Source organism: Rhinatrema bivittatum, chromosome 2 (genome assembly GCF_901001135.1).
Source record: "Rhinatrema bivittatum chromosome 2, aRhiBiv1.1, whole genome shotgun sequence".
Lineage (NCBI taxonomy): Eukaryota > Metazoa > Chordata > Amphibia > Gymnophiona > Rhinatrematidae > Rhinatrema > Rhinatrema bivittatum.
Window position 1 is genome coordinate 721,666,067 of NC_042616.1, and position 144,179 is coordinate 721,810,245.

Genomic DNA, 144,179 nt, shown 5'->3' on the forward strand with positions numbered 1-144,179 from the left:
AAGGTGCACAAAACGCATGCAAGATGGCGCCGCCGCGGCCTACCATGTGGTGTGCCTACTGAGTAAAGCGGGGCCTAGCCCACTGGGGGGCCGCTCAACTTGCTCGGAAGCCCACTTCCCCTTACCCCAATGAGATCAGGAATGACGTCGGTACGGCGTGCCGAGCAAGGAGACTGGAGGAAGTCTTACCGAAACCACTCCAATGTCTCTGAATCAGAAGGAATCCTCTTTTTTTTTTTTAAATTTATGTGGACTCAGCGCTTATTGGCTGAGTATAGAGACGTCTCCGGCTGTGGCGGGAAAGGGCTTTGGCTGTCACTGCTGTGCTCTGTTTCCTGCACCCGCTGCTTTTCAGCTGCTTCAGAAGCAAAGTCCACACCAGGAACTAGCTACCAGACCAAGGCACACCTCTGAGGGATCTCAAAAATCACCTCAGGAATTCTCAACTGAGGGAGAGACCTTTAGGTATCACTGCAGGAGAGCGGGGCTCAATCTTTCTGCAATTTAAAAGTAGAATTTTTTCTTCTAAAGGGTACAGCAATCCCGATAGGGAAAGCACATCCACATCTGCTAGAAGACGGAGAGATACTGGAAGGCTGAGTTCACTGCAGGGGTGAATCTAAGGTGACATCAGCTTTGAAACCTGACTCCATCTCCATCTGCTAGCAGGGGTGCATATAACCATTGGTCCTGAGTCCGTCTGGCTACACACTAGGAAATTCAGGTTATTCTGATCTGAAAATAGCACCAGAGTATTCCAGCAAAAAGTATCTTGAGTTCAGCACTGTTAGCAAGATATCAGCTGGCTTATGTAACAACACAGCAGCACCAGAGCACGAGAGAAGAAAATAAGCATTAAAAACAAGTCACATCAGTGTTTAAGTAATTTTTATTAAAGGAAGAATGTTATAATCCAAATTATGTTTCTTTGCTCAGCTATCAATTCTCACTGTCAACTAGAACAGTGGTGATATTCTGAACTTTTCCACAGTAAAGAATTACAAAATGAAAGAAAGGAATGCTTTAACTTTTCGTACTGTGCTGAAAATGCCTTTCCCCGGGTCTAAAAACAGTAATTTTGTTTTTCTATTTTTCTATTTTTTTTTATTTTTTCAGTGTGATCTAGGACTAGCGGTTCATTTGCTAGGCCTGGCATTTGCTCTGTACGTAAGCATCAACGTTTCCTTTCCTTTTTTTGTTTGTTTTATGTTTTGCAATGTTTTTTTGCAATTTAAATTTTTCCATGTTTAGATTATTTTTCTTCGGCGAAGCGAAATTTGATGGTGCAGTTCCTTCTTTCTGTAAAAGAAAAAAAAAAGTCAATTAGTATGTCAACCTGTGGCTTAGGTTTTATTAATGTACTTGAGATCACATAGAACCCACAGTTAAAGACTGTAGCAAAGGACAAATTAATCCTGGGGTGTTACAAAGCATATGATTTAGGAACCATGGGACAAAACGTCAATTATGATATGAGCCAGCAAAGACATTCCTTAGAACAATTGGGAAAAGCAAAGCTCCAATTTCAGATTCCACCTCCTAAGCTACACTGGCACTAAAACTGAGTAATTTGTGATCCCTAAATTGCATGACAATCAGTTTTTCGCATCTTAGAGTTAGCATGCACCTTCTAAAATTCACATTACGATATAGCACCTTACATCCAAATGGGACCTCAAACTGGTTTACTCATCTCCTTAGCTGTGGCTGAGGCCTGGAAGCAGCTTTTACTAGTTTATCTAGAGTGATGACTTACTTTTGTTTCTGAGCAAACATTTGGCAGTCAGTTTAATCACAGAGAAATTCACATGCACAACTGCTATGGAATTGCATAGAGAGAGACTAAAATGGTTCTCTCTTAGAATACGCTATGAAAGTCACAACATAATGAAATGTTACGGTTTACAAATAAGCATTTGGAATAAGATCAACATTTGCCAATCATTACATGCTGTTATGATCATAATTAAATTTTTTTGTAAATGAAAAACTAATGCCTGGTGCCTGCCAGCTTCCTGAAATTGAATTCTTCCAGGCCCAGTGTGTAGTCCCATGTCCTGTGCTGCACAGTCACCAAAATGTTTAAGTGAGATTGGTTCAGTAAGTAGTGGACAGCTGAGTCACTCTCCAAGAATGATTATATCTGGATAAACCACTGTATCATGATTACATTCTAGTATCATGCTTAAATTGTTCTTAATGAGCAAGCTTGTAGGGCTGGGCCTGGTGGATCTGTGGCAAAAATGGGCACTGCCATGCAAAACAGCTAGATTTAGTTCCTAGGCCAGCCAGGACTGCAAGGATGCTTACTGGTTGGATTTGGGATACATGCCTACTGGGTTTCCAGAGAGCAATAGTCTGCCATCCTTGTAATATCTATAGAAGAAACAGGCCAGGGAGTCGCGAATGATCTCATGGCATCATTGCCTAATACAATCCAGTTCCAAATAAGCTAGAAGCACAAAAGTGCATAAGGAAACTGCTGGGCCAAAAATACCATTTAACACTCAAACAAAAATAAACTATGAACATGTCTGGAAAATAATGATTATTCAAATAACTCAGCAAGTGTATAGTTTTAATTTGCAAGTCTAAAGTAGCCAAGGCTGACATTGCCACCTAACTAGAACCATTTTGACTACAAACAATGATCTGCTATTAGGAAACAGCTCGCAGACTATTGATGAGAGAGTGCTCCAGCCACATTCACATGAGTTAAAAATAAACAAAGCAAGCTAATGATCTAAACTACCTGCTTCACAATTCATTTCAAGACAAAAATCCTCCAAGGTTACTGGTCACCTTTAAACTGTTTTCGCTCAATGGAGAAATACTTTAGTGTGGACACTTACTTGAATTTTAAACAGTTGGGACACCAGTGGCATTAACAACTGCTTTTTGGGCAGCTTCTTTAGCTTGGTGGGCTTGTAATACAGCAACAGCTTCATCAACCTGATTGGAAGAACAGATACAGGTTTACAATTAAACATCTTGCTGAAATGCTTAGAATAAGCACAGACTTAAAAGTTGCTTTCTAATATCAAGTCAGTGGCATCAGAATAAGGATCATGACAATATGTAAATAAATCAATACCAAAAAGGGTAGTGGTCTCTATCCAAAAACCTATGCAAATTTCCAGAACAGTCATAATTACCTGAACAGACATGACTGATGTTAATACATGCAGATAAGCCATTAATGAAGCACAATTTTCAAATGGGACTTGCCCCTTTTTAAAAGCCTGCTAATGTGAAGTAGTAAATGGCTTCTGATAGGCTCAGGCTCTCCACCCACCTCCATATAGCTGAAATCTTCAGTGCCATCTGGTTCACAGTAAAACTTGCAATTTTAGTAAAAATAGACTTGAAGTGCATTTAAGTTTTGGCTGAGTATGCTAGAACCCAGTGCCTAAAGCAATAAGAAGGTATGGAGGGGAGACAGAAGCTGACTGAGAAACACCGAAATAATTTGGGTGAACATTCAAAATCATGGCATAAGCCACAATTAAATGTTCGGTTAGCCAAAAGGATTTAAAAAAAATAAGTTTGTTTTCACATGTACAGTGTGTTGGGCCACTCAGGAAAAAGTAGTTCTAAACAGTTTTCTGTGTTGGTAAAGGTCATCTGCATTTGTGTTTCAAACTGCACTTCTCTAATCAACCAGAACTGGGGGTGCTATGGTGGCAATGTTAACATTCAGTTGGAAAGGAAACTCCAGATGGGAAGACTGAGAACCAACATCAGAAAATCTGTTGTCACAGAGTGGTGGATGCCTTGAATGAGATCCGTAATGATATTTAAGAGGGCATGGGAAAAAACTGTGGATCCCTAAATGCTAAAGGATTGAAATGAAGAAACAGGGTAACCTATGTTAACATTTCTACATGGCGGTAACCTGCACAGAGCAACATTTATTGCCTTTGTAGAGTGATGGCCTGCATAGTGGTGGTTGCTGCCCTTGGCCGAAGGCGTGGACTGTGCAGAGCACCAGTTGCTGCCCTTGGCGGGGGAAGGGGGGGGGAGTTGGCCTGCAAGGTGCAGCAGTTGCTGCCTTGGGCAGCTTGCTGGTCAGATTGGATGGACCATTTGGTCTTTATCTTCAGTCGTTTACTATGTTACTATTCCATGTGTGGGATCTGGGTATATGAGGTGTTTCACTTATTGCACAACAGTAGGGGGTTACTCAAGGTTTTGTGGTAATGTGCTATCAATATTTTTATAGATTTTATTGTGCTTAGGAGTTTTAATTGATTTTATTTTATTGTAATGTTATATTTTATTGGAGTCAATGCGTCTTATGTACATATCTTTGTAAGCTGTGCTGAAGAATATGGATTCGCAGAATAAAGGATTCTTACCAGGTAATAGAAGGGGGTCACTGAAATGGCTGGGCTAGATTGGGGGTACGAGGTGTTAAAATGGGGAAAACCCCCTACACGCAGTTGTGAAAGAAAGTTCAAAATGCCATAGCCCTGTGGTTCTAATGGAGCTGGAGGCTTGAAAAGAGCAGAAGAAATTGCCAAGACAAAACACCCAATGTCTTTCATGAAACAAAGGCAGGTATAAAATGTGTGGCCCAGATCATGACTTGTCTGCTGAATCACTTGGTCCCAGAGGCATCTCAGTTACAAAGGTGCGCATGAAGGGACTAAGCTAATACACTCTAGGCCTTCTGTGTGTGTGTGAAAGAGGGGTAGGGGAGGTCCAGGAGGAAGAGAGGAGCCCACCAGGTGAAATGGTTGACTTTAATGACCCTTGTGGCTAGATAACTTTGGAAGCCCTGCTGAATGGAGAAACTATTGCTATTCATGTGGAGCTAGAATCATGCCAGAGGAATCTGCTGCTTCTAAAAGATAGGGGAAGAAGTGGGGACAATGTCAACCAAAGGAAAGGAAGGAGGAATTAAATGGAGAATAAATACAAGGCAAAAGAGCTGCTGATTAGAGAGGGAAAACTAGAGCTGCAGCCATGGCACACATTACATTTAAATGTTATATGATTGGTGGAAGGCATTCCACTTGCCAGGAATGGCATCTTATGAGGATTCCAGAATATTTAGGAAAAAAAAGAAAAGCTGAGCTATGTTATGTAACCTTCTGGCAATAAGGCATATGCCTCCTGCTGACCATACAAGTTATCAATTTGAATAAAGACTTCAGAATACTCATAGGGAAAATAAATTCAAATGCATTTGCAACTTCACAGGTAATTGTAACATAATGAAACTATTCTGGTTTATAAAACAGTAAATAAAAATGATTAACATGTTACAATGGAAGGGCTCCATCAGCCTCTGTCACCAGAAAGCTGTGGCGTTTTAATACAAGAATCACAATCACAGCAGCTGTTACCCTAGTTCACATTGAAACAAGAAACCAAGGTCAATCAGTGTGGAAAGTGTCCCTCTCCTCTGCACTGGTAATGTGACTGAGAAGGAGCAACAGGATGACTTTTACATTAAGGACCCCGTTACAAAGGCAAGTATTGCAACTCCAGTCCTCAAGAGTCACAAACAGTTTGCATGTGCAAACATTTTCTTTTTGTGCCACTTTATGAAAGGCAAGTTCAAATTCGTGCAGTATGAGCTAGTATAATTTTAAATATGAGGATTTCTTGAGCATACTCTGTTTTGCTGTGTGAGCACGCACAGCTTAGAAGATATCATATCATGAATATGGATATCTTGAAAACCAGGCCTGTTTGTAACTCTTGAGGAATGGGAGTTGGCCACCAACATTTTCTTCTAAGCTGTGCGTGTTCACACAGCAAAACAGAGCACGCTCAAGAAATTCTCATATTATATGCATTATAAGAGCTCATAGTGCATGAATTTGAACTTGCCTTCTATAAAGTGGCACAAAAACAAAATATTTGGACATGCAGTCTCAAATATTTAATGGAGAAATTACTTACCTGATAATTTTGTTTTCCTTAGTGTAGACAGATGAACTCAGGACCAGTGGGATATGTGCTCTTCTGCTAGCAGATGGGAGACGGAGTCAGATTTCAAAGCGGACATCACTCTAGATATACCCCTGCAGTGATCTCAGCTCTTCAGTATTCTTTCGAAAAGCCATTGTGGATATATCTTTGCTTAAATAACTTGATTAAACTTGATTGAAATGGTTCAACTGATTTCCAAAACTGGAGACCGCCAGTGCACTCAACCAATTAATGCCGACACCGGACGAACTGTGGGTGTCTTGAACTAGGGGTAGGCTGCGGCTTACCCATATTTGCTTTGCCTCGATATCAGAAGTTCTCCTTTTCTGGGCGGGATGCGGAGTCCATCTGTCTACATTAAGGAAAACGAAATTATCAGGTAAGTAATTTCTCCATTTCCTAGCGAGTAGCCAGATGGACTCAGGACCAGTGGGATGTACAAAAGCTACTCTCGGACAGGGCGGAAGGCTGCCCGTGGCCCACTTAGTACTGCCCTTGCAAAGGCTGCGTCTTCTCAGGCCTGAACATCCAGGTGGTAGAACCTGGAGGTGGTGTGTAAGGAGGACCACGTCGTCGCCGGACCGATCTCAGCGGGCAACAGCAGTTTGGTTTCTGCCCAAGAAATTGCCTGTGCCCTTGTAGAATGAGCCTTAACCTCTATGAAGGCTGCCTTGATTACTTCTTTGATCCAGTGGGCTATGGTCACCCGCTAGGGCGCTTCTTCCCACTGTGAAGAACGAACAAGCGATCCGTTTTGCGCACCGGTTCCAATCTTTCCAGGTACCGCACCAGAAGACTGCCGACATTTAGATAGTGAAGAAGGCACGAGTCTTCAGAGTCTTTATGTTCATCCGGAGATGGCCTGGTTCAAATGAAAGTCGGAGACCACTTTTGGAAGGAAGGAGGGGACAGTGTGCAACTGTATGGTTCCAGGAGTAAACCTAAGGAACGGTTCCCGACAGGATAGTGCCTGTAGTTTGGAGATGTGACGAGCTGAACATATTGCCACCATGAATACCGTCTTCAATGTTAAGAGGCGTAGTGACAGACTGCGCGTTGGTCTGAAGGAAGCTCCGGCTAGGAAGTCTAATACTAGATTGAGATTCCAAGGGGCACCGGCCACTTTAGGGGTGGCCAGAGTTGTTTAACCCCTTTTAGGAAGCGGGACAAATCCGGATGAATTGAACATAAGAAATTACCATGCTGGGTCAGACCAAGGGTCCATCAAGCCCAGCATCCTGTTTCCAACAGAGGCCAAACCAGGCCACAAAAACCTGGCAATTACCCAAACACCAAGAAGATCCCATGCTACTGATGCAATTAATGGCAGTGGCTATTCCCTAAGTAAACTTGAATAGCAGCAGTTAATGGACTTCTCCAAGAACTTATCCAAACCTTTTTTGAACCCAGCTACACTAACTGCACTAACTACATCCTCTGGCAACAAAATCCAGAGCTTAATATAATACCGTCCACTTCGGCTCTGAAGCAGGACAGTGCGGCTACTTGGACTTTTCTTCATACCATCCTGTAGGAACTCAAGAATCATGGGGATCTTGGCTGTCCGGAGTATCCAGAATCCTTCGCACCAGGCTTCGAATACTCTCCAGATCAGTATGTATGTCAGAGAGCATAGTCTTTAGCAGTACCCAACCTGTGGAATTCTATGCCCCTTGAGTTAAGATTACAAAGAAATTTTAAACTATTTAAAGAATGTTAAAAACATGGCTTTTTAAACAGGCGTTTAACAAAGAGAATGGAGAAAGTAAGTAAAGGCAATCACCACAAACTAAGCGCTCAGAAGCACGATATGCTTAGTAATTATTGTTGACTCAACTTCGCACTGTTAACTTTGTAAAGTTAGAATAAGACACAGGTTTCACTAGGACATTCCAAATTAACTCTGCATATAGCCGTATATTTGTACACACTTTGTTACCGAACCATTTTTGGCACATTTATTAAATGTCGATTAATGTTATGATTTGTGCCTTCCTGTAAACCGTTGTGAGGGTAAATAACTTAACGGTATATAAAAAGTTTTTAAAATAAATAAATAAAATTGCGCGCGCGGAGTAGGGTGTCAATCACGACCTTTGAGTAACCGCGCTTCTTCAGGCGAGTGAAGTGAGATGGATCTTCATGAAGAGTCGGGCCCTGCCTGAGAAGGTCCCTCTATGGAGGCAGACACAGAGGATTCCCCGCAAGGAGTCTTTGCATGTCTGCATACCATGGTTGTCTTGGCCAATCGGGGCCACTAGTAGAACTAGTCCCCTGTGATGTTCTATCTTGCGATGACCTTGCCCAGTAGTGGCCATGGGGGGGGGGGGGGGGGAGGAGGCATACAGTAAGTCTTCCTCCGGCCAAGTCTGGACAAGAGCGTCAATCCCTTGGGAGTCTGGCTCTTGTCTGCGGCTGAGAACCTGGGGTCCTGGGCACTGAGATGGGTGGCCAGTAGATCCATGGCTGGGAGGCCCCAGCGATTTACTATCCGTTGGAAGGCTGTGGTCGAGGAAATCTGCTGAGACATTGTCTTTTCCTGCGATGTGGGAGGCAGAGATCCCTTGTAGGTTTATCTCCGCCCATGCCATGAGAGGGTCTATCTCCAGAGACACCTGCTGGCTCTTGGCTCCTCCCTGGCGGTTGATATAAGCCACCGTTGTAGCATTGTCCGACATTACTCAAATCGCTTTGCCTTGAAGTCTGTGGCTGAATCGCAGGTACGCTAGTCTGACTTCTCGAGCTTCCTGGCGGTTTATGTTCCATTCAGTTTCTTCCTTGTTCCATTGACCCTGGGCTGTCAGCTCCTGACAGTGGGCGCCCCACCCTTGCATGTTCGCATCCGTGATAAAATCCAGTTCAGTGGGGATAGGTTTACTCCTCTGCTTAGGTGGTCTTCCTGTAGCCACCACTGGTGCTGAGAATGTACCTCGGCTGGTGGTTGGAGGCGAATTGAGTAGTCCTGGGACAGTGGGTTCCATCGTGACAGTAAGAAGCGCTGGAGCAGTCGCATATGAGCCCTTGCCCACGGGACGACCTCCAGGGTTGATGCCATGAGGCTGAGGACTTGAAGATAGTCCCATACCTTGGGGTGTATATTGGTCATCAATTGTTGTAATTGCTCAGTTTCCTTCTCCTCGGGGGAGGGAGGAAGACTTTGCTCTGTTTGGTGTTGAAACGGGCCCCCAGGTACTCTAGAGATTGAGAGGGCTGCAGACTGCTCTTGCCCGTGTTCATGACCCAACCGAGTTCCTGCAGCAGGCTCTTGACTCTGGTCACCTGCCGGCTCTCTTCCGAAGACTCTGCCCTGATCAGCCAGACGTTCAGGTAAGGGTATACCAAGATCCCTTCCTCCCTCAGTGTGCCGCCATGACCACCATAATTTTGGAGAATGTTCTGGGGGCAGTTGCTAGGCCGAAAGGTAGCGCTCAGAACTGGTAATGGTGACCCAGTACCACAAAGCGTAGAAAATGCTGGTGATCCTGATGGACTGGAATGTGAAAGTAGGCTTCAGAGAGGTCCCGGGAGGTTATCAAATTTGTCTCGAGGGATGCTGCGGAACTCCAGAGAGTAACCTTCTCAAATGATGTTTAGTACCCATTTGTCCGACGTGATCTCGACGCATCTTTGGTAGAAGAGGGCAAGTCGACCCCCTTTCTCCTCTTCCTGTGGATGGGTTGGCCCATTCTCATTTGTCTCGAGGGATGCTGCGGAACTCCAGAGTAACCTTCTCAAATGTTTAGTACCCAACTGTCCGACGTGATCTCAACCCATCTTTGGTAGAAAAGGACAAGTCGACCCCCTATCTTCTCTTCCTGTGGATGGGTCGGATTATTCTCATTGTGGAGCATGGCTGGATCCTGCCCCCAGGCCTGCTCCTCTCTTGGTCTGTCTGTTCTGAAAAGGCTGGGACCTTCCGGAAGGACAAGGTGCCTGGAACTGCAAGTTCCTGTAGGGTCTAATGTATTGCGAGCCTCTGCCCTTGGTTCTTCTGGGAAAGGGACGTTGTGATCTTTTACTCCTATCTTCCGGTAGCCGAGGCACTGGGGATTCGTCCCATTTGCTGGCTAACTTCTCCAATTCGCTTCCGAAGAAGAGAGATCTTTAAAGGACATTCTTGTGAGATTCGCTTTAAATGTTGCGTCAGCAGACCAATTCCGTAGGCATAGTTGTCTTCTGGCTGCCACTACTGAGGCTACGCCTCTGGCTGAGGTATGCACCAGGTCTGAGCTTGCATCCGTCAGGAAGGCTGCTGCAGCTTCCGTCGTCTCACCGGTATACGTTCCGGAGGTATCTGCCTCTCTCGAGAGGAGCAAGCAGGAACCTGCCACCAGTGCACAGCAGGAAGCAATCTGCAGTGTCATTGCTGTTGCATCGAAGGCCTGCTTAAGGATGAATTCCAATCATCTATCCTGAGTATCCTTCAATGCAGCCCCCTCCCTCAACGGGAATCGTGGTTCGCTTTGAGACGGCACAGACCATAGCGTCCACTTTCGGCCCGACCCCCTTTGAAGCTGGCCTCCGGGGCATCCCACTCCAGGTCAATCAGTTCCTGGATGGCTTCCATCATTAGAAAGTAGCATGAAGCCTTACGCAGGGTCACCAAGATGGGGTTCTTCTTTGGTTCCGCCAAAGGATCCATGCCTGGGATATCCAGCGTCTTCAGAGTATGGGAAACAAGGGCTGGTAATTCATCCTTGTGGAAGAAGCACAGCATGGTTCGGTATGGTTCCATTCCTGGAGGGATTTCTCCTTCTTCCAGGGAGTCACCATCATCGTCTGAGGTGTCTGGGTCCCTGTCAGGGACGTTCTTGGTTAGGCACGGCAAGTCTCGAGGCATCTGAGCAGAGCTGGGAGGATCTTGTGCTTCCAGGCAGGGGTTGAGAGCCCGGGGCGCCACCAGGGCTGATTGCGCCTGGACAAAGGCTTGCAGCCCTTGGAAAAATTCTAACCATGAGAAGGTCCCTGGGTCCATGTGGATCCCAGAGGGAGTCTGAGTCTGAGGTGCCCTCTTGTGGAGAAGCCATCTCGGAGATGCATACATCCAGGGAGCTATCATCTGTAGTAGTTCCGGACCCATCCCCTGACAGTAAGGGACCAGGCTTTGGTTCCCCCTGGGCTTCTTCGCAATGCTGACACAGGCAGGATTCCAGTTTAGGCTGCGGGGTCTTATGTGGCAGGCTGTGCAAAGCGAGTGCCTTCTGGCCTTCTTGGGCTTTGGTGCCATTGTCCCTATGTGTATGCGCACGGATGCGCACAGTTGTGTGCGCGTCTGTATTGGACATGCGTAAGTTAGGCGCCTCGGCCGCCCCGCCGGTCGAGGAGGGAAGATGGCACCCCCGAGGGTCTCCACGTGTGTGGACCCTTGCACTGGATCGGGGCCTAGCCCAACCAAGGCTGCTCAACCCAATCGGTGCTCCTTTTTTAACTCGCCGGAAGAAGGAATTGGTACGGCAATCCGAGCTTTGGAGACCAGAGAACTGAATTTCGATTTCTGCTTACCTGGTCTCGGCGCTTACCGATCGTGTGCAGGACGGTCTCCAGCTGCGGGGCGAGAGGGAATTACCTTCACCACCGCACTCTGTTCCGCACCCGCTGCCTTTCAGTCACACTGGGGGCTAAGTCCACACCGGGAACCGGCTACTGGACCAAGGCACACCTTTGAGGGATATCGGAGATCACCTCAGGAATTCTCGACTGGGGGAGGGATCCTTAGGTATCACTGCAGGAGAGTGGGGCTCGATCTTCTTTAAGGTAAATTTTGTTTCTTCTTTGCAGTAATTCTTAACACTATTCTAGTGTGTGGGATAGTGTCTGCATCTGCTAGGAGACGGAGAGATATTGAGCAGCTGAGGTAACTGCAGAGGTATATCTAGAATGATGTCAGCTTTGAAATCTGACTCAGTCTCCCATCTGCTAGCAGAAGAGCACATAACCTACTGGTCCTGAGTCCATCTGGCTACACGCTAGGAAAGGAAACATTAGCCACCACTGCACTGAGTTTTTTTCCCCCATTCTGTCTCTATGGGGTCTTAAGAAAGCTTAGCAAATCAAGCTCAAAGACTTATTTCCAGTTCCATCCATACAATACCTTTTATGAAAAGGAGAAAAATATCTACCCACCTTGGAGCGAAGAGACTCTGGCGACTCAAGCATATGGAGAAGCTCTGAATTGTCAATTTCCAGTAACATGCCAGTTATTTTACCTGCTAAAGTTGGATGCATGGCTTGAATAAGAGGAAATAGTCGTTCACCTACAAACATAAGAAAACTGTACTGTAATGAAGAGAAGAAACTTGAATACTTAAAAATGCAACCAGTACTATCCTTAGATGAATGCACCAATAATAGTAAGCAAATACTCAAAATTTAGAATACTTTATAAACCAGTGTCTATTGTGCTCCCATAAAAGGAGTCAGACTTCAAAATCTCATCAACTAATCAGCTTTCCCGACTGGTTGTCAAGCAACTGTACTCACAGCCAGTGGCTCAGAGATCCAGTTTGGCTTCTCTCTGAGTTGCGGAGCTTCTTCCTTTCTTCCAACCCAGAAACACAAACAAGTGAATTGAGAGTGGGGGTGGGGGAACTGTCAACCCTTTCAAATGAGCTGCTAAGGGGGAAGGCAAATATTGAGGCCGAGTGGTGTTGACTGATGCCAAGAGAGGTTGCTGGGATTTCGGGCAAAGGGCTCTGGACTCAGATATATTCATTACTACTGGTTATTTCAAAATGAGCTTTCTGGAATAGCTTTATATATTTATAAAAACATATTACTTTATAAAAAAAAATAGACTTAAGTAACTACACACTAAACTAGGTTGACAGAGCAGGACCATATATCATCCGTGTATAACTCTGGCCCCCTCTTAAGGGATGTAAGCAAATTTAGTTTTTAGATGTAATCTCATGATGATTATTTATACATGCAAAGTTGATATTTTGTTATCCTAAAAACCTGAACTGCATGCAGTCCCTGGATTATATAGATGGGCTGACCATACCATCCAGGGATCCTTCCCATTTCTCTCAAAGACCTGGTTATACTCAAGACCGGTATAGACTACCCATTTAACTGTTGATATTTCATAGCAGTTAGTATTTTTATTTTATTTTATTTTTTTATTTATTTATTTATTTTCTAGTGATCTTAGTTTGGATAAAATACATACCCAACATTTGCTTTTGCTCTTGTGGAGGGGCAGAAGCCAACATGGAAGCAGTCAAAGGTTCTTGACCTTGCACATGGACAGCTGGCTACAAGTCAGAAAACATGCATTTTATAATCAGTTTAACAAACTGCATTTCAGTTTTTAAAAATGTTTTATACATTGGTGATGATTTTCAAATTGATGACTATACAGCAGACTGTGGAACTTCCTAGTAGTAGTAGTAACAGCAACATGCAAGAGCTACATGTCCATTACTTGGACATAATTGCTGTAAAGCAAATGAACTACTTATAAGCAACTTTGTAGCTGTATCGTAAATAAGAAAATTTAATTTGACTCCTTGAAACAGAGTGGTCAAAGTTATTTTAAATCTGGTAAATCAGATCATCCTTAAATTGTTTGATTATTTCTAACCTATTAAGATGTATATCCAAATTGTATCCTACTTCTTCCAGACACACAGACCAGATGAATGGGTTATGCATGCCAGTCAGCAGATGGAAACAGATCACAGGCTCGCTGTCGTCATCCCTTATATACAACTGTGCTGACACCAAACTGCCAGGATTCTGTCTCCAGCAGATGGCAGGCAAGCAGTGCATGCTGTGCACTCAGGCCAGGGCAGCTTATAGGAGCTCCTGAGATAAAAGATCAGTTTCACCCTCTTACAAGTGAGCAAGATCCTTAGCTCTTAAAAAGGAAAAACAAAAAACAAAAAAACAGGGAGGCTCCAGAGGTGAAAACCTTAGCTCACTCCCTCTGTTGGGCTATGCCAGACCAGGAGGGCTTCCAGGGGGTTGGGTGTGGAGTTCTTACTCCTACCTCCCTTCCCCCATTTTCTGTTTCTCCTCATTCTTAGTGTTTTTCCCCTCTTTATTCAGAAGAAAAGGAGAATGGGTTCTTACCTGCTAATTTTTGTTCCTGTAGTACCACAGATCAGTCCAGACAGTGGGTTGAGCCTCCTGTCCAGCAGATGGAGACAAGAGAAAAACTGAAAGGGTATCCTATATCAGGACAGAGCCCCTCCTGCGTCCCTTCAGTATAAAGGATATCAAAGCAGAGAAAGATAACTAACTCGGAAAAGATCAAGCAAGAAAAACCTTTAAACAATTAACTGGTAATTTGAAATTCAAAAACCCTGTAAGAAAACTGTTCTTCTGATAGGAAGCAAAAATCTGATAGAAAAACCCCTCGTTCAGAATTGCTGTGTAGAACAAAAAGAAAACTTTGAACGGACATACTAATGCAGCAGGGCGGGAGTCTGGGCTGATCCGTGGTACTACAGGAATGAAAATTAGCAGATAAGAACCAATTTTCTTTTCCCTGTACATACCTGGATCAGTCTAGACAGTGGGATGCACCAAAGCTTCCCTAAGTAGGGTGGGACAGAGATAGTCCCACTCGAAGCACCTGTCTGCCAAAAGAGCCAAACTCTGGTGCCCGGACATCAAGACGATAATGTCAAGCAAACGTGTGCAGAGACTTCCAAGTAGCTGCTCTGCATGTTTCCTGCGGGGAAACCAACTGGCTCTCTGCCCAAGACGTAGCCTGTGAACGCAAAGAGTGGGCCTTTAAGCCCTCCAGTACCGGTCTGCCCTGACAGATATACGCCGATGCAATTGCTTCCTTTAGCCACCTGGCAATAGTAGCTTTAGAAGTCTTGTTCCCCTTATTGGGACCACTCCATAAGACAAAGATGATCAGAGACTCGGAACTCGTTGGTGACTTGTAAATATTGTAGGAGATCCCTCTTCACATCCAGTCGCTGCAGTTCTCCGCCCAGAGTGCTGGTAATGTCCTCTGAAGAAAAAGCAGGAAGCTCCACGAACTGATTTATGTAAAAAGAGGACACCACCTTAGGTAAGAAGGACAGGACTGTTTTGAGGGAAACCCCAGAATCAGAAAAACGGAGAAAAGGTTTTCAACAGGACAACACTTGGAGTTTGGACACTCTCCTGGCCAAGCAAATAGAGACAAGGAAAACCGTCTTGAGGGTTAGGTCCTTAAGGATGGCCCGATGAAGAGGCTCGAAGGGAGCATCGCAGAGAACTCGCAGCACCAAATTAAGAATCCAAGACGGACAAGTAGCCCGGACAGGCGGGCTCAGATGCTTGGCCCCCTTTAAGAAAACGTACGACATCCAGATGGGCGGCCAGCTCGCAGCCATCGACCCGGTCCAGGAGGGAACAGAGAGCAGAGACCTGCATTCGCAAGGAATTGAAGGACAAACCTTTGGAGAGCCCCATCTGAAGAAAGGAGAGAACCAGAGATACAGGGGCTTTGCATGCCGGGATACTGGAATCGGAACACATTCTCAAACACCCTCCAAACTCGGATATAAGCGAGAGAGGTGGAAGTTTTACGTGCCCGCAACAGCGTGGAAATAACTTCTTCCTTATAACCCTTCTTTCTCAGTTGACGCTGCTGAAAAGCAAGGCTGCTAGACAAAAACGATCCGCCTGATCGAAAAACACAAGACCTTGGCGCAGCAGGTTTGGGAGATGACAAAGGCGGAGGGGACCCTACTTTGTGAGGTTCACCAGATCCGCGAACCATGGTCTTTGAGGCCACTCCAGTGCTATGAGAATGACTGGACCCATGTGAAGTTCTATCATCCTGAGCACCTTTCCCACCAGAGGCCAAGGTGGGAAGACATAGGACGACGTAGAGAGACCAGGGCATCTACCCCTTCCAAGCAGTGCTCCCTTCTGCGACTGAAGAATCTGTGAGCCTTCGCATTCCCGAAGGTGGCCATCAGGTCCAAGTGGGGAACAGCCCACCTGCGCACGACAAGATCCATCGCCTCCTTGGACAACTCCCACTCTCTGGGGTCTAGATGTTGACGACTGAGGAAGTCTGCTTGAACATTCTCCTTCCTTGTGATGTGGGAGGCCGCCAGCCCATCCAGATGGCGCTCCGCCCAGGAGAGGAGCTTGCTGGCTTCCAATACCACCAGACGACTCCTGATGCCTCCCTGGCAATTGATGTAAGCTACTGGGGTGGCATTGACGGATTGGACTCTTACTGCTTTGCGACAGGTCAAAGGAAGGACTTGAGTGCCAGACGAACCGCTTGGGCCTCCAGGAGGTTGATGTGCCACTGGGATTGCACTGGGGACCATAGTCCCTAGGTAGACTGATTCTGACACACCACTCCCCAGCCAGAGAGACTGGCATCCGTATTAACGATGATCCACTGGGGAGTTGTCAGAGGCACCCCTTTCAGAAGGTGGGTAAGCGATAGCTATCACTACATGCTGGCTAAGGTAGAGTCGGAGAGCGGTAGTGGAGTCTGAAACTCCTCCGAATCCGGCTTCCAGCGGGACAGCAAAGCTTTCTGTAACGGACGCATTTGCGCAAAGGCCCAAGGAACCAAATCGATAGTTGAGGCCATGGAGCCCAGGACTTGAAGGTAGTCCCAAGGCCGTGGGAACGGAGCGAGATAAGAGATGTTGTACTTGATCCATGAGCTTGAGCGCCTGGGCATCTGGTAGCAACACCTTGCCCACGCGGGTGTCGAAGCGAGCTCCCAGAAACTCCAGGACCTGAGAGGGCTGAAGGTTGCTTTTGGAGAAGTTGACTATCCACCCCAGGGCGTTGAGAAATGTCAAGACTGTTGACTGCTATCGTGCAGAGTTCCTCTGATTTGGCGCAAATGAGCCAGTCGTCCAGGTAAGGATGGACTAGGACTCCGTCCCGGCGGAGGGCGGCCGCCACCACCACCACGACCTTGGTAAAAGTGCGCGGCGCGGTGGCTAGACCGAATGGAAGCGCCCGAAACTGGAAGTGTTGACCCAAGATGTTGAAGCGGAAAACTTCTGATGGTCATGGCAGATTGGGATGCGCAAGTAAGCCTCCGTAAGGTCGAGAGATGCGAGAAATTTGCCTGAGCGAACAGCCACTATGACCGCCCTCACGGTCTCCATCCAAAAATGAGGAACCCTGAGGGCCCGGTTGATTCTCGAGGTCCAGGATTGGTCTGAAGGAGCCGTCCTTTTTGGGAACGATGAAGTAGATGGAGTACTGGCCGGATCCCTGTTCCTCCACAGGCACAGGGACTATGGCTCCCAGCTCTTGCAGCCTGATCGGAGACTGACACACTGCCGGATGCTTCCAGCTCCCGCAGGAAGAGACGAGGTAGAGGTCTGGGAGGTCCCAAGCAAATTCTAGTGCATAGCCTTTTTCGATTACATCGAGGACCCACTGATCCGTTGTAATCTTGACCCATTCCTCGAGAAACAGGGACAGACGACCACCTAAGTTTTGAACGGAGGCATGGGCTGGCCGTATCTCATTGTGAGGACTTCGCAGAGGAGCCTTGCAGGTTACTATCTCGGAAGGGAAGTTGGCCACGAAAGGAATGAGACCACGGCTGGGATCTAGCAGAAGCACCTCTTTGTAAGGATCCCCGCACTCTGTTATTGTACCTGCGCTGGCCTCGAAAGCGAGAGCGCGAACAAAAGAAGGACTTAGTCTGTTTAGGGCTGTCCTCAGGCAGCTTATTAATCTGGTTGTCTCCCAAAGATTTAATAAGCTGTTCAAGGTCCTCACCAAAAAGCAACTTACTCTTGAAGGGAAGCGTGCCCAGCTGCGACTTGGAGGAGGGATCTGCAGCCCAATTTCACAGCCAAAAAAGCCGTCTGGCCGATATTGCGGACACCATGGCCCTGGTACGCCACCGCAGCCCCGTATGCCACCGCAGCTTCCTGCCAATCCGCCTGTTCCGTCTCTGCAGACGGGAGGTCCTGGGTGCTGAGTAATTGTTAAACCCACCGGAGGCTTGCCCGCTGCCTGAGACTGTTACGGACTATCGCCCGAACTCCTAAAGCGAGGACTTCAAAGATCTGCTTGAGATGCAGTTCCAGTTTGCGATCCTGAACATCCTTCAGCGCCATGGCTCCATGGTGATCCATTTGGTGACTGCGGAGACCGAAGTGTCCACCTTAGGAACCTTAAGCATTCTCCAGGCATTGGTTGGGTAGGGGATAGAGCTTGTCCATTGCCCTATGCACGTGGAGACCCAATTCGGGAGACTCCCATTCCCGTAGGAGGAGCTGCATGAGCATAGGGTGGAATGGAAACGTACTTAGAGGAGCCCTGAGTCCCGCCAGGACCAGGTCCACGTTCCCTGGGGCAGAGGCACTGGCGGATTCCTCAGGTGGGTTTTTGATCCCCAGCTCATCCAATACAAAGAGAATGAGTGGGTCCAGCTCTTCCCTCTGGAATAATCTTAAAACCCGCGGGTCATCACCTTCTATTGGGGGATTTGGGAGCAAATCTGTATCCGGATCAGGATCTGGAGAAGAGGGGTTGGTACCCCTGGAACGGTCCTGACAGACAGAACCCTGGAAGTCTGGGGCCCGAGGAGGCTGGGCAACGGACACCCGAGGGATCTTTGCCGGAGGGGAGTCCAAAGGGGGTTCCTTCTGTTCCTGAAGGCTGGCTAAATAAGATTTGTGCAACAAAAGCACAAAATCCGGTGAAAAACAATGCTGAGCCTTTCCGGGTAATGGGGGGGGGGGGGGGGGGGGAGGAGGGGCTAGGTTATAGAGGTCAGGCACCCCCCTCCGGAGAGTGCATGGGGGGGGGGGGGGCAAAAATCGCTAAATCCGGCTCCCCTCCCCCCCTTGAGGCACACAATCCATTGCGATCCCTGTGCCCAAAATGGCTGCCGTTCCCACGGTTTCTCTTGAGGTAGCCGGCCTGGAAACATGCCTGGGAGCCCGACCCCAGATCCCCGATTTTGCTGGTGCCCCGGAGGGTCCCTCACCCCCCAGGTAAGCAATCCGAGTATAGGCCATCGTGGGAGAGCCGCAAAGCAGGAGCAGGCTAGACAAGTAGCTGATCTCGGCATGAGAAGAGGAAAGCTGCAGCTAATTAGAAACAGCTGAGCCGGGCTGCAATAGCGAGCAGGAGCAGGAGAGTGAACCCTGCTCTGCTCGTTCTGTTCGTCCCCAGAGCAACTGAACGCGGGTGAGGCAAAAATGCTCCTTCTGGCTTCCTTGACTTTTTTTTTTTTTTTTTTAAATATAGGCAGCAGCCTAAAAATGTCAGTGCAGCAGTACCCGAGGCAATACAAACGTCAAGAGAGGGAGTGACTGGACCACCAGTATCGCCCCAAGCCAGTCAAGGGTCATCGGGTAAGGAATCCTAGGCTGAATATTCAAGGGGCAAGCCCCCCTAGGACCCTATAAGAGCCAGAGCTGTTTCCCTGAGAAACACAGGCTTTGAACTTTGAAACATTTCCACTTGTTTCTTTCTTTATTTTTTTAATATAAGAATTAGGTAGGCAGTACTTGCTTAATCCTGAAGTAACAGTGAGGAAGAAAAAACCCCACAGAATGAAGAAATAGCTAAAGAAGGGGAGCCGCAGGTTCAACTGTCTGGATCTGCTGGAGTCAGAGAAATACTGAAGGGACGCAGGAGGGGCTCTGTCCTGATATAGGATACCCTTTCAGTTTTTCTCTGTCTCCACCTGCTGGACAGGAGCTCAACCCACTGTCTGGACTGATCACGGTACGTACAGGGAATAGGAGGTATTTCTTTAAGAGTTCTAGATCTATGGAAAAAAAATTAAAAAGGCAAAAAAAAAAAGGAGCAAGGAGAAATCAGAAGAGGCTGATCACAGAATTGCAGGAGTACCATCTTATACTTTGGGAGACAATTCTCCAGATTTCTGCTGGTGAATGTGAGGACTTTGGTGCAGATTTGAGCTGCGGCCACAACGGTATGCAATATTAAGATGGTGCTGGCTGTGAAGCACAGTAGAAAAATGTTCTCCTGCATGGCCTGCCACTTCAGGAAAGTGCAGGCGGGCAAGCTCTTCAAAGCTGTGCAGGGAGTGAGTGCTCTTCAGTCCAGGGGTGGGGGTGGGCCTGCAAAGTCGCAATTCTTTGGTGGTGGGGGGTCCAGTTACAGATTACCTTCTTCGAAGCTTCAGTGGCCATGTCACAGCCATGGAGCACTGAAATAAAAATCGCGCCCCCTGCCTCTCAGCCCGGAATGCTAGTTTAAGATTGCAGTGGGCCCAAGGATGATTGCTGCTTCTGGTGCAGAAGTCTTTGCTTCTCTAGTGCTGGATATTTCCTCTTTACCCTGGGAGTTCATTTCTTAAGAAATTTCAAAGAGGTTGCAAATATTTTGCAGGGGCAACACATAGCCTTGGCCATTTGAGCACCCCTACACCTATTTTCCCAATGCCCTCTGGTCCCGAACCCCAGGAAAAGAAGAGACCTAGGGCGGCAATTGAGGATTGTATGCCAGAGGCAAGGATTTATCTCGCTCAGAATCCCTTAAGGGTTTTAAGAGATTCCGTCAAGTTATAGTGAGGAAGAAATGGAAGAAGAGGTTCCTACTGACGGGGAAGACCAAACTTCCATGTTGAGTCTATTTCATAGAGATGAGAACTCCCTAACACCTCAGGCACCTCACACATTGCAGATTTAGGATGAAAAATGGAAGAGCCTCCTACTCCTGAAGAGAATCCTATTATGGTCAGTTTGAAAAAGTCATAGCGCTTCTTCCCTCTTCATCAGGTGGGACTAGATTTGACTGATTTAGAATGGGCAGCTCTTCAGGCTAATTTTAAGGGGGCTGCTCGCTGGCCAAGTTGTATCCATTGGATCCACAGGTAAAGGAGAAATTCCATTTTCCTACGGTTGCGCCTTGGTGTGCTTGGTGATAAAGAGGACCACCATCCTGGTGGAAGGATACACATGACTGCAAGATAGAATCTGTGCATAAACGGGTCTTTGAGGCTGTCAGTATGCTCTTCAGATCTCAGCGTTTTGCTGTAATGTTGCAAAATCTGAACTGCGCCTGGTGCAGGACACCCAAAAAGAGTTGAGAGAGGATTCCTTGCATTTAGAACTGGGAGCGGGGTATATGGCAGATGCCGGCTATGATTTGGTGTGTAATACTCTCAAGAAAACAAATGAACCCAAATCTTGGAGGAAAACAATTATACCAAATAATGAACCACCAAAATAATAAAGTGAAGATGTGATTATGATGTGAATCTCATTTAAGATAAGTTTTTTTTTACTATCATATTCACCATATTGGGCTTTGAGTGCTCAACACTTGCACTTGGATTATTAACTTAAGACAAAAAAAAAAAGTGGGCAATAAAATTGATGAGACCGAGGACTAAAAATTCATCATAGCAAGACAACATTCAAAAAGGAAAATTAGTTTCTTACCTGATAATTTTCATTCCTGTAGTACCACGGATCAGTCCAGACTCCTGGGTTTTGCCCCCTCTAGAAGATGGAGACAGAGCAGTTACCATAATAACGCTCCGCCTATAAATAGAATGGTGCCACCTATAGTCCGGCAGTATTACTCAATGTCAAAGCAGAATGGAACTCTCAAAACCATCATAATTATATATAATAAAAGAAACAAACTGGTCCACTGAACCTTGAAAAAACCAACTGAGGACTGAAATAACGAAATAGATAAGAACCGAGCGGACTCTCCCGTTCTTCCACGCCTCTGACGGGCGGGACTCTGGACTGATCCGTGGTACTACAGGAACGAAAATTATCAGGTAAGAAACTAATTTTCCTTTCCCTGTATGTACCCGAGCTTTTTTTACCTGGGATGGGATCCGGAGAGGCCCGCTCGAAGCACTCCCTCTCCAAATCCTCCTGAAACTGGAGCCTGGTCATCCAATCTGTAATGTCTCACAAAAGTGTGCAGAGATTTCCACGTAGCCACCCTGCAAATTTCCTGCGGTGATACCATCGGACACTCTGCCCAAGACGCCACTTGTGAATGAGTAGAGTGGGCACGCAGATCCGTAGAAAGGGATATACCACAAAGGAGATAGGCCGACCTAATAGCCTCCTTTAGCCAACGAGCTATAGTAGCTTTGGACGCCTGCTGTCCTCGTTTAGGACCGCTCCACAGCACAAAAAGTTGGTCAGTCACACGAAACTCATTGGTAACCTCAAGGTAACGCAGCAAAGCTCTGAGAACGTCAAGCTTCTGCAAGTCACTAGCCAAAAGATCCGAACGGTTTAAGTCCATGAAGGCCGGCAGCTCCACCGATTGGTTGACATGAAAAGAAGAAACCACTTTCGGCAAGAAAGACTGAACCGTCCTTAAAGAAATGCCCAAGTCCGAAATCCGCAAAAAGGGTTCCCTACAGGAAAGCGCCTGGAGTTTCAACACCCTACGAGCCGAAGTAATGAACACCAGAAAAGTCACCTTTAAGGTAAGATCTTTTAGAGTCGACCTCTTCTAAGGCTTGAAAGGCGCTGAGCAAAGGGCAGTGAGGACTAAATTCAAACTCCATGACGGATAAAGATACCGAAGCGGAGGACAAGTGTTTTGCTCCCTTAAGAAATCGAACTACATCCGGATGTGCCACTAACGCTACAACCTGGATGGAACCACGCAAACAACCAAGTGCCGCAACCTGCACTCTGAGAGAACTACATGACAACCCTTTAGAAAGACCGGATTGTAAAACAAAACACAGAACATCCGACACAGAGGCCCAAGTAGGCACAACCTCACGGTCCAAACACCAAGGCTGAAAAACTTTCCATACTCCAACATACGCGAGATTGGTAGAAGTCTTATGCGATCAGAGAAGCGTAGCTACCACAGCCACAGAATAGCCTTTGCGATTTAACCTCTGCCTTTCAAAAGCCATGCCGCTAGACAGAAGCGATCGACGTCCTCCAAACAAACAGGCCCTTGATGCAGCAGGTCTGGGAAAATTGGAAACTGCAGAGGACCGTCCACCGCGAGATTGAGCAGTTCCGCAAACCAGGGACGTCTCGGCAATTCTGGAGCTATCAGAATGACCTCCGTTGGATGGATCTCTACCCGCCGGAGCATTTTGCTGATCAATGGCCAAGGTGGGAAGACATACAGCAGAACTTCAGAGGGGCAAGGCAACCCTAGGGCATCTACCCCCCTTCTGCTGCTGTCTCTCTGCGATGAGCGTAGAACTTCGGCGCTTTGGCATTCCGAAAAGTTGCCATCAGGTCCATGCTGGGTGTGCTTCATGCATCGCATATGAGTTGAAAAGCGGTCTCTGCCAGCTGCCATTCTCCGGGATCTATACAGTGACTACTGAGAAAGTCTGCCTGCACATTGTCCATGCTGGCGATGTGAGATGCTGCTATGCTTACCAAGTTTAGCTCTGCCCAGGTAATCAATTGGCGAGCATCTATTGCCCCTGGTTGACTTCTGGTTCTTTCTTGGCGATTGATGTACGCCACCGTGGTCGCATTGTCTGAGAGAATTCTGACCGACTTGCCCTGGAGGAGAGGATGGAATGCTTACAGTGCTAACCATACACTGCCCTGGTTTCCAGTCGATTGATCAACCAGAGTTATTAGACGGGGACCAAAAGTCCCTGCACTGATTTTCCTTGGCATATTGCACCCCAACCTGAGAGATTGGCGTCTGGGGTGACCACTGTCCAGTAGGGCACCTCCAGGGGAACTCCTCAAGTTAAACTGTCCGTCACTAACCACCAATCGAGACTGGCTCGTGCTGTCTCCGTAAGCGGTAAAGGTAGATGAAAAAGATCGGAGACTGGGCTCCATCGGGAAAGTAATGCGGACTATAAAGGTCTCATATGAGCAAAGGCCCAAGGTACCAGTTCTAATGTTGAAGTCATCGACCCGAGAACCTGTAAATAATCTGACTCTGGGTGGGTGCTTGAGCATTAAACCTCGAACTTGGACTTGCAGCTTGGAGATGCGTTCCATGGTAAGAAAAACTCTGCCTTGCTGAGTGTCGAAAAGAGCACCCAAATATTCCAACAACTGAGTGGGCTCCAGTCAGCTCTTGGCGAGATTGACCACTCAGCCTAGGGATTGCAGGAGCTGAAGTACTTTCTGAATTGCCTCCTGGGCAAGTGCTTTTGACTTCGCACGGATCAGCCAATCGTCCAAATAAGGATGTACCAGTAACCCCTCTCTGTGGAGATGGGCTGCCACGACCACCATCACCTTGGTGAATGTCTTGGGTGCTGTAGCCAGACCGAAGGGTAGAGCCCGAAACTGAAAATGCTGATGCAGAACTGAAAACCAAAGAAACCTCTGGTGGTCTGACCGAATGCCTATGTGAAGATACGCTTCTGTGAGGTCTAAGGATGCTAGAAACTCTCCCTTGCGAACCGAAGCAATGACAGACCGAAGCGTCTCCATGCGAAACCGGGGAACCCGGAGACATCTGTTTACACTCTTAAGATCCAGAATGGGTCAAAAAGATCCCTCTTTTTTTGGCACTATAAAGTAAATGGAGTAATGGCCCTTCCCTTCTTGCTTCTGGAGGCACTGAGACGATGGCTCCTAGTTGCAGAAGTCGTGAAGTGTCCTGCATCGCTCTTCTTTTGGTTTCGTAACCGCAGGGAGAAATTAGAAATCGGTCCTGAGGACGCTGTGCAAAATCTAAAGCGTAGCCATCTCTTATCACAGTAAGGACCCACCGGTCCATCGTTACTTTGGTCCATTCCTCGTAAAACAGGGACAGTCTGCCCCCTATCTCCGGCACCGAGGAATGGACCTGCGCCCCTTCATTGTGATGCTTTTGCCCTGGAAGCAGACTGGGGCCCAAGTCTGTTGCCTGTTAGGAGCTTGCCAAAAAGGGGCCGTGGGCGGTCTAGTTGGGCGAAATCTTCGATTCCCTCTGAATCTGGCCCGAGCGGCAAAGGAACATCTGGATTTCGGTCTGTCTTCTGGTAACCAATGAATCTTATTCTCACCCAGAGATTGGATCATATCTTCTAGATCCTTACCGAAAGTAGTTTGCCTTTGAAAGACCAGGACCAGTTTCTCAACCAGAGGAGCCTACGAGCTGAGACAGTTAAAACCATGGATCTGGCCGATGTGCGCAAAAGATCATGCAGTGCATCCACGCTGAATGCCACCGAAGCTTCCAGACGACCTGCCTGGACCGCCTCTTCATCCGATAAGTCAGCGTTAGCTTGCAATTACTGAACCCAGCAGAGACCCGCTTGTAAGCCGAAATTGCTGCAAATAGCCGCATGCACTCCCAGTGCAGAAACTTCAAAAAATCCTTTCAAGTTGCACTTCCAATTTCCTGTCTTACATGTCCTTGAGTGCTGTAGCTCCAGTGACCGGAATTGTGATCTTGGTAACAGCAGACACTGCCGCATCTACCTTGGGTACTCGAAGCAGCTCTAAAGCATCCTCTGGCAGAGGATATAGCTTGTCCATGGCCTTACTCACTTTCAAACCCAGATACGGGGTATCCCATTCTCGGAAAAGCAAATCTGTAGCCGGGAAATGAAAAGGAAAGAAGAAGCAGGGCCTCTCAGACCCAGCAACACAGGATCCATAGCACCCAATTTAGATTCCTCTGGGGGACATTCAATGCCCAGTTCAGCTAAAATAGCAGGAATAACCAAGTAAGCACACAGCCCAGACTGTAGGTTTGGCACCTCCCCCATCTGCTGAAGACAGAAGAATACTGCTGGACTGTAGGTGGCAGCATTCTATTTATAGGCGGAGCGTTATTATGGTAACTGCTCTGTCTCCATCTGCTGGGGGGGGGGGGGGGGGGGAACGGGGGACGGACCCAGGAGTCTGAACTGATCCGGGACGTACAGGGAATGCCTATTAAGTAAAGTTACAATGCTTTCTGGTGTCTGCTCTGCTATATTTTTATGAAGGTTTCCTTTCCTCACTATATTATTTTTGTGGTTCATTATTTGGTATGATTTAGTCTGTGCCTTGTCCAGAGAAGTGGCATCCATAATAGCAACGAGGCAGTTTTTTGGAATGCACAACCTATCTCCAAGATTGATCTGACTAAGCTGTCTTTGAAGAGTCAGCTCTTTTTTGGAGAAAAGCTGAAAAAGATGCCAAAGTCTTGGGGCAACTTGAGGGTCCTGAAGCTTCTGGGGGACAGAACATAAGTGCCATCTTGGAATTATTCATCTCGCAGTAGGTATCAAGACGTGAGGAGATTCAAGTCTGGTCAGATTTCTTTGGGACAGAGATCTAGGCCTTATTCTAGATTCCAGTCTTTTTGTTTCAAGAAAGGGGGTAAGGATAGAGCTGCAGGCTCCAGGTCCTCAAGAATGGCAGAAGTACTTGGGGGCCCTATCTTCAGTATCAGAGATAGGTGGCCATCTGCCTATTTTATCAGAGATGGGCCCAAATTACGACAGGCCAATGGGTCCTGGAAATCATAAGAAACGGTTACACTCTGGAATTTGCTCATCCTGTTTCCGATACCACTATGATTTCTCCTTGTCACTCGGTAGAGAAGAGAGAGAGGTGGTAAAGTCTACTCTGCAGAGACTCAACTTCTGAACTCCAGTACCAAAAGATCAGGAAGGTCTAGGATGTTACTGAATTAACTTTGTTGTCTCGAAGAAGGAAGGATCCTTTTGTCCCATCCTACACCTGAAGCAAGTCATTGACTTTATGAAGGTGACCCACTTCAGGATGGAAATCTTGAGACTGGTAATTATGGCAGTTCAAAAATGGGAATTTCTGACCTTCTTGGACCTAACGGAAGCTTAATTTCACATTCCAATCTGAAAAGGATCATCTGCACTTCTTGCAATTTTCAATGCTAAGACACCATTTTCAGTTTCAGGCTCTGCTTTTTGGGTTAGAGACAGCCCCGAGAACCTTTTCAAGGTGATGTTTGTGGTGGCAGCAGTGCACCAAAAACCTGGACAACTGGCTGATAGGAGTAAAGTCCTTTCAGGAGAGCATTTCAGCTTCTCAATGAGTGATTCAAATGTTAAAGGAATTGGAATGGATTGTCAATTTTTCAAAAAGCAAACGTCAGTCATCTCAGAAACTGGAGTATCTGGGAGCTCGGTTTGATAAAACCTTGTAGGATTTCCCCAGAAGCCCTCTACTCTGGCTTTGTATATCTCTGGAATCCATTGTGGCGGTTTTGGACATACCGTGGGCAAAACTGCACATACATTCTTGTCAAAAGGTATTGCTTTCCAGGTGGAATCTGTGAGACTGCCTATGCTAGAGTCGACAAGAAAGAGCTTGGGATAGTGGTTAGCTGGCAGCATTTGGAACAGGAAGTGGATTTGATGACTCCAACCTGGATCATAGTGAAAGACATCAGTCTGTAGGGCTGGGGATGTGGTGTGCAATATCAGGAGATATTTAAGGACAACGGACCTCCAAGGAAGCGAACTGATCCATCAACTGCCTAGAATTCAGACTAGCTCTCTTCAAATTTGCGCCTCGCAGGCAGTCAGGGTGATGTTTGACAATGCAATAGTAGTAGCGTACATAAATCATCAATGGGAAGCCAGAGTTCTCGTGGCGTTGCAGATAAAACTTGCTTTTTCCTTGAGTGGAAGGAAATTTGCAGGCCTTGTTAGTGTCTCACATAGCAAGCATGGACAATGTTCAGGCAGATTACCTCAGTCGCAATATTATAGACCCAGGGGAATGATCACTCTCTTGAAGGGCCTTCAATCTGATTGTAGCTAGATGCAGTCTGTTGGAATTGGAGCTGATGGCATCCGGTCAGAATTTAAAGCTGTGCATATATTATACCTGAGAAATGCTTGTTCATCTGAGATTCATGCCCTAATGCAGGAGTGGCCGATGCAGGGGTTTTATATGTTTTTCCTACTTGGCCCATGACAGGAAGATTGCTTCAGATGATTCCTGGGGATCCCAGGCTGGGGATCTGGTGGCTACAGACTGACCTTGTTGGCCATGGTATGCAGGACTCTGGCATCTGCTGTTTTGAAGCCCTTTGAGGCTTTACCCTCACAAGAAGTTACTCTTTGCCAGGGTCTAATGTTTCACAAGGATCCGGATCAGGGCTCAATCTTTTCCCCAATTTAAAAGTAGAATTTCTTTTTCCAAAAGGTAAAACGATCCACATAGGGAAAAGCATGTCCGCATCTACTGGAGTCAGAGAAATACTGAAGGGGTGAGGGCACTGCAGGGGTGTATCTAGTGTGACATCAGATTTGAAACCTGTCTCCATCTGCTGGCAGGGGAGCATAAACCCATTGGTCCTGAGTCCATCTGGCTACATGCTAGGAAAGTAGGTTTACAAAAATATGTACCTGCTGCATAGCAACCTGTGGCTGTGCATTGAGGTGTTGCTGAGGATTACGGACGCCTGCAGCATACTTGTACTGAGGAACTGTCCGTACAGCTGGTGTAGCTGCTGCTGCTGCAGCAGTGGCTGGGCGTGGTCCCATTGTCTGTGTTGATGTATTGGCTGTGAAAGGAAACAAAAAAATCAATTTTCTAAAAGCCTTCCTTTGAGGGGGTCATTTTTCAAAATGCGATGGGCGGTTATTGTGTGCGTTAGGGCCTTATCACACACATTAGTGGCTGCATTGCAGCGAGACAATTTCAATCAGGGGAGGGGAAGAGTATGGGGCGGGGTTATGGCCCGGCAGCACTATGGGCGATAATGTTTTCCACATTATCGCTGGCAGAACTGTGGCAAACACCACCTTTTCCCATGGCACTATGGAGGCGACCGGCTGCAACCACAGCAGGCGAAAATGCACTGGCATAATACGGCCGGCTGCATACTGTCACCCCTCTGCCCCTTTTTTCCCCACAGGCCGGGAATGATGAATCCCAGGGTAAGTTTGCTGAACACATTCGATTCTTTGAACAGAATGAAACTCACCAACACGCTGTGTTGACATGACTCGTGGGACCTGGGAGGAGGTTGGTCTCATGGTACTAAAGGTGGGTGGTCTGGGAGCTGCTGGGCGGATTGCACCAGGCATGTTCTGGAATGCTGAAATTGAAAGATTAAAGGAGAACTTATCAAAAGCAATAAGGATATATATGTTATACTACATAGTTTAGAGATCAATATCTTATAAATGGTCCTAATTTATTAGGAAAGAACAAAGTATAAAGTGTATTTATAGCTCATATTCTGATGCCTTTGCCCAAATAATCTTCTGTCTTATTTGCTCAATACTGTCCAAATTACTAAGTACTGCGATTCTGGATTTCAGTTCATGGCCTTCCTATGTCTAATTATCTTCATAGCTCTCTATATTTCAGGAACCACATGTGCAGCTTGCTGTAGTTTTTCAGTCCTGCCTGCTACAATCCATATTATAATCTTGTTCTTCTGCAGCCCTTTTTCGGACTATTTGATTTGTACGTCAAAAAATCAAGACTATCACCCGAGCACTAGTGTAACTTTCAAATAGCTCTTCCACACTCCAAAAGACTGACAGCTAGCAATAGTGGAGGGCATGGGATGGGGAGAGCAGTTGAGCAGTACTTCTGCATACACAATTTTCATGGCGGGATGTAAATTTTCACTTCCTGAAGAGCAAAAATTAGTGCTAGACTAAAATACATCACAATTTAATATTTTTCAATTGCTATCAATAAGATAATATACAGGAATAGTCTCCAATACTATTTTATCTGAAAAGATATTAACATTTGAAGTAAAGAGCCTCAAGAATCTTTTTCAAGAGAGCTAATGCAAATCAATTTTCTTACCCTACTATATACTAAAAGACACTACAAGCATTCCTTTGGCTACCTTTGAAATATTTTGTTAGAAAATATGGGATTGACAAAAGACCACAAACCCTTTAATGTCTAATTTGCTAGTGGTCTATATTCAATACCATTTAAAAGCCTACGTGAAATGAGTTCATAGTTTCTGCAAGGTAGATATTCAGCAGGCTGGCGAGTTGAAAGGTTTCTCAGGTAACCATACCTGGATATTCAGTGGCACATATTTGGATGTCTGGCTGGCTAAAGTTATCTAGATATGGCCAAGCTTCTCTCCTGCCGTGGTCAGCGGCAATCCTGTGCACCACAACAATGGGGAAGCTCCAGTTGGCACCTAAACCACCTTCAGTGGTGCTCTGACCTGGTCTAGCGCTGAATCGCTGGTGTTCCTGCTCACCCACGTGCCCTTCCAATATACCAGTTTAGCACTATTTATGAGTATTAAATTCACCAGTGGTAAAAAAAAAAACCCAACCTCACATTAAAAAACTCCAGAATTATATAGAAAAATTGCTTACGATGAGGTCTAGCACCCTGAGCAGTCCAGCGGGGACTTGGTCGGAGCTGAGCGAGCTGACCAGTAGGATAATATGCTGCACGGTTCTGGGTCTGTTTGGGAAAAAAAACCAAAACACAACCTCTGTTATGCTCTCCAAATCTACTTAAGCAAGCTAATTGCTTCCAGTTTTTACTATCAGACTCTTATCTTTAGGGGTAAGTACTCTTTCTACACTACAATATTTATTCCAATCCTAGAAATGAAAATTGGTTCTTACCTGCTAATTTTCATTCCTGTAATACCACAGATCAGTCCAGAGAAGTGGGCTGTGTATCCCTACCAGCAGATGGAGTCAGAGAACAAAACTTTGGGCACTGCCATATATACTAGAATGCCACCTGCAGTCCCTCAGTATTGTCCTGTACCAAAGCCCATGCTAACAGAACTAAGGAGTGAAGGGTAGCAACCAACCAACCCACGACTACCACTTTGCCCCAGACAAAAAACCCAAACTGCGAATAACTGCTCCATCAATCCATACTGCAAAAAGGAGCTTCGTAAAAAAAACAAACAAAAAAAAACAACATAGCCAAACGCTAGCCAATATAGTCTTTCGGTATCTGAAGAAATGGGTGGGCCTCTGGACTGATCTGTGGTATTACAGGAACAAAAATTAGCAAGTAAGAACCAATTTTCATTTCCTGAACATACCCAGATCAGTCCAGAGAAGTGGGATGTATCCAAGCCACCCTACAATGGGCAGGAACCCGAAAGACCCGCACGCAGAACACTCTCACCGAAGGACGATTCATCAGAAGCCTTGATGTCCAATCGATAATACTTAGTGAAAGTGTGAATAGAAGACCACACCCCCACCCTACAGATGTACTGAGGCGACAGTAGTTGACACTCCACCCAGAAAGTAGCCTGGGCTCTAGTGGAATGAGCTGAGACCCAAAGGAACTTGCCATTCACGGGCTATGTATGCCGAGCAAATGGCTTCTTTAATCCAACGAGCTTTGGTCACCTTAAATGCTTTGTCCCCTTTCTTTAGGCCACCAAAAGAGAATGAACAAATGGTCGGAGTGTCAGAAGTCATTTGTAACCTCCAGATACCGCAGTAAGATGAAGGTCTCTGTCCTGAGAAGAGTCCTGAGACCAATGTGGAAACCCAGGTAGCTCCACAGTCTTGATTTACGTGAAAGGCCGAAACCACCTTAGGGACGAAGGATGGAACCATTCGCAAAGACACCCAATCGTCAGAAATCGCACAAAGGGTCCCGACACAACAGCGCCTGTAATTTTGAAATCAGACTAGCCGAGCAAATGGTCACCAAAAACACTGTCTTCAAAGTCAGATCCTTCAGAGAGGATTGAAAGGAGCATCGCAGAACACCCAGAGAACTAAATTCAAGCTCCAATCTGGACATACCGGGCGGAAGGAGGCCACAAGTGCTTGACCCCCTTAAGAAACCGAGCAATATCCGGGTGCGCTGCCAGTGAACAGCCGTTGAACCATCCCCTCAAGGCACCCAGAGCCGCAACCTGTACTCGAAGGGAATTGAACGCTAACCCCTTAGCGAGCCCCTGTTGTAGAAAGTCAAGTACCCGAGGGACATCGGCTGCTAATGGATCGCAGTCCTGCTGATTATACCATGACTCAAAAAGCTTCCAGACATAAGCCATAGAGGTGGCCGGGCGTCGCGCCTGCAGAAGAGTGGAAATGACCTGCTCGGAATATCCCTTCAAGCGTAAACGTTGCCTCTCAAAAGCCAACTCGCGAGAGAGAAGTGATCCTCCCGATCCGAAAATATGGGCCCCTGATGGAGCAGATGAGCCAGCTGCAATGGACCTTCGAGAGCAAGACGCACCAGATCCGCGAACCACGGACGTGGCCACTCCGGCGCTACTAGGACCACCCTTCCTGGGCTGACCTCGGCGAGAAGTATGGTGTCCATGATGTCAGCGTGGCGGCTTCTCTGGCTGAGGAATTGGGATTAATGCCCTCATTGTCAGACTCCTCCTGTGAAACCTTAAGTCCTAGGATCTCTAGGACCTGGGGAATAAGGGGCCGTAGCGCCTCTCTTAAATAGGCGAACCACACTGGGATCATCACCCTCCATAGGCAGGGTATCGGGGTCATTGGTATCATCTGTATCCTGATCCGCCTGATCCTGGTTTGCCCCCGCGGCCGCCCCCGAGAGGGGCGCCGCTCCTGACCCAGGCATCGGATCTTGCGGACCCTGGGTGACATCCTCCCTCGGGCGAGGCTGATCCATCGGACGCTGACTAGACTCCGCGTCCCGACTTCTTTTCCCAGGGGGTTCCCCAACGTCTCCCGGGGATCCGGGTCTCTTAACCGCCAAGCGCTTCCGAGCAAGGAAGGCTTTGTGCATTAGGATGATAAATTCCGGGGAAAAACCCTCCGGGTCCCCCTCCCCCTCTGGGGGGGGGGGGCAGTGGTAGCCACATCGCCAGCTCCCCCTGCGGGCCTCCCCCCGGGCTAAGACAAGAAGAGAATTCTCCTCCCGAGACATTCAATTCCTCCTCGAGAGAAGGGGCAGCCAGCCCCGGAGCACACTGTGTGCAAAAGTAGGCCGCATGCAGAGCCTGACCGCGTGTACCACACGCACGGCAGGACGGTGATTTTGAGCGCAGCCCCATCTGGAAGAGCGCACTTCGTGATTCGATGGGGGAGAAGGCGGCCGCGATTACCACAAGCTGCTCACGACCGTGATGCGGGAAAAAAGTCCAGTCAGACCAGCAAGAAAAAAAAATAATAATTTGCTCCGAAAAAAACCGCACGCAGCCGCGCCGCAGAAAGGAAACTGAAGGGCAGCCTGTCCCCGGTGGAAATGCTGAGCCACGCCGCAGTAAAAAGCTGGCAGCCTCCCTGAGCGTCCTCAGAGGACCTGGTTCCCCCTGCACAGACTCCTTACCTCAGAACTGAAGGCAGGCGGCAGACACTCAGACACGCTATTGGTTTTACATTATTTTTTTTTTTTTTATAAACTTTACAGAGGTAAGACAGGAAAAGCTCTTACAGGGGTCGAGGGAGCAGCTGCAGCAGTTTCGGTAGTGAGCCCTCAGGAGCCCCTGGCCGTCACACACCGAACCATGGCGGGTGAGACTCTGACAGGGATTATCCAATCCCCCGAATGCTCAGCTTCCACTGAGGGATGGCCCATGAAGGTGCCTAACACCTCAGGAAGCCACCGCGACTAAAAGAAAGAAATCTAACTGAAAAAACTCAAACTAAAGACTGCTGGAATGCATCTCTACCATCTGCTGGAATCAGAGAAATACAATACTGAGGGACTGCAGGTGGCACTCTTGTATATATGGCAGTGCCCAAAGTTTTATTCTCTGTCTCCATCTGCTGGTAGGGATACACAACCCACTTCTCTGGACTGATCTGGGTATGTTCAGGAACTCTTAATTTATAGCATTTTAAGAATAATAATAAGTTAGACACTTAATCTGGAAACCACACACAAGTTTCTCACACGTCTTTCGAGGCCTGCCAAAGAAACATCAGTAGATATTCAGTCTTGTGTTTATGACAAAAAAAAAATCTGATTCCAATTTTAATCTAATCCCAATATCATAAATAAATTCTGACAAAAATGTAACTCTTACCTGTGGAATAGCTGCCATGAAGTAACCAGAAGGTGGTGCTGGTTGGTATGGGTTGATCACAGGGTTGGGCACAGCTCTCACACTTGCCATTCTTTGCATATACTGGTTAGTGAGGTGGGCCTGGCGCTCCTCTTTGCGTTGAGCTAGAGCTACATACAATGGCTTTGTGGCCACAATTCGACCATTCATTTCTGTGACGGCTTTGGTGGCTTCTTCAGGGGAGGAGAAACATACAAATCCAAATCCTTTGCTGCGGCCACCTTCCATCATTACCTGCCAACGTTAAAAAACCAAACAAAAAAAAACCCCACAGCTTTTAAAGACAATACCATTTACCACTATTTGCAGCTTGAACTTCTGCCACTAGCTACAGAAATTATACAGATTATAGTACTTAGATCACTACCTTATACTACCTTTTCCATTGGTACAAAGGGCATCTCAGAGGACTCTAGACCTAAATATTCAAGCAACAGCAAGGTTTGTGTGTTCTGGGCATAATCATTTTGAGCTCTTCTAATCTAACTTTTGACATGAAATAAACCTAAGAACATTTATTTTCAGTTTTTATTTTTCCTAGGTTATTTCACTGTTACATGACTTTTCTACTGATTTTTCTCCTGTGTGTTATTACAAAGTCAGTTTTCCTACTCTTTTTTTTGTTATAACACTGAAATTCCCAGGAAAAATACAATAAAAACTGAAAACAAAGGTACCTAAATAAACTTTGTAGATGATTCTACTTCTTGTAAATATAGATAATTGATTTTAATTGCATGTGCAATTGCAACTAAAGGATACTTGTTAAGCAGGCTTAATCCTCTTGTTTTGGCAGTGATTATAAGATGTCCCCAATAGGTTTGAGTAGCAGGTTACTAACCCTCTACAATTGTTCAGGTTCTCACTCTTGGCCAAAAAAGGACCACCAGGCTGACCTGTGGCAATTACTATGCAATGCTATGTGGAAGGTCTGGTTCAATCTATGAGATCAGACTTCCATTCCCTGGGACTGTGCAGAAGCAGCATTCACAGTTCAGGGGATAGGGGTGGGGTGGCATGGTAAGAGTTTGTGATCATTCAACTGTAATACCTGGGAGGTCAAATTCAGGGTCCATGATCACAGGGGTCTATATGAAGCCTTAGTGCATGGAACCCAACCATCGACCATCACACTAGCATGAGCATACTAAGTATTTTTGGGGGGTGGGGTTATAAATCAGGGGAAAAATCCCTAATTAGCTGCAAATGATGGTTCATGGCAGTAGAGATTCCAGCTTGGCTCCAACCGAGCTGACGTACAGGAGGAAACTGCCAGATGAAAAAAAAAAGGGGGGGGGGGGGGGGAAGACCTGTCCTCAATTCTCACTTGGATCTTAGCTAAAGTATGCTTTTACTCAGTTGCATAAACAGAAAACTGTATTTCAGTGTAAACGTTCCCAACAACCCAGAATCTGAACATGAAAATGAGGAATGTGTCTTAAATTATGGAAAATAATTACCTTTGCACTTGTGATTGTACCAAAGGGTGAAAACTCTTTTCTCAGGCGCTCATCATCAATACCATCATCAAGATTTTTCACATAAAGATTTACACCCTAAAATCAAAGACCAAGTTCATTATTTTGAGAAGGGGTATTAGTATAAAGTTTCAAAAAAGTGAAAATTCTCTTGTGAATTAACCTGGTATCTGGTGATTCTGTCTTGCTTCATTTGTTCAAATTTACGCTTAAGCTCCGTCTGCCTTTCCACCTTTTTCTGAGCTCGTCCAACATATATCTGCTTTCCATTGAGTTCTTTTCCATTCATCTCATCCACAGCCTTGACAAAAGGGAGAAATTTGATCATGACCTACAAACATTTGATTTATGTGGCCATACAAGAAAGGTGAAACTTCCACAGCACAGCTAAAGCGGACGTATTATTGTATATTAGTTCTACCAAGACTACCTTACCAAGCTGTGGCCTTGGAAAGCTGTCCTATGCACAGTACTTTTTCCAATGAAAATGACTATTCTCTCCTTGCAGACCACCCTGATGCAAAAGGACTTTTATCTCTGGGAACTTTGGTTGGTGATTCTATCATCCCCACAAGGGGGAGTAGAGGGCTACAGAAAGCTGAGCATTAGTTTTGGCACCCTCCAGCTGACACCCTAAGGACTATTCCTAACGACACATATTGAGAGCTATCCAAGATGCTTGAACAAGGATGCCCCCTCCCCTGCCCTTTGTTAGAAATGCCTCCGGCTCCAGAAAGAAACTGTATCCATTCAGGGCTGCCGCAAAGCGATCCGATGCATGCTAACAGATTACGTCATCATGGACGGTGCAGAAGGCGGTGAAGAAGAATAAAGACTCTTCAAGCCTGAAACACTGCAAGCCACATGGGAAGCAAGATGGTAATGGCAGACTAATGCCCTGAAACCAACCAGATATGTCTGGCAGGTTGAAGAAGATGTATACAATGTATTTTCAATGCTCATTGTACTTGAAATAAAATGTATCTTAGGGTAGCCTCTGTATTATACTGAAACGATCACATACAATGTATTTTAAAGGCTCATTTTACCTCATCATATTTCAAGCTGAACAGTGTATCCGAATTGTGATTTATGTACCATGTATCTAATGATCGCTTTATAAAACATTTTTAAGTTTATTTCGATATTAAAAAAAAAATGATTCTGAAATTATGGAAAAACTCCAGGTCATTTAGGAAACCTTGGCACACATCCAGTTTAGTTGTACAGGAAGCCAGACATGACAATCACAATTATTTCAGTACTTTTATTTTCTATTACTTTACTTACTTACTATTACTTACTTTTTGGGCATCTTCATGTCTTTCAAAGCTGACAAAGCCAAAGCCTTTGGATTTTCCACTTTCATCAGTCATAACTTTCACACTTAAGGCAGGTCCTACAAAAAGTTTAAAGTTCAAATTTTTGACTTTTGCTTTACCAAAAATGACAGTGTGGCAGCTAGTGCCAATATCTTTTTAGCTCCAAAAATCAGGAAAAATGTCCTCCTTCTGACCCACTAACAAGCATATTCATAGCCCCCACTTTCCTGCAGTGGCTCAGGTGTAGGTTTTGCAGCACATTTATGTAGATTTGCATATGAAATAAAACTATATTTATAAAGTAAACTTTTAAAAAAACCCCAAAACACGTCATTTTCTGTCCTTGTGTAGGGGTAACTTTTTCCGGACGGGAAAAGGGAAGCGAGGAAGACAGGTTCCATCGCCATGCTGATCTAAGTGACAGAATTGGAAAGGGGGGAGCTGGAAGAGTGGGGGAGAGGATCAGAGATGGAGAAAAGAAGGAAGAGGAAAAGGCAGGTGTGGTGGGGAAGACGAAGGTGGGGGAAGAAGAGACTCGGGACTGGGGATGCAGAAGAATTAATTCCCTCTCCCCCTTCTACACTGTGGCATCGATTCCCCCACTCACACCCCAATACTCATCTGCTCTCACTCAACTTTCATTCACACCCCCAACCCCACCTCTCTCCTATTTTCTCTCAATCCCTCCTCTGCTCCTACTTCAAGTCAGCAGGATGACAGCTGCAGTGCTTCAGGCCATTCTCTTCTGATGCCTGGAACAACTCAGGGCTTGAACCATGTGGGATATTACAGTGCCATGCAGTTTATTCCCCAAGCTGAGTCCCTAGGCATCAGAGGAAAGCAATGTGACTCGAGGCACCACTGCTCCTCTTCTACTGCTAACCAGAGTGGGGAGTGGGTGGGGCGAAGTGCATGCACCTGGGTGTGGATGGCAAGCTGCTGGCCCCGGACCATAGCTCCAATTTCCTTTAGCAGCTCAAGGATAGATTCTGCATAAAGTTAGAACATTCTGCAGCAATCATGCAGTACCTCTACATATTAAGTAAAGTATATAGGAAAATTAGTTTTTACATACTAATTTTCGTTCCCGTAATATCAGAGATCAGTCCAGACCAGTGGGTTGTACATTCCTACCAGCAGATGGAGTCAGAGAACAAAAGCTTTGGGCACTGCAACATAACAGAGAGTGCCACCTGCAGTCCCTCAGTATTGGCCTGTACCCAAACTAACCTTACTAAAGGGCAAAGGGGGTTGGAACCCAAAACCCAACAGCCAACCCCTGATCCGTAACAGAAAACAAAAAAACCACTAGAGCACCCCGGAACCTGCTCCTTCATGAGCATCTGCAATAGAACGAATTTCTTTCTTCAGGAAAATATCACCTCTCAAGGCAGTCTTTCGGAATCGGAAATGGGGCCTCTGGATTGATCTGTGGTATTACAGGAACAAAAATTAGCAGATAAGAACCAATTTTCCTTTCCTGAACATACCCAGATCAGTCCATACCAGTGGGACTTACCCAAGCCACCCTACACTGGGCGGGAACCCGAAAGACCCGAGCACACAACACACTCACCGAAGTACGATTCATCTTGCGCCCTAACATCCAAATGATAATGCTTGGTGAAAGTGTGAAGGGAGGACCAAACCGCAGCTCTGCAGATTTCCTGTGGTGACAGAATGAGCTCTCAGACCCACAGGGACTTGACTGCCTCGGGCAATCTAGGCCGAGGAGATAGCCTCCTTAATCCAGCATGAAATCGTCGACTTGGAAGCCTTGTCACCTTTCTTAGGACCCCGAAAAAGACAAACACATGGTCTGACCGCCGGAAGTCATTGGTAACCTCCAAATAGAGCAAAAGAGCGTGATGCCATCCAAAAGATAAAGCTCCTTCTCCTGAGGAGAATCCCTGGATCACTGCGGAAATCCTGGTAGATCCACTGCCCGATTGACATGAAAGGCAGACACCACCTTGGGAACGAAAGAAGAAACTGCGCAGCGAAACTATCATCGTAAATCCTAAGGAAGGGATCCAGACATGACAAAGCCTGAAACTCTGAAATCCGTCATGCAGAACAAATAGCTACCAGGAAAACAGTCTTCAAGGTCAAATCCTTAATTGGAGCCCTGCATAAAGGCTTAAAGGGGGCTCCGCAAAGCTCACAAAGCACCAGGTTCAAACTCCAATCCGGACATAACGGAACCGTGAAATATCTGGGTGAACCGCCAGCGACTGACCGTGAAACTTGCCCCTTAAGGCACCTAAGGCCGCTACCTGGACCCGAAGGGAATTAAAAGCCAAACCTTAGCTAAGGAAATCCAACACCTGGGGAATCTCCGTTGACAAAGGATCCAAGGAGCACTGGTGGCACCATGCCTCAAACAGCTTCCAGACACTAACATAGGCTATAAAAGTAGATGGTCGACACGCCTGAAGAAGAGTGAATTGACCTGCTCTGAATATCCCCTCAACCTCAATCGTCGCCTCTCAAAAGCCAAGCTGCGAGAGAGAAGTGATCCTCTCGATCTGAAAATATGGGCCTTTGATGGAGTAGGCGTGGGAGATGAGCCAGCTGCAGGGGACATTCCAGCGCTATTTGAACCAGGTCCACGAACCATGGACGACGTGGCCACTCCAGAGCCACCAGCACTAAGCTGCCTGGATGTCGCTCTATGCGTCGGAGAAGCCGATTGAGAGGCCGGGGGAGGCATAAAGAATGCCCATGGGCCAAGGACACAATAGGGCGTCTAACCCTACCGAGCCCACCTCTCGACAATGACTGAAAAAGCATACTGTCTTCGCATTGGCCAGAGTTGCCATCAGATCCAATTGAGGCATGCCCCACCTGGAACAAATGAGGTTCCAAGCTTCGGGAGCTAACTCCCACTCCCCCGGATCGAGCTGTTGCCTGCTGAGGAAGTCTGCCTGAACAGTTTCCACCCCTGCGACTTGGCAATTCCTTTGAGATGGCACTCTGCCCAAGCGAACAAAAGCCTTGCTTCCAGCACCACCACGAGACTCCGTCCCCCGCCTTGCCGGTTGATGTAAGCTACCGTCGCGTTGTCTGAGAACACTCAAAACATTCTGTTCTCGACTAGGGACAGAAATGCTCGCAGGGCCAATCGGACAGCCCTCATCTCGAGGCGGTTGATGGACAAAGATCTTTCTGTTGGGGACGAAAGACCTTGAGCAGATTTGTTTAGGCAAACTGCTCCCCAGCCTGACAGACTGGCAACTGTGGAGATAACCACCCAATTCAGCAGATCCAAATCCACTCCCTGTACCAGGTTGCTGCATAAAAGCCACCAAGACAGACTGACTCTGGAAGTAGAGCCAACAGTACATGGAACTGTTCCGACACCAGGCTCCACCTCGACAACAGCGCACGTTGCAATGGCTGCAAATGAGCGAACGCCCATGGGACCAAATCCAAGGTGGAGGCCATGGATCCCAGGACTTGTAAGTGATGCCAAACTGTCAGAACCTTCCTCTGAAGGAGGGCCTTAACCTGATCTTGCAACATCGTTACATGGTCCGATGCTAGAGAAACCTTGCCTTGGAAGGTATTGAACGTCCAAAATAAACCAGCGACTGAGAGGGCTCCAAGTGACTTCTGGACATTTATGACCCAGCCGAGCGACTGCAAGGTGAGCATCACCCTCTGGACCTATCTTTCGCAGTCCTCCCGTGACTTCGCTCGAATGAGCCAGTCTAGATACGGGTGAACTAGGAACTCCCTTCTTGCGCAGGAACGCTGCCACGACCTTGGTGAAGGTACGTGGAACCGTTGCCAGGCCGAAAAGAAGAGCTTGAAACTGGAAATGTTGACCCAGCACCTTGAATCAGAGGAACCACTGGTGATCCCTGCGGATTGGGATGTGGAGATACGCCTCGGTGAGGTTTAAGGATGCGAGAAACTCCCCTTTGCGCACAGAGGCCACCACGCTCCTCAAGGTCTCCATGCGAAAACAGGGGACTCACAGATACCGGTTCACCTTCTGCAAAGCCAGAATGGGACGAAAGGTGCCCTCTTTCTTGGGAACCACAAAGAACACCGAATACCGTCCTTTGCCCTGTTCCGCAAGGGGGATTGAAACAATGACCCCTGGATTGATAAGCCCTGTACTGCCTCGCGGTTGGCCCACGAAGCAACACAAGACTCCACAAAGGCCTCCCGCACCGGGCACGAAAATTCGAGAGCGTAACTGTCCCGGACCATTTCCAAGACCCATCGGTCCGAGGTAATCCTTTCCCACTCCGCGTAAAAGCTCGACAATCTGCCTCCGACAGCTTCTATAACGGAATGGATGCCCCTATCTTCATTGGGAGGGTTTTCCACGTCCAGCACCCTGGCCCGAGGACTCTCTGCCTGGGCAATGACCTCCACGAAAGGACTGCTGACTTCCTGAGGCTGGCCTGGGCCCCGAAGGAGCTGAAGACCTACCAGTGCAAAATCTGCGAGAATCCTGAAAATGAGCTCAAGGGGGAAAAACCTTCCCAGAAGGTTTCCTATCCTCCGGAAGTCTATTGCCTTTGGACTCCCCCAGTAATTTTACCAATTGGTCCAGGTCCTCCTCGAAGAGAAGCTTGCCCTTAAAGGGGAGATTACAGATTTGAGACTTGGAAGACAAATCTGCTGACCAATTCCGCTACCAGAAGAGTCTACGAGCCATGACAGCGGACACCATACTATGCGCAGAGGTCCGAACCAAGTTATACAAAGCGTCTGCGACATAGGCAACAACTGCCTCCAATCATGCGGCCTGCAAGGGCCCCCCCGCCGTCGGCACTCGGAGCCGTGGACGCCTCCTGGACCCAACAACAAAGGCAGGCTCACTGCATGAGGCTGGCACAAATAGCCGCTCAGATTAAGCACGGAGACCTCGAAGACTCGCTTAAGCTGAATCTTCAGCTTACAGTCCTGTACGTCCTTCAGCACAGCAGCCCCGGCCACAGGAATGGTGGTCTTCTTAGTCACAGCAGACACCGTCGTGTCCACCTTCGGTACAGTCAGAAGATCCAAAACATCTTGAGATGGGGGCAAAGTTTCACCATGGCTCTACCCACTTTCAAACCAGCATCTGGCGAGTTCCACTCCCGGGTCACCAGCTTGCGGACCTTCTTAAACAACGGGAAGTCTGTCTTCGAATCCCATCCAGGTCCGGGTTAACTCCTCTGCTGTCAGACTCTTCCTGCGACATCTTGATCCCCAGGACCTCCAAGATCTGGGGAATGAGAGGCCGGAGCTCCTCCCGCTTAAATAAGCACACCACGCTGGGATCATCGCCCTCCTAGGGTGGCAGCTCGCCTCGGTTCAGGTCGTCCTGTTTTCCATCACCCATATCATGGGTGAGTCCCGGATCCTGATCTACTCCGGAGACCGTGGTATCTCTGAGCGAGGCCAGCATCCTATCCTCGACTTGGGCCCCCTGAAGGTTGCTGAAGGTCCAGGGGCCCCATGGATACCCGCTTAGGTGGAGGCTCTGACAAAACGTCCAGCTGTGCTGCTCTCTTCAGGATTGCCTGCTTTCTAGTCAAGAACGCCTGGTGCAGTAGCACAGACTTAGGACAGAACTCCCCTGAGTCGGCATCCCCCTCAGCTGGAGGGTTCAGTAGCCCAGAGTCATCCTCAAAGGAGGAAACCTGCTCCACCGGGGATAGAAGGGGAGGGGCATCCTCCTCCCACGACACCCGCGCCGCGAGCCAACCTCTCCTGCTGAGGAGGACCTCGGACCTGGAGGAATGGAGCACTTGTCTGCCTGATGTCTTCCCCCCCAAGGAAGTTCCCTCCTGTCCTGTGGAACAGGCAGAACTAGAATCTAGGGCATGCCCTGACGTGCCACAAACGTGGCAGGTCCCCATTTTGGCTCGGGGTGCCATAATCTGGACCGAGCAGCCACAAGGTTGTCAGCAAAAAAGAAAAAATCAAGTCGGGAAACCTTCGCACACTTGCAGGAGCTACAAATAAACTCCCTGCAGGTGCGAAACTGCTTAGTGGAGAGCTGCCGGCGCGAGAAAACGCGGGCTACCACGTGTGCGAAGGCCTCCTCCCGGCTGACCTACCCGGCGCCCCGAGCCGTCATGGAGACCAGCGGGATCTAGCTCCCCACTCAGACTGGCCTGCCAACGAAACAGAATGGCCCGTCCCCAGACCAGACTCCGCTTACCTCAGAGAGGATTCGTTTCAGACACACACAGTTTGTTTCTTTTTTTTAAACCTTTTTTTTTTCCAAGCAAACATTAAACAGCTACTCCTGGAGCCTGAGGAAAAGAGTGAAGGTAACCTCCTCAGTGGTCGAGGGAACCAGGAGCCCCTGGTTGTCGAAGCCACTGGACCATTGCGGGTGAGTCTCAGGCAGGGGCATCCAACCCCCCGGTCACCGGGCTTCCACTGAGGGATGGCCACGAAGGTGCCTAACACCTCAGGAAGCTATACAGCTATCTACTAACTAGCCTAACCTAGGGGAAAAAAAAGAAAACTTTCCCTAACTCTGTGGTTTTTTTTGTTTTGTTTTGTTTTTAAAACAGACTGCAGTTTTGCATCTCTACCATCTACTGGAGTCAGAGAAATACTGAGAGACTGCAGGTGGCACTCTCAGTTATGTAGCAATGCCCAAAGTTTTTCTCTGACTCCATCTGCTGGTAGGAATGCACAACTTACTGGTCTGGACTGATCTGGGTAAGTTCAGGAAAAGTATTTTACTTTAGAAAAATAAAGCTGTTTTCCATCATTTGCTGTGTGCCGGATAATTTGTATTCTTTGGGAGAATGAGGATCTTAGTGATCGATGCTGGAAAGGAGGTGGGGAATCAAGAACAGGAATAAGGGAGGTGGATCTGGGGATATGGAAAGAGAATGAGAAGGGATCTTGGAGGAACAAGATGGAGAAGAGATCTCAGGGAAGGGGTTGAGGGCTGGAGGAGAAATTGGAGTTGGGAGCAGAACAGAACAGGGAGCAAAGGGACGACTTTGTGCAAAGGAAGGAGAGAGGAGGATCGGGAGGAGAAAGTGGTGGGGAATCCAGGATCAGGTGGTGGTAGTGTGGACTCACACCTCTTCTCTCGACGTTGATATTTCTCTCATTCACTTCCCTCTAATCTCCTCCCTCATGCCTATCCTTCCCTCCAGTACTCTCAGTCACTCAATGTGGAATTCCACAGTTATGCGCAGAAAGCCTCTTCAAGTGTAAATGGGAAAGACTGCTACAAAAAAAGGAAAAAAATTACCATATTTGCCAAAGACTTCTTTAAGTCTTTCATCATCCATGTCTTCTCCAAAATTCTTTATGTAGACATTAGTGAATTCTTTTGCCCTAGCTCCAAGTTCTGCTTCACGTTCTTTACGTGATTTAAATCTCCCAACAAATCTAATAAAAAAAGAAAGCAAGGTTTCAACTTTATTGGAAATTATTTTCTTGTATGAAAAAAGTGTCCTGCTATGAAAGACAATGCAACCCCTCCCAAGGAAAGATGTGCCTGCAGAACTGATTCAGGTCATCACTATCCCGCATTACTCAGTGCACAGAGGGCTTCAGGACCTTGCTAAGATGCAGCTTTTTAAAAAAGTAGACGAGTCTGGAAGGCAGGGGGCAGAGACAGCATCCAGAGCAAACTCCCACCCGCTAGTCATTTTATTTCCTTACATAAAAACCACATGCAATCTCATCATCTGTGCTTCCTCTGCCTAACTTTTCAATATAGGACCCCTTCTATTTGTTAGTCCCAAGCTTCTAGAAACCAGTACAAGTCTTCACCTGCTAAGAAGTAAAGCACTTTGAACTGTAAGTCCCAGCATGACTTAAAGAAGGGCTCCATGGGTTTAAATAACCTTACAGCTGTTCGAGGTCATGAGAAAAAATATCCATATACTTACACTTTGCGGTCATTAAGAAGCATACCATTCATTTTTTCTATAGCTCGTTCTGCAGCCTCCTGAGTCTCAAAATGAACAAAACCATAGCCCTTTGATCCATTTTCATCACACACCACCTATAAGACAAAATTACAAAAAAATTGGCACTACCACACTCATTTTAGACAATATGCTAAATGCAATCCGTTTTAATCAAGTTAGGCCACTAACCCTTATTTATGTATAAATGCATCAGTCCAATTACTTAGGACAGAAATATTCATTTAAAATAGATGGTGAGCCTGCAAAGCAATCCACATTTGTTATGCCACACAACTTCAAACAAAATTGTGTATCTGAATAAAACCTGAGCAAAGTTAGGACTGCAGCCAACTGGAACACAGAATACAGAGAAACCTAAATCTTATTACATTGCCATTACATCCCCATTTTTGCCATGCAATTATTTCCTATAAAAGTTTTGCTTTCCCATCATTATTCTGCCAAACCTGCTATCCTGTTCACTCACCTTACAGGAAAGGATATTTCCAAAGGCAGAAAATGTATCATATAAAGCTTTGTTATCAATGGATTTGTCCAAGTTTTTGATGAAGATGTTTCCGACTCCACTTTTCCGTAGAGAGGGGTCACGTTGCGACCACATGATACGCACTGGTTTGCCCTTTATGACATCAAAGTTCATAGTATCCAAAGCACGTTCAGCTGGGGAAAAACAAGCTATGCTCAGTGGGACATCATTAAACATTTCATTGTAAACTGAGCCATGGACAAGAAATTGGTCAAGTCAAAGAAAACACACTTTCCAGTCAAAAACCACCTTCTGTTTTCTATGCAATCTGAGCACAAAGAAGTGTGATAAGAACTTTATATCATGGATTATCTTAAAAAAGCAATTACTAACACTAAGTCCTTTTTATTTTATTTTGGCAATTTTCTTTTACTTTTCACTAATGACAACAGATTGCCATCCTCTACTTTTTTCCAGTACAACACAGACCCACATTTAGGGATCAGCTTCAGGTTGGCAAATCAGGGTGTTACATAACTTCCTAAGGGAGCTCCCCATGTATACCTTGATGTTGAACTATTCCAGTAGATGTGAGGCAGAGGAGCAACTGCTGAAGAAAGGGACCAGCTCAGAGACTCAGTAGTGGTGCTCTGCATTGCCATGAGGAAGGTCCCCAGATCAGCTTGGCATGTTGAGGTAGGATTCACAGGACCCTGCCAGGTGACATCTAGTGAGCTCGGGATTGCAAGGACTGGGAAGAGCCCTGGTACATGGCACCTGGACAAGGATCATTGCTGTAATGTCCACACCTTGGTGGATGGGGAAGAACTAAATAGGAGAAACATCCCCAGGCTCACAGCACTTGAATCCCAGCCCTAGATCTTTTTGAGTTAAAAGCCCAAAGGAAGAGGAAGCTGTTGAGTCAAAAAAGAAAAAAAAAAAAAGTTGAGGGAAAATGACAGACAAAACTGAAATTCATTGTATCACTCACTGTTTATGCATTAGCTTTTGATCACAGCACCAGTTCTGGACAAATACTTGCCAGGAATTGGGCAGCAGATATCAATGATCTGAAGTTGTGTGCTAATTGTTTCTTTAATTCTATGAGTTTCCATTTCAAACAACTCAATTACTTGGCAAATCTCTGCTCATCTAAACAAGTCTTGTATTTCTATGAGAAGGCAGGACATGGAAAAGTGTCTAACTAATCCAAGGTTTGATTCCTCTTATCCAACTTCCCTTTCCTGATGAATTTAAAAAAAATCTTTATTTGAAAAAGAAAATGAACATTACAAAACCATCAAATACCACAAATTTTCAGCTTCTTTCCCCAAACAGACCAATCCCCACTGCCCCCAATCAAAGGAAAAGTATTGAAAGTGCATCTCAGACAAACCTGCAATGTATAAATGATTAACAAAACTGGATCATGCATGATCAAGAGATCAGCTTCAAAATAATAAATGACCAGGCAATCTGATATTGTTGCATTAGAACTGGCAAAGTGCAAAGATAAGACCCTAAACAGCTCTCAATAAAGCCTTTGCTTTCAAATTCATTTGAGAAATTCTTGGATTTCCACAATGAACATGTCAAACATGATATCTGTTCCTTTGGTCCGAGGGCTAAAGAAGAATAAATACAAAGTATAAACTCCCACCCACTTAAATACTTATATTGAAAAACCTATACGGAAGCATATCTTGTATAATTTACTTTTACAAGATCAGCAAATCAACAGATATCCAAATAAGTAGAATGCACCTTTAGGCAGTAAAGAAGGATTTCAAACAGAATTGTTTGCGACTGTTCCCAAGAAAGGTTTCCGCCTCTCAAGACAACCTAAAATACAAAAAGCAGTAGACCGAGGGGTGGATTTATGGGTCATAATAAATATTTCCTGTAACAGAGCACCATAAAATCTGGTAATCAAGAGTCATTCCATAAAAAGTGAATTAACATGGCCTTGGAAGCTAGACACTTGAGACACATTGGAAGCAATCAAGCCTCAGATGTGCTTGCACGAGTATGCAAATAGTTTGGTGAAAGATTCTTAATTGCAACTCCATCAGACTCACATTAATTGTGGTATCGTAAATCAAAGCATCACAATCTCTTAAATCCTCTTCCTCTATCTCGCAAGTTAGATCTCTACTCCACACTATTTCCAAAACCCTAAACATTTTGTAATCCTGATTTAGTAAAAATGTGTAACAGGGAAAGCTTACGGGAAAAATACAGGTTCAAAGCAAAGCGCTAATTTCTTGATTAATTTTGCTAACATATTTGCTGGTGGCCATCTGTCCAGATATACTGATACTGAACATATAAGCGTAGTTCAAGCATGTTGTCCTACAGTAAATGCGTCACTTCAGAGAAGTATTTAATTTATAATGCCCATATCGAAAATGCAGTTGCACCAAACTGCAATGTAAAAGAATGGATAGGAGAGCTTTTCGCCTTTAACAAGTATCAATTTTGATACAGTTTGTTCTTTTTGCTACTTTTTTTGGTGGGAATTAACTAAATAAGAAAACCCACACTGGACCTATATTTCACCAGTGGAATACCCCTGCCAACTGAAAGAGCATACCAAAAGGCAAACACTCACACTAACTCCAAAAAGACCATTTGTACTTATGAGCTTTTTAACCAACACTAGGAGATTCTACTAAAGCCACAAATGTCAACAAAATATTTCTGTTAAATGAATGTAAAAACCAAAAGCAGGGAGACCTTTTATAACAGGGGTGGAAAAATATAACTAAGTACTAGCTAAAAAAAAGTTTAACGGTCAGGATAATTGTTTTCCTACTTATTTGCTTTTTCCCCATTTTTTAAAATCTATTTTGGGGTGGGGAGGTGCCTTTAAATTTTTCTTTGTTTTTAGGGGTTTTTGGATGGATGAAAGGGAAAGCCATTCTCTCCCCTATCTCAACACCCCACCCCCTTCCAATTACTTTTCTCCTGCAATCACCAGCAACCACTGCAACTCCTTAGGTCTATTGCTGACATCTGGCACCAAATGTCCTCCAGATCTGTACATATGCTAAAAAAAAAAGTGGATTGCTTCCTATCCAACATGGCAGCAAAAACTGGGGTCGATAGACCACGCTTGTGTCAGTGAACCCTGTCAATTGATAAACTGTAAGTTTTAATTCAGCTGGGTCTTTCATGAAGAACATGCCTTACCTTAATAGACCCTTGTTCACCGACAGCCACAGAAGTTTCTCAACCTGAGCGGCTTCAGATCGGCATACCATGGTTTGCTTGCCAATGTGGGGTTACCATTAAAACTAAGAAGAGATGATCCTCTATTCTTCTTAAAACTCTTCCTAGGAGTGGCCACATAAATAGAGAAGGTGGTCTTCAGTCTAAAAAATCTCAGATTTGAAATTCTGCCTTGTTGCCATGAGATCCACTTTCTGGACTCCCCATCTGTTGATTACTAACTAGAAGGCCATCTCGCCCAATTCCCATTCCTGTGTCCAACAAATGCTGGCTGAGGAAATCTGCTTGAACATGGTCTTTTCTGGTTTATAAGAACTGCAAATAGCACTGCCAATTGTCTTTCTGCCAAGTTTATCAAGACAGATGTGTCTTGGGCAACCAAGACACGTTTGGTGCCCCTGTCTGTTCAAATATGCCACTGCTGTCACATTGTCAGATAAAATTGATCTCTACTCCCTGACTATGTGGGACAAAGGCCAGAACATCTAGGTGAATAGCTGTTTCCAACCCATTGATGTTTCCTGCTTTGACTTCAGGCCTTGAGTCAATTGGTTGCGACAATCAGCCCCTCCCCCCCCCACCCCACCTTTTAGGCAGGTATTTGTTGTCACCACCATCCATGTTGGGATCTCCAGACTGTTTTTGCTGAGCCAAAACCACAGACACTTCCTGATCAGCTGTAGATAAGCACACCTCAAAATTCTGAGACATCATGGATCATAATAATAAGAATTCAGAAGAGGTCATATATATGCAGTTGCCCAGGGTTGCTGCCATGGACCCCATGGCAGCAACCATGGGACGAGGATCTTGCCAACAAAAAAAAACCTCTCAATTGGAGGTGTGTTTTACAGATTCTTTCCTTTGTTAAGAACTCTCTCTTCATGGTAGTATTGAATCTTGTTCTCGGATACTAGACTTGAGCAAGATTCAGTTTGCTCTGAGAAATTTACAGATAATACAAAATAATTCAGAGTACTTAAATCACAAGCGGATTGTGATACATTACAAGAGGACCTTGCAAGACTGGAAGATTGGGCATCCAAATGGCAGATGAAGTTTAATGTGGACAAGCGCAAGGTGTTGCATATAGGGAAAAATAACCCTTGCTGTAGTTACATGATGTTAGGTTCCATATTAGGAGCTACCACCCAGGAAAAAGATCTAGGCATCATAGTGGATAATACTTTAAAATCATCGGCTCAGTGTGCTGCAGCAGTCAAAAAAGCAAACAATGTTAGGAATTATTAGGAAGGGAATGGTTAATAAAACAGAAAATGTCATAATGCCTCTATAATCGCTTCATGGTGAGACCGCACCTTGAATTCTGTGTACAATTCTGGTCGCCGAATCTCAAAAAAAGATATAGTTGCGATGGAGAAGGTACAGAGAAGGTCAACCAAAATGATAAAGGGGATGGAACAGCTCCCCTATGAAGAAAGGCTGAAGAGGTTAGGGCTGTTCAGCTAGGAGAAGAGACGGCTGAGGGGGGATATGATAGAGGTCTTTAAGATCATGAGAGGTCTTGAATGAGTAGATGTGAATCGGTTATTTACACTTTCGAATAATAGAAGGACTAGGGGGCATTCCATGAAGTTAGCAAGTAGCACATTTAAGACTAATTGGAGAAAATTCTTTTTCACTCAATGCACAATAAAGCTCTGGAATTTGTTGCCAGAGGATGTGGTAGTGCAGTTAGTGTAGCTGGGTTCAAAAAAGGTTTGGATAAGTTCTTGGAGAAGTCCATTAACTGATTAGTTTACTTAGGGAATAGACACTGCTATTAATTGCATCAGTAGCATGGGATCTTAGTGTTTGAGTAATTGCCAGGTTCTTGTGGCCTGGTTTGGCCTCTGTTGGAAACAGGATGCTGGGCTTGATGGACCCTTGGTCTGACCCAGCATGGCAATTTTTTATGTTCTTAACTGAACAATTACAAAACTTTGATTACTCTGGTGGTTGCTGTCTGATTCTTTTGTTCTAACTTGACTCTGATAAGCCAGTTGCCTAGATAATGGCTTAAGTTCTTTCTGTGCAAAAAAGCCACCACCACATCATGACCTCTGTAGTGCAGAGGCCAGCACAAATGAAAGAGTTCTGAATTGAAAATGACTTCCCATTATTTGACAATGCAGATATTTCTGATGCTCTCATCTAATGGGAAAGTTCAAATATGTTCCTGTTGGATCTAGGGATGAGAGAAACTTTTCTCACTGCCATTATGACTGACCGCAAGGTCTCCATCTGAAAATGAGAGATCAATTGACCCTTTTCTGATTCAGAATTTCTTCAGACCCACAAAGTAAGTGGAGTATCTGCCCTAGTCCTCTTCATTGGCTGAAACCCAAACTAATGCTCCCAGCTGCAAGAAACATTGAAAGGTTGACTATTGTTGTCCTTGCTCCCTCCAGCTGACTAGGGGAAACAAAGGTAACATCTAAAATGGAAAATGCCAATTCCAGAACATCCAGCACCCACTGTGATGTGGGTCCTCTCCAAAAATAACCTGGCGAGCCTTCTACCCATTGGACTCACCTCAAGAGGGGACCTGCTGGTCTTCATTGCATGGGGCAGGTTCCCCCTTGGAAGCTTGCTCCATCCTGGGAACTTCTTTTCTTTCACAAAAGGGACGATTCTTAGTGGGCCCTCACAACTTGAAATTTCATCCAGGACAGTAACATCTTGAGTCTTCAAATTGCTGCTGCTACATAGGCCCCTTAGCTGCTCTGCATTGCTTACCCTCTAGTAATCTCTGGTGCTTTACTTCCCACAGATCCTTTGCCAACTTCTACTTGTCTTCACCAAAAAACAAAGAGATTGACTTTGAAGGGTGGCTTGCTCAAACAAGACTTTCAGGTGTTAGTAGCCGATAGTCTGAGCTGTGATCATGAACATGGCCTTGGCTGAGGCTCTAATTAAATCACAATGTGAGTATGCAAGGAAAGCTTCACCTAGCTCCATCCAGGCCAACATATCAAGCTCAAAATCCCCATCCATGGCATCTAGAAGCTGTTGTGCCCACACAGCCCTCACAAACTGAAGTTTACAATGCTTATGGCGATGTCTCAAAAACCTGTTTCAGCTGGTATTCAATTTTCCTGTCTTATGAATCCCCGAGAGCCATAGGGATTGTGGTCTTGAAACAGTGGAGACCAAGACATCAACCTTAGGGGCTCATAACAGCAGCCAGAAGGATATAAATCTCTCACTTCTCCCACCTTCAGACTAGTAATAATCTCCCTACCTCAGCAGGCCGAGCTCTGCGCCCCCCCCCCCCCCCTCCTCCAGAGAGGTAGACGCTGTATAGCCTGCCCACGCTTCTGCAGCTGCTGTGCACAACATACTCCAGGCCTGCTGAGTAACTCTGGCTTCACACACGCAGCACTTTCATTTGATTCATACCAGGACATTGTTATACCAGGAACAAGCCTGCCCATGGCAGTTTACAACATCAACACACATTTCTACTCTTTATGCTTCCCTTTCCCCTGGAGCTCTCTCAGAACAACTGCAATAGACACCAGAATTAAAAATGGTCCATGCAGTTGATCCTTTCTTGCTTAAAACTCCAGCAACTAGTCTGCTCAGAGACCCCTTAAACATGGAAGGAACAGAATCTGAGCCCACAATATTGTAGGTGGCCGAGGCTGGGGGTTGAGAGGCAGGAAGAAGAGGAGCAGAAATAAAAAAATCAGTAAGTCAGAACCTGAGAGAAAAATTTCAAACTGGAGTTTTGGGGGGGGGGGGGGGGGGGGGGAGGAGGGGCTGGAGCCCTTTAGTCTTAAGGAACCTTGAAGCTTTCTGGATCTACTGCCTCACTGCTTGGGTTCCTACTGGGCCTTCCAAAGGATGATCAACCGGGAGCCTTTCAAAATACTGCAGACTAGATATGTCAGTACCTACTGAAGACAGTGAAATATACTGCTGCACTAACTCATGTACTGTGAAAGATGTCATGGAAAACGTGTAGCTCTCCATCTCCACCCGATGGCAGGTAGGTATAACCCACTCATCATGCTGCCATATCAATCCAGCCAAAGAAAGCAGGATTGCAACATATCGATCAAAAACCATGTATATCTTGATGGGTCAATGCCAAGAGGAAACATGGCAGATGTTTATGACTGGGGTGGAACAGGTAATTACCCTTTCAAATAGTTCAAGTACTAGGGATCACTCCATGAAAATAATAGGTAACACATTTAAAACAAACCAGAGAAAAAATATCTGAGAACATAGTCAAAGCATGTAGCATAGATGGGTTCAAAAAAGGTCCTGGAGGACAAGTCCATAAACCATTATTAGCCAGGCAGATTTGGGAAAGCCTCTGTTTATTCCTAATTATGAGCAAAAAAGTCTGGATCTATTCTTTGGGATCCTGCTGGGTACTTGTGACCTGGATTTGCCACCATCGGAAATAGGATGCTGGGCTTGATGGACCCTTGCTCTAACCCATCATGGCATTTCTTCTGTTCTTTTGACATCTAGAATCACAGCAGATTATATATGCAAATTTATTACTCTATTGCCCGTGTTCATCAAAAGATTCTAGCAATATACCAGTGATTATGCCAGGACCCTAGTCCAATCAAAATTTGCCTTCATCACTTTGCGATTTGCATGCAACACTGTTAAAACTTTGTTTATACCTGGAATAGAAATGAATTTTGAATTCAAGCTTCTAGAATGAATATTCTACTGGAATATTGTTCAGCAGCAGTAATCCCAAGCAAGTCTTTAAATGTGCCTGATGAAATATAGTGACTTGCGTTCTTAAGTGCTACTTGATTTTTATCATCATTTGAACATGTATATTGGTACACTTTCTACACCCCATATCTACTTTTCACTTATGGATCTCAATTTCAGGTCTTGATAGTGACTACTGAAAGTGTGCCGTGCATGATAACGACAACAGTGAACAAATATCTAAATTATTTTAACTTCTTTGTTATAAAAGTGCCTCTCACACCTCCCTGTCTTATCAAGATAGCTGTTCTAACATCTTAGAAGATTAAACTTCTTGTTTTGGTCTTGTTTAAATTTAACCAAACATGTAGCTTGTCACAGCTGGGAAAGGCCAAATTTAAATTGTACAAAAACAAGTTCATAAATAGAGTTTTAATAACCGCTAAGAAGCTCCAAATTTTGAATACAAGTGCTGAGAGTCCCGTGCCTCCCAGCCAATACGGACCATGTTTTGCAAAAGCTATCTTTAGATGGTACTTCAGAGAAATGTAAAATAAAAATCCCCAACAGTATCTGTAATCAATTATGCAGAAGGGTAAAAAATTCCTATTCAACTCAAGCTATGACAATACATTTAAATCCTCAAATCAGCATTTCTCTACAATCCATCTACATCACACACAGACATTTTTTCTCTAAAAATTTACTTCTGACATGATTAGGTGCTTTTCCTCAAACATCTTTTGTATTTGCTGCCTCTCTGACGCTATGTCAACAGATTTGGATGAAATTTGGTAGGGGAGATATACTGAAATTCCTACTCGCCTAACTCAATATTATCCAAATCTGTCCATGGAAAGCACCCCTCAATATGTATGCCATGAGAGTAAGGAAAGAGAAGGAGCAGTAGCAGCACTGTCACATGGCCCTTTTCTTCCCTCAGGAAACATGCCAAGCATGTGTTACAACTTGTTTAGCATTTTATTCATGACTTCCATAGTTTCAGCACAGAGTAAAATATCCATTCATCGAGTCTGGATCCTTGATAAACCACTGCACAGTGGCCCAAACCTGTCACCTTGTTCCAACTGTAATATAGAGAATTACTGCCACTGGCACTTCAACTTCCCCTTCAACCAAATTCACTAACTCAAAAGCTCTCTAAATCCATCTCAGGCAATCTAAAAATGATCCCATGATAAGGCACTGTAAGAAAAGTTTTAGAAATATTTACCATCTGATATTTGCTACATTCTCCAAAAAACGTTAGCCTGGCGTCACTAAGTTATTAATTATGAGCCTCAATTCTGACAAGGAAATCATATCTGTGGGTCGGTCTTTCCCCTTCCCCATGTCTTCTTCCCCAATAGCTTTTAAACCAAACTGTTTCACTCAAATTTGATATTCTGATATGTTCCTATAGGGAAATAAGCTGGCACATTACAATGTCATCTAACATTCTGAAATCTGCCTGGCAATCACAATCAGGTGTAAATTTTATTGCCAAAGAAAACTGGCCATGAAATCTTCACACATCTCCTTGTTAAATATGGGGACTAGATGGACCTATTCTGACTCCTGAAATAATCGTATCATTTTTACTAAATTTCTCAACATAATCTTAGAGGAATTTATCTAGCACTTTTGCTTTATTAATTTTTTACAGGGACATTCTCTTACACAAACATTTCTTCCTACTGCTTGGATCTACCTCCCTTGCTGGGTTAATCTCTCTCAAGCAACCTTTCCACCACAAACACTGAAGCAAAAATGTAATGCAGACTTTCTGCTTTGGATCTTTCTTCACGAATTGTTTCCCATCAAGTCCACAAACTGACCTAAAAATTGTCTCCTCAACCCTTCATTACAGTGTGCAAAGAACCTTATGGCCTGGAGTTGCTATGTTTAGCAATATGTAATTGTTAATTTAACCTGACTGATCTTTTATACTATTATATACCTTGTAATTTTGTAAGACTTTTTTGTCCCTTTCATTATTTAAAGTCTTTTCACGACATTTTCTTTTTTAATTAAGCCACATGGGAATTACTTTTCTGTTCTCACTTCACATGGGTAGACATGTCTTGAAAATTGCGTAGAATCTTTTAATATTGTTTAAATGTCCATACCTACAGTACCTGAATGTAAGCCACTTTGAATATAAATAAAACAAATAAAAATAAATGAGTGTCTCTAAATTAATTCTGCATACCAATTTTAGAAAATTGTGCATCAGCTAAAGCTGGCTCTTAAAAAAAAATAAAAATTGTAGTAGCTTTTCATCTCCTTATCGGCCTTTGTTCTAGGGATCTGAAATCTGTTGCCTGGTATGGAAAATTAAACATCATCTTAATTTGCAAGGCATTATTTTGCTGGTGCCACATATGAACATGAGTGCTGGTTAACAGGTATTCCCTTATCAGAAAAGGTAATATCTTAACAATATTTCATGCTTTGGCATTCTCTCTTGATAACCAGTTTGGCCAATCCCAGTATAAAGTCCCTTTCAAAAGACAATAGGAAAAGTAACATACTTCCTGCTAAACTGGTTCTATAATACTGACCTAGGCATGAGAACTACCAAAGAAATGTGTTCCAGTTTAACTTCTAGGAGTATCATTTAATTGAATGGTAGGGGGAGAACTTGGGGCCTCTCTTTTCAAACAGTAGCTGCTACTATTCTGTTTTCTGTCTAGAACTTCTGAATTGGATCAGCATAAATAGCTAAATTCAAACAGTACTAGGTTTGCTTGCAAAATATATTAGGAGAAGTTTGTGCTACTCTGTTTATACAAAGTTTCACCAACTGACAATTCAGAGAGAAAATGGCAAAATTAGCTACTTCCTCTTGGAGGACTGCAACTAGTTCCTTGAAAGTTGCTGAATGACTATCTTTCATTTGCAACAGACCGTAGGCACATACACCAATTCTGCCTAACCTTCCCATAATGAATCACCCTTTCACCACTTAACTTTTAGTAGATAAATTTCAGAAATAATTATACAATCAAGTTACAATAAAGTTACAAACCCACTCATTTTCTTTAGTCTTGAGGTCATTCTAAATCTCTGAACTTGTATGCAGAGGCAAAAATCTGGCCAACAAGCAGCCAAATGCAACCAAGCCTCAAGCCCTCTAATATGGCACTATAAAAATTCAGATACTTCCATGCCTGAGGTAGGTGATTTAATGTACAAAGCCATAGGTACACCATTTTTCAAAATCATACACTATTTGAGAAGTAAAATTTACCCACAGGGTGAACTCTTCAGCAATATCACTGAAATCAGATTCTGATTACTTTATTGCCATGACCAAAATAGAATGAAATACAGAAATCCGTAGCCCCAAAAATCCGGCTATTATTGGAAGTGACTTCTCTTCTGGTAATTATAAAAACCCCTCCCCTTGATTTTTAAATGGAAATGAGCACATCTTTTGTGCATCTTTATCCCTCTAGTTCAGTTTCCCAGCATATTTTCCTGCCATTGTTGGGTATGTAATGCGATGACTTTGCTAACACAATCAAAATCCAGCAATTACAGATTGTGAAAATATGTTTAGATAAGGCTGTTGCTGAAATGACAATTTATTAGAAGCCAATGCAATAATTTCAGTGCTTTTTTTTTTTATTCTATCAAGAAAAGTCTCCCTCAGTAGATAACCTTGGGAAAAGAATTTAACTTCTGCATACAATCCTGCTCAGACTGAAGTCTAATATTTTAATTGTAAACTCCCCGCCAAGTAAATAGAAAACCTATACTAGCTGGATTATGGCAGGGATGGACGTCACCAGAAGTTTTTTTGCACTGTAATCAGCAGAATTATTTGAATAGCAGACTTCAAACCACTATAACCACTATCACCATGCCATGCAGATGTGCAGTCATCTTCATATTCTGAGAGATTCCACTTCGATTCTGCAACTAAGCATTATTGACTAATTCCCATTTTCCCCTTCTTGCAAACACAGTAGACACTCCGGAGCCCCACCTGACAGAGACCAGAGTAGAAGCCTCCTCTGAAGTGAATTTCCAACAGATGGAAGGTAAAGGGGAAGGCAATTGGTGCATCACATCCTCTCCCTTACAGGAACAAAACTTACTGGACAGGACAGCCTTAATTAATATCTCACTGGACAGCAGACTACAATGTAACAAGTCTTCTGCAGATAAGCTGGAGAATAAGTCCAATTATGATAGAATTTCAAAAGACTTAAACCCCCCTCTAATTCAACACAAAATGCAACCATACATGCACATCCTATTTCTACAGCTCTACATGACAATAATGAGATGTGTTAACATTTCATAATGCCTAGTTTCCTTCTTTTGGTACAGAGTTTGTACATAGTAATGACATGTATTGCCTTACACGTCCTGTAATACAGAGTCCTGTTTTCCCCTATAGGAAATCAGGCAAAAAATAACATCAGCTGTGACCACAGGCACTAATCAATGGAAAGGCAGCTTTAAAAAATGCCTTCTCACCATAATGGGCTCAGACCCACCCGAGATAACTGGTCTGTTACCCTACAGTAGGAGAGTGAAAAAACATATGTATTAAGCTCCAAGAGCACATGAACTCTATCATCTCTAGCAGAAATCTGAATGAAATTGGGTGAATGGTGCAAAAGTTATAATGGGAGAACCAGGCAATTATTTTATGCAGCCAGTTTCCTTTCGGGAACTTTGCTAAACTACCCAAAATTCATATTTAGCAAAAAACAGAATCAACACATCAATGTAGTTTCCTTATTGAATACTATGCTAAAATCATCAAAAATCATTTTGCAAAAAAAAAAAAACCACACATTAATGAACACTACACTACTGCTCAATTGCATTTAAACCAAGATTTCTGAGATCTATACTTGGCAAGCCTGTACATATGTATTAACCAGTTTCCATCTTAAGGCTCTGCAGTAGAACCAGTTTTGTACACTTTCATAGTTGTACAGAATTTCAAAGCTAGAAGATCTGTACAAAGCTTGCATTTGACCATCTGCAGCTGTTCTGCAAGTACCGGTAAATGTTATAACTCGTTTCCTAGACATTCAGCACAAGATATTTTTTATAACAGTTTACCATGTTTGGGAAAGAACTAAACCAAAACTGATTACTAAGGACTCTTGCCCCCTCCCCCTCCACAGGCATTTAGGGGAGAAAAAATTAAATTTAAAAAATGTGTAGCATCAGAAAACTTTTATAATAGTTTCATAATACAATTCTAGAAACCCTACATAAAAAACTAAGAAAAAACTGGGAGAACCTGTATGATAGTCAGTACAGAGTAAGAGACACTGAATAAACACAGGAAATTAATTAAAATGCTTAGAGGGTGGATTGAAAGGAAAGAAAATAAGCAACAGAATACCAGACATACTAGAAAGAAAATAGGGCAGAAGTTAACATGAAGTATGTATGTTGGGGGTGGGGTGAAATAAGACGGAAGGCACAGATAAGAGAAAGCAGCCTAAAGGTAGGGGGAGGCAATCTACTCCCAAAGCACAAGAAAGGCTGCATAGAGTGCAGGACCCCCAGAGCTACAAACCACAAAAAGTGAGAGAGAGAGGAGACTACACCTATTTGCAAAATAAGAGGAAGAGAAAGATGCAGTTGGAGGGCCCTCCAGAAAAGCAGAACAAGGAAAAGAGGGAGATACAGGATAGAATCCACCCCAGAGGAGCAGAATAGGAGAAAAGAGAGACAGGGTGGGGTCCCAAGACAAGCAGAAGGGGGGGGGAGGGGAACTCGGAGACGCCCCGGTTGCCCGTTAAAGCACAGGCGCCAGGGCCCGGAGGCGCCGGAGCTCACCATCGGCCGGCTGCTGGAAGTTGACATAGGCGTATCCGAGGGAGCGGCGGGTGATCATGTCCCGGCACACCCGGATGGAGAGGATGGGCCCGGCCGGGCTAAACTTCTCGTACAGCATGGCCTCGGTCACATCCGGGTGCAGGTCCCCCACGTAGAGCGACGCCATCGGGTAGCTGGGAGCGCTGGGGTTCATCTTCCGCGGGAAGTCGGACGGCTCAAGCTTCACTGCAGACACGAGAGAGAGAGAGAGACGGGGCTGGTTAGGGAGACACACACGAAGCTCGCCCTAAAACACCGCCCTGCCGCCCGGGGCCCCCAGGCCGCTCCCCCCCACCCCCCAACCCGAGGAGCGCGGGCGCTGCCAGGCTGCAGCAGCGGCGGCGAAGACGGTTCCAAGTTTAACGGGCGAGTGGAGGCGCGCGCGCGCGGCGGCGGCGGCAGCAGCAGCAGCTGCACAAGTGGTGGTGGTGGAGGCTGTTACCGGAGGAGGCAGGACGGGGATCCGCTGCAGGCTCGCGCGCCTTGGCCGGCCGGGCGGAGAAGAGGACAGCAGCAAGCAAACACGGCTTTACGATTCAAGCGCGGCCTCGTCCACGATGTTTCCTCCGCCCGTCGCCGATTTCCTGCGATCGAAAGCTTCGTTTCACTGGTTACTGCTGGGGTGGATTTTTTTCTGTTTTGCTGTTTTTATTTTATTTTTTTTTTGTTGGCTTTTTTTGTAGCGTGTGTGTGGGTTTTTTTTCCTAATTAAAAGTTCAAAAAAAGGAAGAAAATAAAGACTTTTTTATGATGATTTTTGAAGGATTTTGTAATTTTTTTTTATTTTTTATTTTTTTTTAATAAGAAATGTGTGCCGAGGCCAGGCTTCGGAGCACACGCTCACACGCACAGCACTAACAGCCGGGGAGTTAGGGGAAGAGGACGTGTACCACCGCCACTTATTTATAGAGAGCTGCTGACGTCAGTGCCGTACGGACGGCGGCACGCAAGCACCTCGGCGCGGGTGGGGTGGGGAACCGGAAGGAGCTGTGTTCAGTAAGCTGAGGGGCGTGGGGCTGCTTAAAGATTCTGGCAGCCAGACATGCGGGAAATACATGTAGTTGTGAGAGGCTAGTTTTGTAGGGCGAGGCTGAAAGGGAGACTGCCTGTCGTTGAAAGATATAACAGCTTGCTAAGAAGAATGCCGATGAATGATTTAAGATCGCCTCTCCGCTTTTTTGCCCGGCTCACAGTCTGAACTTTGAGTTGAAGATGCTTTTTGCTTGGTCTTGTGATTGAGAAACTTTACAATATGGGGGCGTTAACAACCTGTTGCAACTCCAAATCCATTTTAGGGTCTTGTAAAGACCATTCCCAAAGTAGCAGAATTAAACCTGTTCCTTAAAAAAAACTAGTCTCGGCCGTGGAAAAATATAATAAATCCAAATGTGGTAATGGGAAGAAGGGAGAGTAATGGGGCTGCCTGTAATATAAAGAAAAGCAATAGGCTAGAACTGTTGGGTAAAAGGAGAGAACGTGCTATACTTGTAATAGCGGGTCTAGTTACATTTTAGTTAGGGAATCACGCTCTGCCCCATCCCCTGCCCTGCTCCCTAAAGATCTCCGTCCCATCTCAGCAGCAGGAGAATAGGGGTGGTGGGGGACGCATCGCCCTCTTCTGCCGCCTGGCCCTACCGCGACTTTAAAGCACGTGACTGTACAGAATAACGTGTGGTTCAAAACAGCAATGGGACCCAGAGATGGCGCACTCTGCCGATATACCGCAACTTTCCTCCACCCCCGGCTGCTGCCTGCCTCACCCAGCCCCGTATCTTCCACAGCCATTGTGTTGGGCCATGCTTCTGTGTTTCACCCCAAATGGCCTTTCATTTTAGCTTTTCAAAGTAAAAAGGTTTCATGTATTTAGAATTACTATTGCCTTTTAAGCAAATAGGACCTTGATTTTGAAAGAAAATACTACTGGCACCATACTGTAGTTGGATATGGAAGTAATGAATCTCTAAATATTCATTAAAAGTGGTGAGGATATATATGTAAGACGGAAGAAAGGGGAGTGCAAAAAATTTCAATATGGTAATATATGCAAAATAAATGCAGCCTAATGTTTCGAGGTCTCAGTGTTGCTCTTGTATATTATATTATTTTTTTAAATCACTTTAGAAAACACAGAACATATATATAGACATGATTTAATGGGAACCAGTCAGCATGGATTTACCCAAGGGAAGTCTTGCCTCACAAATCTGCTACTTTTTTTTGAAGGGGTGAATAAGCATGTGGATAAAGGTGAACCAGTAGATGTGGTGTATTTGGATTTTCAGAAGGCGTTTCACAAAGTCCCTAATAAGAAGCTTCTAAGAAAACTAACAGTCATGGGATAGGAGGAGATGTCTTTTTGTGAATTGTAAACTGGTTAAAAGACAGGTTAACAGAGAGTAGGATTAAATGGTCAATTTTCACAGTGGAGAATTGTAAACAGTACAGTGCCTCAGAGATTTGTACTTTGGTGCTTTTTAATTTACAAATGATCTGTAAAGAGGTACCAGTGAGGTCTTCAAATTTGCAGATGACACAAAATTATTCAGAGTAGTTAAATCACAAGTGGATTGTGAGGAATTGCAGGAGGACCTTGCAAGACTGGAAGATTGGGTGTCCAGATGGTAGATAAGTGCAAGGTGATGCATATAGGGAAAAATAACCCATGCTGTAGTTACATAATATTAGGTCCAATTTTAGGAATTGCCACCCAGGAAAAAGATCCAGGTGTCATTGTTGATATTACATTGAAATTGTTGGCTCAGTGTGCTGCAGGGTTCAAAAAATGCAAACAATGTTAGGAATTATTAGGAAGGAAATGACAAATAAAGCTGAGGATGTCTTAATGCCTCTGTATCACTCAAAGGTTAGACTGCACCTTGAATACTGTGTGCAGTTCTGGTTGCAGCATCACATAAAAGATATAGTTACGTTGGAGAAAGGCAACCAAAATGATAAAGGGCATGGAATGGCTCCCCTATGAGGAAAGACTAAAATGTTTAGGGCTGTTCAGCTTGGAGAAGAGATGACAGAAGGGGAATATGATAGAGGTCTACAAAATCATGAAAGGACTTGAACGGGTAAATGTGAAACTGTTATGTACTCTTTCAGATAATACAAGGACTAGGTGGCACTTCATGAAGTTTGCAAGTAGCACATTTAAAACAAATTTGATACAATTATTTTTCACTCAATGAACAATTAAGCTCTGAAATTCATTGCCTAAGAATCTGATTAAAGCAGTTAGTGTAGCTGAGTTTAAAAAGGTTTGGATAAGTTCCTGGAGGAGAAGTCCGTAAATTGCTATTAATCAAGAGTGAATAGCCACTGTTTAATGTTTGGGTACTTCCCAGGTACTTGTGTCTTGGATTGGCCATTGTTGGACGCAGGATACTGGATTTGATGTACTCTTGGTCTGACCCAGTATATCATATCTTATGTTCTTATGTAAAGGGGATGGAACAGCTCCCCTATGAGGAAAGGCTGAAGAGGTTAGGGCTGTTTAGCTTGGAGAAGAGACGGCTGAGGGGGGGATATGATATGAGAGGTCTTGAACGAGTAGATGTGAATCAGTTATTTACATTTTCGGATAATAGAAGGACTAGGGGGCATTCCATGAAGTTCGCCGAGTGCGGGAACCACGGCCATCTTGTTTTCAGGTGCGGCTACTGCAACGCAGCCAAATGACAGAATGAACGCAGATTTTTCTCTTCCACTGCCCGTTTTGACGCCGAAGATTCCACCTTCCCCCCCTTCCCCCCCTGCTGCGGGGGCAAACCCAGAGCACAGTTCTGCTGTCCCTCCTGCGGGGCCCCCTCCCCCATCTGCCTTTTCAACAGATTTTGTAATTCTCATGCATAATGCTTATTTAGCTCACATGAATCAGCAGGATGGCTCGACTCCTGGGCCCCCCCCCTCCCCCTAAGGTGAGCAGATTGGATGTCTCCCAGGTCGTTTCAGGGGTTCCTCAGGGGTCTTCATGGGTTTGGTTAGTTCCCCATCCTGTCTCCTGTGGATCCTGATCCAGACCAGGATGATTGTTTCCCACGTACAATTGGAAGGGGATGATCCCAGGGCCTTGCGTCTTTTTCAGAAAAATGAGCTGGAACCCCTTATTCCCTGTACGTACCAGGATCAGTCCAGACTGCTGGGTTATGCCTCCCCTCCAGCAGATGGAGTCAGAGAGAAAACTGAAAACACCCCCTAGATATACTGGTGTGCCACCTGCGATCCCTCAGTATTTTCTCTGACTCTAGCAGATTGAGAGGCATAACCTGCGGTCCTGTCCTGGTCAGGTTGTTCGTACTGGGAATTGCTCTTTTGACTGGAACAAATAGTTACTTACCTTCAGGTCTCTGTTGGTCAGGTTTGTCTGTTTGGTTTGGGGCAGCGCAAAGCTCAGTTGCGGGGCAGGCACAGAGGGCATTGCCCTCCTTGAATTTCCCGGATTAGTGTGTCCCAGTAGGTTGGGGGAGAGCTTACCGGTGGGTCGGTCACCCTCCCCCCAATGTCCCAGGGTCCATTACCCTGAAGGGGGTTTGAAAAAAAAAAAATTAAAGTTTTTACTTTTAGTGCTCCAGAGCCACTTAAGACCTGTTAGTGACAGGCAGTGAGCTCTCTCTTTACAGCCCCGGCCTGCCGTGCCTCTGTGGACTCCGGAGGGGGTGGCTGTGTCACACAGCGCATGTTAGAAGGCAGAGTTACTTGCCTGCTGCGTTTTGGCGCGCTTTCAGTGACTGCCCCATTTTTGGCCCGGGATGCCGCGATCTTCGGCCTGCACGGCCTGCGGGGGGGCGACTCTCCCGAGAGGGTCTCTACTCCCGATGTCTTCCCGGGGGCGAGGGACCATCTCGGGGGCCGAGTGCTGCCCGCAGCGGCTTCTCTCCTTCTTCTTCGCGGCAGAGCAGGCCGCCGGGCACTCGATCTTCGGCCCCTCCTCCCTTGGGGAGGAGGGTGGCGGCCATCTTGGCCACGCAGCAGTCGGAGCTATCAGCGTCGGAGGAGGGTTCCTCCCCTCCTCCTCCTCCTCCACCCGACTTAAGCCTGTGAACTCCGCCCATTTCGGAGGCCCCTCGAGCCCCTCCACCTTCTGGTGCAATTAAGCAAGATTTTAAGAAGTCAGTGCCTTTTTCGTCGGAATTTGTGCTTTTAATGCACAAAGCGGTCTTGCAGGCAGAGGCAGGATGGGAGGCTGAAGGCCCCTCCCCCCAAGATTCCCAGGATCGTGGTGGATCAGGGGAGCACGGGGGCAGTGACCCTCGCCCGCGGGATCAGGGGGACCAGGGGGCTTGCGACCCCCCGTCCGCCAGATCAGGGAAACGCGGGGGCTTGTGGCCCCCACCCGCGGGGGGGGGCTACCGGTCAAGGGGACCAAGATTTCATGCCGGATCCTCTGGGGGCACCGTATTCGTTAGTAGGGGGCGATCAGGGATCAGTTGAGGGGGACGACCCCCAGGTACTCCGGTTATTCGGAAAGGAGGAGTTAAGCTTCTTGATTCTTCATGTCCTGAAGGAGTTGGAGCTTACGGCCCCGCATCAGGAAGCGGACACTTCTACGGGGGATGTGGCTATGGTGGGCCTGAAGGCCCCCCCTCAAACTTTTCCCTTCCATCCCAAGGTTTTACTGCTTGTATCCAAGGAATGGGAGCTCCCAGAAGCCTCGTTGCGAGTGAGCAGGGCCATGGAGAAGCTGTATCCCCTACCGGCGGAATCCCTGGATCTCCTGAAGACCCCCTTGGTGGATTCGGCGGTTACGGCCGTAGTTAAGCATACAACCATCCCCGTCACGGGGGGGATAGCCCTCAAAGATCTCCAGGATCGCAAGTTGGAGATATTATTAAAGCGCATTTTTGAGGTGGCGGCCTTAGGTGTCCGGGCGGTGGCGTGCAGCAGTCTCGTGCAGAGGGCCAACCTGCGCTGGGTCCAGCAGCTACTTACTACGCAGGAGCTTCCACCGGACGAGGCGGAGCAAGCCAACTGTGTGGAGGCTGCAGTCGCCTATACGGCGGATGCCTTATATGATTTGTTGCGGACCTCGGCTCATATTATGTCCTCTGCAGTTTCCGCGAGACGGTTACTGTGGCTCCGTTGTTGGTCGGCGGACGCTTCCTCTAAGGCACGACTAGGTTCCTTTCCCTTTAAGGGTAAGCTGTTGTTCGGCGACGAGTTAGATCAGCTCATTAAGGACCTGGGAGATAATAAGGTTTACAAATTGCCGGAGGATAAGCCGCGTCAATCTCGGTCTTTCGGGAATGCCAGAGCTCGTTTTCGGGGTCAACGGCGGTTCCGTATGGGAAGGGGTGGCTCCTTTTCCCAGAAGCAGCAGGTGACGAGGTCCCAGTCTTGGTCTCCTTCCTTTCGTGGCAGGAGGCCTCCGCGCGGGGAATCCTTGCAGAGTTTCACTTCCAACAAGCCACCTCAATGAAGGCGCGCAGGCCCATTCCTCCGTCCAGTTCATCGGGGGTCGGCTGTCCCGGTTTTGGGAGGAGTGGGTCAAGATAACTTCGGATCAATGGGTCCTCGACGTTGTTCAGCACGGTTACGAGTTGGATTTTGCGCGTCCCCTCCGAGATCTTTTTATGATATCGCCATGCGGTCCTCCGGAAAAGCGGCTGGCTGTCACTCAAACCGTCAACCGTTTGCGGACTCTGGGGGCGGTAGTGCCGGTTCCGCCGGCCCAGTACAGGACTGGTCGGTATTCCATATACTTCCTGGTTCCGAAAAAGGAGGGCACGTTCAGACCAATCTTGGATCTCAAGGGAGTGAACAAGGCGTTACGCGTACCTCGATTTCGTATGGAGACGCTAAGGTCTTTTATTGCGGCCGTCCACAAGGGAGAGTATTTGGCTTCCTTGGATCTGACCGAGGCATATCTTCACATTGGAATCTGAGAAGGTCATCAGAAATACCTGAGGTTCATGGTGTTGGGAAACCATTACCAGTTTTGTGCCCTTCCGTTCGGATTGGCGACCGCTCCATGAGTGTTCACCAAGGTTCTCGTAGTGGTGGCGGCTTCCCTACGTCGTCAAGGAATCCTGGTACATCCCTATCTCGACGACTGGCTCATTCAGGCAAAGTCGGAAGCATCGTGCAAACGGGCGGTTTGCTTGGTGGTGCAGCAACTCCAGTCGTTGGGCTGGGTAGTCAACTTTGCGAAGAGCCGATTGGAACCGACCCAACAGTTGGAATTTTTGGGCGCCCGATTCGATACCTTGATGGGCAGGGTTTTTCTGCCACATCAGCGCATGGTCAATCTAATGACACAAGTGCGGAACCTGATGGACCTTCAGAAGATACCTACGGCATGGGATTATTTACAGGTCATTGGTCATATGGTGTCTACTCTGGAGATGGTACCGTGGGCTTTTGCACATATGCGACCATTACAAAGAGCTCTTCTTTCTCACTGGGATCCCAGATCCGAGGATTATGGGCAGGAGTTACCTTTGCTGGAGCCGGCCCGTTCCAGTCTCTCTTGGTGGCTAACCCCGGACCATCTTCTGCATGGAGTGGACCTGGAGCCTCCGTCTTGGATAGTGGTGACGACGGATGCCAGCCTCTCCGGCTGGGGGGCAGTGTGCCAGTCCCGAGCGGTTCAAGGGACATGGTCTGCGCTCCAGTCCACCTGGTCCATCAATCGCTTGGAGACCAGAGCGGTACGTCTGGCCTTGCATCTCCTCCTTCCGATTGTGCGCGGTCGAGCAGTACGCATTCTGTCAGACAACGCGACCACAGTGGCGTACATAAACCGGCAAGGCGGCACAAAAAGTCGGGCGGTGGCGACAGAGGCAGCGTTGCTGATGGCCTGGGCGGAACGTCATTTATCACACATCGCGGCCACCCACATAGCAGGAGTGGTCAACGTTCAGGGAGATTACCTCAGTGGGCAGCATCGAGATCCAGGAGAGTGGGAGCTGTCGGCAGAGGCGACGGATCTCATCACTCAGTGTTGGGGGGTTCCACGATTGGACTTGATGGCGACTCGGCTAAATGCGAAAGCGGCACGTTTCTTCAGCCGCAGGCGGGAACACGGCTCAGAAGGCGTAGATGCTTTGGTGCTTCCGTGGCCTCGTCGCATACTTCTTTATGTGTTTCCTCCATGGCCCCTAGTGGGGAAGGTGTTACGGCGCATAAAGTCCCATTGAGGTCTGGTGATTCTCGTGGCTCCGGAGTGGCCGCATCGCCCGTGGTTTGCGGATCTCGTCAATCTGGCAGTGGATGGTCCACTGCGGCTGGGCCATCTTCCAAATCTCCTCCGTCAGGGTCCAGTATTTTTCGATCTGGCGGATCGCTTTTGTCTGGCGGCTTGGCTTATGAGTGGAGGCAGCTAAGGAAGAAAGGTTATCCGGACGCGGTGATTTCCACATTCCTGCGGGCGCGCAGATCTTCTACTATGCTTACTTACGCTAGGGTTTGGAAAGTTTTTCACACCTGGTGTGGTGCTCTAGCTATTTCGCCCCGATGTTCGTCAGTGGGGCATATTCTTACGTTCCTACAAGATGGCCTGAAGAAAGGTTTGGCATACAATTTGCTTAGGGTTCAAGTGGCAGCTCTGGGGTGCTTCAGAGGTAAGGTCGAGGGGTTTTCCCTTGCATGTCATCCAGATGTTGCCTGTTTTTTGCGTGGCGTTAGAAACTTGCGTCCTCCGGTGAGGATTCCCTGTCCTTCCTGGAACTTGAACCTGGTTCTTCGTGGTCTGTGCGCGGCTCCTTTTGAGCCTATTAAGACAGCCTCGCTGAAGGACCTAACCCTCAAGACGGTATTCCTGGTGGCCATTTCGTCAGCTCGTCGTGTTTCGGAGCTGCAGGCTCTTTCGTGCAGGTTACCGTTTTTGCGTATTTCTGCATCGGGAGTCTCCTTATGCACCATTCCATCCTTCTTGCCAAAGGTGGTTTCGGCGTTTCATGTTAATCAGACAGTGGAATTACCTTCCTTTTCGGAGGAGGAGCTGCAGTCTTCTCAAGGTCGGGACTTGAGACGTTTGGATGTCCGTCGGGTTCTCCTGCGGTATTTGGAGATTACCAACGAGTTTCGGAGGTCGGATCATCTCTTTGTGTTGTGGAATGGTCCCAAGAAAGGTCTTCCGGCATCTAAAACTACTATCGCATGCTGGTTGAAGGGCTCAATAGCGTCCACGTACATTGGCTGTGGTAAGCTTGTTCCTGACGGGCTTAAGGCTCATTTGTTGCGTTCCCAAGCGGCTTTGTGGGAAGAAAACCAGTTGGTGTCTTGCCAAGAGATATGCAGGATGGCCACTTGGAAATCCTGGCATACGTTTGCCAGGCATTATCACTTGGATGTTCATGGTCCGCCTGCGGAGTCCTTTGGGAGCAGTGTGATTCGAGCGGGACTCTCAGGGTCCCACCCCAGTTAAGGTGGCTTGGGTACATCCCAGCAGTCTAGACTGATCCTGGTACGTACAGGGAAAGGAAAATTAGTTTCTTACCTGATAATTTTCATTCCTGTAGTACCAAGGATCAGTCCAGACGCCCGCCCACGTTTTCTGGGAGTCCGCTCGTGTTCGAGAATTCTCAATGACAGATTATATTTACAGCTGTTTGACAAGTTTCGACGGTAAGTTGTCATTGTTTTGTGTTGTACTGCACATTTTATGTTGTCATTGTTGTTTCTTGTTTGTCAAGGAAGTTACTGCTTGATCTGGTCAATCAGTTAAAAAAAAAATTTAAATCATTGGGGGCAGTGGCTACAGTGGTCCTGTCGTTACTTCTGCTTTGATATCACATATACTGAGGGATCGCAGGTGGTACACTAGTATAGCTAGGGGGTGTTTTCAGTTTTCTCTCTGACTACATCTGCTGGAGGGGAGGCATAACCCAGCAGTCTGGATTGATCCTTGGTACTACAGGAACGAAAATTATCAGGTAAGAAACTAATTTTCCTTTCCCCATGTCCTTTCAGAATTGGATATTGATGCGCCTCAGGATCCTTCGGGAGCAAGTGCAGGGGCAAGCAAGGGAGATCCCGTCCTAGCGGGACTACGTCCTCCAGAGAAAACCTTTCCTTTTCACCCAATGCTCCTGCAATTGTCCAGGGAATGGGACTCTCCGGAGGCTAGCCTACGGGTCGGAAGAGCTATGGATAAGCTCTATCCTCTTCTGGAGGAGGTCCTGGAGCTCCTCAAGGTTCCTTTACCCAGGGCAAGTCTTGCCTCACAAATCTGCTTCACTTTTTTGAAGGAGTTAATAAACATGTGGATAAAGGTAAACCGGTAGATGTAGTGTACTTGGATTTTCAGAAGGCGTTTGACAAAGTTCCTCATGAGAGGCTTCTAGGAAAAGTAAAAGGTCATGGGATAGGTGGCGATGTCCTTTCGTGGATTGCAAACTGGCTAAAAGTCAGGAAATAGAGAGTAGGATTAAATGGACAATTTTCTCAGTGGAAGGGAGTGGGCAGTGGAGTGCCTCAGGGATCTGTATTGGGACCCTTACTTTTCAATATATTTATAAATGATCTGGAAAGAAATACGACGAGTGAGATAATCAAATTTGCAGATGACACAAAATTGTTCAGAGTATTTAATCACAAGGAGATTGTGATAAATTGCAAGAAGACCTTGTGAGACTGGAAAATTGGGCATCCAAATGGCAGATGAAATTTAATGTGGATAAGTGCAAGGTGATGCATATAGGGAAAAATAACCCATGCTATAATTACACAATGTTGGGTTCCATATTAGGTGCTACAACCCAAGAAAGAGATCTAGGCATCATAGTGGATAACACATTGAAATCGTCGGTTCAGTGTGCTGCAGCAGTCAAAAAAGCAAACAGAATGTTGGGAATTATTAGAAAGGGAATGGTGAATAAAACGGAAAATGTCAGAATGCCTCTGTATCGCTCTATGGTGAGACCGCTGTTGCGGTCTCCACCGCTTCCCCCTTACTGGCAGTAATCAGGGATCACCTCCGAGGCCAGGAACGCCGCCTCTGCGGCTCTGCTGAGTATTCGGGGCGTCCGCCATTGCTGGGCCATCTCGCTGCCGCCCTGCGCGCACGCGGGGACGCGCGTTATGGACATACACTCACCGGAAGCCTGACCCCGCCTGAGCTGGCCACGCCACGCCCCAAGCCCGATATAACCGGCGTTCTTCAGTCCTTTCATTGCCTTGCAACGAGGGTCGCTACAGTGTGTAGTTCTTAGTTGCACTTCCGTTGTATTGCTTCAGCCACCGACCTCCGCTCGTTCCTGACTCTGCTTCTGCCTGCCGCCAGCCACCGACCTCTGCTCGTTCCTGACTCTGCTTCTGCCTGCCGCCGGCCACCGACCTCTGCTCGTTCCTGACTCTGCTTCTGCCTGCCGCCGGCCACCGACCTCTGCTCGTTCCTGACTCTGCTTCTGCCTGCCGCCGGCCACCGACCTCTGCTCGTTCCTGACTCTGCTTCTGCCTGCCGCCGGCCACCGACCTCTGCTCGTTCCTGACTCTGCTTCTGCCTGCCGCCGGCCACCGACCTCTGCTCGTTCCTGACTCTGCTTCTGCCTGCCGCCGGCCACTGACCTCTGCTCGTTCCTGACTCTGCTTCTGCCTGCCGCTGGCCACCGACCTCTGCTTGTTCCTGACTCTGCTTCTGCCTGCCGCCGGCCACTGACCTCTGCTCGTTCCTGACTCTGCAGTTGCCTGCCGCCTGCCTCAGTCCACGGCTTCTCTGCCGCAGCTGCTGCGCTCCTGCCTCCAGACAGCGTCCTACGCAGGTCTGGGCTGGAACTCCTGCCAGACTATCTTGGGCCTTGATACCTTCTACTTCCTGCCAGGCTCAGGCCTACTCGCTGCTGGCTCCCATATTGCACCCTGCAAGTTCCATTCAAGACATTACTGACTCTGACCCTGCTCCCGCTTGCTCTGTGCTCCCTGGCCTATTGGCCCTTGCTGCTGGACTGTGTGCCTACTCCTTGCCCGGGCCTTTCTATAGAGACTGACACTGTGCATAAGTCCCAAGGGACTGGGACCCTACGGGCTCCTCCTGGGGGGTTTCCGGTTCCCGGGTGAAGAGCTTATCTGCACTCTCAAGTCCCAAGGTTCTGGGACCCTACGGGCTCCTCCTGGGGGGTTCCCAGTTCCCGGGTGAAGATCCATACGTGAGTCTCCTAAGTCCCAAGGCTCCAGGACCCTACGGGCTCCTCCTGGGGGGTTCCTGGTTCCCGGGTGAAGATCTGTGCCTGTGGCTCCGCCTCCCGAGCTACTCTACCCAGGGTGGTTCGGCTCAAGGGTCCACTCTCGAACAGCAGCTTCCCAGACTGCAACAACCGCACCTTCAATACTCTGTATAATTCTGGTCGCCGCATCTCAAAAAAGATATAATTGCAATGGAGAAGGTACAGAGAAGGGCTACCAAAATGATAAGGGGAATGGAACAGCTCCCCTATGAGGAAAGACTAAAGAGGTTAGGACTTTTCAGCTTGGAGAAGAGATGGCTGAGGGGGGATATGATAGAGATGTTTAAAATCATGAGCGGTCTAGAACGGGTAGATGTGAATCGGTTATTTACTCTTTCGGATAGTAGACTAGGGGGCACTCCATGAAGTTAGCATGGGGCACATTTAAAACTAATCGGAGAAAGTTCTTTTTTACTCAACGCACAATTAAACTCTGGAATTTGTTGCCAGAGGATGTGGTTAGTGCAGTTAGTATAGCTGTGTTTAAAAAAGGATTGGATAAGTTCTTCGAGGAGAAGTCCATTACCTGCTATTAAGTTCACTTAGAGAATAGCCACTGCCATTAGCAATGGTAACATGGAATAGACTTAGTTTTTGGGTACTTGCCAGGTTCTTATGGCCTGGATTGGCCACTGTTGGAAACAGGATGCTGGGCTTGATGGACCCTTGGTCTGACCCAGTATGGCATTTTCTTATGTTCTTAAGTTAGCAAGTAGCACATGTAAGACTAATCAGAGAAAATTCTTTTCCACTCAACGCACAATTAAGCTCTGGAATTTGTTGCCAGAGGATGTGGTTAGTGCAGTTACAGGCCGATACAGAACGGTGCGCTCAGGTCGAGCGCACCGCTAGCCCCCCCTTTGGATGAGCGTTTTCGACGCGCAAATATTATTACCCCTTATATAGTAAAGGGTAGTAATAGTGCGTGGAAAATGCATGGCCAACCCCCCCCCCCCCCCAAACTAATAGTGCAGTCAACATGGAAATGCATGTTGATGAGCCTATTACTTAGTCACGCTCGATACAGAAAGTAAAATGTGCGGCAAAGCTGCACATTTTACTCTCAGAAATTAACTCCTTTCGGGCAAGTGTACAGAAAAGCAGAAAAAATTGCTTTTCTGTACACCCTTCAACTTAATATCATAGCGATATTAAGTCGAGGCCCCAAAAATAAAAAAAAAATAAAAAACCTCCCAAAAAAAAAAATCTGCCCACGGGTTGGAAAACGGATGCTCAATTTTGCTGGTATCCGTATTCCGAACCCGTAGCTGTTAGCGGGTTCGACAACTGACACCAGTAAAATTAAGTGTCGGCTGTCAAACCCGCTGAAACCCGCCGCTTCCGCCAATAAGGAGGCACTAGGGATGCGCTAGTGTCCCTAGTGCCTCCTTATTAGTGCGGCCCTAATTTTAAATACAGAATCACGCGCCCAGGAGAGGGGCCTGGGCGCGCGTTGGGAGAGCGGGTGCTTGCCTCAGAGCGCCGGCTCTCCCGCACACTTTACTGAATTGGCCTGTTAGTGTAGCTGGGTTCAAAAAAGGTTTGGATAAGTTCTTGGAGGAGAAGTCCATTAACTGCTATTAATCAAGCTTACTTAGGGAATAGCCACTGCTATTAATTGCATCAGTAGCATGGGATCTTCTTGGTGTTTGGGTAATTGCCAGGTTCTTGTGGCCTGGTTTGGCCTCTGTTGGAAACAGGATGCTGGGCTTGATGGACCCTTGGTCTGACCCAGCATGGCAATTTCTTATGTTCTTAATGCTTAACAATTTAAGCCTAAAAATATAGTAGCTGAATGTGAGTCTTTGACTTGCTTTAAGTGATTAAAAGTCACAAAAGATTTGAGTACCAAAAATATAATGTGAGGAGTTAGGTTCTCTTTTCCCCTTAACAGTGACAAGAAGAGGAAAGGTAGGACATTTAAAAGAACTGAATTTGGTAAGCAGAAAATACTTTGAGCCTAACTTTCAAATCTATCTGCAGTGCAGCCTTTGCAAGTATGAGTGGATGTACAGGGATTAATGCTAGTATTTTATAAATTGTGTGGCAGGAGCTGCACAATTTATAAATTACTTTGTATTTCTGCTCTAAAAGCATGCACGTGTGTTTCAATTTACATAAATATTTCTAATGCAATAAAATGGGGGGGGGGGGGTGTTCCTTATCCTGTGTAGAATTTCAGAGAATTGATGATTATAGGTAGGTGAGAAGCTGAACACAGGGCACTGACGTAGCAGGATATAAATGTTGTAAACACATACAAATGGTTTCTGTTTTGTTTTTAGTTGTTTGTGTTTAATTTGTATGCTTATGTGTTTTTTATTTGCTGATTGGATGGTATATACATTTTTTTAAATAAAAGTATATTTTATGCAGGAAATAGGTGTGCCACTGTGTGAATAAACACCCAGAATTAAACACAGAGGTAGGTATTTTATAAAGTAAATGCCTATATCATTTTGAAAATACTTGTGTGCATACTTAGAATTACCAGTTGGCCATTTCCACCACCAGTTCATCCACACCTCCCACCTAAAACTGCAGGCAACATATATCTGATTGCAAGTCTTTGAGTCAATTAGTAGGTGTAAGCTTATACAAATAAAGGAGGGATTGGGATCACATTTCTCTCTTAAAAAATAGCAACTACCCCTACTTCGAAACCTTGCCTCATTCTCCCTAGTCTGCCCCTTTTTTCCTCTAGTAAAATGTATGCATGAAATAGAAAATACTTGCATACTTGACATTTATAAAATAGCATGTTCTCGCTTGCATGCTACTTGAGTGCATGTATGCTGTTTATACACACAAAACCCCTTTGAAAATTAACTCCTTTGTTTTCATTTGGGTCCTAGGGGGGAGGTGCAAGGAGATTAAAACAGATAAGAGACTAATTTTAACTTTGCCTTGTCACCCATTCTGTTTATAGTGTAAAACGGTTTCCCAAGCCTGTCCTGCCTCTACCTCGATTGCATGTACATTTATCATATGCATATTCATTGTGGATATCCTAAAAACTTGACTGGCTGGGGGTCCCCCAGGACAGATTTGAGAACCACTTTTGAAAAGCTTAGCAAATCAAGCCCAAAATCACTTGCACAGGGCTGACATAAAGTCAGTGGCAGAAATGAGATTTGAGCTTATGTTGAAGGATTTCCTAAACCAGGGGGTGGCCAACTCCAGTTCTCAGAAGCCACAAACAGTCCTGAGTTTCAGAGTAACCACAATAAGTATGAACATAAAAACATAAGACTTGTTGCCGTATTGGGTCAGACCAAAGGTCCATTGAGCCCAGTATCCTGTTTCCAACATTGGCCAATCCAGGTCACAAATACCTGGCATGAGATAGATTTTCATGTGCTGCCTCCGTTGTATTCTAATAAATCTCTTGTGAATATCCTGAAAATCAGGTCTATTTGTTAAATCTCTTGTGAATATCCTGAAAATCAGGTCTATTTGTGGCGCTTGAGGTCCTGATTTGGCCACCCCTTAGACCTCTATTTATCTCATTGGGCATATAGAAATGTAGCTATAGGGGAGAGATGGCCTTATCTCGGGAGAGAGGAAGGAAAGGAGTGGTGCAAAGAGGATGTAAGGACTATATTGCATTTGGGAGAGAGGAGCAACCCTGGCTCAATATTAGATGTAAATAAGAGTTGGAGAAATTGCACTGCCTGGGCTCCCGTCCCCTTGTATGTTGGGTTGTACCTTTCAATATATCCCTGGCAGGCCCAGTTTTAGGCATAGGCAACTGCCTTCAGCGCCAAATTGTGATAGGTGCTGAAGCATTGCCCTGTTGCTACGCCTGTCTGAGGGCTTGTTACCTTAAGCGGCAGTATCCCATTGAGGCAGCAGCAGCAGCAACAACATTAAAAAAGAAATTCAGGAGATCATGTGATGCTTTGAAATGGCGGCTGCTTGCTGGTAGAACTCCCGCCTGGCCCTATTAATTATATCCTTTTTTTCTCATTTAGCACAGACTAAGAATTCAACAAAATGAGTTCTAAAGAACTATGTAAAAGGTCTATACTGAAAATGTGGGCCAAAAAGGCAGACAAAAGGAAAAATGCTGAAGAAAAACTTGCAATTGATAAGGGTGCTGCAAGTAATTAATTAATTAATTAATTAATTAATTTACAATTTTATAAAACCGTTTGCAGTTTTCACAATGAAATCTTTCAAAGCAATGTACAGATTATAAACAAGTACCGAAATACAGTCATAAAATCAAAGATAATTTAACATCAAAGATCGCCTCACAAGTTCTTCATAGTAATTTCTTCCAAAAACTAAATTGCCACAAACTCTAGCATAAAGAAATCCATATCATTGCTACCATTAGTTAAATTGCCTCTGACTCTTATCAACCACGTTTTCACTTGACACCTGAAGAACATTAAATCCAGCTCTTTAATGGATAATGGTAGATCATTCCAAAGTTTGGGCACTGACATAGTAAATGAGCGGTCTGTGATTTAACGTATTTATAAGCTTTAACTGGGGGAAGTTGAAATTGATGACAATACTGAGAAGGTGTGTGTTTGAGAGGAGTCATCGATAACTGTAAAGGACCCATGGTACTAGCTGCTTCTTCGGATGCATTCACCAAATACTTTGATGATTTCTCAGAAAAAAAATCATTAAGCAAATTAATGCAAGACCCGAGATAGTAGGGGAGATGGTAGCGCAACTTGTGGCATCCGTGCATGAACAAGATGGGGCTAAATGGCAATGATATACGAGTATGCAGTCTGGAAAATGCTTGGACAGAGTACAGAAAGGAAATAGAATTGTTGGAGAGGAAAACAATGAAGATCTGGCGAAGGTGCAACAATGTCAGGGTTGTGGGTCTACCCAGAGTCCATCAAAGGCCGTGATGTGGTAGTTTTTTCATTGCATAAGGGCTGCCAGAGATACTAGACTTCCAGGTAAAAGGAAGCCCTGTGCACAGAACCTTAGTACTGCAGCTGGGGCTGAACGGCTGGCCTCCAGCTCTAGTAATTCGGCTACACAATTTTGTCAATAAACAGCGTATTTTGGAAGCTGCCTGACATAAGCAAAACCTTACCTTTAAGGACTGGTGACTTTTTCTTTTTCAAGATTTTTTTAGCCATGGTGCAGAAATTGCACCAGAATTACTTGGAGGCAAAAAAAGAGCTTTGCACCAGCAAGGCTTTCATGTGTGATGTTATATACATGGCAAGGCTCAGGATATTGGATGATGGACAGTCTCAATTTTTCAGACACCGAAAGAGGTATTAAAAACCTCAGAATACTTCAGGAAATTTTGATGCACCTTGAACTGAGATAATTACTAATTTTATGGTGTGTTAGGATCAGGCGGAGCCTGCTATGGCGTTGGTGTTTTTCTGATGTTATTTTCTTTTTAAGTGAACTATGGGCTTGGACATGGGGCTGTTCGATTCATAGACTTGATGAACTGGACTATTTCATTTGCTCCTATCTGGATTCGGATATTATCCATCAGTTCATGGCTCTTGTTTTTGGACTGGAGGATTTGAGTTATGCCTGTTTTTATTTTTATTATTTCCTCCACTTTTATTGAACAGGTTAGTTCCCAATGTTTTTCCCCGGGGCACTTTTCGTTAGAATTGTGTGGCTCAGCGTGGCCTGTTAATCAAGTGTAGTTCACACCATTGTACTATGTGATCTCAAGAACTGCTTACTTAATTCCTGAGTCTGAACTAGGACCCTGCTCAGGACAGCAAGTGTTGTTGGTTAATGTGCCACAGGGGGAAGGAAAGAGGTAGGGGTTCAGCTAGTCAAAGAGGTCGGGGCAGCTCTATAATGAGGCAGGGTGAGGTGGCTGCCTCAGGCGGCAGAATTTTGAGGCGGCAAAAATCTTCCAGTCAAAATGTTCCTGCTGTGTCTGCCTCACTGCCTCACACATTGCAAACTGCAAAACACTTAAAAAAAAGAAAAGGGTGCAGCATCCTATGTCTTCACTGCGCCGGTGCCGTGCAGGCTAAACTATGCTATTAATTGCATCAGTAGCATGGGATCTTCTTAGTGTTTGGGTAGTTGCCGGGTTCTTGTGGCCTGTTTTGGCCTCTGTTGGAAACAGGATGCTAGGCTTGATGGACCCTTGGTCTGACACAGCGTGGCAATTTCTTATGTTCTTATGCTCTTATGTTCTTAACCATTTTCTGCTGCCTCTGTCCCTCGTGTTTTGGATGAGCAAGGTCCTCGCTGGTTACAGCACAGCTTGTGCAGAGCTGCTTTTTGTTTTGTGGCCTGTTTGGTTCCCACTGTGACTCTGCCACCTTCCTGCCTCTGCAGATCAGGGTCAATGAAAATAAAAAGCAGTCGCTGGCAAGCAAAGTTGATCCTCGTTTGGATTCTTGTCCATCTCTGCTGCGCTGTCACTCGGCAGCCTGTAGGAGGGGAAGTGGCCAAACAGGAACTCATTCTACTGTATAATAATTAAAAAAAAGCAGAGTGTGCCAAGAGTCCAGGATTGCAGGGAGGCTTCAGGTAGGGACCACGGTGAAACAGGTCAGCTGGCTGCAGCAGAGCTGATTTTGAGGCAGCATGCATACACCCTTGCTACTGAGTCTGGGGCGGGGAGCAGAGCAGGAGCTCTGTGGAAAGCATTCTGCAGGCCCTGCTCTTCAGTAGCAGCACTGCCTGCAGTGATTTTCCTGCAGAGTCTCTTTCCCGCACCTGGAAAGTGAGTGGTCAATGGGGGAGGGGAAGGCTCGCTCTTTAGTAGCAGCGCTGAGTTTATAAACTCCTGCTGGTTAAATGCACCGGCTCCTGTCCCTCCTGGAGACAGAGAGAAACACTGGGCTGGGTTGGGAGAGGGTGACTGAAGACACAGAGAGAATCTGGTCTGGGGGGAGGGGTGACAGTGACTGAAGAGACAGAGATAGTCTTGGGAGAGAGAGTGACAGATTAAAGAGATGGAGAGAGAGACTGGTTGGGGAGGCAGTGACTGACTGAAAAGAGAATCTGGGAGGAGAAAATGACAGTGACAATGAAAGAAAGAGACTGGTTTGGGGAGGGGGTGACAGTGGTTAGAGAGAGTGGTCTGGGGAAGAGGTGCAGGGACTGGTGAGGGAGAGACTGGTATGGGGTGGTAACTGACTGGTGAGTTAGACTGGTCTGGGAAAGTTGTGTCAGCGATTGGTGAGTTAGAGTCTGGCCTGGGGAAGGGGTGCCAGACTGGTGTAGGGGAGGAGTGACTGACTGGTGAGAGAGAGCTTGATCTGGGAGGAGAAAATGACAGTGACAGCTGAGAGAATGGTATGGGGGAGGGGTGACTGTGAGAGAAAGAGAGACTGGTCTGGGGAGGATGACAGTGGTGAGTTAGAGAGAGACTGGGCTGGGGAAGAGGTGCAGGGACTGGTGAGGGAGAGACTAGTAAGGGGGTGGTAACAGGGACTGGTGAGTTAGAGAAAAAGACTGGTCTGGGAAGGGTGTGTCAGTGATTGGTGAGTTAGAGAGATCTGATCTGGGGGGTGAAAGTGACTGAAGAGACAGAGACTAGTCTGGGGGAGAGGGTAACAGTGACTGAAGAGCCAGAGATAGCCTTAGGAGAGAGAGTAACAGACTAAAGAGAGACAGATTGGTCTGGGAAGAGAGGGTGACAGACTAAAGAGATGGAGAGAGAGACTGGTCTGGGGAGACAGTGACTGAAAAGAGAGTCTGGGAGGAGAAAATGACAGTGACAGGTGAGAGAGAGAGAATGGTGTAGGGAAGGGGTGATAGAGAGACTGGTCTGGGGAAGAGGAGCAGGGTCTGGTGAGGGAGAGATTGGTATGGGGTGGTGACAGTGACTGGTGAGTTAGAGAGAGAGTCTGGTCTGGGGAAGGGGTGACAGGGACTGGTGAAAGAGACTGGTGTACGGGAGGGGTGACAGTGACTGATGAGACAGAATCTGGTCTGGGACGAGGGGGTGACAGTGATGTGGGTGAGACAGAGAGACTTGTTTGGGGGTAAAAAGTGATAGTCTCTGGTAAGTGAACAGTGTTGGTAGGCCACACTGGGCGGTCACCCTGGGCACCATCAGCATCACCAATCCAGTCATGCCCTGAAGAAAACCCCAGCGGGCCTCAGCAGACCCCATCCCGATGCTTCCTTAAGAGATGGGGAGGCCCTGAGAGTGTGAGTGTGGGTGTGTGTGTGTACACGAGAAAGCAAGAGCCTGTGCGCATATATGGGTGTGTGAGAGTGAGAACCTGTGTGTGTTAGAATGAGCGAGTGTGTGTGTGTGTGTGTGTGCGCCCGTGAGAGAGAACCATTGTGTGTATGTATGAGAATGACCATGTGTAAGTGTGCAACTGTGCATGCATGTGCTAGCCTATGCATTTGTGTGAGAGCCTATGTGTCACACACATGCACACACACTCCCAACAAGCTTGCACGCCCACACACATAATTTGTATGTGTATGAGAGCGTATAAAAGGCTGCGTATGAGAGAGAATGAACATGTGTTAGTGTTTCTGAGAGAGAGAATAAAGATTGTGCATCCCTCTCCCCCAATCCAAGGCAATCTCAGTATGATAGGAAATCAAAAGATCCCAGGTATGGAGAGATTTTTAAAATTGTATTTATTTATTTAATTGATGACATTTATAAACCCTTTTCAGGTTAAATTATTGGATGTTAATTTGGTGTTTCTGCTGTTTAGAAATATTTTATTGATATTTTTGTGAAATTTATAATATTTTTAAATGATTGACTATTATCAGATTTTTTGAAAATGTATTCTTTTTATTAGTATGGTTTTACTATTATGATTCATGAGATATTTCTTGATTTTATTGTTTGATGTTTATGAAGAATGGTAATGTTGTGTTGCATCATTGTGCAGCCTGTTGCAATTTCCAGTTCAGTTTTTGTCTGCACATTTCTATTTATGCTTTATGGTCTCTTTATTCTGTATTCATCTCCATATCTATGGTGTTTTTTGTGTAAATATCATCTGAATAAGATTGTGTACAAAGCACTACACGTTTTCTTATGGAGGGGTGGAAAGGCGCAAATTTCGTTGATTGATCTTAAGGAACGCTGGGGTGAGGGGGGATTGGGAGTCCCGGACTTGCAGCTTTACAACCTGGCATGTAACCTCCGTATTATAAGGGATTGGATGTTAAATCAATCTTCCTATGTTCATATCTCTGCGGAGTCGGCAGTGGTGGTACCTTATGCTCTTTCCTATGTTGTTCAGGCTCCCTCCCAAGAACTCCCTTCTGTGCTACTTCATTCTCCAGTCATTAACCCGATCAGAGATACGTGGCGGCCGGTCACACGGTTGTTAAAGATGCCTAGATTGTGTGTGCCGCTGTTGCCTATACAGGGGAATGGTGCCTTTCTCCCTGGATCCCAGACTAAGGGGTTTCAAAAGTGGCTGACGCAGGATATTACTCGACTGGGCCAAGTAATTAATGATGATGGTCAGCTGCTTTCTTTCCCCGACCTGAGATCTATGTACGGGTTGGATATTTCACAAGTCTTCTCATACCTCCAACTTAAGCATTACTTTAAGTCCCTACCATTGGAACCTAACCCTGTGGAGGTCCTTACCTCCTTGGACAAAGTAATGAGGTTTAATGCCCAGACGGGTCCCACGGTATCCCAGTATTACAAAAGTTTAAAGTGTATCAAGAAAATTGAACCCTATGCAATATTGCTTGAACGTTGGAATAAAGATGGGATATTTGCTCTTACAATTCCCATATTAAAAGCAAGCTTTGGACGAATTAATCACATTACAGTAAATATGTATTACAGGGAGATGAACTATAAGTTCCTACAACGGGCTTATATTTCCCCACAATTGGCTCATCGCTCGGGGTTGGTCCAGAGTGCAATTTGCGGTAAATGTCAAGGAGCAATTGGGCATCTCTCTCACTCCTTCTGGGCCTGTCCTAAAGTCCGCCGATTCTGGGGACGTATCGCATCTTATTTAATGGACCTTTTGGGGGTTAAATTGCCTATCACACCACTGCTATTCCTTTTTGGTCATTTCCCACGCATTTCCTTGAAGCAGGGTCCTCGTAATTTCATTCACAAAGCTTGTTTGGTGGGAAAAAAGGTCATTTTACTGTACTGGCGGGATTCTAATCCTCCCTCTTTTTGGACTTGGCGTAATCACTTACACCACTTGTTACGAATGGAGGAATTGGGCTCCCGAGCAGATCCTTGCTCCCGCCGGCGATTCCTGCTGAATTGGGACCCATGCTTGCAATCTCTACCTCATCAATCACGCAGTTTGGTTATCAACGATTGTTGAGGTCGTCGTGGAGCCTACCTGTTGACGACCCGTCCTGCCATCTGGACGTTCCGCAGGTGTTACACGTGCATGGATTCTGCCCTTGGACATTTATCCTTTATTAGGGGAGGGTGGGAGGGTGGGGGGGAAGGGGTGTTGTTTGTACGCTACGGCGCTGATGTTCATATGAGGTCTGAGCAGAGGTCAGTGTACAACCTCTCCAGACCACTATCTTGATTGTACCATTTGACAATATTGATTGAACAATAATAAAACAGTTTAAACTAAAAAAAAAAAAAAAAAAAAAAAAGATTGTGTATCCATTTTCTAAAATTGTTGATGCAGTGCTATCAAACTATGCATAGTCTAGGGGTGTGCTCTACTTGATTATTTAGGAAAAATGTAAAATTTGTGCTGGAGATTTTTTGGCTGGTGATGCAGGGATACATGATTTAAAGAAAATGAAAAAGCCTTTATTCTGTAATGCAGCATTTCTATATTTCTAAGGGCAGCACAGGAGTGGTTGGTGGCAGAGAATGGGGAGAAGGCTGTTAGGGGGAGAGAGAAAGTGTGCCCACTGCCGCTAATCCATGTCAGTTTGAGGTGGGGGTTTTCATCCTTCTCTCTCTCTCTTCCCCCCCCCCCACCCCATCTGACTTCATATTCCTTCCCCCCCTGTCTGTCTTCCTTACCCTTTGACCCCGGGTTGCAGGGATCAGTTGGGGGGAAGGGGGAGGATGCCAGGCCCATTTGCCCTAGAGCTGGTCCTTTGAGTTATAATCCCTTCAGCACTGCCACCAAGATTCATCCTGAGTTGCCCTCCTTGAAGGAAAAAAACTGTGACTATTCTGGTTAAAGGGGTGGGGTGTGTGTCTGAGGTAGCTGCAGCTGCGCACTGTTGGGTGTCGGTGGGGGGGGGGGGGGGGGGTAGCATCTCGTTTCTCGCCTCTGGCAGCAGGTTGCCTTGAGCCACCCCTGAAAGAGGTTACCACCATGCCTTTGCATTGCACAAGTTCAATAGCAAATAAATTAAAATCTGAGATGAAATGGTGAGATTCCAACCAAAGAGCAACCAATGGTGCCTTAATTCTAGAATGATGGATACAGCTGCAGTGTTCAAAATATGAGTCTTTAATATACGCACTGTTTTAGCAATGTACAAAAAGGGACATGGAAAAAAAGACAACATAGATTGCCCCCTTGGAACAAATCTTCCCAGGGATAGCCATATTAATTTGGTGTAGCAAAAATGACACAAGGTGGGTGGCATCTTATAGACTAACCAATTTAATGAGGCATGAACTTTTGAGGATGGAGTCCTTTTGTCAGATGCATGAAGTTTAGTAGAGTGGTGGGAGCCAGATAAATATCCAGGAACGCTCTGCTACAGGATTATCTCAAAAAAGAAAATAACAGAATACATCTTTATTGTTGCCTATAGCACCCAGTTGAAACCACTGAATCATATCATCAAGGATCTACAACCCATTCTGGACAATGATACCACTCTCTCACAGGTTGTGGGTGGCAAGCCTACTGAAAACCTTCCAACCTCAAACAGATACTCACCAGCAATCACAAATTGTACAACAATGACATCAACTCAGGAACCAGACCATGCCAGAAACTCAGATGTCAATTCTGTCCACATATTAACCCAAGCAAAAACATCACAAGACCCAACAATATCAACTACAACATTTGGAGCTCATTCACCTACTCTCCTTCCAATGTAATATACACCATTACCTGCCAGCAATGTCCCTCTGCTGTCTACATAAGACAAATGGGTCAAACCCTAAAGAAAATATTAAATGGACATAACTCTGCCATTAGAAATAGCAAAACTCAGAAACCAGTAGGCGAACATTTCAACCTTCCAGGACATTATCTGACCTTAAAGTTGCCATATTCCTAAAAAGGAACTTCAAAGGAACACTCCAGAGTGAAAGTGCTGAACTGAAACTCATCAAAAAACTTAACTCCATCACCCTAGGTCTAAACATGGCACACTACAACTATCTATGAATGTAATTGTTCTCAGATTATTCTGTTTTTTCACACTTAGTTCAGTTGTCAGTAGGCTGGACTATAATGCTATTAACACTCTGTTTCCACACTCTGCCTAACTATGTTGCGTCCGTCAGGCTCAGACGACTTCGCCCGACATGCCTCACCTTTCTCTCAGCTTTCTCCATGAGCCTCGGGAGTATGGCGTCCGTGGCATCTCCCTGCCACACCCTCTGGCTTCCCCGGAGCAGCTCTGGTGCAGCGTTCGGCCATCTTGACCCGAGGCCTCCTAGGGCACGCGCGTCCCTACCTTTGTAGCAGTGTTGGCGCGAACCTCGGGGGCGTCCCCCTCGAGTGATGTCACTACTTTCGCATATTTATGGTTGCCCATTTGCTGACTCTCGCCGAGTTAGCAAGGATCGGTATGCCCCGTCTGAAGCTACTCTGCCACTTCTATCCACTGGAAGCTATCTTCACCCTTCGGGGTTCGCTAACCTGGGTTCCCACTCCTCGGGGGCCCTCTGCTTATTTACAGGTGCCTATCCTCTCACAGATACTCGCTCCTCGAGGGCCTGTGTGTCTATCCTGGTGCCTGCTTCATTCTTCAACCTGCTGGAAATCCATCTATCAGCTATAGAGAGTGAGTACAACTTCTACCAGTCTGTCTCTCATCAGTTCCTCGCTACCTCTCTGCATCAGGCCCTACACCACCATTGTGGAATGGATCACCTCTGCTGAGGACCACAGACTGCTAACACCTATCCTCTCTACTGTTCATTGGGATTCTCTCTACTCAGCTATGGGAGTGTGTTTAACATCTGCCAGTCTGTCTCTCCTACAGTGCCTTATTGGGCTTCTCCACTGTGGGAGCATGATGACCTTATTTTGAAGGACCTTACTGGATTTTTGGAACTGTTCAAATCCGTATTCGACGATCCTGCCTGATACACTGTTACAGGATCTGCACTGGACCATTTACAGCAAGGTAGTAAGCCTTTGCCTGACTTTGCCATTGAGTTTAAGACGTTGGCTTCAGAGTTGAACTGGGACCCGAGATGCCTGAAGACCCTTTTCTTTGAAGGCCTGAACTCCCAATTGAAAGATGAGTTAGCGCCTCGAGAAAAACCTGAGACGTTAGAGGACCTGACGAAGTTAACCGCAAGAATTCATCAGTGACTTCGGGTCAAGGTTCAAGAGGTTAAAGGTTCCAAGAGGCCCAGCCAGGGAGAGATCCGAGTCAAGACTCTACCTAAGCCTATTCCGTCTAAAGTGGTGTCGGGTGAAGAGGAACCTATGTAACTAGGCCGTAGTCACCTGACTTCGAAGGAGAGAAGAACGCGGAGAAGATTAGGCCTCTGTATGTATTATGGGCAAAACAAATCAAATAAGGTTTCCGATTAATTTTACAAACTTCAATACGCCATATGCAGAAATATAGTTATTATGAGGACAAATTTTGTAGGACCACTATCAACGGGATCTGTATAGCAATCAGACCCGACATAGAAGTGGTCACGTTACTTTATTAATAATATTGAAGTCTCTCAAAAATTATATTGCCACGGGAAGGAAAAAATTGAAAGTTCAAAACAAAGCCACAAAACAGCTTTTGTTTGGATACAAAATCATGCGCAACAATTGCAGTACTTAGCTTCAAACCGGGATTGAGGCTAAAATCCCAGGGATTTTTCCTTCCCGTGGCAATATAATTTTTGAGAGACTTCAATATTATTATTAAAGTAACGTGACCACTTCTATGTCGGGTCTGATTGCTATACAGATCCCGTTGATAGTGGTCCTACAAAATTTGTCCTCATAATAACTATATTTCTGCATATGCCGTATTGAAGTTTGTAAAATTAATCGGAAACCTTATTTGATTTGTTTTGTACGTGTACTTCCGGTTTCTGGATAATAGGGCTCATTGTTTGTGTATTATGGGCAAGCCAGCCATGCAGTACAAACATGCCCTATCTGTCTGGGAAACGGGCAGACCTAAGTCCTGTGGGAGGACTCTTCTTAGGTCTAACTGCTCCTTCTTCTCCACTCTCTCTACCAGTCTCCTTGATTAACTGACCACTTGAATTTCAGACTCTTGCCCTAGTGGACTCCAGGGCAGGAGGGAATTTTATCCTGAGACGTCTAGTGGAACACCTTCGTATCCCCACTATGACTATGAAGCCACCGCTTCTGTTATCCTCTATTCATGGGGAGCCCTTACCGGGTGAAGTAACTCTACAAATGGAACCGGTCAGTTTAAGGGCTGGAGCTCTTCATATGGAATCCATTTCCTTCTTCGTGCTCGAGAAAGCTATGCAATCCCTTAGTCCTCGGGTTACCATGGCTGCAAGAGCACATGCCTCAATTCAACTGGGCTACACTGGAGCTTTCACGCTGGAGCCCAGATTGCCATGGCAAGTGTTTGAAGGAGGTCTTACCACTGCCCTGTATGCCTACAATTCCGTTGATGCCAGGGTTACCACCGCAATACGCGTCATTTCAAGACATGTTTTCTAAGGAAGCTGCTGACATACTTCCTCCACATCGATCCTATGACTGTGTGATTAACTTGAAACCTAATACTGAACCACCTAAGGGAAGAGTATACCCCCTCTCGGTGGTGGAAAATAAAGCGATGTCAGAATACATTCAAGAGAATCTACAAAAAGCTTTCATAAGGCCATCCAAGTCCCCTGCGGGAGCAGGATTTTTCTTTGTAGGGAAGAAGGACGGAACCCTACATCCATGCATTGATTATCGTGGTCTAAACGAGATCACGGTCAAAGACCGCTATCCATTACCACTCATATCCAAGCTGTTTGACCGATTACAAGGGGCTAAGATTTTCTCCAAGCTGGATCATAAAGGAGCGTATAACCTTGTCCGCATTCGTTCAGGGGATGAATGGAAGACAGCTTTCAACACCAGGGATGGAGACTTTGGGCCGGATTTTAAATGCCCTGCACGCATAAATCCGGTTGGATTTACGCTCGCAGGGCCCTCGTGCGCCGGCGCGCCTATTTTGCATAGGCCGCCGGCGTGCGCACAGCCCCGGGACGCGCGTAAGGCCCGGGGCTTCGTAAAAGGGGCGGGGAGGGGGCGTGTCCGAGGCGTGTCCGGGGCGGTTTGGGGTGGGACCGGGGGCGTGGTCGAGGCCTCCGAACCAGCTCCCGGGTCAGGTGATGGCATGCCAGCAGCCCGCTGGCGCGCGCAGATTTACATCTGCTTTCAGCAGGCATAAATCTGCCAACAAAAGGTAGGGGGGGTTTAGATAGGGCCGGGGCGGTGGGTTAGGTAGGGGAAGGGAGGGGAAGGTGCGGGGGGGTGGAAAGAAATTTCCCTCCGAGGCCGATTTCGGAGCGGCCTCGGAGGGAACAGGCAGCGCGCGCCGGTTGCACAAATGTGCACCCCCTTGTGCGCGCCGTCCCCGGATTTTATAAGATACGCGCGGCTATGCGCGTATCTTATAAAATCCAGCATACTTTTGTTCGCGCACACGCAAATTTATAAAATCTGCCTCTTTGAGTATTTGGTGATGCCCTTCGGCTTATGCAACGCCCCAGCTGTCTTCCAGAACATGATGAATGACATCCTCTGCGACCTACTCTACTAATGTGTCGTTGTCTATCTGGATGTTATCCTGATCTTTTCTCAGGATCTGAATATCCACATCATGGATGTCAAGAGAGTGTTACGAAGACTGCGGGAGAACCACCTGTATGCTAAACTGTCCAAATGTGAATTCCACAAGGAGTCTGTACCGATCCTAGGGTACATCATGTATAACAAGGGGTTCCAAATGGACCCACAAAAGCTGGAGGGCATTCAGAAATGGTCCCAACCTTCTGGTCTAAAAGCTCTCAGAAGGTTCCTGGGATTTACAAATTACTATAGGCCCTTCATTGAAAACTACTCTTCACTAACTGTGCCTTTAACAGCTTTGACAAAGAAAGGTGCAAATGTTGCCAATTGGTCTACTGAGGCCGTGACCACTTTTCAAAAGCTGAAGGACGCTTTTTCCAGCAAGCCATGTCTTCATCACCCGGATCCTACACGCCCCTTTATAGTTGAGGTGGATGCTTCTGATGTCTGAGAGGGGGCTGTATTGAGTCAAACCAGTAACTCTAAGATCCTGCGGCCATGTTCCTTTTTCTTCAGACGATTCTCACCGGCTGAAAGGAACTATGGAATCGGAGATAAAGAATTGTTGGTGATAAAGATGGCGTTCAAAGAATGGAGACTCTAGCTCGAGGGTGCTAAACATCAGATTACGGTTTTTACTGACCATAAAAACCTAGAATACCTTCGGCACGCCCAACGCCTCAACCACAGACAGATCAGGTGGTCCCTGTTTTTCAACAGGTTCGATTTTGTCTTAAAGTACAGACCTGGAGACAAGAAATTCAGAGCGGTTGCCCTTTCACACTCATTCCTATCTGAAGATATGTCTGACGCTCCTCAACACAGAGAGAGTCATTCTATCCGCCATGCACCCAGTACCTTCGGGCAAGACGATAGTGCCTGCCAATCTCCGGAAGAAAGTACTAGCATGGGCTCATGATTCCAAACTGGCTGGACATCCCGGTCAAAGGAGAACTCTAGCTAAGCTGCAAAAATTCTACTGGTGGCTGTTTATGACAGAAGATGCCTTCGCTTATGTTGCAGCCTGTACCAACTGTGCTAAGCAAAAGTCTCCGCCTGGTCATCCTTGGGGCCAACTACAACATCTGCCCATACCAGAAGAGCCCTGGACTCACATTGCCACGGATTTCGTGGTGGATTTACCCCTATCCGGGGGCAATAACACTATCTAGGTAACAGTGGACAGATTCTCAAAAATGGCTCACTTTGTGGCACTTCCTGGCTTACCTTCTGCTGGTGAACTTGCAAAGCTCTTCATCCCACATAATACCCAAGCACATAGTCTCAGACAGAGACGTACAGTTCACAGCCAGATTCTGGAAGGCTCTTTGCAAGAAGTTCAATATCACTCTCGACTTCACGTCATCGTATCATCCGCAATCCAACGGCAAACCAAGCGGATGAACCACACCCTCAAACATTTCCTCAGAGCCTATGTCTCTTCATGCCAGAATGATTGGGCTGAACGTCTACCGTGGGCTGAGTTTTCCATCAACTCATCCAGCAACATCTACTGGATCGTCACCATTTGAAGTGGTATTTGGACTACTACCTTCACCACCTTTGCCACTTCCGCTATCCGTGTCATCCCTGGCAGCTCAAGCCACTGCCGATGAAATTCACACTCTTTGGAAGAAGACAAAAGAGATGCTCATCAAAGCTGGAATTCGAGCAAAATGAGATTATGACATGTATCACGGCAAGGCTCCTGAACTTAAGCTTGGCGATAAGGTCTGGTTATCCACTAAACATCTCAGATTGAAGTTGCCTTCTGCTCACTTCGCTCCACGCTATGTCGGACCATTCCCTATCCTCCAATGTCTGGGCAACCTCTCCTACAGTCTCAAACTTCCACCAGCAATGAAGATCCATAACGCATTTCACGTCTCATTGCTAAAACCACTCATACTCAACAAATTCAGCACCAAGAAGAAGATCTTGAGTACAAAGTCGATGCGATTTTGGACGTTCATAAAAGAGGCAGAGTATGGGAATACCTCCTATCATGGGAGGGCTTTGGCCCAGAAAATAACTCATGGGAACCTATGTCTAACATTTTGGACAAAGAGATGCTGAACCAGTATCATCGTGCACATCCTCAGAAGCTGTTGTGTCCATCGGTTCCCAACGCCCTCTCTCCGCCCTCCTTACCTCTTTGGCACCTCCCTCTTCATCCGCGGGAAGATTGGCTGCCACGGTGTCCTTCTACCGAGGTCCTCCGGTGTCCCCGGACCGGCTAAACGCTGCAACCCGCCATGTTTTCTGGAGGCCTAGGGGCGCGCGCGCGGCCCCGACTGAAGGACCGGTGATGGCGCAAACCGCGGAAGCGACCCCCGAAGATGACGTCACCCGCGACGGATATATAAGGTCTTGGAATTTGCTAACACATCGAGTTAGCAAGGATTGACTACGGACTCCCTTCGACTTTCCAAGCTACTCTGCCTCCTCGGACTTACTAGGGGTACCCGCTCCTCGGGGGCCTCGCTCTGTCCTTTGTTTTTCAGGTGACAGTCTGGAACTGGTACTCGCTCCTCGAGGGCCCTCGTTCCCAGACTTACTTGGTACTCTCTTCTGCCTGGAAGTCATCACTGCCAACTACATCAGTGAGTTACCATCGCTCTCTCAGAGCTTTCCCTGGAACCAGGTACTCGCGCCTCGAGGGCCTATACATTCCAGCTCCTGGGCTTCTTTAAGACATTGTGTGAGTGTTACCATCTGGTTCAGTACATGAACTCTGCATACCCTGCCTACTCACTATATTTCAGTTTCTCTACAGCTCAGCCTTCAGGGATCGCTGTTCCAGTATCTGAGAGACTACAGCCCAGCCGGGCATTCCAGCTCACTACTGCCACCTCTGGTGGTTCAGTATACTGTCTAATAAAAGAACTAGTGTGTGTCTGTCTCCATACTCTGAGCCTGATTGGTGGTCCCTCTCGGGATCTTCCCCCGGGGGCGTGGTCATCTGCCACCGGTCCAAGGATCCACCCATTACTCTCCTAAATAACAACAGATTGCTAATCCCTAGCAGACTGTTAACTACAAATTGAACAGATTGCTAACTCCCAAGCAGACTGTTATCTCCGAACTGAACAAAAGCCAAGACCAGGTACGGGGTCTGGAGGAGGCTCTTTGAAGGGGGGTACTGTTGCGTCCGTCAGGCTCAGACGACTTCGCCCGACATGCCTCACCTTTCTCTTAGCTTTCTCCACGAGCCTCGGAAGTATGGTGTTCGTGGCGTCTCCCTGCCGCACCCTCCGGCTTCCCGGGAGCGGCTCTGTCACGGCGTTCGGCCATCTTGACCTGAGGCCTCCTAGGGCGCACGCGCGTCCCTACCTTTGTAGCAGTGTTGGTGCGAACCTCGTGAGCGTCCCCCTCGAGTGACTTCGCTGCTTCCGCATATTTATGGTTGCCCATTTGCTGACTCTCGCCGAGTTAGCAAGGATCGGTGTGCCCCGGTCTGATGCTAATCTGCTGCTTCTATTCACTGGAAGCTATCTTCACCCTTCGGGGTTCGCTAACCTGGGTTCCCACTCCTCGGGGGCCCTCTGCTTATTTACAGGTGCCTATCCTCTCACAGATACTCGCTCCTCGAGGGCCTGTGTGTCTATCCTGGTGCCTGCTTCATTCTTCAACCTGCTGGAAATCCATCTATCAGCTATAGAGAGTGAGTACAACTTCTACCAGTCTGTCTCTCATCAGCTCCTCGCTACCTCTCTGCATCAGGCCCTACACCACCATTGTGGAACGGGTCTCCTCTGTCGAGGACCACAGACTGCTAACACCTATCCTCTCTACTGCTCATTGGGATTCTCTCTACTCAGCTATGGGAGTGTGTTTAACATCTGCCAGTCTGTCTCTCCTACAGTGCCTTATTGGACATCTGCATCGGGGCCTTACACCACCATTGTGGGACTGGTCTCCCTCTCCAAGGATTACAGACTGCTACCAGCTAACCTGCTCTCTACTGCCACCTCTGGTGGTCATCCTAGCTGTACAATAAAATAAACTATCTCTGTTTTGTGCTATTGAGTCTAGCCCGGTGCACCAGTCTCCCTACGGGGCTCCTCCCCGTAGGAAATAACATCACTGTTGCCCCTGACAATCCACCAAACACCTCAATATCATAACAACCTAATTCAATGCCTTCTCTTTGTTCTGTATCTCCCACCCCCACTCATCCCCATTTACTGTATTTTATCCACCTCTGTTCTGCACTTCAATCATCTGCTGAAGAGGGCTCTTTCTTCAAAAGCTCATGTCTCCATAAATTGGTTAGTCTATAACATGCCACCCGCCTTGTGTCATTTTTCCCCGTGGAACAACAATTTGAAACATGCTTCAAAGGGAAAACTTTCCCATTAACAGGATAGATAAACTGCAAAAATGAACACGATAAGGCACGTATGTTGCAACCACCACAGGGTTAGCATCTTGTATTGGAATTGATTGATGGGCTATCCTCCTGTAATTTAGATGACATCAACAAATCCCTTAGGTTCTTCCTGTGATTAAAATGCAAAATGAGGGATCTTTTGAAAAACATGCTGCCACACCATCAACCTCTCCTCCAGAAGAGCTGATGCATTTGGGACGCTGCCACTTGGCCCCTGAAGAGACTCCATCACAGACAGCAAGGCCTCTTTCTCTACTGCACCTCACGAGGCTATCTCTTGGCCCAATGTCCACAGAGATCGGGAAACAAACATCTAGGGTCTTGAGGGGAGATGACCCTAGGTCTTACCGTTTTGGCTCGCCAATTCCTCCTACCAGTCACACGAGAACTGGATTCCACGTGTTTCTCTACCCAGGCTTTTGTATAAGCTAGTTCCGGAGGAAATTTCATCCTGTGAGAATTAGTCAACCAACTTCAGATGACTTCTCCTCTGCTGATTTCCTCTGTCTATGTGGACTCACTTCCAGGTTGGCTCACCCTGCCACGACATCCGTAGCCTTAAGCACTGGCCTCTTACATATAGAGAAGATCAGTTTTCATGTGATCTTCAGAGCCATCCATCCCATTATACTAGGCCTACCATGGCTCCAGCAATATCAACCACACTTCAACTGGTCTGCCTTCCAACTCACCAGCTGGGTGTTGCGTCCATGGCTGTTGTACACCCTCACTCCACCCTCTCTACCTCTGTGGCGACTCCCTCTGGGTCTGATGGATGGCTTGCCGCCGCGGCATCTTCATGCCACTTCTCCCCGGCGCCCCCAGACGGCTCAACACTGCGTATCTGCCATGTTCCTGATGACGTAGGGTGAGCGCGCGCTCCGAAGTATGTACCAGCAAGGGCGTGAACCTCAGGGGCGTCCCCCTGTATTGACGTCATCCGCTTCCAACATAAAAGGTCTTCACTTTCACTTACGATTTGAGTTAGCAAGGATTCGTCCAAGCTACCCTGCCTCCTCGGACTTACCAGAGGTACCCGTTCCTCGGGGGCCTCGCTCTCTTTTCTCTATTTCAGATTGCAGATAGGAACCGGTACTCGCTCCTCGAGGGCCCATGTTCCTGAATACTCCGAAGATTCTCTACTGCCTGGAAGCTATCGCAGATACAGACATTCGTGAGTTACCACCGCTCTCTCAGAGCTTTCCCTGGAACCAGGTACTCGCTCCTCGAGGGCCTAACTCTTTCCAGCTACTGAGCCTCCTTAAGAATCTATGTGAGATTGTCACCTACTACTGGCTATGAACACAGCATATCCTGTCTACTCACTATCTGTAGTCTCTCCACAGCTCCGCAACCCTGGGATCGCAGTTCCAGTATGTGAGGGATTTCAGCCCTGCCGGGCATATCAGCTCACTACTGCCACCTCTTGTGGTTCTACTAACCTGTCTAATAAAAAGAACTATCTGTGTCTGTCTCCATACCAAGCCTAGCCGGTGGTCCCTCTCAGGATATCCTCCTGGGGGTGCTGTCATCTGCCATCGGTCCAAGGATTCACCTATTTACATTCTTTTCCAGCTGAATACCCTCTCTAGCACTCCGCTGGTACAGATTGCCAACTCAGCAGTCTATATCATAACAAGATTGCTAGTTCCGCCTACGGAGCATATCAGATTGCCAAACTCCTCCTTCCATGGGAGCCAGTCCCTAACTGATTGCTAACGTCGTACGGTGACTCATAACAGATTGCTGACTCCTTCCCCAACAGGAGTATCCAGCAGCAGATTTACAACAGATTGCTAACTCTTCTCACTTCAGGAGCTGAGCACAACAGATTGCTAACTCCTCCCACTTCAGGAGCAAAACCTAACAGATTGCTAACTCCAGTGAATCCGGCTTTAAAATTGGAGAAGCAGTACTCCTGGGAATCCAGCTTAAGGTATGGGATGTCAGTAACCCATGGACCCAGCACACCTCTCCGCTTTGCAGGCTATACCGGGCCTGGCTCAACGCATCTCAGAAGAGCAAGAAACCTTGGAGAAACTTACTGCAGCATTTCATCAGCTTCACACACAGAAGATACAAGGCACAGCTTATACAAAAGGTCAGTTACAGGAGGTAACTTTAAAGACAGCTGTTCCACTGGCTGCTCCTATTCGATTCTCCGGAGAACTCTAGAATACTCGGGGCTTTTTGAACCAGTGCAGCTTACATTTCATCTTACAACCTTCATTGTTTCCACGGACCTTTCTAAGACCACCTACATCCTGTCACACTTGGATGGGAGAGCCTTGTCGTGGGCATCTAACTTGTGGGAACACAAGGACCCTATTTTGCAGGACATAGAAGGATTTATGGACTTGTTTAAATCCGTTTTTGATGACCCTGCTTGTATGTCTGTTGCCGGGTTTGCTTTAGTGGACTTGAAGCAAGGCAACAGGTCTCTGGCTAAATTTGCCATAGAATTCAAGACTTTTGCAGCGGAACTTCGCTGGGACCCCAGATGTCTCAAGACTCTCTTCTGCAGAGGCCTGGATACCCGCGTGAGAGACGATCTGGCCGCTCATCAGACACCTGACTCGCTGGAAGAATTGATAGCCTTAGCTACTCGGATTGATTGTTGGCTCCAAGACAAGATGAAGGAACTCCGGCCTAAGGTGTTACCTGGGTTGAAACAGGCCAGTACCCCTGCACCTTGGATGGGTCCAGCAATTCCTGCTGTTGATAAAGAGGAACTGATGCAACTTGGTCATGGTCACTTGACCTCTAAAGAGAGAAGATTCTGGAAGAAACGAGGCCTGGCATGTACTGTGGTCAGCCCAGCCATGATGTCTCTACATGTCCCATTTTGCCCGGGAAACGGATGAATTCAAGTCCGGCGGAAAGATTGTTTTTGGGACTTACCGCATCTTCTCCTCCGCGCTCTCTCCCAGTCTCCTTGACCTTTGGACCAGTCACGGTTCAGACTCCTGCCCTGGTGGACTCGGGGGCAGGAGGCAACTTCATTACTAGACATTTAGTGGAATGCTTGAGGATCCCTCTCATCAAATTAAAAGATCCACTACTATTGTCTTCCATTCATGGGGAGCTCTTGACGGGCGAAGTGACTTGTGAGACTGTACCAGTTACGCTTCACACCGGAGTACTTCATACGGAAATAATCTCCTTCTTTGTACTGGAAAAGGCCATGCACCCTATCGTCCTGGGGTTACCCTGGCTGCAATTGCATCAACCCCAATTTGACTGGGCATCCCTGGATCTTTCACGATGGGGCCCAGAATGTCATGGGAAATGCCTCAAGGAGGTCTCGTCTATTATTTGCATGCCTACGACTCCAGCGATGCCAGGACTGCCGCCTGAATACGCATCCTTCGGGGATGTATTCTCCAAAGAAGTGGCTGATATTCTTCCTCCACATAAGTCCTATGACTGTGCCATAAGACTGAAGCTCAATTCGGAACCACCGAAAGGACGGGTGTACCCTCTCTCAGCTCTGGAGAATAAAGGTATGTCTGAATACATAAAAGAAAATCTCCAGAAAGGGTTTATTCGACCATCTAAGTCGCCAGCTGGCGCAGGCTTTTTCTTCATAGGGAAGAAGGACGGTACCCTACGTCCATGTATCGACTATCGAGGTCTAAATGAAATCATGATCAAAGACCGCTACCCCTTGCCATTAATCTCAGAGCTGTTTGATAGGCTGCAAGGAGCCAAGATATTTTCCGAACATGACCTGAAGGGGGCCTACAACCTCATCCGCATTCGAAGTGGCGATGAATGGAAAACGGCCTTCAATACACGAGACGGACATTTCGAGTACCTTGTAATGCCATTCGGGTTGTGCAATGCACCCGCTACATTCCAAAATATGATGAATGACATCTTGCGGGACCTGCTATAGAAGAACCTTGTGGTCTACTTGGATGACATATTAATCTTCTCCCAGGATTTGGACACCCACATTGCAGATGTCAAGCAAGTACTCCACTGTCTCCACGAACACCGGCTGTACGCCAAACTTTCCAAGTGTGAATTTCACAAAGACTCTGTGCCTTTTCTAGGCTACATAGTATCGAAAGAAGGTTTTCAAATGGACCCTCACAAACTTGAAAGTATCAAGAATTGGTCTCAACCCACCAGTCTGAAAGCCTTGAGGAGATTCCTGGGGTTCACCAATTATTATCGTAGCTTTATTAAGAACTATTCTTCTTTGACTGTACCCTTGACTGCAATGACCCATAAGGGTGCCAACGCTTCAAAATGGTCAACAGAGGCCTTTTCCACGATCGAGAAATTGAAGACTGCCTTCTCCACAGAACCATGCTTGCGGCATCCAGACCCCAACAGACCCTTTATTGTCAAAGTTGATGCTTCAGATGTAGGGGTAGGGGCTGTGTTGAGCCAAGCAGGAGACTCTAAGACCTTACGACCCTGTTCATTCTTCTCACAAAGATTTTCTCCAACCGAGAAGAACTATGGAATCGGTGACAAGGAGCTCCTAGCTATAAAGCTTGCATTTGAGGAGTGGCGGTCTTGGCTCGAAGGCGCTCAACATCAAATAACCGTCTTCACGGATCACAAAAACCTTGAGTATCTCTGTCACGCACAACGTTTGAATTACAGACAGGCCAGGTGGTCTTTATTCTTCAACCGTTTTGATTTTGTGCTTAAGTATCGACCTGGAGATCGAAACATCAGAGCAGACGCGCTGTCTCGTTCGTTTCACTCAGAAGATGTGCCTGATGAACCACAGCACATAATAGATCCAAAGAAGATATCTTTAGCAACCAGCCAGTCCGTTTCCGCTGGTGAAGCTACCATCTCTCATCCAGCATCATCTACTGGAGAGTCATCTTTAGAAGTGGAATTTGGACATTCTTCAACACCACCACTTCCACTGAATCCCTCAGTGACGTCCACAGCAGCTCCACCCATTGCTGCTGATATCATCAATAACACTGCAAGATTCTTCCAAATCTCAAGATCCATCTGTCATCTTTGCAGAAGTCGAAGTTGAAGTCAAGATCAAAGAGATTCTGGATGTTCTTAACAGAGGCAAGAATTTTGAATACCTTCTGGTTTGGGAAGGCTTCAGCCTCGATTTGATCACTTGGGAACCTCAGACCAATATCTTGGATAAAGAGATGCTTCATCAGTTCCACCTCACGCATCCTTTGAAACCTAAGCCTGGTACCCGAAGAGGAGATCGCCCTTTGAAGGGGGTTACTGTTGCGTCCGTGGCTGTTCTACGCCCTCACTCCACTCTCTCTACCTCTGTGGCGACTCCCTCCAGGTCTGATGGACGGCTTGCTGCCGTGGCGTCTCCATGCCACTTCTCCCCGACGTCCCCGGACTGGCTCGATGCTGCGGATCCGCCATGTTCCTGATGACGTAGGGCGCGCGCACGCTCCGAAGTATGTACCAGCAAGGGTGCGAACCTCAGGGGCGTCCCCCTGTATTGACGTCATCCGCTTCCAACATAAAAGGTCTTCACTTTCACTTATGATTTGAGTTAGCAAGGATTCGTCCAAGCTACCCTGCCTCCTCGGACTTACCAGAGGTACCCGTTCCTCGGGGGCCTCGCTCTCTTTTCTCTATTTCAGATTACAGATAGGAACCGGTACTCGCTCCTCGAGGGCCCATGTTCCTGAATACTCCGAAGATTCTCTACTGCCTGGAAGCTATCGCAGATACAGACATTCGTGAGTTACCACCACTCTCTCAGAGCTTTCCCTGGAACCAGGTACTCGCTCCTCGAGGGCCTAACTCTTTCCAGCTACTGAGCCTCCTTAAGAATCTATGTGAGATTGTCACCTACTACTGGCTATGAACACAGCATACCCTGTCTACTCACTATCTATAGTCTCTCTACAGCTCAGCAACCCTGGGATCACAGTTCCAGTATCTGAGGGATTTCAGCCCTGCTGGGCATATCAGCTCACTACTGCCACCTTTGGTGGTTCTACTAACCTGTCTAATAAAAAGAACTATCCGTGTCTGTCTCCATACCAAGCTTAGCCGGTGGTCCCTCTCAGGATATCCTCCTGGGGGTGCTGTCATCTGCCATTGGCCCAAGGATTCACCTATTTACATTCCTTTTCAGCTGAGTACCCTCTCTAGCACTCCGCTGGTACAGATTGCCAACTCAGCAGTCTATATCATAACAAGATTGCTAGTTCCGCCTACGGAGCATATCAGATTGCCAAACTCCTCCTTCCACGGGAGCCAGTCCCTAACTGATTGCTAACGTCGCACGGTGACTCATAACAGATTGCTGACTCCTTCCCCAACAGGAGTATCCAGCAGCAGATTTACGACAGATTGATAACTCCTCCCACTTCAGGCTCTGAGCACAACAGATTGCTAACGCCTCCCCTCTGGAGGAGCAAAACCTAACACTGGGTCCAGGAATGCACGGATTCCTGCCTGGTGCCGGTAGAACTGTTACGACTGTCGCTGCCCGACGTCTCCACTCCACCCTCCTTACCTCTTTGGCGACTCCTCCCGCAGTTGATGGAAGTCTGGCTGCCGCGGCGTCTGCCTGCCATCCTCTCCAGTGTCCCCGGTCCGGCTTGGGTGCTGCATCCCGCCATGTTGTTCAGCTACCATAGGGCGCGCGCGGCCCTGCTTCTTATTCCTTCTTTGGCGTGAACCTCAGGGGCGTCCCCCTGTGATGACCTCACGCATCCCGGATACAAAAGCCTACTCTGTTTGCTAGTTATTCGAGTTAGGAAGGAACTCCTTATGGATGGTATTCGCTCTCCGTACCTAGCTAGTCTGCCTCTCCTTATTTGGACTTACTCTATCAGGGTACCTGCTCCTTGGGGGCCTCTCTCTTTTTTTTCAGGTCGCTGTCTGGAACCGGTACTCGCTCCTCGAAGGCCCTTGTTCCCGGACTCGCTGCCTGAGCTCACTTCTGCTTGGAAGAAACTGCTGCCTACACCATCAGTGAGTTACCATCTATATTCTCTCAGAGCTGTTTCTTGGAACCAGGTACTCACTCCTCGAGAGCCTGCCTCTATTCCAGCTTCCTTGTTATCTTCCGGGAGAGTATGAGTAACCTACCAATGAGGCTCTATCCCAGAACCCTGTGTATGCTCCACTGTACTCACTAGCTCAGTTTCACTCCACTACAGCACAGCTACTGAGGGATCGCTGTTCCAGTGTCCTGAGGGACTACAAGCCCAGCCGGGCTTCATCTCTACTCACTACTGCCACCTCTGGTGGCTTCTCAACTCTGTTTAATAAAAGATAATTCTGTGTTGTGTGTCCTAAAGCTGAGCCTGACCTGTGGCCCCGCACGGAATTTCCTCCCGTGGGCATAGTCATCTGCCACAGTGTCCAAGGGTCCACCCAAAACCTTACAAACAATAACAAGAACCTCCTCATCCAGTAACCATGGCTTCCTCCCCGGTACATGGACAACAAAGATGTCTTCTCAAAAAAGCATGCTGAAGTCTTGTCTCCTCATCACATGTACGACTGTGGCATTGAGTTTATCCCTGGTGCCATGCCCCCACACAGCCGGGTTTACCCCCTGTCTCTCCCAGAAACTCAGGTCATGTTGGCCTATATTCAGGAGAATCTAGAATTCTAGAATGTGGATTTATCTGCCCTTCCTCTTCTCTGGCAGGAACTGGGTTCTTCTTTGTCACGAAGATGGATGGATCTCTCAGGCTGCTCATAGTTTACCACGGCCTGAACGCCATTACTAAGAAAGACCGCTACCCCCTACTTTTAATAGCGGAACTCTTTGATCCCTACAGGGCGCCAAGATATTCATAAAGTTGAACCTCAAGGGTGCACACGACCTCATCCGCATCATGGCTGGCGATGATTGGAAAACTGCATTTAACACTCACGGCGGACACTACAAATATTTGATTATGCCCTTCTGGCTTTGCAATGTCCCATTGGTGTTCCAGAAAATGGTCAACGAGATCTTCCGTGAGCTGCTGTACACTTGCATGGTCATATACTAAAATGACATATTGATCTCTTTTCACACCCTGAGTTCTCACCGGAGGAATGTCCATGTCGTCCTGCAATGCCTGCGAGAGAATAATCTCGAGGCCAAACTGGAAAAATTTCTCTTTGGACAAGAAGAGCTTCCCTTTCTTGGGTACATAGTCTCACAAGATGGATTCTGCATGGATCCTGCCAAGGTAAAAGCCATCATAGACTGGCCTCACTCCGTGGGACTCCAGGCGTTACAAAGATTCCTGGGGTTTGCTAATTATTACCACCAGTTTATTCCAAATTACTCCACCTTGGTATCCCCTCTTACTTCCCTTACTCGCAAGGGCGCCAAACCAAAGAATGGCCACCAGAGGCTATCGAGGACTTCCAGAAGTTAAAGAATGCTTTTGCTAATGAGCCTTGTCTATGTCATCCAAGATCCACTCGACCCTTCATTGTAGAAGTAGATGCCTCTACCCTGGGGGTAGGGGCTGTCTTCAGTCAGCACACTCCAGAAGGGGTACCACATCCATGTTCCTTCTTTTCTAAGAAGTTCTCCCTAGCTGAATGCAACTACAGCATTGGAGACTGCAAGCTCTTGGTAGTCAAACTGGCTCTCAAGAAATGGTGCCACTTTCTCGAGGGGACTCAACATCATGTCACTATTTGCACGGACTACACGAACCTTGAATATTTACATCAGGCTCAGCAGCTTAATGTGAGATAGGCTCATTGGTCTTTGTTTTTTGCTCGCTTTGATTTTGAGCTATGTTATTATCCAGTGCTCAAGAATCTACGAGCTGATGCCCTCTCTCACTCCTTCCAGACTGAGGATGTCCCAGGACCTCCTAAGCACATCTTCCATCCCACTAAGATACTCTTGGCCACTATGATGTTCATCCCTCCAGGGAAGAAAGTGGTACCTTCCAGATTGCATGAGAAGGTGTGAAAATGGGCGCAGAATACTTAGAATTTTTCTGTAACTAATCTGAGGTTGCAATATAGTAACAAATTAATGATGACAGATAAAGACCAATTCATGATGGTGCTGTTGGAAATGGGGACGTCCATGATAAAATCTATGGACAAGTGGATCCAGGGTTCTCTGGGGGCTGGCAATACTGTAACAGCCTCCAGGGTTGGACATATAGAGCTTTTTGCTCTAAATGTCACAAGTCAACATAGGCTTTGACATTTTGCTTCATTTGGGGCCACCAGTAGTACCGTTGAAGCAGTTCAAGGGTTTGTGCCCGCCCAGGGTGTCCTTCAACACGGGCCTATTTCATGGGCCTATTTCAGCACTTTCTCATGCAATCTGGAAGGTACAACTGTCTTTCCTGGAGGGATGGGCCACCATAGTGAACAAGAGTATCTTAGCAGGATCGATGATGTACTTAGGATGTTCTGGAACATCCTCGGTCTGTAAGGAGTGAGAGAGGGGGGTGTCAGCTTGTAGATTCTTGAACTCTGGATGATAATGTAACTCAAAATCAAAGCGAGCAAAGAACAAAGACCAACAAGCCTGTTTTGCAGCATGGGATCCTGCCAAGTACTTTTGACCTGGATTGGTCACTAATGGAAACAGGATACTGTGCTTAATGGACCTTTGGTCTGACCCAGTTTGGTAAGTCTTATGTTCTGTCCTTAAGAGAGGAATTTTTGTCTTTCTGATCATTGCCATTCAGGGCCGATGCTTCCATTAGGCAAACTAGGTGGTTACCTAGAATGCCAAGAATTTTGGGGTGGCAAAACCCCCACCAGTTTGGTCTAGAGGAGATCTGTACCAGAGTCAACACTTCCAAGAAGGAAGCACAGTCCTGTATCCACTGCTGTGGGTAGGAGGGAGCTGCCTGTGCAGTTGCCAAAAAAAAAAAAAAATAAATTATATATATATATATATATATATATATATATATATATATATATGGACATATATATTTGCAGCTGCACAGGGGTTTTTATAAAGCTGGAGGAGACATGGAAGTATAAGGGTTAGGACAGGTTTGGAAAAAATTATCACACAACAATATCCCAACTTCAAGATTATATCTTGCTTCTATTGTTTTCTTCAAGATGGGTTTCAGAAGCTTGAGACTAGATACTCCTTCATATGTAAGTGGAACTGTGATTTATTTTTGAATCTTGATGAGAGTGATTGGATTGAGATATGGAGTGCCTCTTAAACTATTTATATGTAATATGAACAGAGAATTAATGTTCCATTTATTGCATAGGGTGTATAGATATCCTTTATATATTACTAAGGTCAGTATTTCCATCCCCCTTTGTTAGCATGGGTGTGATTTAACTTTGAATTTAACTGCTTCCTTGTGTTTTTTGGGGAATGGGACTCTCAAGACTTACCTAAGAAGTCTAAACAGTTGATTTCTCATCTGCTTCATTGCACTTATGAAATGAATTACGTTTGCCCTCAAAAATAATTTGGAAGGTTGTGACAATAACTGTTGGCGTAATGGTTTATCCTTTATGTTACTATTGCAAAATGTTTTTTTGCTGTTTTGCTATGAATTACCTCAATACAGCTTTTGTGAATGATAATTTTGTAACCTTTTATATCACTTGGTTGATATGTACTGTGAACTGATATGTCTTTAAATAAAGATATATATAAAAAATGAATTCAGCGAGGGGCTTCCAGCCACCTGTCATGTACTCAAGACCCTAAGGCAGCCCTGCCTCTTAAGAACATAAGAACATGCCATACTGGGTCAGACCAAGGGTCCATCAAGCCCAGCATCCTGTTTCCAACAGTGGCCAATCCAGGCCATAAAAACCTGGCAAGTACCCAAAAACTAAGTCTATTCCATGTAACCATTGCTAGTAATAGTGGTGGTTATTATCTAAGTCAACTCAATTAATAGCAGGTAATGGACTTCTCCTCCAAGAACTTATCCAATCCTTTTTTAAACACAGCTACACTAACTGCACTAACCACATCTTCTGGCAACAAATTCCAGAGTTTAATTGTGCGTTGAGTGAAAAAGAACTTTCTCCGATTAGTTTTAAATGTGCCACATGCTAACTTCATGGAGTGCCCCCTAGTCTTTCTATTACCCGAAAGAGTAAAAAACTGATTCACATCTACCCATTCTAGACCACTCATGATTTTAAACACCTCTATCATATCCCCCCCTCAGCCGTCTCTTCTTCAAGCTGAAAAGTCCTAACCTCTTTAGTCTTTCCTCATAGGGGAACTGTTCCATTCCCCTTATCATTTTGGTAGCCCTTCTCTGTACCTTCTCCATCGCAATTATATGATTTTTGAGATGCGGCAACCAGAATTGTTCACAGTATTCAAGGTGCGGTCTCACCATGGAGCGATACAGAGGCATTATGACATTTTCCGTTTTATTCACCATTCCCTTTCTAATAATTCCTAACATTCTGTTTGCTTTTTTGACTGCCGCAGCACACTGAACCGACGATTTCAATGTGTTATCCACTATGACGCCTAGATCTCTTTCTTGGGTAGTAGCACCTAATATGGAACCTAACATTGTGTAACTATAGCATGGGTTATTTTTCCCTATATGCATCACCTTGCACTTATCCACATTAAATTTCATCTGCCATTTGGATGCCCAATTTTCCAGCCTCACAAGGTCTTCCTGCAATTTATCACAATCTGCTTGTGATTTAACTACTCTGACCAATTTTGTATCATCCGCAAATTTGATTACCTCACTCGTCGTATTTCTTTCCAGATCATTTATAAATATATTGAAAAGTAAGGGTCCCAATACAGATCCCTGAGGCACTCCACTGCCCACTCCCTTCCACTGAGAAATTTGTCCATTTAATCCTACTCTCTGTTTCCTGTCTTTTAGCCAGTTTGTAATCCACGAAAGGACATCACCACCTATCCCATGACTTTTTATTTTTTCTAGAAGCTTCTCATGAGGAACTTTGTCAAATGCCTTCTGAAAATCCAAGTACACTACATCTACCGGTTCACCTTTATCCACATGTTTATTAACTCCTTCAAAAAAGTGAAGCAGATTTGTGATGCAAGACTTGCCTTGGGTAAAGCCATGCTGACTTTGTTCCATTATATGTTCTGTGATTTTGATGTTTAGAACACTTTCCACTATTTTTCCTGGCACTGAAGTCAGGCTAACTGGTCTGTAGTTTCCCAGATCGCCCCTGGAGCCCTTTTTAAATATGGGGTTACATTAGGTATCCTCCAGTCTTCAGGTACAATGGATGATTTTAATGATAGGTTATAAGTTTTTCCTAATAGGTCTGAAATTTCATTTTTTAGTTCCTTCAGAACTCTGGGGTGTATTCCATCCGGTCCAGGTGATTTACTACTCTTAAGTTTGTCAATCAGGTCTACCACATCTTCTAGGTTCACTGTGATTTGGTTCAGTCCATCTGAATCATTACCCATGAAAACCTTCTCCAGTATGGGTACCTCCCCAACATCCTCTTCAGTAAACACCAAAGAAAAATCATTTAATCTTTCCATGATGGCCTTATCTTCTCTAAGTGCCCCTTTAACCCCTCGATCATCTAATGGTCCAACTGACTCCCTCACAGGCTTTCTGCTTCGGATATATTTTAGAAAGTTTTTACTGTGAGTTTTTGCCTCTACGGCCAACTTCTTTTCAAATTCTCTCTTAGCCTGTCTTATCAATGTCTTACATTTAACTTGCCAACATTTATGCATTATCCCATTTTCTTCTGTTGGATCCTTCTTCCAATTTTTGAATAAAGATCTTTTGGCTAAAATAGCTTCTTTCACCTCCCCTTTTAACCATGCCTGTAATCGTTTTGCCTTCTTTCCACCTTTCTTAATGTGTGGAATACATCTGGTTTGTGCTTCTAGAATGGTATTTTTTAACAATGACCACGCCTCTTGCACACTTTTTACTTTTGTAGCTGCTCCTTTCAGTTTTTTTCTAACTATTTTTCTCATGTTATCAAAGTTTCCCTTTTGAAAGTTTAGCACGAGAGCCGTGGATTTGCTTACTGTCCCCCTTCCAGTCATTAATTCAAATTTGATCATATTATGATCACTATTGCCAAGTGGCCCCAGCACCGTTACCTCTCTCACTAAATCCTGTGCTCCACTGAGAATTAGATCTAAAATTGCTCCCTCTCTCATCAGTTCCTGAACCAATTGCTCCATAAAGCTATCATTTATTCCATCCAGGAACTTTATCTCTCTAGCGTGTCCCGATGATACATTTACCCAGTCAATATTGGGGTAAATGAAGTCTCCAATTATTACTGCACTACCAATTTGGTTAGCTTCCCTAATTTCTCTTAGCATTTCACTGTCAGTCTCACCATCTTGACCAGGTGGATGGTAGTATACTCCTATCAGTATAGTCTTCCCCGACACCCAAGGGATTTCTACCCATAAAGATTCAATTGTGCATTTAGTCTCGTGCAGGATGTTTATCCTGTTGGACTCTATGCCATCCCGGACATAAAGCACCACACCGCCTCCCGGGTGCTCCTCTCTGTCTTTGCGATATAATTTGTACCCTGGTATAGCACTGTCCCATTGATTGTCCTCTTTCCACCATGTCTCTGAGATGCCAATTAAGTCTATGTCATCATTCACTGCTATACATTCTAATTCTCCCATCTTACTTCTTAGACTTCTGGCATTAGCATACAAACATTTCAAAGTTTGTTTTTTGTTTGTATTTTCATTCTGCTTTTTAATTGATAGGAATAAGTTAGAATTTTTTACCTCAGGTGAGTTTTTAATTACAGGCACTTGGACTACTTTTCTTATTATTGGAACCTCACTGTCAGGATGCCCTAATTCTAATGCATCATTAGTATCCTTTGAAGATACCTCTCTCCGAACCATGCACTGCTGAATGACTGTCGGCTTTCCCCTTTGTTCTAGTTTAAAAGCTGCTCTATCTCCTTTTTTCCCATAGCAACAGGAAGCCCGAATTTGGCGGGGGGGGAGGGGGGGGAGGAGCCTTGAGCATGTGATGGGCGACTGGAGGTCACGCAACAAATTTCTTTTTTAAAGTTGTTGCTGATCAGGACATTGCACTTTAGGTAGCAAGCAGCTGGGAGGTGAGGAGGAGGACTGTAAAGGGGAGAGAGCTGGACAGGGGTCATCTGGGGTCCCTTGCTGCTATCCTGTCACAGTTTCACCTGCTGTACAGCCTCACCGTGCCTGGTTCTACCTGCTATGATGCCTCCTCACCAGAAGGAGGACTCTAGTAAGCTCTTCTCTGAGCTATCCAAGCCACCACCTCATTGACCACCTGACTCAGCAGTACCTGCACTACTTAAGCCAGCCTGTCCAGTCCATTGATGCCTCTTCATTGAGTCAGCTTGGCTCCCTGGCCTGGTCACCTTATTCTTACTTTCTTGCCTTGCTTTGCAGCCTACCCAAGCCTCCTGACTTGCTTTGCAGCCTACCCAGCCCTCTGGTCTTGCTTGCAGCCTACCCAGGCTTTTTGCTTTGTCCAGTGGCCTCTCTTGGCCTCCTGCTTCTCTGTGGCCTCCCAGTCCTCCTTGCCTCATTCTGTGGCCTCCCAGGCCTCCTTGTCTTGCTCTATGGCCCCCCTGGGCCACTCTGCCATATCTTAAGGCTCCAAGCTTGCTAGGTTCTCATACCCAGCCTTGTGTCCTATTGGACTTCCCTGTCCATTGCTGCCTGTTCTGTCTAGTCAAATCCTGTCCATGTCTAGTCCAGTCCTTGTATTGTCTTGCATTGCCCTATCCAGTTCCTTGTCTGTTTCCCAGTTCATGTCCTTGTTCCTGGTTCAAGCTTGTACACTATATCTAGTCCCCAGCCTGAGTCTGTGTCCAGGCCCTGCCTGAGCCTGTTTCCAGTTTGAGCCTGTATCCAGTCCCCAGTCAGAACCGATATTCAATCCTGTTAAACCAATTAAGCCTGATACATCACTTTGAATGCATATACAGCATTGCTCTCTGCTTCAACAGCAGGGGGAAATGTGGAAAAGAGGATTTGCATTCAGACAACAACCAAGGACAGAACTTCACAATCTGGGTAAATAAATTAGCGTGGGGGTAGCTTATTACGGCGGTTACTACCTTAAACCAATTAAGCCTGATACATCACTTTGACTGCATATACAGCGTTGCTCTCTGCTTCAACGGCAGAGGGAAATGTGGAAAAGAGGATTTGCATTCAGACAACATCCAACAAGGCATTGATCTGAGCATCGGGGTAACTTGCTTGATGTGGCGGTTACTATCCTTAACCATTAAGCCTTATGCTCACCTTTGATGCAACGCCAACATTACTCTCTGCATCAATGACAGGGGATGGCAGGAAATTTGAATCAAACAGTTACCAACAAGGGCCCTGAACTTGGTGGTTGATGATACAGATAAGTATGGGAAAACAAGCGTGGAAGCTTGCTGGGCAGACTGGATGGGCCGATTGGTCTTTTTCTGCCGTCATATCTATGTTTCTATGTATGTATGTTTCTATGTTTCTGTCTGTCTCCAGCTCCTGCAATGCCATACGTTTTCAGCTTAGCTTCCAGCCTTGTCTCTATTAAGCTCCTGCCTGCCCAGCCTTGTCCATCTTGTCCAGCCAGCCCAGCCTTACATCATAATGTTCAGCCGTCAAAGCCAAGCCCTACTGGACCCAGAACCTAAGGACTCAACCTGTGGGGAGAGGCCTGCCTAGGCAGAAGATAAACCCTTGTCCAACCCTGCAGTCTTGTGCCACTCCTGTGGGGGTGTATCCTGACACTAGCCCGGCACCCTATGGAACATCCCCTTCCCTTTTCCTCCCTACTTCTCATGACTTTGAAGGGGTGGGATGGGAATGAATCCCCCAACCCTGCATCTTTGGGTGGAAGGGAGAGAATGAGGGAGGGCGCTGCCACCCCCTGCTGCTTATGGGTGCCCAAAATGTAAATCTGGCTCTGGTCACAGGTTTTCGTAAGAATAGTTTAGGAGTTTGATATAGATTTGCATGCTCCTGTAGCATAATAGTAAGGATGGGATTTTGTTGTATGCATCTCATGCATTAAACTATAGTCTTGTATTCATTCTAAAGTTTCAATATAAGCAAGACTTCATTTTTGTTCCATGCCTCTATATTGTTTATGAAGCACTGTGAGTTAGTCTCTAGGCTTATATTGGGATATTGCTTCCAAGTGCTCCTGTTAGTGCTATGTTCATTTAAAAATAATTTTACCAGTGGGAGACAGTCATTTATGATTTTTGAGATATTTATGTTCGGGTTGATGATTTATTGCATTCATGGGGATAAGATACCAGAAAGCCTGATGTGATCCGAAGATGCATCTATTTAATTATTTCTGCATTTTAATTAATATATGATTTATTTCTTATCTTAGTGAGCTTCAGACTCTTTTTCCCTGCTTATTCCATTTGTTGTTCTTAATATCCCTCCTGTTAAAGTGTGACTCCTTGTCAGAGAATGTAAGTGCATGCATTTTATAAACATTTGGTGTAGACAGACCCTGCTTGCAGCTTTATGTGCATTTCAATTTGATTATGAACAAAAGATATAATGGGGAGTGGCCAGTCCTTGTACCACCAGACCCCTGATAGTTCTTTGAAAGAAACCCAAAAATGTCTGTAGGAAGAGCAATGTAAAGCAAATACTTTTTTCTCTACTTCCTAGAATTCTTTAAAAAGTGTTAGTAGAATTTTTTTTTAGTGAGAGCAAGTGGACTGCGCTGTGCACATATATCATCTCTGACCTGGGGAGAAGAACTGCTTTTGATACTGCATACTACCCACCTAGGAGAGGCAGGTTTCTATCCAGCTTATGTTTCTGCTAAGTAGGAAGATCCCAGGTATCTTCCCAACACATTTCCCTTTCAGAGTATGTCACTTAGGTGAGGGCAAAAGTGCACCCCACCCTCTTCAAGGAGGGTAGGGTGCAAATATGTTCACTAAATCAAGTTATTATAATGTCAAATTTAAAATTTTTACATTTTTAACAAGGACAGCTAATGGCTCTCTTGGCCTGGGTGCCAGAATATCTTACTACATCTCTGATAGAAACATAGAATATGAGGACAGATACGGATTGTAAGGTCCATCTAGTCTGCTTAGTTTTAGTCCTAGTGCAAAGCTATGGACTCCAGTTGATCTCTGGCTTTCCGCTTCTTCACAACTAGGGAGATGTTGGATAATAAAAAAAGGTATAAGTAACATACCGTACATGATGCATTACAGGTGACTGAGGACTAGCGCTTGAAGGTTATAGGACCACCGAGAGGCTTACTAGTCCATTAAAAGGTCATCCAGATTCTCATGGTCTGCAACTCCAATACAGTGAATTAGTTTTAGGGAGGGTGAATAATAGATATTAACATGTTACAGGTAACAACTCCCCCTCACTCTTTTTTTTTTTTTTTAGAGTTGATCTTGAATATTGTGGATAGGTGACCTTGTAAATAGAGACTGGCAGAAAACCACTTGAACAAGCTTACATAGGCACCAAAGGGCAGGGTTCTGATGATGTCATAAGAAATGAAGGCTGAGTGGTTTGTGATGTCACCAGAACTACAAGTTGTAAGATTCATGCAGACTTGCATAGTTTTTCTGGTTTTCTCTTTGTAATAAGCATGTTACGCACAGTCTTCTACAAATAGTCATGTAATGCTATTATTTTCATTTTTTATAGTGACAGATAACACTAGTCTATAGACCTGCTGGTAAACATTACAAAAGATTGTGACTAGGTAGTAGATTTATGTAAAACATATAAAATCACTTTCTATACTATCAATTCAAGTAGGACCTTTTACTGTATTGTTTGTTACGAGAGTCTCTGTTTAGTGGACCCTTGGGCCGTCCTGCTGGAGACTGGGAAAGGTGTTCGAAAGTCTTTAGTATACCACAGGCTGGGAGGCAGATGTTCAGGCTGGACGTAGAGGTGCTCTTCACCCTGGAAGCTGGTACTCCCCCGGGAGGTGCCCATAGGAGCCCAGCCGCTGGGACTTAGGTGGCTTCACCCTTGGAAGCCGAAGCCCCCCCGGGAGGAGCCCATAGGGGCTCGGCCGCTAGGACTTAGGCAGTAGTGGATCAGGATTGGGAACTGGAACCAGACTAGGACAGTAGATCAGTACTGTAATGGGGTATGGGTTCTGGAACCAGGCAGGAACTGTAGCAAGTAAACAGGAACCAGGCAGGAACTGTAGCAGGCAAGCAGGAACCAAGCAGGTACTGTAGCAGGCAGGCAGGAACCAAGCAGGTACTGTAGCAAGCAGGCAGGAACCAAGCAAGTACTGTAGCAGGCAGGCAGGAACCAAGCAGGTACTGTAGCAAGCAGGCAGGAATGAAGCAGGTACTGTAGCAAGCAGGCAGGAACGGAGCGATTAGTAAAGCAGAACGCTCCGGGGCACAGCGCAACAGGGATCCGGTAGGTAAGCCCATTGCAAGGCAAAGACTGGATGACCGCGGCCGGCTTATCAAGGCCGCGGCGTCTGACGTCAGGAATTGGGCGGAGTCACCACTGGCGGGAAACGGCCTAGAAAAGTGCCCAAGTGGTGTGCGCGCGCGCCTAGAGACAGGACATCCATGGAAGGCTTGCCGGTGGCGCGGCCCTCGCTGAGACCCCGCTGAACAGGATAAGAACTAGGCCAGCGAAAGCGGGAATGGCCAAAAACTCGGATGTAAGGGTCTGGTCGCGGCACTCGCGGCCAGAACCGCAACATTGTTAGGTGTTTGTCCTCAATAACACAAGGAAAAATGTCTTCATAGGAAGTGTGGTGGATTTATGAAACAGCCCCCCAGTAGATGTGGTGAAAACAAAAACATAATTCAAGAAAGCATGGGATAAATGCACAGGTTCCTTAGTTGTAAGGAAATATAAACATATAATAAGATGGCAGATAAGAGCATAAGTCCCATTTTTCCTTACTGCTGCAATAGCACAGAGTCCTTCTGACTCCAGCTTTACTTGACAAATAAGGATACGCTCTGGTTCCCCCTGCTTGAATTCTGATACCGGTTTACCCCCACCTTCTCCTCTGGAAGGCTGTTTCATAAGGGAAGGGAAGGGATTGAGGGTCGTGTATTTATGTGTGAGAAAGAAAGGTATATGGGAGGGGGTGGGGGGAGTGTTTGTGTGTATGTGTATGTGTATGTGAAAGAGAGAGAGGGGAGGGCACGCAGGATTGAAGACTAAGGGCACCCAGTACCCAGCATCTCCCGAGAACACTTATATTGACTAATAAACATACATTATACTTTTACTGAGTCTAAGTGTTCTTGTGTCCCTGGCCATAAGCATAGAGTAAGCTTTACAGGATGATGAGAGAGGAGGAGCAGAACTGAAACAGTGTGGCGGGACAACAACCCCTTCCCACACACACAGCCACCACCACCACCACCCTCTTTCAGAAGCAACTGCAAGAAATGCATGGTGCAAATTATAATGCAGAAAGCAAAACAGGAGCGTCCTGCACGTATTAATTCACAGCAATCCACAGGAAAATGTGCAGAGAAATTTAAATGTCCACACTTCTTAATGCAAAAAGTTTTTTTGATTTTATTTCGGCAACTCCACAGTATAATACAAAGGTTTGCATATAGACAGGTCCCCCGACACGGACCCGTGTTTCGCCACCAGGCTGCGTCGGGAGGGACGGGAAAAACAGAAACTTTATTATTCTAAAAATTTAAAAACCAACAATTAGAAAAAATACGTAAGAACAGTGGACAGAAAATCATACGGAGCTTGGCAGTGCTAGAGTATCAAAACATAGTAATACTAAAAAGTCAAACAATGTTTAAAGGACCTATTTGACAGACACAGAGCGAGAAGAGAGGAGATAGAACAAAGAATGATTCGCCTAAGTTATAAATTAAATAACCAGATTTAAGCTATACAAACGTAGTGGCTCTTCAGGTATCATACTGAAGGAGTTCAATTTTGTGAACGTCTGAAGAATGAGACGACTGAAAGCCTCTCGTCTAACCATGCCAGCAGTGAAACGCACAGCCATTTTGAATGTATTAACATTTGCAACGCAAACCGGCACATAATGCGTAGTGACGCAGTTACGCACTAACATTTAGTGTAACGTGACTCCATTTTGGAATAATAATTTGTATTGTATTAATACGAACGCCGCTATAAAATGTCTAACACGTCAATTAAATGACGAAACCATAGTCTGATCATAGGCTACACCTACTAGGGGACCACGCTAGCAAATGCTTGTTCAGCAGTTTGTAAATTGTTTGTTCAGCAGAAATTAGAACGCATGTGTGAAAGATAAGAACTGTAAGGTGTATAAAAGTTTGCTCCTAAGGGGGCGTGGCATGCAGTTGTACTAAGCCCTTGTCTTAGCTGCATCTTGCTGGCAATAAAAGTCTATCTTTGCGGATCAGTTTTCTGGGCCTCCTTACTGACTTTTTTGGATACGGTTACATTTGGCGAGCCAGCCAGGAGGTACCGGGGATGCTATTTTAGCCCCCCAGTGGGTCCGGTAGTTTGGTGACGGAGCGATCCCCCAGACTTACCTGGTGAGTGGCCACCGCTGAGTTCAGCGATCAGGTTTCTGAGGGGACCGTTCCGCAGAAATTCTTCTGAGACCTCTGGGCTGGTGATCCGGGAAGAAGGCTTTCGTGACGATCGGAAGAACCCTGCAGGCGAGTATTGTGGGAAACAGTGGAAGAAGTGGAGAATAGATAAAGAGTAGCCGGTCCGTCCCCAAGCGGACCGAGGGGGCCTTGATCACACCCCGCGCAGTGTTTTAGTAGGAATTCTGTTCCGAAAGCCACGCGCATAAGAAAAATATATAGCGAAGTGTACAATAGCGGGAATAGGTTTCTTGTTGTGTGAAAGAGAGTGAATGGCCTCGCAGTTCTAGACCGGGCGACCGCGTTCTAGTCGAGGCGAGTGTGACCCTTTTGTGTCTGATGGATACGGACCCCTTACCTATCCGTCTTCCCTTCCCTCCTTTGTCTGTGATTCTATCCTAATGGGAGGGGGCTATTCAACTCCACTAAAAGTCATGACGAAGCACTATAGTGAAGTGTTCGATAGACGAAAATGTACGAAACCCGGAATGATTCAACAATGCGCCCATAGGTGGCCCAGTTTGTGTGTAAATTGGCCTCCAAAGGGAACTTTCGATTTCTTAACGGCCGCGAGGGTCCAGAAAATCGTTACCCAAGAAGGGAATCCGGGTTGCCCTGAAGATATACCGTACATAACTGCTTGGATTGCAGTCATTGTAGATCCTCCGTCATGGGCAAAGAAGTTAGTGGAGGGAGCCGCCCTCGTAATGGTGGCTCAGGTGCACAGAATGGGGGACCGGAAGTCCCCAAACCGGAAGAGAAGGGGAAAGTCGGCCATCTTGAGTATCAAAGATGATGCGTCATCTGCGGCGGCCATATTTGTAGTGCAAGGGAATTCAGAGACTCAAGAAAAAAAAATTAAACCCCTGCCGCCCGCAGCGCCGTCTGAAGCGGAACATCTCTTGCCGCCACCATATGTTCCTAGTTGTCCTCAATTGTATAACCCGCCACCAGCCCCCGCCTATGCGCAAGCCGATCCTAGAGTAGAACCGGCTCCCGAAGTAAGACTTGAAGTTGAGGCAGCAAAAGTTGAAGACGGCGGCGAGTCGTCCGTTGCAGACGGCACTCGTAGCAAAACTCAAGCCGCAAGTTTGCACATGCCCATTAGGGAAACTTCCACAGTAGTTCCCCTGGTCCCGACCGAAGAAAACGAATATCGTACTACGCAAACTATAAAATTATTTACCTACATACCTTTCACCTCCAGTGATCTCTTTAACTGGAAACAGCTTGGCCCCTCTTACGCTGATAAACCAGATCAGATGATAGATTTTTTACGAGGAATTTTTGCAGCCCACAATCCCAATTGGGCTGACATTCGGCATTTAGCCTCCATCCTTTTTACCACTGAAGAACGACGACAAATACAATTAAATCTGGAAGAGGCAGCTCGGCTAGGAGCTGGGTCAGATGGTAATCCTGACGAAGCAGTAAAAGAACAAGCCCCGGTTGTAGATCCAGCCTGGGATTTCCAGACCACAGCGGGGCGCGAGCGCATCTCTGCTTATCAAACAGCGTTTCTTGAAGCTTTAAAAAAGGGAAAGAAGAAGGTTGTGAACATGGGAAAAATCCAGGACGTGGTGCAGAAAAGAGATGAGACCCCCAGAAACTTTTTGGAGCGATTGATGGACGCATATCGGCAGTACAGTCCATTTGATCCAGAAGACGCCAAAAATCAATCCATCCTAGTGATGAGCTTCGTCGGACAATCCTGTCCGGACATTCGCCAGAAGTTACAGAAATCGGAGGGATTTGAGGGAATGACTATCAGCCAATTAAAAGCCATGGCAGACAAAGTCTATGTAAACCGAGAACCGGACGGAGACAAAAAGGATAAAAAAGAAAGTGGTCGAAAGTTAAGAGAAAGCGTCAGTTTGTTAGCCGCAGCGCTGGAAGAGACTAATTTTGGGAATCCGTCCAGGCACTATCAAGGATATCCTGGACCCAGAGGAAGAGGCAGATCGCCCTCAAGAGGGCCGCCTAGAGGAAGAGCGAGTAGAGGAGGACCATTTAGAGGCGGAAGAATGCCGTTAGGAATTAATCAATGTGCATTTTGTAGACAAGAAGGACACTGGAAGTCTGAGTGCCCGGAGTCCCTGCAATCGAAGCAGGAAGGATATACTCCGTACAAAGCTAAGGAAGCAGAATGGCAGATGGCCTTGGGTGAAACGTCTGGCGAAGACAGTGAAGCATGACTAGACAAAGGAAATCTTCCCCTTGATCCTTTGGTGGAAATAAAAGTGGGAACTGAGACATTCAAAGGATTGCTGGACACGGGGGCGCAAAGATCAGTGATGACAACTGCTATAACCACGCCCACTTCAAAGAACATCTCTATAGTTGGAGCTTCTGGGAAGCCACTGATCGCTCCCATCCTCCAGAAATGACAGGTTCGAGTGGGAGGACAATTAGTGTCCCATCAATTCCTTTACATCCCGGGATGCCCAGTGCCACTCATAGGGAGAGACCTTCTTTGCAAATTAAGAGCCAATTTACAATTCGAGTCCACTGGTGAAATCAAAGCATCCTTCGCTGATAATCCAGTCTCTCTCATTTGTCCCCTCCAAGAAGAATGGAGACTACATCTTCCCATAGTCGAGCGAACCATCGAGCATCGATATGAAGACAACACCCTCATCAACGAAAAACGAAGACAACTAATGGATAGTGTACCCCAAGTATGGTCCGAACAGAACCCGGGAGGAATAGCTATCGACGCTACCCCCATATGGATAGAGATGAAACAGAATGCACAGGTGATTAATCAACCTCAATACCCCATCCCATATATGGCCAGGCAAGGAATCCAGATACATCTGCAGAGACTGTATGATTTGGGAATTCTCCGGCGAATCCGATCTGCTTGGAACACCCCTTTGTTGCCTGTAAAGAAACCTGGTTCAAATGATTACCGACCAGTACAGGATTTAAGAAGAGTAAATAATCAAGTAGCAGATCTAGTAGCCCTCGTACCAAATCCATATTCAATCTTGGCTCAAGTCTCCCCTGCATCAAAGTGGTACAGTGTCATTGATCTCAAGGATGCTTTCTTCTCCGTTCCAATAGCGGAGGAATGTCAGAAGATTTTTGCCTTCACATGGGAAAATGCACACACTGGAATAAAACAGCAGTACACATGGACTCGCTTGCCTCAAGGGTTCAAGCATTCACCTACGTTGTTTGGTGAACAACTGGCAAAAGACTTGAAGACGTATCAAGTTATGTATGGGCCAGTAATACAGTATGTGGATGACCTTCTGTTGTTTCGAGAAACGTATCTTGAATGTGCAGTAGCCACCCTCCACTTGCTAAAGATGTTGTACTCCAAAGGATACTGTGCAAGCAAAAAGAAAGCGCAAATTTGTGAATTGAAAGTAGAGTACTTGGGCTTCCAAATCCGTGAAGGCACTCGTCGCCTCGGAATCTCCCGTACGAATTCGATAAGAGATCAACCTGTACCCACTTGTAAGAAGGAGCTCCGAGCGTTCCTTGGAGCCACAGGGTATTGCAGATTGTGGATTGCCAACTATGCAATTATTGCTCAGCCCCTGTACGACAAGTTGCGGGGCAAAGAAGCAGAGTCTCAACCTTTTCAATGGGAAAGACACGAACTAGCAAGATTGCATCAACTGAAAGAAGCCTTGATTGAACCCCCAGCTCTAGGGTTACCGGATGTAATGAAACCATTTCATCTGTTCGTCGATGAGAAGAAAGGAATGGCCATTGGGGTATTGACTCAAACTCTAGGCTCATGGGAACGACCTGTTGCATATCTGTCAAAAGGAATGGACAATGTTGCAAAAGGATGGCCAGGTTGCCTTCGAAGCATCGCAGCTGCATGCATACTCATTCCAGAGGCAGTCAAACTAACCTTTGGACAAACTCTGCAAGTAACAACTCCTCATACCATTCAAGGACTACTAGAAACTCATGGACCAAAATGGATGACTAATTCTCGTCTTGTCAAGTACCAAGCCTTATTATGTGAAACTCCCGAAATCCAAATACAAGACAGTAAAAACCTGAATCCTGCAACCTTATTGCCAGCTCCCAAACCAGTCACCCACAATTGCGAAGAAGTTATGGCTACAGTACATTCCAGTCGACCCGATCTAAGAGATCAACCCTGGCAGGGAGCTTGGACTTTATTCACTGATGGCAGTAGCCAGGTTATAGATGGAATTCGGGTCGCTGGTTATGCTGTAGTTTCTGAAGACGACATCATCGAGGCTGAGCCTCTACCTCCAGGAACATCTGCACAAAAAGCTGAGCTAATTGCACTAACCCGAGCTCTGCATCTGGCAGAAGGGAAAACTGTAAACATATATACTGACTCTAAATATGCCTTCCTTACTATTCAAGTACACGGAGCCCTATATAAGGAACGAGGATTTCTAACGGCTGAAGGAAAGCAGTTAACTAACGCATCTGAAATATACAACTTGCTAAACGCTGTTTGGGCACCAAAAAAGGTAGCCGTCATGCAGTGCAAGGCACATACAGGAAAATCAGACCCCATTGCAAAAGGAAACCAATGGGCAGACAAAACAGCGAAAGAAGCAGCACGTGTGCAGTCAATGCACATAACAGACAAAGCTTGCCCACTCCTACAATTTCCAACTGAAAGTCCTGTTTATTCTGTCGAAGAGAACGACTGGGCACAGAATGAGCAGTTTCACCAGCAGAATGGTTGGTGGATTCTACAAAATGGTCGAATATGGATACCGGAGGCAATTGCTTGGACTATAGTTAAAGAAGCCCATGATAAAACCCATCTTGGTCGAGACTCATTAACAAAATTATTGGAGAAAACATATTACATCAACAGAATTACTCAGCTAACAAAGCATGCTATTAATCAATGTGTTACATGTGCAAAAAACAATCCTCGGAATGGACCTGGTCCTGCCCCCGGACACATCCTACGGGGAACAACACCATTTCAAGTTTGTCAAATTGACTTCACTCACATGACTCCTTCAAAAGGATTCAAAGCACTGTTAGTAGCAATCTGTACATATACTGGATGGATTGAAGCCATGCCTACATGAACTGAAACTGCTAAAGAGGTAGTGTCCTTACTTCTTCATCAAATCTTACCACGATACGGATTGCTAAGGCAGATCAATTCCGACAATGGACCAGCTTTCGCCAGTGAAGTCACTCAACAATTGAGTAAAATTCTAGGTATCAAGTGGCATTTGCACTGTGCTTGGAGACCCCAAAGTAGCGGAGCAGTTGAGCGAGCCAACAGAACTCTAAAGAATCAAATAGCTAAATTGTGTCAGGAAACAAAGACTAAGTGGCCAAACATCCTACCATTAGCGTTACTACACATCCGATGCAGCCCTAGGAAGTCTGGCCTAACACCTTATGAGATGATGTATGCAAGACCTCCACCTCTCCCATCCTTTCCTGAATCGCTACAAATACAAGGAGAAATGTCTCTGAACAACCAACTCAAAGGACTGTATGACACGGTAGTGGCCATCCGTAACTACACTTGTGAGACTGAACCACTAGTCTTGCTGACACCAACTCATCCATTTCAAATTGGAAATTCTGTATGGATGAAAGAATGGGATGAATCTGATTTCCTCAAACCACGATGGAAAGAGCCATATACTGTACTATTAACCACACCCACAGCTGTAAAAGTCTCCGGATGTCCGTCATGGATTCACTGGACTCGACTCAAACCTGCTTCCTCTCATTGGCAGGTCTCCAGAATAGGGGACCATAAATTAAAATTCACTCAAGGCAGGCAGAGAAATACTCCTGAGTAAAAGCCTTAAGTAAACTACTGAAGAATACTAATGTATCCATTTCTTTCCTTCTTTCAGAAACAATAATACATGAAGTATTAAAAAGTCATCTCAAAGGTTCTGAAGATGTGGTGCTACCCCAGCCTAAGCCTCCAGATCTGTACCGCTCCTTATTCCTTCCTTCGACTGTCAAGATGTCTACAGGTCTTACTACTGATCTCATGTGCATCAACTCTATCTCCTAAGCTCCCCTTGAGCAAAAATTGTTCTGAATGCATCAAGCAAATCCGTACTACAACTCCAGATGGATTTCAACTTGTGTCTACAATCATACATCAGTCTCACCCTCCAACGCCTTGTACCGCACGACCTGCTTGTGCTTTAAATACAACCCAAGGGTATCAATCCTTTCATCGATGCTTGGACGGCAATAAAGTCATCTGTCATTCTCCAACCACTCCCAAGTACTACAACATTACCCTCACGGCTGGGTTGCCAAAGAGTCCCACAACCAGCATCGTACCGGAGGGAAAAGGAATCTTGTACTACATCAACTCTACCAAGATCCTAGTGGGAGGAGGATCTAGTGTTACACTCACTTTCGACGCCTGTGACGCAATTGATAAACATCCTAATGCACTCCACTGCGGATCTCAATCGTGGAAAGAATCTTATACTTACAACCATAAATACCTTTGTCCCTACAATCGAGCAGCTAATCCATCAAGCTGGATGCCCTGTGTTGGGGATCTTACCCTGTCCGGCTGGGCCCTGGTGTGTGACTATACCGGAGAGGGTTACCCAGGCTGTCAAGGAGTGGGTAGACTGACAAAAGCAACTGGAAACATTGTGACCTTGCAATGGCCACTCCGGAGTGAAGGATCCCCCTGGCAGGACACGTGGGGATTTGGAATCGACGGAACAGGGAGAGATCCCATGACCTACATTACAGTCACACAGCGAAGAGATAAACCATGTCCCATCATCCACCAAACCACTGTGGTTGGTTATCAGTCATTCTTCGATGAAGTATCCCAACTGACTGAGGAATTACAAAAACATACAATCTCACATCAAGCCAAAAATATGTTTGTGAACTTAGCTGAAAACATAGCTCTTTCTTTAGAAGTCAAAAATTGTTTCGTTTGTGGAGGGACGAACGCAGGAGAGCAATGGCCCTGGGAAGCCAAAGAAGTGTTCCAATCTGATCTCAGTACACTGAATACCACTGTAACTTATACACGAAAAACCAATCCATATGAATGGGCTCTCCAAACTGATGTCATTGGCAGGCAATGTATATCTCGACAACATTCCAAATTATATAGCATACCTATTGGGAATTCCCCTTGTACAGGGGTCCTTACTGTCAACACGAACAATTATTCCTGGTGGCAGACAGAGAATTCAACCATGCCTGCTCCCTTCTGGACTGAACCAACTCTAAACAAAACATGGACAACTGCTGGAGTACCCACTACTTCCTTCACCGCTCCTGACGGATATTATTTTGTATGCGGTCGAAGGGCATATGAACAACTGCCTACTAGCTGGTATGGAACTTGTTTCTTGGCCACGATTCGCCCAAGTTTCTTCCTCCTACCGATCACGGCTGGAGAGACGTTAGGAATCCCTGTGTACAGTCCAATGAAGCCAAACAGACGTCGTAGAAGTAACAAAGTTTCCATTGGAGATTGGACTGACCAGGAGTGGCCACCCGAGCGAATTGTGCAGTATTATGGACCTGCTACATGGGCAGAAGATGGTTCTTACGGATATAGAACCCCTATCTATATGCTAAACCGTATCATTCGACTTCAAGCAGTATTGGAACTCCTAACCAATGACTCTGCTCTGGCTCTAAACATTCTAGCCAAGCAAAACACTAAAATTATTACAGCCGTTTATCAAAATCGGTTGGCCCTGGACTATCTCCTAGCCCAGGAAGGAGGTGTCTGTGGTAAATTTAATTTGTCTAATTGTTGTTTACAGATTGATGATAAGAGCAAAGTTATCGAGGACATCACCGATCGGATGGTACGCCTAGCCCATGTTCCTGTACAGACATGGACTGGAGTTTTCGATTGGACAGCTTCCCTGCCCAACTGGCTTACCTCTATTCCTGGGCTGAAAGAACTATTTCTTCCTTTCTTGTTTCTCATCATTTCTTGTATTTTGTTTCCTTTATGCCTCCCTCTTATTTTCAGGAACTTACGCTCCATGATTGAGAACATTGCTGACCGAAGAGCAGCTGCCCATATCATGATGATGAACAAATATGCTTCAGTTTCCACATTTCCCTCATCTGATTCATCTGACTCCGAAGATGACTCTGAAGATGAATACCTTGATACTAACTTATAATGCCATTTATGCCACTAACCAACCTGGGCTACAAAGGGGGGTGACGCCAATAGGGCCCATCCGTCTCAAACCCGTGAAGAAACCAACAACCTAGCAACATCTTAGGGCCCACCTGGAGTGCTACCTGTATTAACTATTGTCTGTCTTTTCAGTTACCTCACAGATGATACTTCTGTGACCGAAGTTGAAGTATCAAAGGGGGGAATGAAGTATCAAAGGGGGGAATGAAGGAGTTCGATTTTGTGAACGTCTGAAGAATGAGACGACTGAAAGCCTCTCGTCTAACCATGCCAGCAGTGAAACGCACAGCCATTTTGAATGTATTAACATTTGCAACGCAAACCGGCACATAATGCGTAGTGACGCAGTTACGCACTAACATTTAGTGTAACGTGACTCCATTTTGGAATAATAATTTGTATTGTATTAATACGAACGCCGCTATAAAATGTCTAACATGTCAATTAAATGACGAAACCATAGTCTGATCATAAGCTACACCTACTAGGGGACCACGCTAGCAAATGCTTGTTCAGCAGTTTGTAAATTGTTTGTTCAGCAGAAATTAGAACGCATGTGTGAAAGATAAGAACTGTAAGGTGTATAAAAGTTTGCTCCTAAGGGGGCGTGGCATGCAGTTGTACTAAGCCCTTGTCTTAGCTGCATCTTGCTGGCAATAAAAGTCTATCTTTGCGGATCAGTTGTCTGGGCCTCCTTACTGACTTTTTTGGATACGGTTACAATACTATAGAAAAAGTTAAAGGATGCACATAGTATAAATATGGCTGATTCGAGTATATGCAGGTGAGATAATATAACTAAAAAAGCTTCTGTGATATTAATAAACTTCAAAAATTACTCCAAAGCAGTTGGTCCCTTAAATCAAGTTAATAAACCTAGAGTACAGTACACCAAGTTTAACAACATACCTGAATTTACTTTCAACAAGAATGTCACTGGGAGAGCAACGCGAGCAGTATACCGGCAGCCATTTAACTTCAAGATTTTGGCGCAAAAAGTTCAGTAACCAATCAGAGAGAAGATCACGAGACTGGACGTGATAGAGAACTAACCAAGATAGTAAAGCATATAAAGAGGACCTGAAGGGCAACTTGACAGAATTTTACGAAAGAATATCATGGGCATTTTCAATAATCTATCACTAAACAGAAAGAAATAAGAGCAAAACCAAAGAGACAGAAACAGACGTTATGTCAATACAGTTAAACCAAAGGGTTTTTATGTTGTGTCAGATGAAATACCACCATTCAATTTCTTTGTTCAGGCCATATGGTATGAGACTATGTAAATTGTAAATCCATCTTTGTTCACGGCGTATTATTATTTCTGATAAGTTGCCACCCCGACGTGGGGGGGGGGGGGGGTATCACATCAATAATACAGAAACGGAGGTCAGAAATGTGTGATTTTTCGGTCCAGTGAGCTACTAAAGGAGCGTTTTCACGTGAGTTTGCAATACTGGATTTATGTTCAATGATTCTCTTTCTGATGGGTCTAATGGTTTTCCCAATGTACACAAGATGACATGGGCAAATTATGATGTACACTACACCTGATGTGGAGCAAGTAGAGTTAAATTTCAAAGTGTAAATTTTTTTAGATTGGGGGTCTGTAAAAGAGTTGGAGGATAATGACAGAGGGCAAACCGAACAGGTTTCACAGGGATGATGACCATTATAGGATGAAGATGAGCAATCCAAGGGGCGTAGTTCTGAGTGGACCAAAAGATCACGTAGATTTCTGCCTCTGTGATAAGTAAAGCGAATTGGAACTTGAAATATATTGTGTAAAGACAAGGTGGACCAATGTTTTCGAATAATAGAAATGATAGTTCTCGTGTGCACTGAATAAGGAAGAATACAATTAATTACTCCATCGGAAGATCTTAATTGAGGCGTGAACACTATGTGCATCCTTTAACTTTTTCTATAGTATGATACCTGAAGAGCCACTACGTTAACTTTGTATAGCTTAAATCTGGTTATTTAATTTATAACTTAGGCGAATCATTCTTTGTTCTATCTCCTCTCTTCTCGCTCTGTGTCTGTCAAATAGGTCCTATAAACATTGTTTGACTTTTTAGTATTACTATGTTTTGATACTCTAGCACTGCCAAGCTCCATATGATTTTCTATCCACTGTTCTTACGTATTTTTTCTAATTGTTGTTTTTTAAATTTTTAGAATAATAAAGTTTCTGTTTTTCCCGTCCCTCCCGACGCAGCCTGGTGGCGAAACACGGGTCCGTGTCGGGGGACCTGTCTATATACAAACCTTTGTATTATACTGTGGAGTTGCCGAAATAAAATCAAAACAACTTTTTGCATTAAGAAGTGTGGACATTTAAATTTCTCTGCACATTTTCCTGTGGATTGCTGTGCAAATTATAATGCACACATGCGAATCATGGAGTCATTAAGTATGCTCTTTTCAGCTGTCATGTCGTATTTTTTGTCTTGTTTATCTATTAAAACAGTTTCAGCCATTTGACAGAAAAAAACAAGAAGTTCCATCCAGAGGCAATGGAGCCTACTTTCTAAGATGTGTGCATCCATGGTCTGCACACAGGTGTGGATCCCAAAAAACCCCACCCCATCAGAGTTCTCATGTCCTAAAACTTTGGTATAGATATGTGGTGCCCCCTTAGGTCAGTCATTAGATGTTCCTAAGTCTCTGTTTAATACAGTCAACATCTCTGTGAGCCATCCATCTTCTTCAGCCCCTCCCAACCTGGAGGGCTGGGGTTGGTTGCCTCAGCCTATTTACTGCAGCTAGTTTAATATTAAGGGTGGGCTTTTGAGTTAGCCTCAGTGCAGTGAGGTTGCAGTTTCTATATTCCCTGCTGAGGTCTCCCTGCCTCATCAGTAAATTTAGTTTGGAGGAGATTTTTCACTATGCACTCCCTAACAGAGGATCTCCCTTATATTTTTTGCAATGAGATAGATTTTTGCCGGATTCCTTCTAGGAACTCCCATAAGGGACTTAAGACCTGTGAGTCTCACTCTACTCCTTAGGTGAGGCAAGCACCAGTCCAATAACGTGAGATTTTTGCTGTATCCTGTTTTTCAGAAGGGATGGCTGCTTAAACTTTGCACCCTTTGGAGAAGGCTTCCTCTGAAACAAAGGACAAGGACTGAAGATCCGTGAGGCCTAATCTATTCCCTAGATGGGGAAAGCACCAGTGACAATACAGCAGCAGTCACCGAGAGATTTTTGTGTCAAGCAAGTATTCGATATTGTTTTGTGGGGGAGGTTTTTTGACCCACCCTTCCCCATAAGGGTTCCAGGGCTGGGATAGCCTGGTTCCCGATTCCTAAAACTTTTCCTGCATGAGAAGTCACCGACACCAAGATTAAAGAGAAGGATTAAGATCTTTGGCGACCTCCCTAGGATCTCCACCCTATGGGACCAGGACAGGCTGCGTGAATGTGAATAAACTGGACTCAGGTAGGACTTTTTGTGTTTGAGGGACCCCTTCAATAGGATTCCTGTTTGGTCCACTGGGAAAGCTTTGTGCACTTTAAAATCACTATGGGAAGCTTTACCCAGATACCTGAGATAAAGGATACCTTCCCTGAAGAGAAAAAAACACCTTTGTACATCAGTCAGCTGTAGTTTCACCTTTTTGGAAAAAATGAACTTTAATTTACATGCTAAAGAATCAGCAAACTTTCAATTTAACACCCAGAGCTTTGTCCTCCCTGGTTTGTCCCAGCATCTTACCTCTTGAGATGCAGCATCTAACACCACACAGGGAGAACACACCATCACCTGGGCCATAAGCGAGAGCTTTCCTCCACAAAAAATTCCACCCTTGAGAGAGAGAGAGAGAGAGTAAGGTTATGGGAGAAGTGCTGGATGGAGCAGCCCACAAGAATAAATAAGTTTCTGTGCCCTTGGGATTTAACCCCCCCCCCCCCCAAGCAAGGGTTAAATAAAATGGCACAAGAAGAACATGGGGCCTGAGTATGGTGGAAAAGTATACCTGTGTGTTTCCGTTGAGAAATGTGATGTTAGCATTCGTACACTGTACAAGTGTAGAAAAAAACTTACAACAAAATGGCAATCATTTCCGCACTCGAGCATCAGCAGGAAGGGAAATGCGCCAAAGAAGAAGAAATATGCGACGTGTGTCTGATGTCAACATTGCATGTGCAGTGCAAGACCAATAAAGCTCTATAAAAACAGCAGCACGTTTGCAACGTCATCCTCAGTATGACACAGGTGTGAGCACCAAGTGATTACTAGGGATGTGCAGAAGGGATGGATTTGTCCTATTCGGTATTCGTATTAGTCGGGTCCCAAATACGTTGCATTTGTTCACAGGGGGGGGACCCCATCCATTGATAGGTTTTATTTGTTTTCCGGTTCCCATTAAAGTCAACAGGGGAAGTATTTGCAGCCTATTTTTGGCTGCAGAATTGGGGTTTTCTTATCAATTCTGATGAAATTTCTGGGGAGCAATCATCAGAACAAGAAAAGAGCTCCAAAGTACTTAGACTGTGGCAAAGTGGCACCAAAGTGGCATGAATAGCCTAAGGCACTGTAAAGGGGGAAAGGAGTACCAGAAGTGGCAAGAGTGCTTTAACAGAGGCACAAAGCACAGTAGTGAGAGTGTCAAAAACACACCACAGCTTCAAAAGAGAGCACCAATAACAGATGCATGAACCCTCAAAGGCAGCACGACAGGCAAAGCGGCAAGACAAGTGGCATCAACATCCTACAGCACAATGAAGGGGGAACATAGCAAGTAGAAAGACTAGCACCAACACACTGAGGAACCATGATAGTGGCAAGAACACCACAAGGAGTTGAGTGAGCCATCTGGTGTATGGCAGCAAGGCAGAGTGGTAGAAAGCTGATAGGGGCAAGACAGGCTGGCAGAGCAGAGGTAGTCAGGTCCCTGTGGTTTTGATAGGGGCAAGACAGGCTGGCCCCAGGGAGAGTTCCCTTTCCTTTGCACAGGAAAGGGCTCCCTGGAATGGGTTTGCCCCTAGAGTGTAGCACGAGCCTTCAAAGCGTGGCGACATGGAGCAGGGTGCCATGTGAACAGCGGTTCAACATGGGTCAACAGGTACTAAGAGAGAGCCTGCAACACCGAGGAGAGTTCCCTTTCCTTTGAGCAGGAAAGGGCTCCCCAGAATGAGTTGGCCCCTAGAGTGGAGCACGAGCCTTCAAAGCATGGTGACGTGGAGGAGGTCTCACTGTGAACAGCGGTTCAACATGGGTCAACAGGTACTAAGAGATAGGCTGGCTACCCTGTGGAGAGTTCCCTTTCCTTTAAGCAGGGAAGAGCTCCCCAGAATGGGTTGGCCCCTAGAGTATATAATGGTACAAATTGTTAAGATTTAAGCATGTGCTAACAGATCATGACTTCATGAGCAAGATGGAGGAGGATCTCTGCTCTGCCCTGAAACTAAAAGAAAATTGTTTGTTTTATTTAAGGATCCATGCTGTGAAGGATTAGTATTTTGAATTGCCGGAGACTGAGGTTTCCCTTTGCAATGAGGGTTCAGCCGTTAGGACCAAAAGAAGCGCTGACATCATCTCCCGCCCAAATCTACAATATTGACCTATGTTGACTTTGTACCCTGCTGTAAACTATGGGACAGAGGATGAACTAGAGTGCAACTCCCACCTTTTCTATAGTACTAGAAGAAACATTAATGTTGGCACCTAAGAAAGATTTAGGGAACATGGCCCCCATATTATGAAGGTCATGAAAACTATTGAGCATATGAAATACGCAAGCTCCAAACATCTTAAGTCAGCTTTTTATGTTCATACATTCCAAATGTGGATGGACAGGCACAGCAATTGAGGATAAAGGTCAAGCCCTTTTAGGGACATAAGGCCTGGACGGACAGGCACAGCGTTCGAGGATACAGGTCAAGCCCTCGTAGGGACGTAAGGCCTGGACGAACAGGCACAGCATTCGAGGATACAGGTCAAGCACTCGTAAGAACGTAAAGCCTGGATGAACAGGCACATCATTAGAGGATACAGGTCAAGCCCTCGTAGGGGCGTAAAGCCTGGATGAACAGGCACAGTATTCATGGATACAGGTCAAGCCCTCGTAGGGACGTAAGGCCTGGATGAACAGGCACAGCATTCGAGGATACAGGTCAAGCACTCGTAAGAACGTAAAGCCTGGATGAACAGGCACATCATTAGAGGATACAGGTCAAGCCCTCGTAGGGGCGTAAAGCCTGGATGAACAGGCACAGCATTAGAGGATACAGGTCAAGCCCTCATAGGAACGTAAAGCCTGGATGAACAGGCACAGCATTAGAGGATGAACTAGAGTGCAACTACCACCTTTTCTATAGTACTAGAGGAAACATTAATGTTGGCACCTAAGAAAAATTTAGGGAACATGGTCCCCATATTATGAAGGTCATGAAAGCTATTGAGCATATGAAATACGCAAGCTCCAAACATCTTAAGTCAGCTTTTTATGTTCGTACATTCCAAATGTGGATGGACAGGCACAGCAATTGAGGATAAAGGTCAAGCCCTTTTAGGGACATAAGGCCTGGACGGACAGGCACAGCATTAGAGAATACAGGTCAAGCCCTCGTAGGGACATAAGGCCTGGACGGACAGGCACAGAATGTGAGGATAGAGGTTAGGCCCTCATAGGGACGTAAAGCCTGGACGAAAAGGCACAGCATTCGAGGATTTCCTTTGTGCAGGTATGTTGTGGCTTGATCTGTCACTTCTTCTTGAACTGGTTCACTGCCAGAATAAAATGGCATCTTTTTCATTTCTGAAAGATATTTCAACAGAGGATGCTTTTAGAGCAATAGAGACTGCCATTTGTGAAGCAAGAACTGAGCTGGAGATTATTTGTGAATACCGAGAAGCTAGTAACTGTACTTATGCACTTCAGCACTGAAATTAGAAATACCAGAACAAAACTCAGACCGGCACAGCGTTTGAGGTCAGGCCCTTGTAGGGACGTACAGCCTGGACAGTGAACGGACAGGCACAGCATTTCAGGTTAGGCCCTTGTAGGAACGCATGGCCTGGACAGTGGATGGACAGGCACAGCGTTTCAGGTCAGGCCCTTGTAGGGACGTATGGCCTGGACAGTGGACGGACAGGCACAGCATTTTATTCATCTTGCCATTCACAGGGAAAATTTGGAAAACCAAGCAAAGGCAGGTTTATTTTCAAAAACCATAGCATTTCCATCAAATCTGGTGCCAACCTTGAGCGGTGAGGGCTCATAATATCCCCTGTCATTGAAAATACATGTTCATTGGGCACACTGGTTGGTGGACATGACAGATATCGCTGAGCCACTTTGGCTAGGTGCGGCCAGACAGTGGACTTGTGTGCCCAATATGCCAGTGGATCTGTCTGCATGTCCTCTGTAGGCTCTGAGAGATACCGTGTCACTGACAGTTGTGCTGGTGCTGGTGTCTCCTTTGCTTGGGTGGCCTCAGAGTCACTCATGCCAGCTGCTTTCTCTCTAGCCCGTAGCACAAAAGATGAATTTTTATGGGCAACATGCCTTTGGCATACTGAAGTGGAGGAGGAGGAGGAGGTACTATCTGTCGCTGACAGAGTGCTGCTCATGCTTGGGCTAGCACAACTCTCTGAAGTGCCCGCTGTTTCCTCCTCTGCTTCACGCTTAATCTGTCTCTGCCTATGGTACTCCTGTTCACAGACGTTTGCTAACAGCAAGTTCTTCACCAATAGGAGGCAATCGTACTGTAGGGCGAGTTTCCCTTTCACACGGGGATCACAGACTGTGGTGAGCATGTATGTGTTCTCTTCTGTTAAAGGCCTTAATCTCTCTTGCACCTGCTGCTGCAAAACGTCCAGACAATGCAGCACCTCAGCTGTCATTCCCTCTTCCTGTTTAAAGGCCTCCAAATTTTCATCCAGGAAATTAACAATAGGGATGATGTCAGCCAAGGTGGCACTTCTGGAACTCATCTCCTCCGTGGCATCCTTGAAAGGCTGCAGGAGTTTTACCAGCTGACTCATGACTAACCAATCATGATGCCCTAGGGGATTCTGCACAGCTATATCCATTGAACCAGAAAATTCATGAAGGGGTGTCTGCAGCTCCACTAATCTCTGCAGCATCATATAGGTGGAATTCCACCGGGTGCCAATGTCTTGAATGAGACGCTTGTGAGGCATCTCCAAATCAGTCTGCTTTTGTCGGAGAACCTGCCCCACCTTCACACTTCTGTGGAAGTGTGCTGCTATGTTCCTGCACTTGTGTATTAAGTCCTGCAGGTATCCATTCTCTTGGTGCTTGGACTCCAACCCCAGAGCTGACTTCACTACCAGGTGCAGAGTGTGTGCAAAACATCGGATGTTCTTAAAGCGCCCCTCGGTTATTGCCTTAACCATGTTTGCACCATTGTCTGTGACAAAGAACCCTGCCTGAGGATTCCTGTCTCACTGGTGTAGTTGCCAGTAGGGATGTGAATCGTTTTTTGACGATTTAAAATATCGTCCGATATATTTTAAATCGTCAAAAATCGTTAGAGCCACGATACAATAACAATTCCCCCGATTTATCGTCAAAAAATCGTAAATCGGGGGAAGGGGGAGGGGAAGGGGGAGGGCGGGAAAACCGGCACACTAAAACACCCTAAAACCCACCCCGACCCTTTAAAATAAATCCCCCACCCTCCCGAACCCCCCCAAAATGCCTTAAATTACCTGGGGGTCCAGCGGGGGTCCGGAACGACCTCCTGCAATCGAATCGTGTTGTCTTCAGCCGGCGCCATTTTGCGCCGCCATTTTGCAAAATGGTGGCGCAAAATGGCGCCGGCCGTAGACACAGAGAACATTGCCCAAATCTCATCTTGGAGTGAGTTTCCTCACTCCGAAGGCCAGCAAATCTTCACAAGAGACCACTGTTCTGTTCGTACGTCTCATGTTGAATGTCAAAGTGGCCCCCAACCCCCTACCCTCATACCTAATCCCCACCTTGAGTTACTAGGTGGGCCTCCCATAGGGATACAAATACCTGTCTAGGGAGGAGGCATTATAGCAAGTCTCAGTCTCTCTCTCTCTCTCTCTCTCTCTCCTGCAGCATACTGAAACAGGCTGTCTGGAAACATCATGAACTGTGATATATACTGGCAATGTAGCCCAAATTGGGTTAATAGCACAGCTTGCACTAAGAGCGTGTTGCATAGCTGTTATTGCAATTTGTGATACACATGCCTATTAGCATAGGGTACACCCCTTTTTGGTATCGCATGCGATATTGGAAAATGAGGCCCTTAGCTGGATAACACACAGGTTATCAAGCTAAATACCAACTGTTGAAAATTTTGGGAACTTATCCAGATAAATTATAGATGGATAACTCTTTATAAGTGGATTATAAATTTCTGTAAATAAAATAAAATAAATAACTCATTATCATTCTAAAATTTTGCTGAATAATATAGGGATGTTCTGCAATTGACTGCAATGGAGTTAACTTAGGGGATCATTTACTAAGCTTTTATCCCATGGACACAGATTGGGAGAAAACCTTTAGTAAATAGGTCCCTTAACCAGCTAACTCTGATATTCAGATTTATCCAGATAATTCTCATCATGCCAAAGAGTAATCCTAAAGTTAGCCAGATAAAGTTATCTAGCTATCTTGACCTACCTTTAGTCTTTGATACCATTGATCATAACATCTTACATACTCACCTATCAGAAATTGGTATCTCAGGGGTAGTCTTTTGATGGTTTTCATCCTACTTCTCAGAATGCTCTCAGCAAGTTAGAATTGGCTCAAACACATCAAAATGATATGATCTTAGGGGCGGATTTTCATACTCCGCGAATAGGCCTACTTTTGTTTGCGCTCCAGGCGCAAACAAAAGTACGCTGGATTTTAGTAGATACGCGCGTATCTGCTAAAAACCTGGATCGGCGCGCGCAAGGCTATCGATTTTGTATAGCCGGTGCGCGCTGAGCCGCGCAGCCTACCGTTCCTTTTGCCCTCCCCTCACCTTCCCCTCCCTTCCCCTACCTAACCCACCCACCCGGCCCTGTCTAAGCCCCCCCCTTACCTTTGTCGGGGGATTTACGCCTCCCAGAGGGAGGCGTAAATCCCCGCGCGTCAGCGGGCCTCCTGCGCGCCGGGACGCGACCTGGGGGCGGGTCCGGAGGGCGCGGCCACGCCCCCGGGCTGCCCCAGGCCGTAGCCACGCCCCCGGGCCCGCCCCCGGAACGCCCTGAAAACGCTGCGCGGTTCGGGCCCGCCCCCGACACGCCCCCCGACACGCCCCCTCCGAAAACCCCGGGACTTACGCGAGTCCCGGGGCTCTGCGCGCGCCGGTAGGCCTATGTAAAATAGGCTTACCGGCGCGCAGGGCCCTGCTCGCCTAAATCTGCCCGGTTTTGGGCGGATTTAGGCGAGCAGGGCTCTGAAAATCCGCCCCTTAAGGTTCAGTTTTGTCTTCCATGCTTTTTATCTCATTCCCTTGTGCAAAATTCTGGCCAGCCTTAATCTCAGCTATAAACTATACCCTGATGATAATCAGTTTTTTCATGGTAAATTTTTCATGATCTACTGCACTAAAATACATCACAATTTATATTTTGACTAATAAACAATGGCTTTACCATAACAAATTTTGCCTCAATGTTAATAAAACAGAGCTGATTATACTGAGGGTTGTACTCCCATGCCAGATTGTCCATATGATTTTTGTTTTGAGGGTTACAATATTCCAATCACAGGGAAAATGTTGAACCTTGGAATAACTATTGAACCGGATCTATCTGTGAAGATGCATGTTCAACAAGTGATCCAGTCTTCACTGTTTAAACTGCGGATGTTACACCACCTAAAACCTTTCCTCTCTGCTGACCATTTTCAATCTGTTCTCCAGTGATTTATCTTAACCCGTTTGGACTAATGCAACTCTCTCTACTTAGGTTTGCCTGCTTCAACTATGTGACCACTCCAGATTATTCAGAACTCGGCTGCATGAGTTTGGACTGGACATAAAATGAATGAGCATATCAGCCCTATTTTTGCTCTCTCCATTGGTTGCCCATCCAATAAAGGATAAAGTACCTACCATAGTCCTCAAAGCCATTAACTCTGAAGAGATATCCTCTCTAAGTTCCTCTTACGTGTGCCGCCTGCAGCAGCCCTGCAGCGCGACCCTCTCACCTTCTCAGACGGACTCCAGCTCCTGGCTCCTCTTCACTGGCGGCAGTGGGCCGCCAGCGCCGACTTCAGGTTCCCTCCGGTGCCTCTGGCCCTGCCACGCCACCTAGTGTTGCTAGCCAAGATATCCCTGTTCGTCGGGCCTCTCTGCGTGGCCCGCGGAGAGACACCGTCATTAGTGCCGCGCCCCTTCCTAGGCGCATGCTTGCAACATTGATTCTTTTAAAGGGCCCGCAACGGGAACCTGGCCACGGACCCGGATGCTGCCGTCAGACTCTTCAGTGTATAAAAGCCGAAGTCTCGCTCCATAGCGTTGCCTTTGCAACAGGTCTCCTCGTACTTGTTGCTGATCCTAGATTTGTCTCATCGTGTGTTCCTGTTCTCCTGTGGTTCCCGGTTCCTGTTCTCCTAGTTCTTGTTCATCTATGTGTTGGACTGACTTATTGGAATTGACCTTCGCTACGCCTGACTACTCTTCAGCTTCTCTCCAGCCCCAGACCTTCGTTATGCTTGACCATACCTGCCTTCTCCGTGCCCTGACCACTGCCTTAATTGACTATGCCTGCCTTCTCCGTGCCCTGACCACTGCCTTGAATGACTACACTACAGACTATTCAGTGTCCAGAGTTCTACGTTGCTTGCCACAACTTCTCGTCACCGGCTCTAACTCTAGCCTGTCAGTGACGCCTCTCCTCGCCTATCCTCTGGACGTGGTCTTTCAAGGCTTTGGCCTTCCTTTGCTTAAGCGCCTTCAGTCTCTCCTTGTTCCTTTGGCGCCTGAGTTCCAGTACCGAATCCAGTCCAGGATAGGACTGCGCCATATATTGACTGCTGTCTCTGGGCTGAATCATCTATCTTCTCTAGTTAACCTCGAGGCCCACCTAAGTCCTGCCGGCACACAAAGGCTCAACCTGAGGGGAAAGAGGGCTGGTATAGGTGAAGCTCCAGCGGCCTCTAGCTTCAGCCCACTCCGCCTGCTGATGGTGGGGACCCGTAGGTCCTCGCCTATGGGTTGTGTCAACCCCACCTCAGCCCAAGGGTCCACCTCCGACACAACAGTTCCATCCTCAGGTTATATTGTCCTGTTATGTTTTTACACTTTGCTGAACATGGTTGTGCGTCTTGGTGAATTTTTGATTGCCAGTCCTTACCTCTGGAACTCTTTGCCAGAACTCCTCCAGCTGACAAAATGTGCAAAATTGTTTAAAAAGCAATTGAAGACCTACCTCTTCTGGCTTGTGTTTGGAGAAAAAGCTTCTCCTGAATAAGGCTTATGCTATATACAGTTACTGTTTACTTTGCTCAGTCCAGTCCTCTTATTTCTGTTTATGACTATTTTATGCTCTTATTGTTGTTATTTTTGTATTTTATTATGTATGTATAATTTTTACCTGCTGCAATCTATAGAGCATGCAGGCTATAAATCTTTTTAAATAAATAAAGAACAGGGTCATTCATCAAAATGCTTTGGGGACCTAACGACTATGATAACGCCATAACGCATTAATTATGTTTTGCATCTCAAGATGGATATGCAAATTTTCAAAATTTAGTCAAAGGGGAGGAGTTTATGAAATGAGGACTGTTTAACATTGCATGCAATAGCGTAACACATGTTTTAACATCGGAAATAACTACACTTTTTTTCCTGGCATTATGCTGTGCTGAACTGGGATTTGGGCAGGAGAGAGCGAGAGAGTGCCTCTGGGGTGGCACTCATATTTGTCAATTATTTATACCACTGTAGGGTCAATTAGTAACTCAAGGTGAGGTTTTGTTGGTGGTCTAGGGTTGGGGGGGCAGTTTTACATGCACAGTCAGAGATACAAACAGCACAGTACACATCAGTGAAGCTTTCATGTGATTTGGAGTGAAGAAAGGGAAACAAAGATGAGATTTGCACAATGTACTCTCGTCCTAACTTGATAGCAACTTGTGTTTACTTATAGATTGCAAATAATAATAGTATGGTGCCCTGTACATGGTGTCATTTACAGGGTAAGGGCACATTTTTCATAGGTACCATAGGTACCAAATTTTCTGGCTACAGTTCTGCAGATTCATCTTGTCCTTTGTAGTTAATTAGTCTCTCCCTTTTTCTAGGACACACGGAGGTGACACCAAGGAAGTCTGATTCAATTTTCATTTCTGATGACAGGTCTCTTCATTCTGGCAACTCTTATCATAGTAGCATAGTAAACTATGGCAGAAGAAAAAGCAAACTGGTCCATCCAGTCTGCCCAGTTGAGAATCTGGAGAATACAACATGCATACATACTTAAGGGTGTGCACTGAACATTTTTTGTTTCGTTCTGTTTTTAATTTTGTTCTTGGTTTTCATTCTTTCATTCTGTTTGTTTCATTTTGTTTATTTAAAATGAAAAACAAGCAAAAGTTTTGGGTCTGGCCCTGTCTCCTTTGCCTCTGCCACTACCACAAAACAAGGCCCTCTGGGCTTGCCCACAGTGCCTTTTGGATCCTTCATCAGCCACTTACCCAATCCACAGGTGCAAGGGGCAAGAGCAATCCCCAATTGTTCCTACCCTGTTGTGTATCGCAAAATGGCATTGGCCAGCCCAGAATACTTCCAGCAGAGTATAGTGGATTATGGGAAAAAGGACTTCTCAGTCCCCTGATGCTATGTCAGGGGTGGCCAACTTCATTTCTCAAGAATCACAAACAGGCCTTGTTTTCAGGGTAGCCTTAATGAATATGCATGAGATAGATTTGACTACAGTAGAGGCAGTGCATTCTAATCTATCTTTTGCATATTTATTAAGGATATCCTGAAAACCAGACAAGTTTGTGGTTCTTGATGACTGGATTTCGCCACCCCTGTACTATGTGGTCTTCAAACATATTATTTTCTTTAGAACAAAGGGAATCCTGGAGTATTGTATTTAATTCTGCAAATTGATTTCAGAAATGCCCAGAGACATAAGTAAAGGCTTATTTTTAGGGACCTTTGTTTTCAGGTTTTATTTTATTGTTCCCATGAATATATTAATGTTTATGACAACAAGAAAAAAATGATTCATCATTTTTCTTGGTAAATATCATTTTTGCTTTTGTTATAACAAACACTGATAAAATTCGGAGGAATAATAAAATAAAAATTGAAAACAATGGTCCCTACTTATTTTACAGCTCATAGCAAAGGCTTTTCATGTGGAGAGTGTGAAATGGTTCCTTTAAATCTTCAGTTCAGTTTCTTTATATCCTGTGGATCTAAGCAGATTCTAATTGTTATGAACCGCTCTGCCCACGGGTGTTCCCCGCGAGCAGGCTCACTGACTCACCCACGCTGCCGTCTTCGCCGACGCGGCAGGACGCCGCCGTCGGCCTGCCCACGCAGCCAGGAGGCCACCCTGCTTAGTCTTGGCCTCCGCGGTCGGAGCCGCGGCCTTCGTCGGGGCTGGGACCACCCCCGACGCCGATTCCCTCTTCACGGCTTACAGGCCGCAGCCCCGGGCTGGAGTAGCGGCTGGAGCCGCCCCTGGGGCCTCCTGCAGCGGCTGGAGCCACTGCCGACGATGGAGCCTGCACCCAGGCTCAGCCCTACCTCTTCTGACGTCTTCCTCACAGACGCTGTGCAGGCCGCTGGCCATGGTCCTGCACAGCCCCTGTTTCCTGCTCCTAGGCGCGCGGCCGCGTCTCTTTGCAATATTTAAAGGGCCAGACACAGGAAGTGTCTGGGCCCCACCTTGATGACTGTTTCCTGTTCAGCCCTATAAAGGGCTGCTCCGTTTGTTGTTCCTGGCCTTGCATCGTCGTGGAGTCTTCGCTCTGGAGGCTCCTACCTGCCAGAGCCCTTGTAAGGTCTTCCAGTCTTCTAAGAGCTCCTTGTTTCGTCCTGCTGTTCTATGTCCAAGTCTTCATGCCTGAGGTCCATGTCCAGGTGTCTTCATTATCTTCTATGTCCTGGTGTTCCTGCCTTCCTTGATGTTCCTTCCTACGCCATGCCTCGTCTTCGCTCTTGAGCCTTCTGGTCCGGTGGGCCGGGGGTCCCTCAGATGCAGTACTCCTGGGTGGACTTGCCTGCCGGTGGACGGTCGTACCGTGTTCCTGAGCCATCATGTCCCGGATGTGTGTTCCTGTGCTGTCCCGCTCCCGTCGTGGTCCGTGACCAGCCTTTGAGGCTGTGTAGGGCGCGTAACGGACAGGGTGGTCCGCGACTCAGTCCCGCGGGTGGCCTGAGTAGGGCGCCCTGAGAGACAGTGCCAATGTACATGCCTCGTGTTGCCTTTGTGGATGTCAAGAGTCTCTGAATGCCGTTGCATCAGCCATGTGTCTTCGTCCCTGGATGCCGTGGCATCAGCCATTTGTCTTCGTCCTTGCATGCCGTTGCATCAGCCATGTGTCTTCATCTGAATGCCGTTGCATCAGAAATGTGTCTTCGTCCCTGGATGCCGTTGCATCAGCCACGTGTCTTAGTCTAGATGCCGTTGCATCACTCCATAGTCATGTCTTCATGTCAAGGCCCGTCTGCCCTCAACCTCAAGCCAGGCCTGCTGCTCCATGCTGCTCGCAGCAGGTCCGAAAAGGCCCGGAATGGTCGGAGGACCATTCAACTTCCAACATCCTCGGATGTTGGCCATGGGAGCTTGCTGGCCTGGCAGAGGGTAGACCGTCAGCCATGCGGGGCCACCGTCAACCCTTGGCTCGGTCCAGAAGGTCTGGGTCGGGCTGAGGCCCATGGGCACAAGAAAAACACCTCTCTCAACACTAATAACTGGCACAGTAAATTTAAGTGTTTAATGCTATTTCTTTGGAATTTTTTTTTTTTTTTTACTTATTTTAGTACTTTACATTTGATTAGAGGGCTATAAAAATTTGAGATTTACAGGGTAGGGAAATGAGTATATGTTAAGTAGAATGTGTGTTTGCCCAAGGACAATTCTCCAGCATTTGTTGTGGGGAAACTTTACTTTTTTTTGAAGGAGTTAATAAACATGTGGATAAAGGTGAACCCGTAGATGTAGTATACTTGGATTTTCAGAAGGCGTTTGACAAAGTTCCTCATGAGAGGCTTCTAGGAAAAGTAAAAAGTCATGGGATAGGTGGCGATGTCCTTTCGTGGATTGCAAACTGGCTAAAAGACAGGAAACAGAGAGTAGGATTAAATGGACAATTTTCTCAGTGGAAGGGAATGGACAGTGGAGTGCCTCAGGGATCTGTATTGGGACCCTTAATTTTCAATATATTTATAAATGATCTGGAAAGAAATATGACAAGTGAGATAATCAAATTTGCAGATGACACAAAATTGTTCAGAGTAGTTAAATCACAAGCAGATTGTGATAAATTGCAGGAAGACCTTGTGAAACTGGAAAATTGGGCATCCAAATGGCAGATGAAATTTAATGTGGATAAGTGCAAGGTGATGCATATAGGGAAAAATAACCCATGCTATAATTACACAATGTTGGGTTCCATATTAGGTGCTACAACCCAAGAAAGAGATCTAGGCGTCATAGTGGATAACACATTGAAATCGTCGGTTCAGTGTGCTGCGGCAGTCAAAAAAGCAAACAGAATGTTGGGAATTATTAGAAAGGGAATGGTGAATAAAATGGAAAATGTCATAATGCCTCTGTATTGCTCCATGGTGAGACCGCACCTTGAATACTGTGTACAATTCTGGTCGCCGCATCTCAAAAAAAGATATAATTGCGATGGAGAAGGTACAGAGAAGGGCTACCAAAATGATAAGGGGAACGGAACAGCTCCCCTATGAGGAAAGACTAAAGAGGTTAGGACTTTTCAGCTTGGAGAAGAGACGGCTGAGGGGGGATATAATAGAGATGTTTAAAATTATGAGAGATCTAGAACGGGTGGTGTAAAGCTTACTCTATGCTTATGGCCAGGGACACAAGAACACTTAGACTCAGTAAAAAGTATAATGTATGTTTATTAATCAATATAAGTGTTCTCGGGAGATGCTGGGTACTGGGTGCCCTTAGTCTTACAAACTGACCAGCATCTCCTCGTATACAGGAAGTGATCCTTCTTTTATAGATAACATACAATATTGTGGAAGCTTCTAGACTTGCGTGACTGCCCAAAGTATCATTTACATAAGTTGTGATGTCAAATGCATGATTAAATCATCCCTAACTATCCCTGATTGGCTTCCCAGGATGTGTAGCCCATTTCCCATGACTTTCTTTGTTCTGTTAAACTATTACTGGTCAAGGCAATCAACACTGTCTGTAGCTATGTTGATTACAAACTCCTGAGGATAGTGCCTGAAGCTCCCCTGTGGTTTCTTCTTTTGTGACTCTATGAATAGACATCACCTGTCTGGTGCCAGCTTGCCTGCTTCTACAGATATCCAGGGACATTCTGTAAGTCACTCAGAGTCCATTCAGCCCAGGCAGGCCAAAGACACGCAGAGGCTTCTGGGGATTTCCTTCTCCATGTTGGTTTTCTGTTCAGGCATACTTCTCATTTCCCTCTTGTGCCACTTACAAATGGCAAAGTGGCACACCAAGTTCCCTCTTGTGCCACTTACAAATGGCAAAGTGGCACACCAAGTACCAGAGGTGAAGACAGAATAGTGGAAAGTGATTATGGCAAATGGGCTAAATGTGTAGGCTAACAGCTAACCTTGTGTGTGTTATCCCTCTAGATCCCCCCTAAAGTAAATGAAACTCATAGGCAGACATGCACTCTCTAATTGACAAATAATAACAGCATAACTAAGTTTCTCTAGGTAGCCATTAGCTCTATGATTGAGCTATAAGGATACCTGCGTTATAAAAAGGACCTAATTTATAATAGCAAGACCACATTTGTTATTTTTCAGAGTCAAGTAATTACACAATAATGGTGTAACAGGTAAAGGTAAGGAGAACAAAGAGAGACTAGTATGAAAATATTATGTTTCTCATATAATACTAGGTATACGGGGCAAGTCTTTACAAGGAATACTGTTATTGTAAACAAATACCCAGAATAATATTCATTACACTGGCAAGCAGGGATATAATCAATGCACATTACCAGAAAAGTGAAGGACAGCATAAGGACTCATACTGTGTTGTGCATACATCCTGTGGGACAAGTTATAAAAGTGTTGCAAAAAATAAGACATGTTCTGGCCATAGACAGAAATGGCCCTAGGTGAACAGAAGTGTCACACTACCAGAGCACATCTGTGAGCGCTTGTGACTAAACTCTAGGTAAAGAAACCAATAGGTAGTGTTACAGGAAGAAATGCTCAAAAAAGTATATAGGGAAAAATAGAAGGGGCTCACTAAATTCAGTATATTGGGTACAGAAAAATACTTGTGCAGAAGCAGCAATAGAGCAGAATTTACCTCAAGGGAATATTTGATTTATACCAAGACATATCACACTGTCAAGTGGCCAGCAGTGGGACAGGGTGACTGGTTAGTGTGAACAGATTAGCTTTCATAAATAAAAGTAAAAGAGAACATATCAAATAATCATCTCACTGACTCAGCAAGTAAATGCATATACTCATTTTAAGGTATAGACTGCATAATGCTACAAAATGCTGGAACTGTAAGGCTACTAAAGACTGCCTCAATTCAGACTGTGGTATTAACTTAAAATCTAAATAGTGACAATTTTAAATGTGTACATAACTAAAATATTGACTAGGTGTATCATTTCATATTTTTTGTTATTGACAATCAGTTATCACATATGAAATAAAGGTCCATATGATGAAAAGTGCACGATGACTTCTGTGCATAGGATGGGATGATTTCTGAAGTCAATGACATTTGACGTATGCAGTTTTCTCAGCAGGGTGGATTTCTGACATCCGAGCATAGCCTCTTAAATCAGTATTAGATGTATATGTTATTTAAAGCCTAATATAACAAGCAAAACACATTCAAATTAATCAATGAGACAAATTCTGTCATGGCCTTAGCTCCCTATATCTGGTAATCCCTACATCTGCTATAATAATAATCCTTCTTTATTATTGGTAACATGCAATAGTCAGGACCACAAACAACTTAAGTGCTCAGACATTACACAGACACATGCATTTCACTAAACTGACACAGAAATTCATTCATTGCATTCTTCAGGTGTCATGACACACACATAACACAAAAAACAGATAACAAGTAACATATCTGAGCTCAAAAAGTAGACCAAAAAGTATTTGGATTGATCCAGAATAAAACAAAACTTAAAATTAAAATGATCTATTTAAAAATGAGAAAATCAAACTGAGGAAAAATATAATCTTCAAGCTTTACAGCTCAAATGGCAAGGAAGGTATTTTCTTTTTCAATCTGAAAAGATATAAACTCTGGCATACAATAAAGTAAGGTTATAGTTAAAGTGGAATTGCAGCATCATTGAAATTAACATTCTGATATATCTTAATTCAGCAAATAGCAGTCAAGCAAATTTCTTGTTTCTTTTGTTAAGCAACTGGGAAATACTACACAAGGTGTGGTGAGTGAACTGTTCTCCATCTGGGATTTAAAACCCTTCGTGTTCCTTTTCTTAAGGTGATAATGGTAGTGCTTTGTAATTCAAAGATTGTAAATCTGCCACCTTTGTTAATGGTCCTGCAAATGCACCATCAATACTTGTACCATCAACTCCTAGCTTAATTCCTAAAAATGAAACCTGGAACAGACAATTTTGACTTTGTTAGAATTTATTTTATTTCCTTTCTATGCTCTTTATATAAGTAGTTCTGTAGGGTGCCTTGCACACAGATCCTGTAAATACTGTACTTAATAGATCATTTAGATAAACACAGATGCACCAGTTGGAAGTCTGAAGGTCTTGGGACAAGGTTTAAAAAATATAAGGGCTTCAATTGAAACAGGCACCTATAGAAACTGTTCCTGTCTGTATGTGAAAGTAACAAACTGTCTGGCTGAATGCACAACTTTGGAGATTGATGCAAAAGAAAGCTCTATTTCCAGGGCTTGTAACAAATCCCTGCCTAACAAATTTACTGGATAATCTGGTGCATATATAAAAACTGACTTGTTACTCCTTTTCATTGTAACTGTATGCTAGTCTTAGCTGTCCTATGTACCAGCTTATTCTGTCCTTCAAATCCTATAGTTTGTATGGTTTCATCTGATAATTCAACTCCCTTTGGAAATATTGTTAGCACTGAAGAAGTTGCCCCAGAATACAAAAAAATGTGCTAGGTTGCTTATTAATATATACAGTCAATATGGGTTCTTCTGCTCCTGCCCTGATTTGCACCACTCCCAACAGACATCATGTATAACCATTCCCTGCTCTATATCTCCAAATCTCGGGAAATCTTCCTGGTCTGCCTTTCCCACCAATTCTGCTATATGGGGGATTTCTTTCAGGGTTTGCTCTATATTTATGTGCAAAATGAATACCAACATTCAATACCTGTGCTCCTGTCAGGATCAAAACTAACTCCTTATGAAGGGCTAAACACTAGGGATGTGAATCGTTTTTTGACGATTTAAAATATCGTCCGATATATTTTAAATCGTCAAAAATTGTTAGAGGCGATATTTAATAGGAATTCCCCCGATTTATCGTCAAAAATCGTATATCGGGGGAAGGGGGAGGGCGGGAAAACCGGCACACTAAAACAACCCTAAAACCCACCCCGACCCTTTAAAATAAATCCCCAACCCTCCCGAACCCCCCCCCCCAAATGCCTTAAATTACCTGGGGTCCAGTGGGGGGGTCCCGGTGTGATCTTTTACTCTCGGGCCTCTCCGGCAAAGGTAGCGCCGGCGCCATTTTGTTTTTTGTCCCCCGACGTCAGGAGCGTAGGAGATCGCTCCCGGACCCCCGCTGGACCCCCAGGGACTTTTGGCCAGCTTGGGGGGGCCTCCTGACCCCCACAAGACTTGCCAAAAGTCCAGCGGGGGTCCGGGAGCGACTTCCTGCACTCGAATCATTTTGCCGTACAAAATGGCGCCGGCCATACAGCGTATGGCCGGCGCCATTTTGTACGGCAAAACGACGTCAGGAGCGTAGGAGATCGCTCCCGGACCCCCGCTGGACCCCCAGGGACTTTTGGCCAAGCGATCTCCTACACTCCTGACATCGTTTTGCCGTACAAAATGATTCGAGTGCAGGAGGTCGCAGGTTGCAATATCGTATTAATTTGTTGTCTCTCTCTTGTAAGCTCTCTGCCCAGGTCCTTAGAAAAAGAGACGCTTAATATTTTTGTTCAACCCCCAGACCTCTGGACATTAAAACAAGCACTATCTTTCACTACCCAAACAAATGACTCTAATTACTAAAAGCTTGTTCTCGTATGTGGTAAGCATACTTTGAGAATACAGAGCATGAAATCAGAAACCTCTGTTCCTAGGAATCACTATGCAATAAACAAAACTTCATCCAGAAATCTTTATCTGGGATACACATCAAACATCCAGAAACCTTTATCTGGGAAAAACATCAAACATCCAGAAATCTTTATCTGGGAAAAGCCTTCGGACAAGATTGGTCCGAGTATTAGTGTTGGATCTGAGCCTGCCCGCAGAATCAGATGCAAGACCCCACAATAGATAGCTACATGTAAAGCAAAAAAAAATTTCAAAATTTCATAGATAGCCACAGCTATCAAGTCCCTTGTTCAGAGTGCCAAAAATGTAAAGCTTACTCTATGCTTATGGCCAGGGACACAAGAACACTTAGACTCAGTAAAAAGTATAATGTATTTTTATTAATCAATATAAGTGTTCTCGGAAGATGCTGGGTACTGGGTGCCCTTAGTCTTACAAACTGACCAGCATCTCCTCGTATACAGGAAGTGATCCTTCTTTTATAGATAACATACAATATTGTGGAAGCTTCTAGACTTGCGTGACTGCCCAAAGTATCATTTACATAAGTTGTGATGTCAAATGCATGATTAAATCATCCCTAACTATCCCTGATTGGCTTCCCAGGATGTGTAGCCCATTTCCCATGACTTTCTTTGTTCTGTTAAACTATTACTGGTCAAGGCAATCAACACTGTCTGTAGCTATGTTGATTACAAACTGCTGAGGATAGTGCCTGAAGCTCCCCTGTGGTTTCTTCTTTTGTGACTCTATGAATAGACATCACCTGTCTGGTGCCAGCTTGCCTGCTTCTACAGATATCCAGGGACATTCTGTAAGTCACTCAGAGTCCATTCAGCCCAGGCAGGCCAAAGACACGCAGAGGCTTCTGGGGATTTCCTTCTCCATGTTGGTTTTCTGTTCAGGCATACTTCTCAGTAGATGTGAATCGGTTATTTACTCTTTCGGATAATAGAAAGACTAGGGGGCACTCCATGAAGTTAGCATGGGGCACATTTAAAACTAATCGGAGAAAGTTCTTTTTTACTCAACGCACAATTAAACTCTGGAATTTGTTGCCAGAGGATGTGGTTAGTGCAGTTAGTATAGCTGTGTTTAAAAAAGGATTGGATAAGTTATTGGAGGAGAAGTCCATTACTTGCTATTAAGTTCACTTAGAGAATAGTCACTGCCATTAGTAATGGTAACATGGAATAGACTTAGGGTAGATTTTTAAAAAAAGTGCGTTCGCGTACTTTTGTTTGCGCACCAGGCGCAAACAAAAGTACGCTGGATTTTATAAGATACGCACGTAGCCGCGCGTATCTTCTAAAATCCTGGATCGGCGCACGCAAGGCTGCCGATTTTGGGCAGCCGGCGCGCGTCGAGCCGCACAGCCTGTCTCCATTCCCTCCGAGGCCGCTCCGAAATCGGAGCGGCCTCGGAGGGAACTTTCTTTTGCCCTCCCCTCACCTTCCCCTCCCTTCCCCTACCTAACCCCCCCCCCCCTACCTTTATCCACGGATTTACGCCTCCCGGAGGCTCTGGTAGAATGAGCTTTGACCTGTAGAGGCGGTGGTTTTCCCGCCTCTATGTAGGCTGCCTTGATAACTTCTTTAATCCATGCGAAAGCTGGGGACCCGTAGGTGTCGGTTGACTGACTTGAGGTCCAGGACGGGCCTGAAAGTGCCCTCCTTCTTGGGTACTATGAAGTAAATGGAGTAATGCCCAGAATTTCTCTCTCCCGCAGGTACTGGGATTATGGCTTTTAGGGCCAGGAGCCTCTGTAAGGTCACTTCTAGTGCCACTGCCTTGAGCGGTGAACAAGGAGATTCCACAAACTTGTTCGGCGGAAGCCGAAAGAAATCCAGGTAATATCCTTCTCGGATGATGGCGAGGACCCACTGGTCCGAAGTAATCTCGACCCACCTGCGGTAGAAGAGGGTTAGCCTGCCCCCTATGGCTGCTACCACCGGATGGGTCGGCTGATTGTCATTGTGGGGTGCGGCCGGGGCCAGAACCCAGGCCGGTTTTCTTCTTGTTATGCTTAGTCCGAAAGGACTGGTTCCTGGCCTGGGAACGAGGTGCTCGATAGCGAGTCCTGTAAGGGATGAAGCGCTGCGAATTTCTACCTCTAGATGGTCTAGAAAAAGAACGCTGGCTCCTCCTTGCCCTGTCTTCTGGTAGACGGGGTAATGGGGAGGCACCCCATTTAGTAGCCCAGTTCTCGAGATCGCTGCCGAACAGTAAGGAACCCTTAAAGGGCATTCTGGTGAGTCGTGTCTTGGAGGACGAGTCGGCCACCCAATTACGTAGCCAAAGCTGCCTCCTGGCTGCCACTGAAGAGGATACTCCCTTGGCTGCCGTGCGGACGAGGTCGGAGGCTGCGTCAGTGAGAAATGCGAGCGCTGATTCCATGTCTGCTCCCTGGGTGTTGTTTCTCGCCTGTGATAAACAGGAGCGCGTCACCACGGTGCAGCAGGTCGCGATTCGTAGGGACATGGCTGCTACCTCAAAAGCTTGTTTCAGAATGGTGTCCATGCGTCGGTCATGCGAATCCTTGAGGGCCGCTCCCCCCTCAACCGGAATGGTGGTGTGCTTCACTATTGCGTTAACTATGGCGTCTACCTTGGGACACGCCAACAGCTCCTTTGACCCCGGAGCCAGAGGGTACATTTATTTTATTTATTTATTTATTTAGGGTTTTTATATACCGACTTTCTTGATATATATATGTCAAATCAAGTCGGTTTCCATATAACACAACTATCGCCGGGGGGCGTTACATTAAACAATAAACATAGTATTGAACAGAGAACGTGTAGGGTTACTTTAAACAATCAATAAGGTCCTGATGGTCCTGAGGGTATTAGGTTGGCGGTGGACTTTATATTGCGCTATT

General features: G+C 45.9%; 1 protein-coding gene across 1 annotated transcript; it reads right to left on the bottom strand.

Annotated features, from left to right (window-relative positions):
- Positions 1 to 873: 873 nt before the first annotated feature.
- Positions 874 to 59,627, bottom strand: PABPC1 (poly(A) binding protein cytoplasmic 1). The gene is made up of 16 exons (XM_029591815.1): positions 59,187 to 59,627; positions 58,706 to 58,930; positions 44,969 to 45,162; positions 44,461 to 44,576; positions 43,815 to 43,954; positions 36,569 to 36,663; positions 35,428 to 35,565; positions 35,247 to 35,342; positions 33,748 to 34,020; positions 30,128 to 30,218; positions 28,750 to 28,863; positions 28,169 to 28,326; positions 13,115 to 13,199; positions 12,067 to 12,197; positions 2,853 to 2,952; positions 874 to 1,299 (listed from the first exon to the last, which is right to left on the bottom strand). Exons 2-15 carry the CDS (start codon positions 58,896 to 58,898, stop codon positions 2,860 to 2,862), a joined length of 1,917 nt encoding a protein of 638 aa, XP_029447675.1. The 5' UTR covers positions 58,899 to 58,930; positions 59,187 to 59,627; the 3' UTR covers positions 874 to 1,299; positions 2,853 to 2,859.
- Between the last annotated feature and the right edge of the window lie 84,552 nt (positions 59,628 to 144,179).

Bases quoted from the DNA above. Each gene is read 5' to 3' on its own strand.
- PABPC1 (XM_029591815.1), bottom strand. From the start codon at position 58,898: ATGAACCCCAGCGCTCCCAGCTACCCGATGGCGTCGCTCTACGTGGGG. The intron at 43,955-44,460 runs GTAAGTATATGG...TTTTTTTATTAG, and splicing joins CTTCTTAATGACCGCAAAGT to ATTTGTTGGGAGATTTAAAT. The intron at 34,021-35,246 runs GTAATTATTTTC...TAACGTTGGCAG, and splicing joins GTACAATCACAAGTGCAAAG to GTAATGATGGAAGGTGGCCG.